The sequence below is a fragment of the Carex rostrata genome, chromosome 31, assembly GCF_964058835.1.
Source record: "Carex rostrata chromosome 31, lpCarRost1.2, whole genome shotgun sequence".
NCBI classification, from domain to species: domain Eukaryota; kingdom Viridiplantae; phylum Streptophyta; class Magnoliopsida; order Poales; family Cyperaceae; genus Carex; species Carex rostrata.
In genome coordinates this window covers 1625042-1729165 of record NC_135948.1, presented here as the reverse complement: position 1 = coordinate 1729165, position 104124 = coordinate 1625042, and the positions used below count along the sequence as shown (strand labels likewise).

The 104124-nt window shown below is 33.6% G+C and overlaps 11 protein-coding genes and 2 long non-coding RNA genes across 18 annotated transcripts; 6 read left to right on the top strand and 7 right to left on the bottom strand.

Annotated features, from left to right (window-relative positions):
* Positions 1-11753: 11753 nt before the first annotated feature.
* On the bottom strand, positions 11754-13729 carry LQY1 (DnaJ/Hsp40 cysteine-rich domain superfamily protein). Its single transcript, XM_078296210.1, has 5 exons — positions 13432-13729; positions 12786-12869; positions 12616-12667; positions 12208-12364; positions 11754-11943 (listed from the first exon to the last, which is right to left on the bottom strand). Exons 1-5 carry the CDS (start codon positions 13594-13596, stop codon positions 11922-11924), a joined length of 480 nt encoding a protein of 159 aa, XP_078152336.1. The 5' UTR covers positions 13597-13729; the 3' UTR covers positions 11754-11921.
* Positions 13730-15778: 2049 nt separating this feature from the next.
* LOC144547440 (nuclear transcription factor Y subunit C-2-like) lies at positions 15779-16817 on the bottom strand. Its single transcript, XM_078296095.1, has one exon. It carries the CDS (start codon positions 16642-16644, stop codon positions 15934-15936), a length of 711 nt encoding a protein of 236 aa, XP_078152221.1. The 5' UTR covers positions 16645-16817; the 3' UTR covers positions 15779-15933.
* Positions 16818-21342: 4525 nt separating this feature from the next.
* MRL1 (Pentatricopeptide repeat (PPR) superfamily protein) lies at positions 21343-29462 on the top strand. The gene is made up of 19 exons (XM_078296092.1): positions 21343-21915; positions 22525-22849; positions 23008-23236; positions 23335-23398; positions 23467-23611; positions 23692-23807; positions 24278-24406; positions 26093-26266; positions 26390-26554; positions 26644-26784; positions 27109-27208; positions 27352-27460; positions 27557-27648; positions 27752-27842; positions 28017-28248; positions 28364-28456; positions 28584-28632; positions 28736-28829; positions 29040-29462. Exons 1-19 carry the CDS (start codon positions 21598-21600, stop codon positions 29323-29325), a joined length of 2952 nt encoding a protein of 983 aa, XP_078152218.1. The 5' UTR covers positions 21343-21597; the 3' UTR covers positions 29326-29462.
* A 172-nt stretch (positions 29463-29634) lies between these two features.
* On the bottom strand, positions 29635-31840 carry LOC144547439 (uncharacterized). The gene is made up of 3 exons (XM_078296094.1): positions 31535-31840; positions 30789-31020; positions 29635-30107 (listed from the first exon to the last, which is right to left on the bottom strand). The coding sequence occupies exons 1-3, from the start codon at positions 31540-31542 to the stop codon at positions 29775-29777; spliced, it is 573 nt and encodes a 190-aa protein (XP_078152220.1). The 5' UTR covers positions 31543-31840; the 3' UTR covers positions 29635-29774.
* A 375-nt stretch (positions 31841-32215) lies between these two features.
* On the top strand, positions 32216-36479 carry LOC144547438 (uncharacterized). The gene is made up of 8 exons (XM_078296093.1): positions 32216-32513; positions 33650-33762; positions 33876-33925; positions 34438-34674; positions 34958-35107; positions 35646-35741; positions 35859-35879; positions 36081-36479. The coding sequence occupies exons 1-8, from the start codon at positions 32278-32280 to the stop codon at positions 36246-36248; spliced, it is 1071 nt and encodes a 356-aa protein (XP_078152219.1). The 5' UTR covers positions 32216-32277; the 3' UTR covers positions 36249-36479.
* A 3807-nt stretch (positions 36480-40286) lies between these two features.
* On the top strand, positions 40287-44432 carry LOC144547436 (putative aquaporin NIP5-1). The gene is made up of 4 exons (XM_078296091.1): positions 40287-40346; positions 43412-43827; positions 43925-43986; positions 44113-44432. The coding sequence occupies exons 1-4, from the start codon at positions 40340-40342 to the stop codon at positions 44261-44263; spliced, it is 636 nt and encodes a 211-aa protein (XP_078152217.1). The 5' UTR covers positions 40287-40339; the 3' UTR covers positions 44264-44432.
* A 921-nt stretch (positions 44433-45353) lies between these two features.
* Positions 45354-47372, top strand: LOC144547592 (uncharacterized protein At5g50100, chloroplastic-like). 5 transcript variants are annotated; one of them, XM_078296276.1, is made up of 5 exons: positions 45354-45544; positions 45670-45717; positions 46083-46190; positions 46300-46356; positions 46497-47372. In XM_078296276.1, the coding sequence occupies exons 2-5, from the start codon at positions 45706-45708 to the stop codon at positions 46545-46547; spliced, it is 228 nt and encodes a 75-aa protein (XP_078152402.1). In that variant the 5' UTR covers positions 45354-45544; positions 45670-45705; the 3' UTR covers positions 46548-47372. The 5 variants fall into 5 exon arrangements, 4 of the variants coding, with proteins under 4 accessions (XP_078152402.1, XP_078152401.1, XP_078152399.1 ...); XM_078296275.1 differs by having other exon boundaries at positions 45670-45761; XR_013509114.1 differs by lacking the exon at positions 45670-45717.
* A 6316-nt stretch (positions 47373-53688) lies between these two features.
* On the bottom strand, positions 53689-56068 carry LOC144547435 (protein HIGH ARSENIC CONTENT 1, mitochondrial-like). The gene is made up of 5 exons (XM_078296090.1): positions 55931-56068; positions 55417-55493; positions 55266-55336; positions 54567-54620; positions 53689-54066 (listed from the first exon to the last, which is right to left on the bottom strand). The coding sequence occupies exons 1-5, from the start codon at positions 56020-56022 to the stop codon at positions 53980-53982; spliced, it is 381 nt and encodes a 126-aa protein (XP_078152216.1). The 5' UTR covers positions 56023-56068; the 3' UTR covers positions 53689-53979.
* A 1244-nt stretch (positions 56069-57312) lies between these two features.
* Positions 57313-64770, bottom strand: LOC144547434 (protein MICRORCHIDIA 2-like). The gene is made up of 19 exons (XM_078296088.1): positions 64524-64770; positions 64349-64438; positions 64205-64239; positions 63565-63643; positions 62790-62879; positions 62614-62689; positions 62012-62090; positions 61763-61891; positions 61565-61663; positions 61174-61278; positions 60524-60673; positions 59972-60064; positions 59556-59607; positions 59336-59447; positions 58973-59133; positions 58826-58872; positions 58398-58483; positions 57875-57917; positions 57313-57672 (listed from the first exon to the last, which is right to left on the bottom strand). The coding sequence occupies exons 1-19, from the start codon at positions 64618-64620 to the stop codon at positions 57583-57585; spliced, it is 1713 nt and encodes a 570-aa protein (XP_078152214.1). The 5' UTR covers positions 64621-64770; the 3' UTR covers positions 57313-57582.
* Positions 64771-71130: 6360 nt separating this feature from the next.
* LOC144547532 (uncharacterized) lies at positions 71131-73599 on the top strand. The gene is made up of 3 exons (XR_013509095.1): positions 71131-71539; positions 72023-72699; positions 72848-73599. It is a non-coding gene; the product is annotated as an uncharacterized LOC144547532 (long non-coding RNA).
* A 1467-nt stretch (positions 73600-75066) lies between these two features.
* LOC144547433 (V-type proton ATPase subunit a3-like) lies at positions 75067-82068 on the top strand. Of its 2 annotated transcripts, none has more exons than XM_078296087.1 (18): positions 75067-75476; positions 75899-75943; positions 76049-76171; positions 76435-76542; positions 76637-76747; positions 77226-77399; positions 77561-77698; positions 77813-77920; positions 78198-78305; positions 78399-78547; positions 78634-78787; positions 78884-79044; positions 79423-79629; positions 80085-80268; positions 80519-80602; positions 80674-80879; positions 81334-81393; positions 81473-82068. In XM_078296087.1, exons 1-18 carry the CDS (start codon positions 75336-75338, stop codon positions 81675-81677), a joined length of 2466 nt encoding a protein of 821 aa, XP_078152213.1. In that variant the 5' UTR covers positions 75067-75335; the 3' UTR covers positions 81678-82068. The 2 variants fall into 2 exon arrangements, with proteins under 2 accessions (XP_078152213.1, XP_078152212.1); XM_078296086.1 differs by having other exon boundaries at positions 75102-75476; positions 78887-79044.
* A 457-nt stretch (positions 82069-82525) lies between these two features.
* Positions 82526-87515, bottom strand: LOC144547458 (calcium-dependent lipid-binding protein-like). Its single transcript, XM_078296110.1, has 11 exons — positions 87117-87515; positions 86562-86663; positions 86398-86448; positions 85808-85928; positions 85272-85390; positions 84656-84754; positions 84474-84554; positions 84289-84374; positions 83832-84057; positions 83280-83447; positions 82526-83029 (listed from the first exon to the last, which is right to left on the bottom strand). The coding sequence occupies exons 1-11, from the start codon at positions 87219-87221 to the stop codon at positions 82793-82795; spliced, it is 1395 nt and encodes a 464-aa protein (XP_078152236.1). The 5' UTR covers positions 87222-87515; the 3' UTR covers positions 82526-82792.
* Positions 87516-90507: 2992 nt separating this feature from the next.
* Positions 90508-92031, bottom strand: LOC144547547 (uncharacterized). The gene is made up of 3 exons (XR_013509097.1): positions 91769-92031; positions 91223-91377; positions 90508-90819 (listed from the first exon to the last, which is right to left on the bottom strand). It is a non-coding gene; the product is annotated as an uncharacterized LOC144547547 (long non-coding RNA).
* Positions 92032-104124: the final 12093 nt, after the last annotated feature.

Genomic DNA, 104124 nt, shown 5'->3' with positions numbered 1-104124 from the left:
GGAGAAATCGAAGTTGTATTTTTTTTAGAGAGATGAGACATATCATTACAAGTCCAACTTGTGGTTCTCTAATCCAAAAATTAAGGAATTTATTTTATTCAGTATTCAAATTTTGTTGTTCATATATTATTAATATAGTTACGCATTATAAAAATTAAAAGATTTCGCTTTCCTCTAAAGGAGAAAATAGAATGATATTAAATGAAATACAGTTTTTCTCTTTATCATTGTTTCTTAAACAATATACCATGCAACTTCTCTTGCGATCCAATTACAATGCAATCGAGAATTACGTAGGTTGTAAGTATTTGACACAGCCAACGAATATTTTTCTTTTTTGAGAGAATAGTCAATAGATATTTTGATATACAAACTTAGTGCTTAAGATAATCTTAACGATCTATACTTAATAAAGAGATTTAAGTTTGAAGGCATTTTACATATGTCACCGTTGTTCTAAAGACAACTTAAATGGAATGAATGGTTGCCTTGATCAAAATAATTTTTTTTATTTGCTTGATTTGTAACCCAAAATAGAGAGGGAAACAAAACAAACAAGGCATGATGCACAAACAAATTCACAGAACAAGAGTACATTATACTAAACATGATTATTAAAATTTTCAAATAATTGCTTGTGTTTATACAATAGATTATTTATATTATTAGAATGAAAACAAACGAATAAGGTACATTGCTTAAAAAAAATACAATAATCAGCTTCAATAAATTAAGATATGTTTATCCTTACACGGGCTAATAAGGGGTAAAGTTCCTCCAACAATTTAAAATTTTGTAATTTTATCAATTAAATTTTGTAAATTTTATATACATTAATATTGTATTATTTATCGTCTTATAAAATAAAATTACACTATATTAATTTTTTCAATCTTCATCTCAATTTTCTAATTCAGTCCTGCAAGAATATATTCAAAATTACTTAAATCCAATTTGAGTTTCTCAAAGGATACCAGTGAAAAGCTCCAATTACACTATTCACTATTGGCAGCTGCTGCCAGTATTTTAAAAAAAAAACCTCCAATTATTTTCTCACAAGGTATATGTGTGGGTTTTACGGGCGGTCGCACTCGTGACAACCGTTATGTCTCATCCAGTACTCGACACGTGTCCAGAAGAAACGGTAATCTACGCAAAGAAAAGCACGGATAAGTATGAGTATTCATAACTGACGGTCGTGATTTAATCAATTTCTACAGTGACCGTCAGATCATGGCTTGTTGTGTTATTGGTATGTGGGGTACATCTTGTGTACGGATAATAGATCTTGTCTGCGCACTCAAATGCTCTGTTTGCTTTATGCGGACGTGAGCAGGGACCCAAATTACCATTTTTAACTGCCCAAATTATTCCGAAAATAGAAACGAAACGAAAACAATCATTCATGAATTGATAGAATTTTTTTGTCTCTAGACTTGTGTTATCTGGTTATTTATTTTAGGGTCCCTCATCTACACTAATACACCGTAAAATAAAATTAAGAAGAAATTAGAAACATCTATCAAGCATCAAACTACTAAAAATTAAATTAGTTTTAATTGTAAATCTTTGCATTCGTATAATTAATTTTTAATTACTTTTAGCGTCCACATCAAGAATTATTACTAAAAAAATAGTTAAGATCTAGAAAAATGAGAGCCAATAAACATAGCTAGAAAGTGATTTCTTTAAAAAAATATATTCTAAATTAGAAATTATGCTACTTCCCTAAAAATATAATAGAATGTGTAAAAACTATGATTTTTTATGCCTCGCATCCTTATCTCTGTTTTTAAAGACCAAATAGTTTATCTGAACCGCTCAGTATGATCTCCATATTAAAATTTGTTTGGAGATCAAATTTTATATTTCTTTGGAAAAAAAAATTACTATTTTTTAGATAGATACAAAATCATTATTTTTGGACGGTCCAGAATCTTCTGAAAGATAGTGATTTTGTACCTATCTAAAAGATAATAACAATTTTCAAAAATATAAAATTTGGTGTTCAAGTATATTTAAATTTGAAATCATATTAAGCGGTTCAGATGAAATGCCTAGACTTTAAAAAAAAAAAATTATATTTGAGACATTTTAACCTGACTCTTTAATTAATACCCACAAAACAAATTATTGTTCTACTTTGTATTTGTTTTGAAATGTTCTTATGAAGCCATTTCCGGCGAGTTAAAAGAAGCCAATTGTTACACATTCTATTTATTTACTACTATATAAATTTAATGCTACGTATATGTGGTCAATTGTAACATTATATATTCATATTTGAAATTAAGAGACCAAGGTACCGCTGTAAAATTTCCACGCTGAAATTGCCACAAAAGATCAGAGTGGGTTACTAAACTTGTGCATTTAATATTTTTCGGTAGAACATCGATCATAAATTGACCAGCAGTTTATAATGGGCAGCCACCTCTGAATTTTGCAATAGGAGCTTTTGAATTCCTCATTTTACGCCAATAGCTGCGCTGCCATTTGTTCCCATTTGTGTCTAGCTAGAGATTCGTATTTAATGTGTGTTTTTCCTCTTGCAGCTAAAGAGTACAAGCAGGAGTCACCGTTTAGTAAAATTACTGTGATGGTAAATTCAATCAATTGTTATCCTTATGCAATTCAGAAAGTCCAATTTAATTATTTTAGTCCAGACTATCCAAATTTACAGCAATGGATAAACTTTTTATAATTTAGATATATCGTATGTATAATATTAATTTCATGCAATTTGAATATTTTTTATTCAACTATAAAAGTTAATGAACTGAAACAAAATTTTCAAATCGCATCTATTTTAGTTAACATTTATATTTATAATTTTACTTCTTAAATATTAATATTTATTTTGATATTGTCACAAATGTTAATTAAATTTATTATTAATATATAATCTATCAAGGTAAATGGATACGGATCGATAGTGGTAAAACCATATCCGTATCCACTTTTATTTTTCAGATACGGATAGGGATCAGATATTAAACAGATACTGATTAGATATCTATTTTTTTTTTATAACAGTGAATAACATATTTTTTTCATGATATATATGTATTATTTAAATACAAAAATTAAAATTTAAAACTATATCCATATTCGTATTCGTACAGATATTCGAGTATCAGATATCCGTATTTAATTTTTGAATACCAGTCGGAAACTCGGAATAATATCCGATCCACCCCTAAATTTCAGGACAATCTCTATTTAAATTACTAGCTACTGCCTAGTGCCAACTAATGCAAGAAGGCGTCTCGTGTAAAAGATTCGACCAGCTATGCTCTTCCGTGTAAAAGAACATAATTTGTACCATAGAAATTTCCAAAAAGGACACGACAAGTTCCGTGAAAAATCGTAAAGCTGAGAAGTGCAAACCGTACTGCTTGTCTTTAAAAAATGGGGAAATGGGGAAATTTCATGTATACCCCTCAAAAACATCAAAATTACGTATTTATCCCTCTAAACATCGAATTAAGTATTTCCTCGTTAAACTTTCAAAATTCACAAATTTACCCATTTTATTTAAACTCATTTTAAATTTATAAGTCATCCAATTTACCCTTTATTAAAAACATAATAATTGTAGCTTATTGAAGAAAAAATCTCGATCTTATATTCGATTGGTTTTTGAGGACAAAAAAAAACTAATAATGACGAGTAGAACTAGGGTGTTCTAAGTTTACCAAAGTTACTTGTAAACTTAATTTTAAAATATATCGGATTGGCTTCAAATAACGAATATAAAACCGTTGAAATCTATATACTTTATTGATGCATCTACATGTAAAAATTTTAAATTTTCAAATTAATTTTGTATAGAGTCATGTGGTAAAAAAATGATTAAAAAATGAATGTATTAGAATTATTTTACAAACCTTTTAATTTTTTAAAGGAAGATACGTAATTTTGAAGTTTAGAGGGAAAAAATACACAATTTAAGTTTTTTAGGGGTACATCTGAAATTCCCCCTAACAAAGTGGAACTGGGAAGCCATGTTTGGTTAACGAGTTAAAGGCAACCACGGAACCACCTCACTTTTCTCAACAATCATTACCACTTACTATCTAATTTAATTAGTAGATGATTTTGCATCATGCACTTATAATATATTTTCCTTGTGTTCTTCTATTCTAAGTTCTAACTAATGTTTGTATCATCATGCAGTGTGTCATAACCATAAATTAAACTGGCCACCTACAATAAGGGCCTGTTTGGCGCACCATCGGGAATGGACATGAACACATGAATTGAACTGATTTTTACTGTTTATGTGAGAAAAAAAAAATCAGTTGAACTGAATTTTTATTTTCTCACAGAAACAGTAAAAACGCCGAACAGGCCCTAAGTGAATTTTTTTGTTCTTTGCGAGTCTGAGTGAACCGTCAGACTGAGAGGCCCTTTGCATCTGCCGCAGAAGATCAAGATACAAAAATCCTTTTAAATGTAGGGTTAATCATGATTGATGGAATCTTGCTTCAGCTCTAATTAGTTCTATTTTGTATGTGTATAATTGACATTTGCACAAAAATGATACACAATCATTGTCACATCCTTGTACGGCTATATACTTTTGCTTTTGGGGCTCTTTTTTTTTTTTTGTTTAGAATCAACCTTCTCGCTTCTCTTATGGAAAATAAAATTAGAGGTTTGGTTTTTCGAAGAAGCATCTCTACTGTACGAATAAGAGACATTCAGAATTTAAAATGTAGAGGTTATATATAGAGAGAGATCAATTATATAAATTTTTTTACAGAAAATGAGAATCAATTTTATAATATCGTGATATTTTACTATAAATTATATAAAAAATTATATATAAACACACAAAAAATAAGAGCCAAAAGGCTCTATTGGCCCTTCTACAATCCGCCCCTGGTACTATTACTATTACTATTACTATTAGAGCATCTACAACGCAGATTGTTTTTGAAAGAAATAATAACTTCTCATCTCCCACTGTGTCAATAATAAGGTGGTAGAGATTTTTTTTTCCGAAAAATCAACAATCCACTTCTATTTTCAACGACCATGATTTGTTTTTGTTTTTGTTTTTTTTTCTAAATACAAAAATAGGAGGGTTCAAATGCCTTCATTTTTAAAAATTTAAATAACTCAAAGTTTAAAACTTAAACATTAAAATAAAACTGTTAGATGTGATCTATGTTATTTTCTCTATGTGCCCATAAAAAATTATCACATTTTGATTTTGCTTTTATATGAATTAATAAGTTGAAAAATCAACGTCTAGATATACATTTTTACAAGCTCAAGATGACAACCAAAATAAAGTTGAAATACTATAATTTTTTACACGTGCATTGATAAAATAATGTAGTTCATATCCAACAGTTTTATTTTGAATTTTAAGATTTAAATTTTGAGTTATTACAGTATTTAAAAATGGAGGCATGATGGAGGCACAAAAAATAGAGGCATTTGAACCCTCCTCGTAGAGAAATTATCTAATTTTCTGAATAAAAAATTAATTTTGGACTGCAAATTAGTTTTCATCGCAAATGGGTTTTAGTGGAAGCTTCATGCCAATCTGTTTTCCTTTTCTTTTTCTTTTTTTTTTAAATAATCATCCCTATCTGAGAAATATGTTGAAAGCAACATTAATTAAGAAAATATAGCCTGATATCCATCCAATAGTCACGGCAAGCGATTAAAAAACAATTCGGGTTGATTCTTTCATAAAATCGCGTTGATTTTCTTTTGCTTTGGTATTACATTTGAAATTTCCATAGCAGTCTTGAGATCATAGAGTTAAAATATTAATAATTGACAAATACTTCACAAAAAAGAGCCATGCTTGCTCATGGTTAAGGCTGTTAAAATTATAAAAAAGAAGTAAAAAATAATATTATCTAGTTGAGCGAGGTCATGGTAATATGCATATTACAGATTGATTCGTACTATAAACGTATATCTTTATATTTAAAGTTCAAACAGTTAATACAAACCGTTAAACATAATTCTTATATCAAAATGTATTTGTAGACTAAATTTCATATTTTTTTAGATAGATAGAAAATCACCGTGTTTGGATGGTTTCAGAATTTTCAAATCAAGTGATTTTTATCTATTAAAAGAAATATATAAAATCCGATATACAAGTATACTTTTATATGAAAATCACGTTAAACAGTTCAGATTAACTATTTGAAATTTAAAAACAAAAATATAAATCGTAATATGCATATTACCATGCATAGCCTCACTCCTTATCTAATTTGTTTTTTTTTTTTACATCAGAAGTTCCATGCAACTTCCGGGCTTCTCACCGGTAAAAACAATGATGAAATAAAAGAAATCGCATTCTTAGCTTCATTTATTTTTCAAACTTTAGCGAGAACTTTTTTAATTGGTCCAATTTTCAGTTGAAAGTCGCTGAAAATCTTCTCGGAAATTTATCACGGACATTTTTGGAGCTGAGCATTTATGCTTGAAAAAGGATTTTTGTTCAACAAAATTTTAGAAAAAAAAAAGCCAATAAAAAACAGAAGGACAGTGCATGACGCATGATGCATTGATGGCCCCCACAAAGAAGCAATTGAATATTAAAGGCGGACTAATAATCGTCGACGAATTAATAAAAAAAATCGTTAACGAAAAAAATACTATATTTCTGGCTAACCGACATTTATTTCGAAGTGCGTGTACCAATATTTATGCATTTCTCAAAATTTTATATGTTAAGTGTTTATCCTCTGCAATACTTGTGTGCGAATTTTGGTATGTAAAAAATGTGAAACCTGTAAAAATTAAATTTGTATTATATGATTAAAACTTAATTTGATTAGTCAATTTATATAAAATTATTTTTCATATAATATGTCAATTTGTAAAGGGTTCACACTAAATTTGCGTAAACTTTTTTTTTTCCCCATAATTCACATCTTTGAGCGAATTATCAAAATTCATGTGCACACAGGTTCAACTTCTATATCAAAATTATTATTTTAAATTATAATTTTATTAACATGATGGCCAAAAATATATCAAAATTATTATTTTAAATTCGAAATTTAATTATATATATATGAGTAAGACTACCATACATTGCAATGCATAAACATTTTTGTACATCGGACTATAAATCACCAGATTCAAAGTCTAAATAACTGACCCAAACCGTTCATCTTGTTTTCCATATTAATACGTGTTTGGAGACCAAATTTTATATTTTTTGGAAATTTTTAGATTTATTGAAAATCGTTGTTTTTCAGACAAATCTGGACCATAAAAAAACAACGATTTCAATAAATCTAAAAAAATAGTAAAAAATTTTCAAAAAAATATAAAATTTTGTCTCTAAACACATATTAATATGGAGAACAAGATCAACGGTTTGAATCGGTTATTTAGACTTTGAATCCGGTACTTATATATAGTTCAATGTACAAAAATACCTATGTATTAATTGCAATGTATGGTAGCCTTATTATATATATATAAATATATAGAGTTAGGCTGGGGTGCTATGGATAGCATAGTGGCCTCCCGTGCTACGGCTCAATATTCGAGTTTTCAAAATCCAAACGGTCGATCCGAACCGTTCATCTTATTCTCCATATTAATATCTGCTTGGAGACCAAATTTTATAATTTTCTGAATTTTTTTACTATTTATTAAGCCACTTTGAAAATCGCTAATCCAACGGTTTTACTGTTTTGTGCAGCCACCGTTGGATCAACAATTTTGTAAAATACTTAATAAATAGTAAAAAAATTCAGAAAAATGTAAAATTTGGTCTCCAAGCAGATATTAATATGGAGAATAAGATGAACGGTTCGGATCGACCGTTTGGATTTTGAAAACTCGAATATTGAGCCGTAGCATAGAGGCCACTATGCTATCCATAGCACCCCAGCCTAACTCTATATATATATATATATATATATATATATAGGTTTTGGCTAATATGCTATGGGTAGCTAAGAGGCCTCTGTGCTACGGCTCGGATTTCGAGTTTTCAAAATCCTAACGGTCGATCCGAACCGTTCATCTTGTTCTCCATATTAATATGTGCTTGGAGACCAAATTTTACATTTTTATGAATTTTTTTACTATTTATTAAGCCACTTTGAAAACCGCTGATCCAACGGTAGTTTCTGGTTTTACTGTTGGGTTAAGCCACCGTTGGATCAGGGGTTTTCAAAGTAGCTTAATAAATAGTAAAAAAATTCATAAAAATATAAAATTTGGTCTCCAAGCACATATTAATATGGAGAACAAGATGAACGGTTCGGATCGACCGTTAGGATTTTGAAAACTCGAAATCCGAGCCGTAGCACGGAGGCCTCTTAGCTACCCATAGCACCGTAGCAACGTCCTATATATATATATATATATAGAGTTAGGCTGGGGTGCTATGGATAGCATAGTGGCCTCCCGTGCTACGGCTCAATATTCAAGTTTTCAAAATCCAAACGGTCGATCCGAACCGTTCATCTTATTCTCCGTATTAATATCTGCTTGGAGACCAAATTTTATAATTTTCTGAAATTTTTTACTATTTATTAAGCCACTTTGAAAATCGCTAATCCAACGGTTTTACTGTTTTGTGCAGCCACCGTTGGATCAACAATTTTGTAAAATACTTAATAAATAGTAAAAAAATTCAGAAAAATGTAAAATTTGGTCTCCAAGCAGATATTAATATGGAGAATAAGATGAACGGTTCGGATCGACCGTTTGGATTTTGAAAACTAAAATATTGAGCCGTAGCATAGAGGCCTCTATGCTATCCATAGCACCCCAGCCTAACTCTATATATATATATATATATTCATTTGTTCAAGTCCATACACGATTCATATATTAATGAATCTATTGCTTGATTGAGATGTAAAGGAAAAAAAAAAATGAATCTAGGTCGTAGTCGGAGTTAGGTTGGTTAGTGGTTAAGAGGAGATGATGTTAAGTCACCGATTCATGTATAGTTAGTTCGGATCAATATCTTCTTCTCTCTCCACCTATTGATTTTCATTTTTAAATACTTCATTTTTTTTATATATATATTATTGGTTTTTCATATCTTGATTGATTGAGCACATCTGTATTAGAAGAGGTCAGTATCAGGTGACATTAGTTAGAACGGATGCTTTTCACAATGATGAAATATGGTTGACATGTAAAATCATATCTTGATGATTGAACATATCCATATGATTATGATTGTTAGCATGTAATGTGATGCATGATAGTCACTAAGTTTAAAAAAAGGGTACAAAAGAGAAATTTGACTGAATTAAAAAGATTTTCCATAATTTTAATTGTGCAAAGAGTTTTGCTTTCAACATCTATATGAAGGGAGAAATTTGCAGTCAACGTTCATCGGACTCAAATTTGAATTTGATGGGTTTTTCTACTGTTAGATCCGCTTTTAAAATCCGTGCGCTAGATCAATACGAATTTTCAAATAAACACGCACTGATATTAAAGTGACATGTATCTTCAATCTGAGTAGAAAATCCTATAGAACTCAAATTTGAGTTCGATGGACATCGGCCTCAAACCATTCCTCTTATTGCTTAGTTTGCTCTCATATATTTAATTTTTGGAAAATGTCAATAATGATAACTAACATGCATATACGAGCTTTTTATGTGTTCTCTTTATCTCTTTTACTGAAAGAACTTTTGAATAAGTTTTATTCCGAAAAGTTCTACACAAGTATTTCTAGATTAAATTTTGCAATATAGATAGCTAGAAGTTTAATGGAACTTAGATTAAATGGGAGATAAGAGTGGGTAGCTAATTGTTTAGAATAATTAAAAAAAATAGGTGAGAGATATTAAGGATGTAATTACTCAGATATGTTTAGAAATGTAACAAATGTTAGAAAAATGATTATATTTTCATCATTTCCTTATAATTAATATATGAAAGTAATTAATCAATTTGAGAGTTAATTTGTGGTCTAGAAAAAAAGAGAAAACAATGTAAAAAATTAATCTCCTCTACATTCTGATTTGAAATACAAAATTTGAATAACTTGCAGACATAATTTTTTTTCTCTTCTTTTCTTTTACCCTCAAAATTTATTGAGAAGCAAATAAACAAAATCCAATAAAATTCGGTCACTTCTTCTCTCCCCTCTCTTCTCCTCCTCTACCTTCTTTTTGAAGCACACCCTTGTTGTCTTTTCTTCCTCACGTGGTCGCCACTTGCATGTTTAAACCATTTCTTCTCAATTTATTCGATTACATCAATCTTCTTCCAATTCCAATTCCACTTTCCTTTTATCTTTGTCACATTCTTAAATGTTACAACACACAACCATAATTTTTTTAACCGCATGTCACTGCTTCCAGATGAATTGGCTTTAGGCGTTTATACCCAACTGTAGTTGGATATTTACTATTAGAATATCACATAGGTTTAGTGAAATTTGTTGGCTGAGATTTTATTTTAGTTTAATTAGATCATTGTTCAGATTTTTAGTTTTGAGAGATCTTGTCTACCAATGCCACCACATTAGTTCTCTTTTATATTTTCATGCATAAATCTAAATCTTTACAAAATTTATATTTGTTTAAAATGTATACAAAATTTACACTTAATTTTGTACATGATTTACATGCTTCCCACATAAATCCGTATGCAGAACTAGGAACAAAATTGCCCCGGACGACAAAAATCATTTTACCCTATTTCTGTTAATTAGTTTGACTAATTAAATTAAAATTTAAAAATGTCTAGGCTTCAATGTAGAATATATGAATTTTTTTATTATAAATTTGATAATGTTTGTTCTCCGCATGCATACTTCTGTTACTGTTTAATTTGATCCATGGCCGTCAATTCTGTTTAATTGAGACGCATTTCAAAGGCTCGAATTGAGCAATGACAATTCTGGCATAAATGAATTAAAAAAAGAAGAGATAATTCTGGCGTAAATGATGTTGGCAGTTCTTTGTATTAATTTTATTCTAAATTATCCGATTGGTTAAGAGGCCTTGTAGTTGTAAGGATGTTAGGAAGCTGCTCTACCTGTCAGCAGCTGAGGCATGTATGTGTTGAAGATATAACAGATTTCCAAAAAAAATAATTGATTATATAATAGAAAGAGAGATCTATTTCAATTGATTATATAAATTTTTTTTTTGATTATATACATTAATTTTAGCAAATAAAATTTCATACTTAATTTTTATTCTAAATCATTTATACACATAAAAAATAAAAGTTATTCAAAACTTAAATAAAATTACAATTGTATATTTTATATAAGCAAATAATAGATGAGAGTAAATAGAGAGAAAGAAAAGGAAAGGAAAGGAAAGAGAGAGAACAAGTGGGGTTCATAAGGGCATTTTGTTAAGAATTTTGAAAAAAGAGTATTTTGTTCTATGTTTTACAAAAGAAGAACACTTTGTAAAATTTCCCAAGAGATTGCAATGGGGCAATGGCACAATTAACAGGCTAGAAATTTCTAAAGAAAAGAGAGAGAGAGATGAGAGTCGCCTGTTAGAAATTTTTTAAACAGGCTAGAAAAGAGATGACAACCACAGAAATAACAGCAAGCCCATTAACATTACAAAGCAGATTTCAATGCTGGCCCGTTAATTTTTTTAACTGAGTTTCAACAAACAGTTTTGGGCTTCCACTGATTGCAGAGTTTTCTAACTGGGTCCGCCCCTGTCCGCCACTGATTGCAGCCCCTTTCAAGGTTTTCAAGATAGATAGATAGATAGAGAGAGAGAGAGAGAGAGAGATGCAAACAAAAGACAAAAGAAAGAGTTAAAAGATATCTAATACTGTAGTAACTATTACAAATGGTTTTTTCATGCATATAAAAAATCAAACTAAAATATATTACAAAGAATTGTACTGCGCTTTGCATTGTGCCTCTGACATATATTCTCTGCTATCTTCACCATAGCCAACAGAGCTTGAATGACTCAATCATCATCCTTGAACTCCCTATTTCAAGGAAAATAAAATACTTTAATAAAAAAAGTACAAATATTACAAAATAAATGAATTAGTAACATCAGAAAGCCTAAAGCAGTTCAGTACTAACACTATGTAGCAGTACCAGACCCAATAATACCAGTATCCAGTGCTACAAGCCTACAATCACAGTTCAACAGCTACACTGGTACATAATGAAAACCAGCTACATGCATACCAGTGCAAATATACTTTCCAGGGGGTTAGTTGTGTGCAAATGGTAAGTTATTTTACCTGCGATCAAGGTAGCGTGGTTGTATGCCGCTCCCTTGACAGGTGGTACAAGTCAGAGAACCGGCACCATCACAATTTACACATTGAGACACCTCAGTTTCACCTTCACCAAGAACTACAGTTACAGTTCCCTTTCCCGTGCAAAACCTACATGCCTCTGCAAAATATCAATAGAAACTTTAAACCACCTCTCCAATGTTTACATAATGAGTTTTGCCAAGTGACCTTCAAAATGTTTACACAAGTAATAAAATAATGAATAACATTTACTGGTGTAGTGCAAGATTGGAGATGTGCATGTATATCATAACTTAATGTTGTGGATTATTATGGTTTTACCCGTTCATCGGAACTTGATTGTTACAATAATAAATTTATATTATCTAAGAAGAGAATAATGAGACTAACGAGCTCCAGTGCCGCTGCATGGGAAGCAAGCCTGTGTATTATCCCTCTTAGCCTACACAAAATTGAGGGGGGGGGGGGGGGGGTTATTGTATAAATAGTGCCCAACAATGATTTCAAATTGTTTAGAACAAACTCAAATAAATGTTAAAATAAAAAAAATATTAACTTACTGCACTATCGATCTGAGTTTCATAAAAGATGGGGATTCCAATACCGACAGCAACACTGGCAATCCCAACTGCAATTGCCACAGCCTATGCCAAGACAATTGAAAACGATCGAATATAAACAAAAAGATTATAATTATGAGATTTTCTGATTTGTATTTCTCGTTCAAAGTTAGTACCCCCACACAACTGAGGTACTTGCTTACATAACTTTATTTAACAGAAACAACCATACCCATCGAAGTAACAGAAAAGCCTATTCAAACCCTTACTGAAATACCAATGCAGATTTTACAGGTGAAGATGTGCTTCTCAATTCGAGGACTTGGGAAAAAAAAAGCCAGAAAAATCATTGACACTACCCACCTTAGGCTAACTCAAAACCTTAAGCCCTGGTACCTGGTACCAGATTTCTCATATTGTTAAGTCCAACATTAATGCAGTATCAGATACCACGCTTCAGCTCATAATTTTTATCCAAACCCTTCATAAAAAACTGACAATCCCCACAGAAAAGCCTATAGTCACGTTTATTGAAATCTGACAGTGCATTTTGCAACAGGAACCCTGAATTACATGAAATTCCACACTTTTTTTGCAATTTGTAAAAGCCCACAAATATTCCCATTTCCCATTTGATTGATTGTACCGTGTTCTGGTCAAGCTCAGCGGCTACGCGAGTGCAATTCCCTTGCCTTGCTCTTCTCGTATTGAAATATTTAAAAGAAGGGGTCAAATTTGTCAGTTTTGGGTGTGCAGAAGAGGCGATAAATGAGGAGCGGAGAGCTGGAAGAGAGTGTGGCGCCATTGCCATGGCGATTCAGAGCTAAAGCTTTTTCTCTGTTCTTTTGTTTACTTGAAGAAAAATTATTGGCGGGGAGTTGCTTGATAGCAAAATTTGTGGCCACATGTTTTAAGGATGAGAACCTGCCACATCATATTATTTCTCTTCTATTTCATTTCCTTTGCTTTATATACGTTTATATAAAAAGAGAAATGGGACCTACTAGCCGTAGTTGTTGCTTTGTTTTCTTTTCGCTAGGGTCATTGTAAATTAACTTTGTTTCAATCAATTGAAACGGGCCTGGGCCTTTTTTTATCAAAAAAAATAAAAAGAGAAATGGGCCAGTTGTTGATGGGTTAATCGCCTAATCCGTTGCAACCAATTTCCGGACTAAAAACAATACACACAGAAAGGTTCCTCGTCTCAATTTTTAATGCATAATTATATCTTTATTTTGAAAACTTAATAAATTAAATTTTCAAATTTAAATATTCAAATAAAATTATTGGCTGTGATTTTTATTAGTTTTCTATAGTGTAAAATTACAACATTTTGACTTTATTTATATTAGTATTAAGAGCTTGTAAAAATACACTGACGTGTTCTAGACATTGATTTTTAAAATTATTGATTCACATAAGAATAATATTAAAAACGTGATACCTTTTATGTGCAAGTTGAAATAAAAAATATCGATCACATCTAACAGTTTTATTTTAATACATAAATTTAAAAAATATTTGATATGATATTAGATTGAAGTTGAAACATGGAGATATAAAAGAATATAAATATTAAGAGTAGAACTAGGGTGTTTTGAAGTTCACTAAGCTCCTTGAAATGACGAATCCGAACCGTTGAAACCTGCTTACCTTACAAGTGATGCGTCCACATATGAAATTTTTTGTATCTGATCCAGCAGCACGACGGATTGGCTTAGTGGTCTCATCCTTTTGTTCAGTATTGCCCATCAACGATTACCACTGACACAAACATTCCTCCCCCACCTCCACCTCTTCCTTCTAAACCTCTCAATCCCTTGGACACTGCTATTCCCACTGGTAATCGTTTTATCGCACTTGCCTGGATTAGCACTGGTGGGACTTCTCCACTTCTTCTTCAAATTTTTTTTTTAATGCATTCATTTTTTGAAATTTTTTTGACCACTTGACTTTATGCAAAATTATTGTTTTTTACATGTAGACGCATCACTCGTAAGATAGACAGGTTTTAATTAGACTTGAGTTCACCGAAAAACTTGATGAACTTAAGAACACCCTAGTTCTACTCTAAATATTTAAATTGTTTGGATGGGCTTGAGATAGTGCTAACCCGGATTTCTATTTTATGTTTGGACATGTACACAAAGGGCTTTTTTTTTTTTTTTTTTTTTTTTAATTAGCGGCTATTCTGCTATTGTAATATTTTGTTGAGTTAGTAATTTGAAATAGCTTGAGTTAGCAGCTATCCTCACTAACCTTTCTTTTCATCCAAATGGTGACACGACATATTTTATTTAGCAGCTATTCTGCTCTTTAATTTAAAATACTCAACATGGTTACATGGACATATTTTGTTCAAAGAAACTAGGTACATTCGGAGAAAATATATATAAATCCGGAACTAATTATATTATTAACTATAAAGTAATATCGCCAATCAAATACGAGTATTTTGGTACATGGAAACGAACGACTTCAATTTTAAATTTACTAGTAAAAGTCCAAAATAACAGAGGCACCTGACATTTGATTCTGTTCAACATGAAACATTTTCTAAAATGCATTTTGATCAGTTTCTTCCTTGTTGTTATCTTAACTAAAATACAAATACAACTGATGACACATGTTCATCCTATCTTTGCAGTTTGGATCTAGTCTCTTCGATTAACAGCATCAACATAAAATCACCCAAACTCTAGACAGTGTAATTAATTACTGGATTCCAGGTGTAACTCAATTAGCTTAGATCTCGGTCCAATTCATTCCAACTAAATGTGTCCTGGATTTTTTTCTTTATTACTCTCTTCGTTTCTCTCATTAATTTTTCAATAAATCGAAACTAGCCTTCTCTCTCACTGTTCCTCATGCTCCCTATCTATTTCTCTCTCTCCCTCTCTTACAAACATATCAACACTCGGTTAGTGTTGGAAGTTAAAATAAACAGTAGTAGTAAGTTTTTTCCAAAAAGAAAATAAAAACAAGACAAAAAAAAAAAAATCCAATTACATAAGCAATTTAAAGTTATATTATCCCTCGTACGTACACTCATTCTCATTCAAATATGACCTAATTTTACCTCATCACCTTCTTTGTTCTTACATCAACTTATGTCATTTCCATCATATACAATTACTACCTCCTCCATTTATGAGCCAGGTGCTGGTGGTGCAGAACCGTCATATCCCTCATTATAACCACCACCTTCATCTGACGCTGCCCCTTGTTGCCAAGCAGGCTGCCACCCTGGCACTGGCATCTGTTGTGGCATGTACATACCCGGTACAACTGCCGCACTAGCAGGTTGCCCGATCGTCATTCCCGACCCAGGTGCTGCAGCCCCCATTGCAGGGGGGTAATAATACGGAACTCCGGGGGCAGCAGTTACAGCTCCGGGTCCACCTGGCACAAACCCCAAGCCTCCTGCTTCCTCTTTGGCTTCCTCTCGGGGCACTATGTCGACCAAGAAATCAAACACGTCGGTACGTGCAATGGCAGCCGCCACATCGTTTCTTTGCAGTGTTCTGCGCTTGTTTTCTTCGGCATGTAGCCATGAGCGAATGGTGAGCTCCAAAATGAACAGCTCACATGCCTTGGCGAAGAGTACCGGTGCCTCGGCTGATATCATGCGCACGTCTTCGTCAGCTTTCATTATCTTTTTTATTCGTGCGAGTGGGAGCTGGTGGTGGGCCCTGAGCTCGGCAGGTCCTGCTAGTTCGGCTTCTCTACGCTGGTGGGCCCAGAACATCTGCAATTGTTGCTGCTGCTGTTGCAATAAGTGGTGTGGGTGCAACGAGTAGGGCTGTACCGGTGGTTGTTGTGATTGACTGATTGGTGGTTGTGGAGGTTGATTCTCCATTTGCTCGTGTTAGTTGTGCGTCTTTTTTTTTTTTTTCTGCAATGAATGAGGGAATTCATGTTAAAAATGTTGTAGAAACCAAGAACAAACTGAGATTTTAAACAAATGAAATGGAGTACGTAATAGCTTGATATGTTTAGCTTCTATGTGCCAGTACGTGCAATCAATTTTCAACTAAACGAAGGAAGATCGAGGAGAAAGGAAAAAAGAAAAGAAAAGAAAAGAAAAAAAAAATGATCAACTCCTTTACCTCGAATTATTTATTAAGATCTATATATAAACATATATATATTTTCCTAGTCGAAAGAAATTAATGTAAGTGTGTAAATATATTATGATCTCAATTAGAAAAAAAAAATGTATGATTGACTCTCTCTTTCTCTGTATAACTATCTTGAACGATCACACTAGAGAAGCAAGAAACTAAATAAGCAAAGAAGAAAGATGGATGCCAATAATATCTGAAGCCCTGTCGCTTTCAGAAATTATTTTCTGTACACACAAATTTTACTATATATACCAGTCCATTTTCTTAGGTATATATATTAATCAAGTTACCATGTTACTATCCTTGTGTCTGTACTGTCTCTCCTGTCTCTCTCATTTACACACTCTATGAGTCTATGTGTGTGTATGGATAAGGAACGGATGAAGTGATGATAAGTAAGACCAATTATTAGTGGACAGCTTTCTTTCTTTTTATTTCTATTTGGATATGGATAATAAATACTATCCATCTTCCAAATTTTCCTGGCCTCCCATGTTTATTCTTACCTCAGCTAACCAGATCTAGCCACCTACCAATTACTCTGACATATTTCACTTGCATATATACACATTTGTACACTAAAGTTAAACTTTATGTTAAGCTAATGTATTTTGTTCTTTATTCATACATGGATGGTGGCATGCATGTGTGCTAGCTAGCTAGAGGATATGTAAGTCAAACTTCTTGCATGGAATATATTCAGATGCCTCAATCAGTTACAAATCAATCATATATCCCAAAGAAAGGGGCACAAGAAAATTTGGTTGAGGGGAAATAAATCTCTACATTTTTTTTATTGCCAATAAAGTCATGGTACCATTGACAAACATGCATACTCGATTTAGAAATCCTGTGCCATGGCCTAAATATATTAGACTAGTATCATACCCTTGCGTTGCAACGGGGACATATTATAAGAAACAAATATATCAATGAAAATAATAATTATCTAAAAATTAAAACACATGTTAATAGAAAATTTATATGATTATGTATTTATAATTAACTTTAATCGTGATCTCTAATAACAATTTGATGATGTGATGATTATTTATTTTTAAGTACCAATGATATCAAATAATAGCTCGATTCGAATCTAATATCAAATATTATACAATAATTCAATATCAACATATAATATGATATCAAAAAATATAAATAAAAAGTGTTATCGTTTGTATGTATAGGATACACACACACACACATATTATAAGAAAAATATATATTCACACACACGTTCCAATTTATATTCTTCTTTGTTTCCAATTTAGAATACACACACACATACACACATTGATATATTATATATTGGAAATATATTCTAAATTGCCCACACCAATATGTATGAAAACAAAGAAAGAAAAATATGAAAATAAAAAAAAATGATTTCCATTGTGATTCGTATAGAAACGAAGAAGGAAACAATAAATAAGAAAATGGAAGGTGGAGTCTTCTCAATTGAAGAGGAAAAAAAAATGGAAATAAAGGAATAAGGAAACAAATAAATATATAACTAAATTTCATAATTTGTTCATTTTAAATTATAACGTATCGTGTGGCAGCACACGTGGTGTGTATGTTTTTAACTAAATTTAGACTTCTATACATAAAAGAGATGCATTTAATCAAAAGAAGACAAATTATGTAATTGGAGAGCTGAGATCAAATCCGAAGTTTCATCTCTCAATCGTAGCGGTTGGTGGATCGGACACCCAACGTGCTTAATAATAGAATGGAGAGATGCATTTTTATATAACTTTTTTGGGCCTGTATGGGCCTTTCACAGTATTCAGCCCGTATTAATTTGATTCATTTACTATCCGAAATCTAGATGAAAACCCACTTTTCATTTATATCTCTTTAATTTAACTGACTTCAATTTATAGGCAATATATGGAACTGTCGAATTCCAATCCTGACATGTTAGTCAGGCTTTGATTGAAAATAATGGTGAACAATACTATAATTCAAGATGTTTGCGAAATAAAAATTCGCTAACAAGCTTAACAATCAATAAGAACATTCTTCAACAAAAATCTTCTAGCTCCTTAAGAGCCTCTTAGGATCTCAAATTAAGTCTTTAGCTACCCTATGGTGTAAAGCCAGGGGTGATGCTGCTTATCTTTAACTATCCTTAATCTTGTCTAGTGATGTTAATGACCTTCCAGCTAGCACAGGTTATGGAAGTGCAAATTAATCCATGGCAGTGGAAGAGATGTTTTCTACAGGGTCTTTTGTTTGCTTGAAAAAACTGATTTTCAGTATGTTAAGTAAATTGTTTGCTTGCTTATATGTGGTATCGTTGGTATCCAAACTCAACTCTGTATGGTTTCTTTAATGAAATCGGTGGGGTTCCCCGTTCCCCACTTTCCTGGGAAAAAAATAAATAAGAACATTCAATGTTAAACCTTTCAGAACTATCTAAAATTTCTTTTAATTTACAATAAATGTCATTGAAATCTATTTTTATTGTGGTGGAGAGAGAACGAAGAAATGCGTTAACAAAAGAAGGAGAAGGCAAAAGAGAGATGGAGAAGTCAAAATTGATATGATCAGTACCTTTTCCTATTGTTGTACTCACCTAAACAAGTAGCAGTTCACATCATTTGATTGCCGAGCAATGTCGGACAATAAACTCCTCTCTCAGAAAGAATTTTTTTTTTAAGTCAAAATAAATATAAATATTTCCGTACTTCTCGAAACTTGCATAATTTATTTTGCATTATCAAAATCTACATGATGCATCTAGCAACAATAAAATTCCATGACGAACCAAGAAAATGTGTCCTTAAACTAGATTCAACTTTTTTAAGATACCAGCTTGGTACATGCATGCAGCAGAACTCTCATGCAAACTCGAAAAACTCTTATCTGTTTTGATCTATAAAACAAATAAATCCGACAAAAACAGCTGCGCATTGATGATAATTAGATTTCAGAGTTTTTATTTCTAACAACAATAAAATATAAACACTTTTACAGTCAAATTTAGCATTACATATAATTAAGAAGCATCTGAAAGTTCATTTTCTCAATTAAATTGATCACCCGGAGTCTTCCAAAACTCCTCTCAGGTTGTAATTTTCGAAATTGCAGTCATCATTTGTATTTGATCCTGTAACATTTCTTCCTCTCCAGATAGCCGACGACGATGGCTTAATCTCACGATGTTCATGTCGCCACATGGTGATATACAAGTATACAACATAAATTATCCCGTGTGCAGAAATTACAATTATATATAACTTTCTTAGATCCGTCTTTATCTCTACCTTGTTCTCCTTTCCAGAAGAAGTGATGACATCTTTCCCTTGATACCAGTCATTCAATTCAAGGATTCCTGAAAGAGGTGAGAAGACAGCTTAATCTTGAGAAAGTGAATTTAATTATTTGGATGAATACGGATTCAATGTGTAAAGAAGATAATCATATATATCTGAATTATTTTCAAATTAAGAATTTTTAATCTTTCTCAAAAATAATCCTAAGGTCATCCGTATTACTAAAGAGATCCTCTACGCCTCCGAAGAAAAGAAAATAGAAATAGACATCACAAATGCATTTTTCTCTGTAGCAACTCAAAAGACCACGCCTTGGTGACAGATAACAGGACCGTCTTAGTTAAATTTCATAGCTCTATTAGTTTTGTGATGACAAAGAATATTTAAAACCCTGAATTGGATGGGATTTACATCGTTTACGGTACCGGACCTTGTACAATACAAAATTCATATCTACGGTACCGGACCAGACCGTGTACAATACTTCCAACCAGACCAAAGTAATATCTCATATCAGTGCTTATTTAGAATATAGAGGGTCCGTTTTGAGATTCGTGCCGGTTTAAAACGAACAACTCAGATCTCATTCTACTCAGTGCGGTATTTCACTGGATTTGAATTCCAAACCCACAACGGTACCTATTTAATTAGAATATAGGGATCCACTTTGAGATTTGTTCTGAATTAAAACGAACAACTCAGATCTCATTCTACTCGATCGGTGTGGTATTGCACTGGATCTGAATTCGAATTGGGTGTGGGGTTGACATTACAATTCAAAGTCATTATAGTATGACAATTCAAAAAGAAAAGCATCAGCTACATGGAACAGCATGTAGGTTACAGACTTACAGAAGTTATAGCCATGGAAGAACCGGGCTGATAGAGTTATGGCCTTATGGGTCCTTTTGGTCTTTTCCATAACTAACTGAAACGTGCCGAAAGCAATCCTCACCATTTCCCCAATTATTTATACATCCATCCATTGTCCATTTTCTCTTTATAGAAGTGCCTAGTGCCTACTGCCCGATCTAAACAAGGGACTCTTATACCAACAAAACTGGAGAGGAGCTTTGCCCGGGAAAAATATCTTTTTTCTTTTTCTGATGATTTTCAGGAGCCCGGGAAAATAACACGTCGGAGAATAAGTGTCCACAACTGAAAGCTCAATCTCCTCTGTCTCTACTTCGAACTACCCATCCACGCAGCGGGTCATAACGGGTACATGTCTTCTTCAGAGAACCCGCAATCGAAGTAAGATATTTCGAGTGGCGCAGAAAATCCGGACGAAGAGAAAAGATAACGAAGCATTGGCTCCATCACCTCGTTATCCCCTTCTTTGAAATTCCCACCGCTTCTCTCTCTTCCTCTCTCTCTCTCTCTCTCTCTCACTCCAATAGTCCAATGGGACTGAGTTTCTGCCCCAAATCCAAAAGCCTTATATCCTCCTTCCCCACCCCTGCCTCCAGTTCATCTCCTGTCTCTTTTTCTCCATCCTTCACTCGAAGAGAGCTGCTGTGTGGCTCCAGACCTCCGCGCTTGCGATCTCGGTACAATTGTAAAAAATCGGGTTTCTGTACTCGAATTACCACGTGTTCGTTACAAGATTCAATAGTCGAGAGATACTTTGCTGCCATTGTTGCTGCGACAGCTGCTGTGGCTGCTATCCGTTTTGTCTATCTCTACTACGTTGATCAAAGGAGCCATATTTCCTCTGTTGAGGTGTGCATTCTATTTAATTTTATAATGCAATTATTCTAGATGTAAAGCAAAACAAGAATTCGTAATTTTTGTAAATTGATGTCAGCTGTCATGAATCACGAGTGACTATGTCTATGTGGACTTTGTGAAGGGGCAATATAGACATGGTAATGGATCAACCTTAGAAATGATAATGGATTAATGAACCAAGAAAATTGCCAGAAAAAAAGAGCATATTAATGGGTTCACCAAGAATTTTAGAATAATTGACCTCAGTGTTGTAAAGGATGAAACCTATATGTCATGTATAATTTCTGTGTATATTTTTTCAATCTGAAAAGAAATGAAATTTTGTGCCTGCTGAATCGGAATTTTTTTTATCATAAATCAATTTCTTTGTGGGGCATGTGTCACTTCGCTATTGGTTTGCAATTTACACGTGCCGCATTGCTATTTCTCTTAACCAATGCTAATAGGTAGAGCTGTAAAAAAATACGGTAGACTCAGGGCAGACCGTAGACTATTTTGCATTGCTTGCTGGTAGTCTAAATATGAAATGTAATTCTAACACCAAATAGAATAGAATGATATAAGAAGTGATGTTGTAACTCTCTGCTTTAATCAATTCAGGTCGAGGAACTTTCGAAAACTATTGAAAATGGTGAATCAATCAAGCAAGATCTAGAGCCAATTACAAATCATGAAATCCATATTGATGACATTAAGAAGATTCATACAGAAGCTGATACTTTTGAATTGCCTAAGACTGCACTAGACTCCAGCATTAGTGTTGCACTATCAGTGAAGGACATTCAAGGAGAAACCAGTGAAGAAATTTTAGTGTCTAGTGTCAAGGAAGAACTTGAAATGGGGGCCATATCCAAAAGTTTAATTTCAAGAAATGCAATTCAGTTTGCCGTTTCAATGGCTGAAGGATCATCTCATGATAGATCAGGTTAGATCTTTATTAGAGAAATTGTTTGTTACATTTGACATGATGCATGTGTTTATCTGAAATTATTTCTCAACTGACTCAAAAGGTTTTGTTAGTTTATGTTTTTATATTATATTTGTTGATGCATGTTTTATGGGTTAATGTGAAAAATAAAACAGAGTACAAGCAAGGGAGAACTACTGTTGTATGCATGAAGGAAGGGCCTCCAAGTAAAGAGAAAAAAATTGAGAGATCATACCAATTGAAAAGAGATGAAGGGAACCATAGTTCCCCAAAAACAAGCAATGGAAAATTTACCAAATTTCCTCGAACAAATAAAATCCAATCAGGAAACAGGGATCGACCAGCATATTTATATACCTACAGCCGTCTCTTGAAAGACGGAAGGTATGATCAATCCATTTGACTTTTGTGTAGTTTAGATAATATATGTCTAGGAATAAATAAACAAATGCAAATTTTCATTCATAAGAATTGTTTATCAGGTTGCGAGATTGTGTAGATTTGTTAAAGAGCGTAGATCGTGAAGGACTTCTCAACATGGACAAGGTAACTGTTGAATTTTATGGGTAGGGCCTAATCAGTCATATAAGCTGATCGACTGTAAAACATTTCAGGTTCATCATGCGAGTTTTTTCAATGCATGCAAGAGTAGAAAAGCTGTAGAGGTGGCAATTCAGTTTGCAAAATTAATAAGAAACCCCAGAATGAGCACTTTCAATATGCTTTTGTCTGTATGTGCTAGCTCAGAAGATTTTGATGGTTAGTCCTCTCTTGTTTCTTCAGCTAATCTATTTGCTTTTCTTCTGAAAAGTCATATTTTGAAATATTTCCCCTTGTAGGAGCTTATCAAGTTATGTTAATGCTAAAGGACGCCGGACTTCAACCAGATTGCAAGCTTTACACAACACTCATATCTGTCTTTGCTAAGAGCGGAAAAGTAGATGCTATGTTTGAGGTACAATTTCTTTCCTGATCAAAGCCACTACAAAACAAGGTTAGTTCAAATTGGCCCTCAGCTACTACACTTGGTTCAAATAAGCCCATGAACAGTTCTTTTTGTGTGTTTAATTAACACCTTGAAATTTTGGCATAATTTCAGTTTGGCCCTTATTATTAATTGAAAATCAAATTAACATTGTACTTGGTGTCTTTTTTAAGTTACAGAGGTTTCCAGAGTTTAGTCCTAATAAATGATTTTATAACAATTATTGATAGTTACTGACCAATTGAAGGATCTTAACGAATCATTACCAAAACTTTAGGCGCCTAATTAAACAGAGAAAATTTTCAGGGGCTTAATTGAATAATGTGTAACAGTTGAGGGCCCTGATTGAATCAAGTGCAATAGTTGAAGGGCCAAAATCAGACTTTCCTCTTATAATAGAGACCTGCAGTTCTTGATATATATTGAGAATTTCATTTTAGGTATTTCATGAGATGGTAAATGCCGGTGTAGAGCCCACTGTGAATACTTATGGTGCACTAATTGATGGGTGCGCCAAAGCTGGACAGGTGGCAAAAGCTTTTGGTGCATATGGAATTTTGAGATCTAAGGTATATAGCTTTACATTTTCTCATACACTTGCACAAATTTTGGACATAAATGTATAACCATAGTAGGAATAATCGGCCGATACCGATCCGGATTGGTATCGGCCGACCCCGATCCGATCCTGAGCCGATCCTCACGTAGCAAATCATAAAGAAAAAAAAAACCCGTTCCTGAGCCGATCCCGATCTGATACCCCGATCCCATATCGGTATCGGCCGGGACCGATCCCGATCCCGATACCGATACCTATAATTCCTACTATGTGTATAACTCGTGAAGTATATCATGATCAATGGTTTTGGTTCATTGTTTAATTTCTATCTGACAATTAGCTTGAGTCTAGTGGAGTTGGGATTCCCAATCTGATTTGGAGGTAGCTAGAACTTTTTCCTCTACCTTTATATATATATATAGAGAGAGTTGGGCTACGGTGAGTTGCGAAGTAAAGCGACTATTTTACTTTATGCTCATATTTTGCGATTTTGAAGTTCAAAACGTCGATCCGAACCGCTCAACATGATCTCCATATTGAAATGTGCTTGGAGACCAAATTTTACATTTTTGGAATTTTTTTACTATTTATTAAGCCACTTTGAAAATCACCGATCCAGCGGTCTAGAAATTTTTACTGTTCACCCGGATTTCAGATTTTCAAAGTGGCTTAATAAATAGTAAAAAAATTCCAAAAAATGTAAAATTTAGTTTCCAAGCATATTTTATTATAGATTAAACATCTAACGGTTTGGATCGGCTATTTGAACTTTGAAAATGAAGATATTGCGTGAAGTAAAAACGTGTTTTACTTCGCAACTCACCGTAGCCTTACTCTCTCTCTCTATATATATATATATATTCACAATTGGTAATATGAAAAGTCCAATTAAGGATAAAAAACAGTTATATAATTGATAAATAAGGTCACTACTACAGTTATTACAATTGTGATAAGCATCTCTAAAACCGCAGAACCCGTCGGACTCTATATCTATTTATCCCCGAATTTGGGGATGGTGTTTGGTAAGACGTTGGAGATAAGTGTTGCTATTGTGTATCAAGTTAAGTAATGCATAGCATAAAGTTCCAAGAGAGTGACCAAAATGCCCTCATTTTCAACAAATTGGTCATCGTAGTTGCTATAATGTTCTAGTAAGATTCACAAATTGCAAGATTTTGTTGTATTACTTGCCAGTAATACCAAACAGGATTGTAATCATTAAAATTTTCCAAACACATATCAAAATCCGTTCCTCTCCATTGTTTTTATATATGTATAACAAAATCTTAAATCAGGCGGATGAGGTATAAGAATTTCTAGGTTACTTTTGTGTTTTATTGAAAACTGAAAAAGAGAAAAAAAAAAAGGGCCTTAACTTGGGAAAATTCTTATTGCACCTCTTTGGTAGTATATTTTTATCTCCAAAATTTGGGTGTTATCCCCCTTTATTCCCTTGTTATTCTTATACATTTTGACAAGGATTGAGGGTTAACTCTCATATCCTCTCCTTATTGTGACTGATAGAGATTAAATTGGTCATTCATGTAGAAATAATTAGAGACAATACCATCAAGAGAAATAATACATTAGATATACCAATTCAAATATTTTTACCTTCAAAATTCCACCTTTGGCCATAGTTTTTTTTTTTTTTTTGTTTAATTATTCTTAATGAGGATGGTGTTTGCAGTAGAATGTGCAGCCAGATCGTGTGATCTACAATGCTCTAATAACAGCATGTGGCGAATCTGGGGCCATTGATCGTGCTTTTGATGTCTTGTCAGAAATGCTTAATGAGCCCAAACCCATCTTACCTGACCATGTTACGGTCGGTGCGCTCATTAAAACCTGCATCCAGGCCGGGCAGGTATTATTATAGTAGCATCCTCTTTATTTTTTCTTATTATTTGTTTTTATTTTGAAAGAAGGCTCCAATCCTTGAATCATCCATGCACATATTTTGATGTAAAATTGCTGTTATTGTTATAAGGTTGATCGGGCCCGTGAGGTGTATAAAATGCTTGATGAGTACAATATAAAGGGTACAGTGGAGGTCTATACTATTGCTATCAGGAGTTGTAGCTTGAATGGAGATCTCCAGTTTGCACTTGAAATATATAATGACATGAAAAGTAAGGGCATTCAACCAGATGAGGTAATTGTCTTTTTCTTCAAATTTCTATGCTTGCAAATATTTTTTCTAAATTGCATTCTTTTTCTTTAATATTCTTGCACCCATTTCAGATGTTTCTTAGCACCCTTATTGATGTTGCCGGGCATGCTGGAAAAATAGAAGAGGCATTTGAAATCATGCATCAAGCAAGAGTGCAAGGGATAAGAGTCGGGAATATCTCTTATAGTTCTCTAATGGGTGCTTGTTGCAATGTATGTTTACTCTTGTCGATATAGCCTAAACATGAACTTTTTTCTATTTATTGTTTAATTCTTTTGGTTGATATTAAGTATTTTTATTATTCGAGACTGATCCTCATATTTCTTTATATTTGGAAGCAAGTCTAACGGGAATACCCAATAGGGGCATCTTAATCCATGTGTACTAGTACTGTTTAGGTCCAGGAGTGGTATAAATCCCTTATTACCAGTACAATCTAAATCAGTTGAGAGGTCAAGATTGCAAGATTTCGGATTTTTTTTTTTTAAAATCAAGTTACAAAAAGGTCTAACACCATTGAAACTTTGTTATTTTAGGCAAAAGACTGGGGAAGAGCCTTGCAGCTATTTGAGGAGATTAAGTCTAGAAAAATAATACCAACTGTATCTATGATGAATGCTTTGATTACCTCCTTATGTACACTGCTATCCCTGTCTTTAACCTTACTATTTAATTTATCGCCTGGGCTCAAATACCCCGAATTTTTTTTGTATCTGCAGTTCAGCACAATGTCCTTTGGGAATTCTTTGGTTTGAATTAATCTTGCATAAAAATTTCAGGTGAAGATGGACAAATTCTTAAATCAATTGCAATAGTTGATGAAATGAAGAAAGTTGGAGTGCAACCCAATGACATCACATATAGTGTCCTTATCATTGCATGTGAAAAGTAGAATTTCTCAGTTAACCTTCTGTTTTCTAAAACTTGGAAAGTTCAACTTTTAGTCAAAATTGGTATTTAGTAATTACAATTCGCATTCTATAGGAAAGATGAAGCAGAAATGGCATTTGACCTTTTTGAAGAAGCCAAAGCAAGTAAAGTTGCTATTACTTCAACTCTATGTGGATGTCTGACTGGTAAAAAGCTCCAAGTAATTTTGAGACTTTTTATAAAATGAATTTCTTGGTCAATTTAAAACTGGAATTCTAAAACGAGTTTTTTCATTTTGTTAATTCCTAGGTTTGTGTCTACAAAGATATGATAAGGAATGCTCTCTTGGCAATATAACCATAAACTTTGACTCTGGAAAACCACAAATCAGTAACAAATGGTAGGTTTGTCAAATTAAACTAAGAGGAAATCCCATTTTATTTCTTCGAGTTTCATAATTTGTGATATTATAATAGCCACCACCTGAACTGATTGGTACATGGCGTCAAGGGGCCATGTCCTTGTCTAACTATGTTTTCTTTATTCTTTTTCAAATTGTTTTTTCAAATGGCAGGACATCGCTTGCATTAATGGTATACCATGAAACGATCTCAGCAAATGTAAAACCAAAAGTGGATGCATTGTCTCAAGTGTTAGGTTGCATGAAATTTCCCAGCGATAAGTTGTTGAGAAATAAGTTGATCGAAAGTTTAAGGCTTCAGTTCGATGTTTCAAATGGACCTAATGTTAGCTCCTTATTGGAGGGATTTGGGGAATATGACCCCCGCTCATTTCACCTACTCGAGGTGAGTGATTCTAATATTAACCTTTTTTTTTCATATCTTTTCGATTCAAGATTACCTAATTTGATTCCTTTTTCTGTACTGACATGAGTGTTGGATTTAATTTCATGTAATGTAGGAAGCAGCAGCAATAGGGTTGGTGCCAAGAGTGTCTTTCAAAGATAACCCTTTGATTGTTGATGTTTGTGATTTACAAACCCATGTTGCTCAGGTGTTTCCTCTTATTCAAAAATGCGAATATAGTTTAATTTGATCATCTCTTGAAGGAAGTTTAATGATTATACGAGTCGATTTCAAATTACAGTAATTCTTCCATGGCTAAATTTGAAATTTTGTAGGTGTACCTTCTTGCAATTTTGAAAGGCTTGAAGCACCGATTAGCAGCTGGTATATTACGCATCTCTGTTATTTTCATACTTTGTATGAATTTTGATTAGGTTCCATTACGGAGGATTTTTTTACGGGACAGCATTTGTTTTATACTGTGTAGGCGCAATGCTGCCAACCGTCACAATTATACTACCATTGGAAGAAACACAACTCCAATATCAACAGGAGGATAAAACAATCAACATAGTAGGGAGGTTGGTTAACTTCTCTTTTTTACTTGCACCCCATTTTTCCTCCATTGTTAGTAAATGACTAACACCACGTCTCCCTTTTGAACTTGATAACTTACTTTCCATCAATATATTACTATTGTCAACAACTTCTTTTTTGCTTAATGCATTTGTCATGCACTGCCTCAATAGGAAGGCTGTCACCTTCTTTTCTAATTTGAAAACTCTATGTAGGACTGGACGAGCAATTAGCTCCCTTCTAAGGAGACTTGGAATCCGTTACCAAGGCGAAGAATCATACGGAAAACTATTAATTACTGGTCTTTCCCTAAAAAAGTGGTTTGAACCAAAAATGGACGAGAATTCCATTCTAGGAATCCCTGGATACACGATCCAGGGAATGATTCCACTTCAAAATCGTCTTTCCAAGAGAATAGCTGACCAACAGAGGAATATTCGCAGTGGCATGAACCTCTCATATGATGATCAAAACATTTCAGAAAATATAGAAACCGAATAGAATTACACAAGTTTGTCAGATAATTGTGGAAATGGCTTGTCATCACTTTTGATGATTAAAGCATTTAAGAATTTTAGAAACCTTATAGATTTTTATTCCCAAGTTTATCAAATAAATGAGGAAAAGTTTTGTCAAATCAGGATAAGATAGAATTCCCGTTGAGAATCTGAGAAATCAAACTTGTGTCACTCTTATTTCTATTTCTCAGCCATCACGCCTAAAGTTTACAATTTTATGTGTCTCCCTCCGTGTGTGCCGATGTTTGTGCTTTTGACATAAATAATTGTATACGAAAAAAAATGAACAATGTTTTATATCAAACAAGCAAGTTACCTTTTTCAATGCACTAACAAACATAGGCTATTAATTGTCAAAGCAGCTTATAATCAAGGTTATTACTATATAGAGACAAACTGAGAGGATAGAGAAAAGAGAGCATAAATGGAGAACTAGTGTGTGAAGGCATAGAAGACAGTGCAAACATAAACTGCAAGAGCAGTGGTAACAAGACCAATGAGACCCGCCACAGCGCGGATTGTAGCGTGGCTGCCACAGGAGAGCATCCCCAGCCGAATCTGAATCACATCCACCATAGACAGTAAGAGAAAGATGCAACCCATGACCGACCCAGCCGCTGATGCTAGCATACCCAAACGTAACACTTTTGTGTTGATGCGGGCCCGCACGGCATCATGTAGGTCTTTGCTATTAATTAGGTTTATGGCTAACTTTAGGCCTTGCGCAACCAGGCTTGAGAAAAGGAAAAAACTGAAACTCACAACCTGATGAGAGAATTGAAACAAAAACAAGTGTGTGAATTTCATGCATAATCCAAGACCTCAAGTCCTTGTACCCTACAACAATGAGATATATCATGATGCTCTGCAAAACATAGAAAATATATATAAAAAAAAATGCCTTAGAAGCAATTAAAACTATCCAGCATATACTTCTTTACCAATTCTTCAAAATGTACCAATACTATCCTCTATCAATATTCCCACAATCTGAGAGTTGGGAGTAGCTTTAGTAATTTTTCTCAAGGAAAAATGAGAAAATAGCGGTACACGTGGCATTTCCAACTTTTCTATTGGGTATACAAGTATTAATCACAAGGGTATAAGTGGCGTCTTTGTGCTTTTCTAGACGCACATGCCCAAAAGCCAACATTCAAGAGAAGTTTGGTGCCAGTGGTACCACAACACTAAAATAGCAATACAGAAACTGTTTTTTGCATTATACACATAAGAACCAGTCAATTGCTTCCATATCATCTGACGATTTAATCTAAATAAAGTAGCGCGAGCCATAAGAAGCAAGAAGAAGTCCATGAATCCTAATTTCCTGCTTCCAGCCTAATACCCTTGTTGTTTTAAAAGAACATGAATCCTAATTTCAGCAATGCATTATCAGGCCAACACACCAAATCTGACAGACTATATCTATAAATAAGGAGCTATTACCTCAAAGACAAGGAGGTTCCGGATGACATCAGGCCCTGCATCACAGGAAGTGTGGTCGTCAGTGAGGCTGCGCTCACCTGGTGCTGTCAGGGAAAGCCCAACAAATACAGCGACCGTAAAAAGAGAGTTGACATTCACAACCCCATCGAGCGCTGTCACATGTATACTTGTCGTATCACCGTTGAGTGATGCACCAGTGTGGTTGGAGTAGTGTTTATGCTCTTCTTCAAATCTAGAGGAGATAGTGAGGTTTACTTAAATGTTAGCTACCAAATTGCAATTTGTCATATCACTGGGAGCATTCCTTAGAAAAGGGGGATAAGATACTTGCAAACTGCACAGAGACCCCTCTATTGTCTCTAAATAATAAAATGATCCTTAACGCTTGATTATAAATTGAGGAATTGTGCATTTGTTGCATTCGCTAAAGACATATTTGCACGACCACATTTATACAACTATCACTACAAGTGAGAAATCAATTGTTCAATTTTAGTATTGAGCAGAGATAACAAAAGAGCAATATAAAATAGCACTATATACGCAAAATATAAATAATTTGTAACAATGACCATTAACTACACCGATAAGCAAAAAATTGGGGGTTGTTTTGTTAATTCCAGAATTGAAGCCCCTCCTCTCTTATTGTTGCGATTTTGTCTGAAACAAATTCAATGAAGTACTCCAGATCTGGGAAAACACAATATCAGTGGATAGATCAAACGAGCGAGAAAGAGAGAGCTTACTCGTCCATAAATGCGAGAAAGTTCGGGAGCTTTCTTGAATCAGATGATTGTTTCTCTCTTCTTCGTTATCTTTCGAATCCTTTGAAATGGAGGATTGAAATGCACTGCGGCGAGATTTAACACACGGGAGTCTCTAGCACTGTAATTTCTTAAAGACGAGTGTGAACCCAAGTAAGACACGAAAGAGGAGAATGCCTAACCAATTTATTTTAGTAAAGTTACGAGCTGAAGTTAAGAATCTCAAACCAAGCAATCGGTTCTTCCCCAGTTGTATGGGAATCGCGAAGAATGTAGATCTTAGCCGTCAGGTTTAAATCAGAAGGTCGAAATTCGCCTCACAAAAGATTGGTCATAAATCTATTGTGTAATCTGAAGACCGTGAAGCGTTCGATCTAAAACGACGATTCAGATCTTCTAGTTCTTCGTTCTTAATACTAAATTTAGAGATAAGCCGAATCATGACAAGATGAGAAATAAAATGATCGCAATCAGAATGCGTTCAGCCAATTGTGATTTGTGAATTGTCCAGGAAGCTCTATAATGAAATCTTGGACCAGGTCTATAATGGTCCACCGACCAAGGACTAGTGATAGATTGCGAACCCAGATTGATGTACACGTGTCACTATGTAATAGGATGGATTCGCTCCTTAAAGGATAGCGTGGACTCTTTGGTCAAGTCATTTCACCAAAAGAAAGAAAAAGAGAGAGAGAGCGCGCACTCGTGGTGTGACTGTTAGTGTGATGGCTCTGTGTGCGCGTGCACCAGCCGCTGCTTTCCCGAAGCTCCGAGAGGCTTCTAGAAGCCGCCGAGTACGCTGCCGAGCGTCGGAGGCGGCGGTCCCGGTAGCGGAGGAGGGAAGGCTGCAACGGCCGAGGTGGTCTGGAGAGACACCTCTGTCGAAAATGGTTGGAGCTCTCATCTCCTTCAAACCATTGTACAATTTGATGAAGATTGCCTCCAGACAGGTTATCATTAGGTCTCTCTTCTCTCTCTCTCTCTCTCTCTCTCTCTTTCTTTCTCAAGATGTGTGAGCGTGCACGGGCGCATCAGCGCATGCACGCAGAGAGTACTGGTTCAACTATTTTATTTGAAGGATAGTATTTCTTTTTGCCATGTTTGGTTCCTACTTAAAATTAAGAAGGATTATTAAGCCTCTTATTTCAAACTAAGGTTGTTTAAGTTATACTTTTTTGGTTTGAGTTCGTTATTTAAGTATTTAGGTTATATTTTAAATTATCAACTAATGAGAAGAGAAAAATTAGGAAATGAATGCTGCCTCTGACAGTGGGCCCTTTTAGTGTGGAGTAAGTCTTTCTGGAGAGATGAATTAACCTACTTGGTCATAATTTCATCTTATTTTTTATGTTTTCCATCTAATTTGACAGCTTTGTGAAAAGGCCCCTTCACCTTCTTACACCACAACCAAACATCTTACTCCACAACCAAATATGACCCTTTGTAAATAACATCCACAAAAAGCATATAGCTTTTCTTATATGTGCACCCAATACCCAAGATCCTTTGTCGTATTAGCAAACATAGTGACAAGATTTGCGAATAATTTGGATTTGGTCCGGTGACGAAGCAATTCCCGTATTATTCGTGAATTTTACGAATTATTCACGTTTTTATTTATTTATTATTGGCTCTCTTGCTCTTGTGGGAATAAGATTTACGGTCCGGACTCAATGTATAATTCTGAATCATTCCCGAATATACTGAATCACAGATTTTCACCCCGCCAAACCTTTTCCGAATCATTAAGTTGTCACTATAGTAGCAAATAACTACTCAAAATTTTGTTTCCTTTACTGATGACAAATTGCACTATAATAAAGCCAAAGAGGATTCCAAATTGAACTGAAATGCAACCTTGGTTTTGACAGTGGAATGCTATTTCCAGATTACTCAAAGTCTCAAAATATGAAGAGTATAATTTTGTGTTGTTTGCAAAGCACGCAATATTAAATGATATACCAAGCTAATTAAAGCTTGATCAGAGTTACTACCAAATTTTGAGGACCCAATTGTGGAGCATAAAAGTTGGAGGACCTTTTGGCAAAGAAAAATAGATTATGGATTGACATATATTGTTGTTATTTTTTATAACAGCACAGCAGAGAAAGCAAACGTACCATGGAGGGAGATGTCGAAGGAGATTCTAGAGTCTGATGTCTACCAACTGTTTGATGAATTGCGCAACCCCAATTTAGTCTATCCTGATTGTTAGTTCTTCAATTTTTTCATGGTCCAAAAATAAACTTGAATTTGCTCCTGAATTGACATATTTAGCTATGACTTTGCATATAACTCTTTTTGTTTGTTACATCTTGGGCAGATTATTTGAACCCATTTCATGCATATGAAGAAGGGAACTTATCATGGCTGGTACATAAAGTTCTTCTCTTGTTTATATCTGGAAGCGTCAAACAGACAAATTAAAATAATCCATTTCCATGTAAAGGTCCTTTCTTGAATTATAGACACCCACTCTTGTTTGGGTTCATACCAGTATGAAAGATAGATACCAATCGTACCAGACCGTTACTGTCTTCCATTTCTTCTGAGATATTTTTTCTGTTTCATTTGTATTTAACAGATCTTCTATGGCCATGTTTGGTTGGGGGATGAAGTGGAGGGATAAGGGGATAACTCGTAGAGTGGCTATAAGAGTTAACCTCTTATCCCTTCATTTTATCCCACAACCAAACATGACCTATTGGTAGCAGGCACAATATGAAACTTATAGCGAAATGACAAAAAGAGTAAAAACTCATAAACCAGTAACCATAGTAGTATGTACAACTGGTACATTGACAATAAATTCCGATCATTTCCTTTTCCTTTGTTATTGTTTTGATGCGTATTGTATGAATTTATCTTCAAATCCCAATCATTAGGCAGCATCAGAGGCAGAGGCTGCAACACTGTCAATTGCAAAAAGAGCAATACCAGATGCATCTTCAATTGAAGAAGCAAACCAAAGAGTGCGCGGGCCTTGGTTGTCAGCCATAGAAAATCACCACTTAAAATATTCAGGGAATAAATGTGAGATCAGAGACATTCTTGACATAGGTTGTTCTGTCGGGGTTAGCTCCAGATTTCTTGCTGAAAAGTTTCCTTCTGCAAGTGTTGTTGTAAGTCTCTTTTGCATATTGACCCCTCGTGGTTTCATATCAAAACTACTACTGGAATTTATTCCAGTGTTCATATAGGGTGGCCCATTCCAAATGCCTATATGCATAAGTTATTTTTTAAGTGGTATTGATATATATATATATTTTTTAAAACCGGTATTGATGTTCTTTTCAAAGCAGTTTCTGCTAACCTTTTTCTGTACTTGAACAACAAATTTCCTCATCCAAGTATCAAAAGAAATAGTTTATAGGATGTATAGAATTGTGCCCTTTTTTGGTATAGGGACTAGATCTGTCGCCTTATTTCCTAGCAGTAGCAGAGTACAGACAAAGGAAAGAGGGAAGAAAGAAGCAAATAAGGTGGGTCCATGCAAATGGAGAAGCCACGGGATTGGCTGCAAAGTCTTTTGACCTCATCTCTCTAGCTTATGTGGTACAATAATCTTCTTCCTTCATGTCTCCATTTACAGGGTGCTTTGTCTGAAATTTAATTTTGGAATAAACTTAAATATATGCTTCTACAGAAAATCAACATCATGTATCCCCATGACAAAATGACAAATATCTTATAAACCCCTCAGTAACATGGAATATATTGCATGCCACCCACTTCTTAACTTCCCTAGTAAGATCAAGATTGGTTTTTTTCTTCCGCTTTGCATATAAGACATTTCTAGTGCTTATTGGGGGGTTATAAGGGATAATCCGAATTTAAGTGTATACATAATATTTTGGCATTTTTCAGGCTTACAGGTGAAATTGCCCTTCAGTAGTTTGTTATATCACCTTTGTATGCATCTCCTTGCATAAGAAATGTAAAAGTTTCACATGATAATATAAGCTAAAATCGGCCTTAATACGGATTAATTTGGTCTAATTTTTTTTAACCCAACAAATTGTATTGTCTGACCTTTTCCCATCTGGTTTTTCTTTTGTCATCAATTATTTAGTTGTATATATAAAAAATGCAGTGCCATGAATGTCCTGCAAGAGCTATAACTGGATTAGTGAAAGAAGCATTTCGAGTTCTTCGTCCCGGTGGCACCATTGCTATAACTGACAACTCGGTATGTTTCATTAGATCAATTAGATTTTAAATATTATATCAACTATTCAACAAATGTACCAAAATTTTCTAATATTTGTTTTTTCTTTCTTTCTTTCGTTTCCCACTCCAATTGCAGCCAAAATCCAAAGTACTTCAGGTAAATACAATTTATGTCTAATCTTTGTCATCATTTCTACATATACCCTTCCCGATTTAGTTTATGCAAATTTATACCCTTGAGCTTGTATATGGAGGATGTCATTAACATAAAAAAAAGAGAGAAAAAAACAATGCTTGGTTGTGAGAGCACATGCATAAAGTAACCTTGTCTGACATAATTAAATTTGTAATGATACAGGAGTTATCACCGGTTTTGTTCACTTTGCTAAAAAGCACTGAACCATTCTTGGATGAATACTACCTCCTAGACTTAGAAGAAACTTTGAGAAGGGCAGGTTTTGTAAATGTCACTACTATGCTCACCGACCCAAGACATAGAACTGTCACTGCAACAGTTCCTTTTTGACAAGTTTTAGGTAATTCTGTAAAGGCTAAAAGGTGGGATGCAAATTATTTCATGTACAATTTTTGTGACCGATCAACTCTTTCTAGTTATTACTAGATTTACACCCCAAATACTTGGGGGACATCACTTTTACAAAGTTTCTAAAAAATGTGGAATTGGAGTACGTACAAATGATTAGCAGTTCACTTTTATAGTATTATCTCTGTATGAAGCCGTGAGAAATCTTAGAATTCGTTCCAGCTCTATTGCTTGTAAACATATACTTCAAATTTTCTTTTGGCTAAAAGAAAACCAACAAGAAAACCAAATAGCATAGAATGATTCAATGAAACATAGGAGAAGTTCAATGGAAAAGAGGGGAGCTGAATTATCTGGCAAAAGCCCATTCCTACCAGGAGATGCCAGTAGAGAAACTAGTAGTGCTCGTATAAAGTCATCTTGCTTGCAATAAGGGTTTACATTGAAGTAGCTAACACAAATGTTACTTGACACCAGACTTTTTAGAAAACTAATTGCTTATAAAAATTGCAAGTCCTACTAATCAAATTTGTAACAACCTTAAAAACTTTCCATACCAATCAAATTTGTGCCCTTTTCTGGCACGTGAATTTACAGAAATAATGCTTGTTTTAAGCACAATACTTGGGACTTGGGTCTCATGCATCAATTAATAGATGTTTGTAACTGTCCCATTGAAATTCAATTTCAAAAAGGATATGAACTTGGATCAGAATATCATTGAACGACTACAAAAGGAACAACGCTGGTAGATCTGGATTATAACACACTAAGATCTCTACATTTGGTCATGATTCGTCCCTAGGCAATTAGAAATTAGAACTAACCAGCTTGCCTCAAGAGGGATACATTTGCTTCTTGTCTCGTGGGGTTCTTTTTCTCGCTTAGCAATCTGACAAGCAATAAATTGAATTTAAATAAATAAAATTCATTCCTGAAATAACATAGAGCGTCTTGGAACTAGGTTTGATACTAGTTATCTATTAATGGTTTCATGATACCACTTTTATCAGAAGAAAATTATTTAAATAGATCGGATTAGATTTAAGTCAACTTGAATCTAATTGAACATTTAACATAAAACTATTAGAACTTCATCTTTAATAAATTTTAATTATTTGATGGAAAATTATTGTTTTTCAAATCTACCCAAATTAAGTACATATCCTATCTAAATCATTGACAATACGTCTTTAATTTTAATTTTTAATTTTAACTAATTTATATTTTTTTTAAATATGTATAAGAGTTTGATATATCATAAAATTAAATTTATGTTAAAATTATCTTAAAATAAATATGATTTTTTACGGATTGATTTATCTACAATAGGTTTCCAACAAATTTCAATTGATACAGACAAACATTCCACAGGAACGCAATAAAGATGTTATTTTTGGAGTACAGATGGTATTGGTCCAAAAGTTGGAAGCAAAAAGTGCCAAGAAAAAAAAAATGAAATATATGGCGTTATGCTGCAACACCTTTTTTTATATTTTAATCGAAATTATTTAGTATGTTTTTTTACATAATACACGTCAAGTATTAATTTAACAAACAAATGCGAACTGTTCAATTTCAAGTATCTACTTTGATATATTTTCAGTATAGACTGTAAACAAATATTAACAATCAAGCACCAACACTCCTCAATTAATTGTTAAGTATCAACTCTTAATTTATTTCAGCGCAGACGAATAAAAGAACCTTGTCAAGTGCTAACGCATAGCTCTTGAAAACATCAACTGTATATAAATATTAAATAAACGTGTAATTAAATTATATATAAACTTCATAATTACGAAATCCTGTTTATGGTCTGCATCCTCTAGAGGATGCGGCCTCCTATTTATGGTCTGCATCCTCTAGATGCGGCCCCCAAAAAAGTGGTCGCATTTACAGGATGCGACTGTGTCAAAATTCGAAATTCTGAAAAATCGTGGTATTTTGATTTATCTTTTTTTTTTCGATTATGGTATATTTAAAAATTTCTGTCAAATAAAAGCATAACAATGTTTCCGGAAACCCTTGCATTTTGATTTCTGAGTCTATATGATAGCTTTCAATATTATTTTGTTTGGAGGGTAAAATAGTCTTGAATACTAAGCGCATGTAATATTTTTCAGTCGGTCATTACATACATGTAGTTTCTAGATTTTTTTTTTTTTTTTTTTTAGAATGTAGAGTGAAAATTAAAATTCTTACATCATCCACATTAAAATTTCATATGAAAAATAATGTCTTAGCGAACTATGTAATGTAGGCGAGCTCAAAATCAAACGATTAAATTTTTAAATCAATTGAAATATATATGACCTCCATTGCATACAAAATCCCAATAATCCTCTCCTCCCATTAGCTCCAAATACAATTGTTCAAACTACCCTCCAACCGCCAGCCTCGCCAAGTGGAATGAAAACGAGATACATAGTGCAGCTCCATACTTTTTTCATATTGTTTTTTATAATTGACGAATTTCTATTTGACCAGGTGAAAAGTATTGCGGCATTTCGCATATTTTTGCAAAAATTATTGCTTGCATTCCAAAAATATTAAATTGGATTTCGTGTTTTCATTTTTCAATATCGTTTCTAGCTGTTGGCAAGTGAATGTTGCATTCTGCGGTGCCACATTTGCGTGGTGAATTGTTACAATAAATAAACTAACCCGCCACATGTGATGCATTCATAGTTCATTACACTAGATCCAAGACAGATGATGTCATGCTTGAGAAATTCGTTTTGGTTTCCCTGGTTTCTCTTGCGGTAACCTGGATAATGTGTTTTTTCGTGTGTTGAAACCCTTATCATACTAATTACTAAAGTTTTCAATAAAATAATAATAATAATATATTATTATTATATTTTTTTTATGAATTTTTGGTATTATTTTTAATTTGATGAATTTAATGAAAAATACACTATTTATTTCATATTTTTGTGAAGTTTAAGGACTCTTGTTTATTTTTTGAAATATTAGTATTTCATATGCAATTTATTATTATAAAAGAACAAACTATTTTCAATTTATATCAATACAATGTCGGAATCACAAATTTTAGAGTTTACTAAATTAATTTTGAATTACATTCGTGGTTCATTACATTAGATCCCGGACAGATGATGTCATGTTGAGAAATTTTGTTTTATGTTTTCTTGCTGTAGCCCAAGTAATGTGTCTTTTCGTGTGTCTACAGTACTGAAATCTTTCCAAAATCATACAAATTAATAAGATTTTCCAACAATATTTCTATTATTATTATATTTTTTTAATTAGGCGAATTTTACGAAAAAAATACACTACTTATATCATACTATTTGTTTTAAATATTAGTATTTGTTATCTAATTATATCATAAAAGAACAAATTATTTTTGAATTATATCAATATTAACATCCGAATAAAAAAATTAACTCTTAAATTATTTTTGAATCACAAATTACTGATTTAATTTGCTGATATCATCACAAATTGACCCTTATTTGTCTTGGATTCAGTTCCTGTACTTTTTTTTTTTTTTTTAAAGTTGTCTAGTCTATTCATATATTGCTGATATCATCACAAATTAACTATTAATGGAAGGAAATAGTATAAAATGGATATGTCCATTTCAGGGACAAAAGGGGACTGGGCCAGTAATGGAGAAATTGAAATATGTAGGATATGAGATACTTTGAGTCTATGACCTTCATGGTACTTTGTGAACAAAAGTGGCCAATGTATGCACTTCTATCTATTTGCATTTTATTTAGGGATAACTTGTTATAGTAGAAACATATATGTAGTTGACCTCATAAGATCGAATGACAATTAATTAAGGAGGAACATTTCAAATTCAAAGCCTTCAAGCAACAAGAAGCTAGGAAATTATTAATAAAATTTTCTCCAGGAATGCTAGAGGCAATGCAAGTATATATAGAGAAGACTAATTAAATTTGGTTTCTCCCCAAATTGTCTCATAAATATAAAAGGGAAGAGCTGCAATGGAAATGTCTCAAAAAGATAAAATTAGCACGAGCACTTTCAATCGGTGCCTTAAGCTGCTGCCTGATCCTGGCGTTTCTGTGCTAAAAATGGTAGGTGTATTTAATTTTGGTGAAAATCATTTCTATTATTTGCTCAAATTGAAGTGTGTTTCTCGTACATTTTTGCTTGGTGTTTGTTAAAATTGGTTTAATTTTGGAATTTAGGTTGCTACATGTTGAGTACAACGTAAAATTAATTAATGAAATGTTGGTATACTCCTTTGACATATATGTTTTGCTTTGTTATGTTTTACTAACAAACAATTGACACGAAACGAACGAGTTCTTAGAGGCAAGACTGTAGGGGTGTCAATGACACCCGTTTACTCTACCCGTATCGTATTCGCTAAGACAGGTATGGGTAAGTTTTTTTTCGTTAGTTTATTGGGTATGGGTATGGGTAAAGATTTTTTTTCGTTAGATAAACGGGTATGGGTAAAGGTTATTTTGTACCCGTTGGATAATGGGTAATTATATGAAATATATTATATATAAATATATCAATATTATATCAAATTTATTTATTTTTCTTCTTTTCATATTGTTGTATGCCTGTATCAACGCTAGAGACATATATATCAAAGAATTCATTTCCTTGTTTTCTTTCTTATTCATCGTTATTGCCTTTTTCTCAATTCTACAAATGGAAAAATTCCATGTTTCAAAGAAAATATATCATCATCTTATTTTCTGGCAATAATGTATTGTTTGGTCTAAATAAGTAATCCATTAATGTCAGCTCAGGTGTTAGCGTCTGAATTTTGCATTACATGTTAGCTTTCTCAAGGTTATACTATGAATATATATATTTAATAATTGAATGAGATGAAATGAAATGTTAGAAGAAAGAATGTAACAAATGACAAAATTGACCATATGCTGTCCGAACCATTATATTGGCATTTTCATTATTCGTCCACTACCGTTTCGTTACCCCTTAATCATAACGGATATGGGTAGGGTAGGGTAAGACAAATTCTTAATGGGTATGAAAATGATTCCACCCTCCCCGTATCGTACCCATTGACACCCCTAGGCAAGAGTCTACCTCCGGAGCTGGTAGTGGGCCTGATTGTAAGTGAGGGTAATCTGTGGTTGAAGTTTTGCTGAGTCTCAATCTGTTTTTTCTGATTTTTGTGGTTTTTCAATTTTACTGGTACATCAAAATGTTTGCTTGATTTCTCGTTTGTTGAATCAGCCTCTGTATGTACTGGTATTTGATGTAAATTACTAAATCACACTTGGTTGGCGGTGCTGTAGTGCACTATGCTAATGCATAACTCCTGACAGCTTCTGTCATGGAATTTTTCAAAAAAAAAAAATAACAACAAAAGCTTGGCTTATTTTACATGTTTGTTTTATCATCTCTCATATCTATAACAAGAGAGGAAAAGGTGTACTTAAGTCTCGAATAAGGCCATAAGGGAGAAGAGAGAGAATGGTAATTGGTACCAACACCACTGCAATTAAACAAGGCTTTGATGTGCTTTGTAAAATTTTCCATCTTTTTTTAAACAAGATGATAATCAAAATTTCCAAAATATTTTGAAAGACATGCATGCACGAAAATTCAATTTTGTAACTTTTTACATAGAAAATATTTCTTATCCACAACTGCTGAACAAATTAGAAAACCAAGTCTAATAGTTATGATGTTTCTATTCATGTGAAAGATTTTGAGTTTGAAACTCAGTGATTCCGTTGTGAGTTTAAAATATAAAAAAAAAAATAAACATATTAAAAGAATAAAAAAATGTTAAAAGTTAAGTGGAATGGGTCAGGTATTGTAGGGTCTGGATCCCCGAAAGTAAATTGAATTTTGAGTTTAGATCCGGACTGTCCGATCAGAATCCGGTCCGAGGTGGAAGGCACAGATCCCTTTAATGTACGTGCCAAAATAGATTGAACTGTTCGGATCTGAACTCAGAATTTGAGTTACTTAATGGGATCCGAATTCAGGTATAGTTGGGTTATATTATATTATTTTTATTTTGCCAAACTAGTTGGGTTATTTTAATCTGCGGGCGCATGGGTTTTGAATCCAGCCTGTATGATGAAATTAACAAAATATTATTGAACCAGTTAAGAATTCCAAATCCGCCTAATTAGCACTTTAGTTCATTAAATTGTTCTTTTGAATCTAGCTAGATACAGTGGATACACCGGCCCTTCGGATTTTTCTTCTCTGTGTGTGTTTGCAAAACTAGTTAAACGGTTACATCTTTAGCCAACTATAAATAACAGAATTTATATCCTATTTGCTTGTCTTATTTAATTAAATGTTCCATAAAGTAATAAATTATAAATACTATGGATGAAGGAAAATTTAATATGCAACTTACAAATGTTAAAGTTTTAAGTTATGAATCATCATAATAATCATAAATATTTGAACTTTCTAATACTTTCGAAATTAAATAAACGAGATAAGATTACTATAAGGGATATTTGGATAGTTTTTTTTTTTTGAGGGTAAGGTGGCAAGATGCCATCCTACGGTTTTTCATTGATTAAGAAAAATATTTACATTGGTACTAAAAGACCGTAATAACGAAAACAAAAAATCAAAAGTAATTACAAAGGTTCTCTTCTCCCTAACAATATGTCAACCACTGTTGAATATCTCTTATTGTCTCGCCTAAAAAGATGCGAATCGTCTTTGTCTTTTGAGAGAAAAACCTGTTGTTCCTTTCCCACCAAAGAGCCCAAAGTCCCGCCGACCAGACGACGTCCCATTCTCTTTTTTGAATCTTGTCCAACGGCTGCGAATGTGCTATCCAGAAGTCGATGTGTGAAGCTATAACCCGCGACGGCGGGGACCTCTGCAGTGACCGCATTAGTGCCCACCAGAATGCAAGAGTTAGAATGTTTTCTCTACTGAAAGAGATTATTTCAAACTTAGAAAAGTTAGAATGTTTTCTCTACTGAAAAATAAATTACCATGACTTAAATTTTTTTTTTTCCAACATATATTTCATGATGCTTTTCCAATTTTCTTGATAAAGAGAAAAGAAAGTTTGTTCCAACAGTTGTTTCACAGATATCAATTTGTTGTTCTGAATAACAATCAAATTTATATGTCGACTAAAACTGGCTCCCCTGTATATATATTTTAGGTAGCTTCTGAATTCATCGGCACATTTATCATGATTTTTGGAGCAGCAGCTACTCCAATAGTGGATGCCAGGTACACAAATTCGGAAACCCTAATCGGAAAAGCAGCTTCTGCCGGCACAGCAGTTGCAGTAGTCATTCTCTCGACCGGTCACATTTCAGGCGCGCATCTAAATCCTGCAGTCACGATCGCTGTATCTCTCTTTCGCCATTTCCCTTTTGTTTATGTTCCGTTATACATAGTTGCTCAGTTTTTCGGTTCCATTTGTGCATCATTTGCACTCAAGTTCATCTTTGATCCTTTTCATAATGGTGGAGTTACCGTACCAACTATCAGTACCAGCCGCGCCTTCTTTCTTGAATTTGTTATAACATTCATTCTGCTGTTTGTTATCACTTCACTGGCATTTGACCTCAAAGCAGTAAGTACAGCTCATTATAAATCTCATATTTTTCATTCTTTCTTTTTCATGGGCTATAGATACATTTCCTATTCTCTAATTTTTCCATTTATAACAGAACAGGAAGTTTGCTGGTATAGCAATTGGTATGACGGTTTTTCTAAATATTTTGATTGCTGGGTAAGTGGAATAATATTTCTAGTTCATACAAGCTAGTTTAGAGCTGAATTGTATCCAAAATATTTTTGACAAAAATAAATGATATCACATAGCATTTTTTTTTTCCCTTTTCCTTTTCCTTTGTAGACCATCGACCGGTGGATCGATGAATCCGGCTCGGACATTGGGACCGGCAATTGCGAAGGGCAATTACGAAAGAATATGGATATATTTTGTGGCTCCTATTTCAGGGGCAATTGCAGGAACTGGTGCATATGATTTCATGAAATTACAATAAGCATGCAAAATCATCGAGCCAAAACACGTTAGCTGTTAATGTAAATTTGTGCCTTTGTTTCGTTGGAAATTTATTCTAAGTTTCGAGTTTCGTTTACTAGAATGCAATTTTGTAAAGAAATGGACATTTGTGCAAGAAAACATATGGCTAGCTAATTATTATTTAGACCGTTGAGATGAAAAGAGCATTTGACCTCTAATTTAGAGTGCCACAAAAACTAATACAGATATTATATAGAGTAATATGAAACGTATGTACCAACAATTAAGTAGATAGTATTCGTGAGGGAAAAGACACATTTATGACAGTACTTTCTCGCGAAAAGTATCACGAATAGAAAAAGCACAACAATAACGGTACTTCGTCGCGAAAAATCACTTTTTACCCTCGCGAATACTGTCTCATTTTTGTTGTAATACATTATAGAGGGATGTTTCAAGGACTTAGATGTCAAATTTATCTTCTTTTTTTGATAAAATGTCATAATCTATCTACTGCAGTTAAATCAAATATTTTCACGATGCACATTATTGACAAAATCAAAATAATTGTCCACTGATTAATTAACCAAGATTCAAATTTCAAATTTTCCATTCATATATACAAACTGAATCCAAACTCTTCTTAAGTGATCAGCAGTTATGTATGTCCCAACGAATCATTTATTGAAAGAAATATAAGTTTAATTAATTCAAAACTGTAATAATCAAGGCCTAAAATCCGTTAGAAATCCCAATAAAATGCATAGATTTTTTTTGTCATAATTTTCATATACATTACATCGAATTTGATATAATTTAAAAAACTATTTTATTCATGTTTAAATGATAATAAAATTGAATCAATAATATTTTAGATCGCTCAATAATACTATAGTAGAACGTATTTTTCTGCAACCGGTGCTGATAATCTATTTTTCAAATAAATAAAAAATTATATTTCGTCAGGTGACCACTACTATCAGCGAACCGGGTGATCCCGGTCGCTGAATTTTTTTTTTTACTTTTTTATTAATGTCGCTGAAAATTAAAAACGCGGCTAATAAAAAATAAAACGCGCGCCACCCCCTCCGCCAAAATCAAAACGCAGCTTTCCGCCCCGATGCTAGGGTTCTGGTGCCAAGTCCCGCGCGCCTCCATCTCCTCCTCTCTCCTCCGCGCGCCTCAATCTCCTCCGTCAGCTCCAACCTCAATTCTCGTTCTCCACTCGTGACGGCTCAAGACAAGATGGCGAGGTTTCTCAAGCACCGCAATCGTGTGATTTTCGCTCCTCTCTTCTTAGGTACTTTTCCTTTTCTTTTTGTTTCTTTCTCTTTTGTCACCTGATTTAGAGTTTTGTTGATTTGCTCAAAAAATGTGCGGAATCTAAAGCCAAATTTATCCTCTTTTGCTTCTTCTATGTGCAAGGTCATCCACCAGAAAATATCTGATTTTCAGTTGCATATGATGCAATCGGTATGTTAAACAACCATAATTCCTTCCTAACTATTCTCGCTTTGGTATAAATTAACTCTTACCTTTTTTATCAATTTTCTTTTACATTCATATCTGATTCATTCAATCGCAATCCTAACATGCAGTCTGATACCAGAATTACTTGAATTTGCACAATTTACCTCCCAATTTACCAGAATTTGCACAATCTCCTCTACTGGTAGGTATCAGCTGGTATAAAAATGATTGGAAGAAAAGAACAACACAAGGTTGCAATTCAAGTATTTCTCAACATAAAGAAACAAGAAAACAGTGACTGACAACCACTATTTAGCATAATTTGTTGTTTTTTGAATACCAATCTTGATTTTTTCTTAATTTGGTAGGTGAATATGCTAAAGGAGAAGGAAAAATCATTTGGGGAAATAAAATTTGTAGATATAAGCTCAAAGGATTATTCTCCTCAGGAAAATCAAGGCCTTGAATATGAAACTGTGAGTTATTTAATCTATTCCCCTTTTATCTATCAACTATTGCTCCTTCTGCATTGACAAATTTACTATGTCAATTCACATTTTCTTGTTGTTTTTTGTGATTGTTTAGGTTATGGGGAGGATTCATGCAATTATGTCGGATGGCACTATTGTTACTAATGTCGAAGTATGCATTTCAAACTCTTTCTTTCTATAGTCAAATTTATATAAATCATATAGGAATTAATTATTTTCATTCAAAGTGGACCTATTACTAAAAACTAAGGGATCTAAAAGCAAATTGCACACATTTTTACTACTCCACAGGCAGTTAATTGCTGCTCGAGATGTGATTTCAAGCACCTCTCTTTTTCTTGATTGATTGTTGCTGGAGATGTGATTTTTACTACATAAATCATTTGGAGCCTTTCTCGGGTAATTTCAAGCACCTCCCTTTTTCTTGATTGATTGTTGCTCTAGATGTGATAAATTGTGAGTTGTGATGAATTGGGGTATTGATCGATTGAGTGCGGGTTGTTGATTTTTCCGGTTTGATTATGGGACGAATTTGGGAATTTCGGGAATGTGCATTTGATTGTCATGGTGCAAGGTACCGTTGTTGTTTTTCCCTTCGGTCATTTATAAGAGTTTTATAGGTTTATGACATTAGGCTCAAACCCTTTACAAATTATGTCATGTAGAAAACTCAAGGCTTATTAATTTGACTTTTCTTGCATATTCCATCTATAAGAGGGTAATAGGTCATGACATTAGGCTCAAGCCCTTTAAATTTCATGTCGTGTAGAAAATTCATTGCCTTCTCAATTTCACTATTTTTGCACAGCCCATCTAAAAGAGTTTTATAGGTCACGACATGAGGCTCATGCCCTTTAGACATCATTTCACATAGAAAATCTGGTGCCTTCTCAATTTCACCAAAATGTCGTGACCCGAATGATTTTTTGACAAATTATGTCATGTAGAAAACTCAAGGCTTAATTATGTCATGTAGAAAACTCAAGGCTTAATTATGTCATGTAGAAAACTCAAGGCTTAATTAATTAATTAATTAATCAGTAGACGTTACATGTTGGCAGGTTAAGAAAGAAAAATCATTTTTTGACAACTCTAACTCAAATAAACCTAATACTTTAGCAAACCCGTCAATTGAAATTCAGGACACCCAAATGATCATGTCTTCCAAGAGTCGACCAAGTTCGGTTCCAAAGCCGATGTTAGGGCGAAGGGGTACCTGGATCATTTTTACCAGGCCCTTGTCCCCGAGGAGCATAGGGAAGAGTTTCCTCGGGATAAACTCTGTCTAGTTGTGCCTGGCCCGAATGACTGTGCTCACGACTCCGAGAAGGGGGTCGCTATCTATTGAAAGATGCCATACTGCGGCTTTAGGATGAAATTATCACCTTTCGTATGGAGGTTGCTGGCTGACCTTGATGTTGCCCCGGCACAAATCCCCGCAGCAGCGTGGTGTTACATCTCTAGCTTCGAAGAGATGTTTAAGCAATTCCTATCCGAACTGGAGAATCAAAGACCAATGGTCCCCGTGTTCTGGACCTTCTTCAACCAAATGTGGATGAACTGTTGTTGTGTCGGGATAAGGAAGCGTACCGTCAGCCCCTGCCTGTTTGATACGGGTTATGTAAGGTAACAGGCCGTATGCTCTTGATGGGCTGAACTGGGCTCGTCCTGCTTGAGATCGCAGGCCGAGAAGTGACTGACTTGAGGAAGTCGGGTAATGATCTCGGGGATCGAATCTCGGAAGTGGGTAGGCTACTTTGGGGATAAAGAGGAGAATCTCAAAAATATCGTACTCTTATCTATCTGATATCTCGGAGAATATGTGGGGGCATGTGAATGTGAGAGTGTAAGAATATCAGAGTATCTTGCTCTAATCCTTCGCCCTTCTCTTACGAAAGGAAGGGCTTTATATAGTAGATCCATGTACCGCCTTTCCTCTGCCAAGTATGTGATCGGTTATAAATGGTTATAAACGGTTAATATCTCGGAACCGACTTTGGGCCGTATAACCCCCTGCAAATGTTGTTTCATCACAATTGGGCCGGCATATCATGGGCTTCAATCGTGGACCCCCGCATTGTTTCCCGGGTTGGCCTCGCCAAACGAGGTTCTAATCCCGGCTTTGTTTGTGGTCCAGATTGAAGCTATATGGGCCGTGGAACATGGCCCTATCAGCCATAATACAACATTCCAATTGATGGTGTTTGGAGCACTCGAGTAGTGTCTCCAGATGGCAAGATAATAGGGCATTTACAACCCTAATACAACACTCCAATTGAAGATGATTCGAGAACTCGAGTAGTGTGTCCGGATGGCAAGATAACAAGGTATTTACAGCCCTAATAAAACACTCCTATTGAAGGTGCTTGGAGCACTCTAGGAGTGACACTATATAGCAAGATAATAAGGCATTTGCAACCGTAATACAACACTCTCATTGAAAGTGGTTGGAACACTATAGTAATGTCTCTATATGGCAAGATAATAGGGTTTTCACAACCCAAATACAACACTTCTATTGAAGGTGTTTGGAGCACTCGAGTAGTGTCTCAAGATGGCAAGATAATAGGGCATTTACTACCCTAATACAACACTCCAATTGAAGAGTTTGGAGCACTCTATGAGTGACTCTATATAGCAAGATAACAAGGCATTTACAACCGTAATACAACACTCCAATTAATAGTGTTTGGACCACTCTAGTAGTGCCTCCAGATGGTAAGATAATAGGGCATTTACAACCCTATTACAATCATCTAATTGATGGTGTTTTGAGCACTCTAGTAGTGTCTCTAGATGACAAAATAATGGGGTACTTACGACCAATGTTATCAGAACCGGACCGGATATCGACCCGGTAAAGCTTCGGTTCAACGGTTTATCGGTTAGACCGGTGGGTCAATCGGTTCAACCGTTGATTTTTTAAACAATTATATATTACATATTTTTGATGAAAATTCACACACATATATTGATTAATATACTGTATAACTGAATTATATTTAAAAGAAAACAAAAAAGGAAAAAATAAATAAGAAACATATAGAACCCAATTACAAAACAAGACTTGGTACCTCCATGTGTGTGTAAGCTCAAACTTGAATTAAAGCAAGACCCGTTGAATTTGGTTTACTGTTTGCTATGTTGCTTATTAGTTGACTTATTTGATTTGGACATTTCATCGAACACTTTAAGAGCATTTTCAATTCTTCAATACCCAAAGTTATACATTAATCCAATCAAGTTTCAAGTACTACGCACAAACACAATGCACCGATCAATGAGATTACCAACTTATCCCTATAATAACTTTGAAAAAAAATTACACCTTGACATCTACTGCTAAACTTTTTCAAAAAAAAAAAAAAAAAAGGTTTGAAATAAGTAAATAAATAGGAACGAAGGCTGAACAGTGAACAGCCCTCGAGGCGTATCTGAAACTACATGTAGTGAAAGAAATAATCAAGCTCAGTAAAGAAAATAGTAGAAGCAAGAATAAAAGGTAATTGGTACCAAAATTGTTTCTGAAGGAAAGCAATGCAAGACCAAAATTCAGCGAACACACCAATAGAGCAACAAAAATCAACCAACACCAAAACAAGAGAATAGAAAAAAGAACCGATGTGAATCACCGGCATCGAAGAAGAGAAGCAATACAAGTCAGTACGAACAACCCATGATGGAAGAGACGAGAAGAAAAGAAACAAAAAAAGAATGAAGCGGATTGGATTGGATTTGCATAAAACCGGGTTTTTTTTGCTGCACGGTCTACGGTTCACATGAAAAAATGGTCGGTCAAACCGGTTTTGACCGGTCCAATAACACAAACGGTCCTTTTAAAGAATCAGACCGGACAGGTATCCGGGTCTGGTTTTTTTCGATTAAACCACCGGTCCGGTCCGGTTCTGATAACACTGCTTACGACCCTAATACTACACTCGAATTGATGTCATTTGGAGCAGTCGAGTAGTGTGTTCAGATGGCCAGATAATATGCCATTTACAACCCTAATACAACACTCCAATTGATGGTGTTTGTAGCACTCTAGTAGTGTCTCTATATGGGAAGATAATATGGCATTGACAACCGTAATACAACACTCCAATTGAAGGTGTTTGGAGCACTCGGGTAATGTCTCTAGCAAGATAATAGGGCATTTACGACCCTAATAAAACACTCCAATTGAAGGTGTTTGGAGCACTCTAGTAGTGACTTTATAAAGCAAGATAATAAGACATTTGCAACAGTAATACAATACTCTAATTAATAGTGTTTGGAGCACTCTATTAGTGTCTCCAAGTAGCTAGATAATAGGGCATTTAAAACAATAATACAACACTTCAATTGAAGGTGTTCGGAGCACTCTAGTAGTGTCTCTATATGGCAAGATAATATGACATTTACAATCTTAATACAGCATTCAAATGGATGGGCATTTACAACCTTAATATAATAATCCAATTGATGGTGTTTGGAGCACTCGAGTAGTGTCTCTGGATGGAAAGATATCATGGCATTTACAACTCTAATAAAACACTCTTATTGAAGGTATTTGGAGTACTCTAGTGGTGACTCTATATAGCAAGATAATAAGGCATTTGCAACCGTAATACAACACTCTAATTGACGGTGCTTGGAACGCTCTAGTAATGTCTATATATAGTAAGATAATAGGGCATTTACAATCCTAATAACACACTCCAATTTAAGGTGTTTGGAGCAGTCCAGTAGTGACGCCATATAGCAAGATAGTAGGACATTTATAACTCTAATACAACACTCCAATTGAAGGTGTTTGGAGCACTCCAGTAGTGTCTCCAGATGGCAAGATAATAGGGCATTTACAATCTTAATACAACACTCCAACTGAAGGTGTTTGGAGCACTTTAGTAGTGACTCTATATATCAAGATAAAAAGACATTTACAACCCTAATACAACACTTCAATTGATAGTACTTGGAGCACTCTAATAGTGTCTCGAGATGGTAAGATAATAAGGCATTTACAATTCTAATACAACACTTCAATTGATGGTGTTTGAAGCATTCAAGTAATGACTCTTTATAGCAAGATAACAATGCATTTACGACCCTAATACAACACTCCAATTAATGGTGTTTGGAGCACACGAGTAGTGTCTCTAGATGACAAGATTATAGGGCATTTACAACCCTGATACAACACTCGAATTGAAGATGTTTGGAGTACTCTAGCAGTGCCTCTAAATGGAAAGATAATAGGTGATTTACAACCCTAATATAACACTCCAATTGTTGGTGTTTGGAGCACTCTAGTAATGTCTCTAGATGGCTAGATAATGGTGTGTTTACAACTCTAATACAACACTCCAATTGATGGTGTTTGGAGCAGTTTAGTATTGTTTCTATATAGCAAGATTATAAGGCATTTGCAACCATGATACAACACTCCAATTGAAGGTGTTTTGAGCACTCTAGTAATGTCAGTATATTGCAAGATAATATGGCATTTACAACCCTAATACAACACTCCAACTGAAGGTATTTGGGGCAATCTAGTAGTGTCTCTATATGGTAAGATAATAGGGCATTTACAACCATAATACAACACTCCAACTGAAGGTATTTGGGGCAATCTAGTAGTGTCTCTATATGGTAAGATAATAGGGCATTTACAACCCTAATACAACACTCGAACTGAAGGTGTTTGGAGCACTCTAGTAGTGTCTCTAGTTGGCAAGATAATGAGGTATTTACAATCCTAATACAACACTCAAATTTAAGGTTTTTGGAGCACTCGAGTAGTATCTCCAGATGGTAAGATAATTGGGCATTAGCAACCCTAATACAACACTCCAATTGAAGTTGTTTGGAGCACTCTAGTATTGACTACATATAGCAAGATAATAAGGCATTTACAACCGTAATACAACACTCCAATTGAAAGTGTTTGGAGCACTCTAGTAATGTCTCTATATTGTATGATAATAAGGCATCTACAACCCTAATACAACACTCCATTTGAATGTGTTTGGAGCATTCTAGTAGTGACTCTATATAGCAGGATAATAGGACATCTACAACCCTAATACAATACTCCAATTGAAAGTGTTTGGAGCACTCTAGTAGTGTCTCTATATAACAAGATAATAGTGCATTTACAACCCTAATACAACACTCCAATTGAAGGTTTTTAAAGCACTCTAGTAGTGTCTCCAGATGACAAGATGGTAGGGCATTTACAACCCTAATACAACACTCCAATTGAAGGTGTTTAAAGCACTCTAGTAGTGTCTCCAGATGACAAGATGGTAGGACATTTACAACCCTAATACAACACTCCAATTGAAGGTGTTTGGAGCACTCGAGTAGTGTCTCCAGATGACAAGATAATATGGCATTTACAACCTTAATACAACACTCCAATTGAAGGTGTTTGAAGCACTAAGTAGTTTCTCCAAATGGCAAGATAATATGGCATTTACATCCCTAATACAACACTTCAATTGAAGGTGTTTGGAGCACTCTAGTAGTGACTCTATATAGGAAGATAATAAGGCATTTGCAACCGTAATACAATACTCCAATTGAAGGTGTTTGGAGAACTCTAGTAATGTCTCTATATTGCAAGATAATAGGGCATTTGTTACCCTAATACAACACTCCAATTGATGGTTTTTGGAGCATTCTTTTTATATTTTTTAGAAATTTTTTATTATTATTTTTTAGATAGTTACAAAATCAAACGATTTTGGACCATTCAAAAAATAATGATTTTGTGCTTATATGATAAATTTGTAAAAGAAAATTATAAAATTTAGTCTTCTAACACCTTTTAAAATGAAGTTTATATTGAACAATTCAAATCTTCTATTTGAACCTTAAAAATAAAAGTAAAAATATGAAACATAATTAAAATATAAAAACAATATAACATTTTGGTTGGAAATGTACTATAGGTCAGAATATTTATGGGCCATATTAATAGTTAATATGGATCAACTCTTTATTGGGCTGGGCCTGAATTTCTGTCATTCTGATATGATCTGATATGGATAAGTCTTCTGAAAGGGTTCAACGAATTGGTGCCATTAATAGGCTTAAACGAACTGGTGCATATGCTTTATAAATATGCAGTGATTTGTTCGGAATTCAGTTAGCCATTACTATTCAGTTTTTCTGAAATACAGAAAGAAAGAGGGGTTGTTAATTCGGTACTAGCATACCGAATTACAGAAGTTTGTCATCCTGTTCGTGTGGATACTAATAGAGGCGTGACTGCTGGGCTGTTGCGTGAATCTGACATGAGAAGGAAAGGAGTAGAAGGGAAGGAGAAGAAGGTTACTGCTAAACTAGACTTAAAATTTCCACTACGCTGCGCGTCTAGTGGTAAACTCTATTTATTTCTGGAATTAATTTTATGCATAGATTCTGATTTTTGGGTAGTGAACAAATCTTGAACTGTTTCGAATTGTTGCACTAAAATCTACCCGAAATTCCAACAATTTTAACCCTACTCTTTATGATATACTAAGTCCCAACATACATTCAGCCGAAATGTCAACAGCCAACAGTCGATATCACCCACAATTCGCAAACTGAACCTGCGTAGAATTTCAGATATAAATACAAAACAGAGAAAACACAAACAACAAAAAGACATTTTCCATGATCAATCCGAACTGTTCATACATAAAGACTCACAGTTTAGCGTACATGAATGGATGATCATCAACTCTTAATTTCATACACACACACACACACACACACACACCAAAAAAAAAGAACTTCAGCATTAATTCGCAACCTCCAAAGCTTCTTCAGTTTCGGCTTTCTTCCATGCAAGGTAACCACCAGACATATTTTTTACGTTCTTAAACCCCTACAGTAGTGCAAATTATGAAGAAGACATAAAACAAGCAGCCATGTATATTTCACTTTAATATTTAAGCGTTAAAACTTAAAATCAAATTGAAAAGTTAAGTGATTCAAAACTGAACTCTTTTTTAGTGTTTTACAATTCTAGAATTCTCAATTTTGTGACCACATTACTTCCAAAACATAGGACAGTGAAGGAAATATAATATTTTGCAATTTTGAGTCTGGCAACTTTGGAAATAGTTTCAACTTTCAACTTCCGAAGTCACAAAAATCATGTTTTTAAAAGAAAAAATGTTTCATCTTTCTTCCTTTTTTTACGACAATTTTTTGTTGGGATGAGATGGAAGATCAATGTTCTCAAAATATTTTATGTAGAAACAATGACTTAACTATAAGTGTATTAGAAGTGATTCTCTTATTATTATTTTTGTGTTATTTTTTGTTGACTTAGAAAATGTCTAGTAGCTAGAGGTGAATATGAACTACTAGAATAGTACTTACTGCATTAAAAAGATCAATTGTTGCAAGCTTGGATCGTACTCCTGTATTGCAAGCCTGGTTGTACATGTAAAAATTGATCAACATATATAAATCCATCTCTCGAAAAAAATAAAGAAAATAAATACCATAAAGTGGCATTTTTTTAATTTTTTTAATTGGTTCGTCCAATTTTTTTTGTACTGGTCAGGTCCCTGCAAATTTTATCTTATTTGGAAGCCGCATGAGCCTATGCTTCAACTCCAAATTTTGATTTTTTTTTTTTTCGTAGAATTGAATGGTTAATCCGAGTCATTCAATATAACTTACATATTAAATTTTACAAGAAATCATTTTTTGTATTATTTTAGATTTGTACTTGTTTTATATAGGAAGAAATTATTACTATTGAATGATGTTTAAATAAGATTATCAATAATAAAAAAAATTCCAGCTGTTCCAAAAATATATATTAACAAATTTTAAGATATATATATATCTTTATTAGTTTCATAGCAGCATTTGCCACTTTATTTCTAATTAACAAAAAAAGGTCTGGGGAAGATGGTTAAATAATGTATTGTGTAACTAAAATAAAAGCATGCATATCCTTTGTACCAAGTTCCCGTTATATATATATCTTATCTAATGGAACTAATAAAAAAAAATGTGAAGTATCCACTTCAGAATTCATAAGACTTTAAAGAGAGTGAATATGCGTACTACAATAAATTCTTCCTCCTTTCCTACAAGAGCGGTAACTTGCTCAACGAATTGTGGATTTTTTACCTTCCCTGGAGAAGTAAAAAAATAAAAGTAATGATTCGTTTGAATATATCTAAGAAGAACAATAATGAATAGAAAAAAAAAAAACCTTCAGGAGTCACAGATGAGTAGAAAGGAATATTGGTTGCTCCTTCCACGTGTCCAGCCTCAAACACCTCTGGCAACCTTACATTTCATTTACCATCATCAATTACAATTTAATTGCATTGTAGTCTTGTTATGATTTTTTTTTATTATATTCTGCACTATTATTGTAGTTGATTTTTCATATTTAAATATTAATTCTTTGTTTGAGTAGGACAATAACATTTAATACAAAATCACTTTAAATTGTTATTAAAAAAATTTAAAAATAGTGTAATTTGACGGCTGAAATTTTTTATATCAATTGATTGGAGCTGTTCTTGGTTCCTATATCAGGAAATTCTGATCTGCTTTGCATAATCAGAGACTAAAAGAGAAAAAGAGAACAGACGGGTTACACGGGTACTCCATCTAAACCATCATCATAATTAATTTTTCTGTTCAATTCTTTTGAATCGATGCATGGGCAAATTGAAAACACAAGAGAAAAAAATTAAAAAATAATAATAAAAATAAACCTGACATCCAAGTAACGACGACCAGAGGCAACAACCTTTCGAGCCTCATGCGCATCCACGGTTAGCAAATCTATCATGCTTTGGCCTTCCATTTATCTCTCTCTCTTTCTCTTTTGAGGGATCAGTAATGGTTTGAGCAATTATTCAACGGTTATGGAACCTTAAATGAAGGAACTCAAGAGAATTTTAAATTTGTTTTTAATTTGTTCTAATTGTCAAGAGTGACGTCAGTGTGAAGTGAAAAATTATGAACAAAGTCAATGCAGCTATATATATATAGCCATCCATTATCATGTGCATTACGATTGTGTTTAATATGCATCCTGAAGAGCGCACCAGCTTGCGATTTAGAAGATCCCAGGAACATTCTCTTAGAAAAATATGTAAACACAGTTGTCATTCTTTATGAAATATTTTGTAATGTTATTTATAACATTAGTGCTTATTGTTTTCATATCAATAAAAAATTCAAAAAAATGTAAAATTTGGTCTCCAAACACATTTTATTATAGAGATCACATCTAACGGTTTGGATCAACGATTTGTACTTTGAAAATATAGAAAATGCTTGTTAGATGCTTCAGTTCTAAAATTTTTATCCGAAGATCCTTTATGTTTTTTTATCCTGATAAATCCTTTGTTTTTTTTTTTCCATAATATTTCAAACTTTCTTCAATGAATTACAATATTTATCCGAATTACATATTTATTTTATGGAAATAGTTTGAATTACCAATATTGTTTTTAATCATCCGAATTATATTTGTATCCGTCCGATATCCAATCGATATTCGTATTTGTATCCGAGACTATCTGTATTCTTATTCATATCCAAAAAATTATGACAAATAACGCTACAGTTTGATCACTATCCAATTCGTATCCAACCATTTACATCCTTAGCATAACTCCAAAATCTATCAGATTGATTTAAAATAACAAATCTAACCTTTTGAAACTGATCTACATTATAAGTGATGTGAATGCTAAATTTTTAAATTTGTTGAGTACAATGTCAATTGTCAAGTGGTAAAAATAATGATGAAAAATAAATATATTAAAATTTGTAAAACTTCATTTTTTTTAATGTTTGACTTTGTACTAAATAAATTTGAAAATTTCAAAGTTTAAATATACAGTTTAAATATACAAACATCACTCGTAAAGTAAATCGGTTTCAACCATTTAGATTCGTCATTTAACCAATTCAATAGATTTTGGAGTTATGATCACTATATTCTCTCGGTAAGTACAGTACACACTGGCCTTACTCGAAATCTATTCAAGACATATATCAACCTGAGACTCTCAGAAACACACAACATATCTAATCACCTACATAGGCCGAACTGTCCTTGTGAAACATACTTTTGAATTGTGTATCAATATCTCCACAACTAATAGAGTTTTGCTGAATTGACGCATTCCATGGACAATTTTACAATTTACTAAAACGGAATTTTGATTCTGGGTCAAATGTCGAATTAAGGACAACTTGGAAGGCTAGCATTAGAACAAGACTAAGAAATTTACATTCCATTAGCATTCTTCACTATGATATACATCAATTGGAAAATTAGAAACTAAGAATTAACCACCTTAAGCGAGTAGATATCTCTAATACAGATATTTCAGTTAATGAAATTAGTTAGTTATGGATCTATCTGTCGGTGTTGCAGCTCTGCAGCAGCATGAGCACATTTCCTTCTCGTCTCCTCAAGTTCTTTCTCCAGCTGAGCAATCTGACAACAAATTGAATTCAATAAAAGAAAATTAATTTATAAAAAAAAATTATGCATCTCTTAGGAACTGGTTCATGTCTGAAGTATCCAACCAAGCTGTATGAAGGAAAAATCTTATAGATCTGTCTAAAGGTATAATATTGACAAAATATTTCAAACAAATAAAGAATTCTGAACTACAAGTGAGAGATTGATAATTTACCGTCAGCCTTAACTGTGCATCACGGGCTTGAAGCTTGTCACGCCTGCTCACAGACAACACATCCACATTTAATTTATAATTAATTAATAAATGTTTCTTATTAATTTACAACCACAAACAGATATTGTACAAATATAAGTCCCAACAAGTTCAACATTTTCTTTGCCAAAATGCCCAGTGTACCACTTACTGCAAAAACAAACAAAACCTTCCAAATTTTCCAAACATATCATCAACCACTGCATGTCGGAAACATATAACAATCCCAAAATTGTGTGTATTAAATACCAAAAATCCTCTCCGAGCTTCAGAAAGAGTGCCCAGACTATTCATCCACCTCACTGCTTGGCAATGAGCAGAAAAAGAACAAATAGTTTGGCCATTTTCTAAAGAGTGAGGTATCGTAAGGGCAATAGGTTCTCATGCTGTGTGAAGTGCCTTGAATATTTAGCGTTGTCAGGATTAGATGGATATTTTGTAGTTTTGCAGTTGTTTGACAGAAAAAGGAACAGTGGATGAATACCTAGACAAGAGGTTGCTGTTTTCTTCAGTCAGAGTTTCAATCAAATTGGGGTCAAATGAAGCCATGGATCCCCCTTCTTCTGCATCCTGATGGTGATATTAAAAAGTTAAAGATGAATAAACTATACGAAGAAGTTGTAAAGGACAGAAAAGAAGTTGTAAAACTGATGTACTTCATTTGAACTATGTTCCAATCCTTACACGGGCATATCCTACTTTATTTGAACTATGTTCCCAGCTTTTGGCATACAGTTTTTGTTAAATTTGCAATCTAACATAACTAATACGGCATGTTTCCTCCTAGGTCATGTGTACTAAATGTAACTATTCTTTTGGTTTAAAATTTATTACTATTCATCCTTTTCTCATATCACAAAGGTACTAATTAGAAGAAAAACAGATTTAGCAACAACGCACAAATGGAATTACCTCCCCTTGTGAATTAGCTGGTGGCACGTTATCTTCTTTGTCATCATCTATTTTAAAAGGCGTATGTAATAAAAATCAAACGATTAATTTAAAAGACTAATTAATGCTAAATAATAAAGCATTATCAGGAGAAAACAGAATTCTAACCTAAATTAGCTCTGCGGGGTATATTCCTAGATGGGTCCCCTCCTACATGCACGGATGACATATTTGCTCTCTGGGCTTTCTGAGGTTGTGCCTTCTGTGGGGATGCTTTTGTACTTCTACCAGTTGAGCCTTGGTAACCTATCAAGTGGCAATTATCCTTCCTATATCACATTCAAACAGTTCCAGGTCAGATCTCATCATTGACTGTCTTGATATCAGCATCACAATTCCAAGATAATTACCACCAGCAATTAAACATTTTAATGTAATGCCACATTATATCATTAACTAAAAAGGGGACCTTTCTTTGCAACTCCAAAGCAACAAGAGCAAGAAAGAAACACGTAGTAAAAAAATCTTTACCAATAGTCCACAATAATTTGTCTCAGCTTAGACTCAAGACGGATGAAAAGTGGAGTTCGCTCAAAATCTTGCTTGTCATGAGCCGGTTCTATAAAATTAGCCTCAAGAACACCTTCATTTTTCCATAAATTTGATAAATAATTGCTCATTAACATAATAAAGATTGTTATAACCATTGAGGTGATTGACAGTTAACAAAAACAGCAATGTTAAATAATACCTAGAACACTCCTCCCTCTACTAGATGCTTCTTGAAGAACTTTCCAGAAAGGCTGCAATAAGAATATATTAAAATCTAGTTAACTTCCCTTTTAGTCTAGACTTATGTTGCACAGATAGGGATGTATATACAAATATCATATATGATATGATAGCATCACAGCGATACAGAATTTTCAACTTGGGACTGAGAAGCCACCCCTGTGATGTGGATTCCCATAGTCAGGTACATGAGTCATTCCAAATACTTAGCAGTCTTATACAATTTCACATAAAAAAGGCATATCTTACACAAATCATATTGGTGAAGTAAAATCCACATCAGACGCCTATCTGATATAGGTATGGTAGATTATATACTGTATCTAGGTAACAGAGAGATGCTTGGTATATATTTATGAGGGCTTGATATAATACCATGATTAGACGGTTCTTATGGTATACATTAACACCAAATATGCCCAAAACAGGAGCCTCCTTTGCAAAACCAATTGTTGTTCGAACTGCCACCTACATAACAAAAATGTTTAAATCAGTATCCCCTGGAACTTCAAAGTTAGAATAGACAGAATAAAACCTCCTCAAAAGAGAAACGTGATGAACAGTTTCCGGTGAATCTTCCTTTTTATTCTATGTCTAGTTTACTTCCTACATAACATGATATAGTATGACTTTTGCACTTGCAATATAGATTTAAGATCGTTTGAAAACTACTTTCTGTAGAAACCCTTATAGCGAAGGGGCAATTCCAACGAAACAATGCAAAAGCAAAAGAAGGCAATTTTGGCATTTCAACATAAATTGAGAGTAGGAACACGTGAAGTACACAAGTTTTACATACACTTTATATATTGCTCACTTTGTAGGGGGCATACACAAATTGCTGAAGAAAGTATTCACATGTGATGTAAATGCAAAAATCCTGTGAAGTTGAAAGGAAAAAAAAATGAAGGAGATGATGAAACTTACTACTTCAGAGTTGACACCAACTTGGGGTTTATAGGTGACAGATTTCTTGAACTTCATTTCTTCTGAAATAAAAACTTGTTCAACTGGCTTCCCTCTCAATAATATCTTGAAATTTGTGAACTTCCTCATATACAAAATAGAAGTGTATGCCTAGCAGAAATTTAGTTAATCATTAATAAACAATTACAGTAGTAGCTGTATAGAAAAGAAAAAGACCCAGTATACTCGGGATATGCAAAAGGACATGCATACAAGAACTAACTGTGTAATATACAATATTACCACTATGTGTTTTAGTTAAACAAACACAACATGACTTTACCCATTTTCAACCTTAAACAGGGGGCTATATAAATGGTTTCTGTTATATATTAAATCACTCTCCTTCAAAAATACCTTCTTTTGATTTTATTCTTTCGTCTCAATTCTGTCAAATTATCAAATTTAATTACATAGAAAAAAATAGAAATTATCTTCTGTAAAAAAGAAATGGTAATGGGTGTTTTCCAAATAAAAAATATCACAAATTATTCTGTCAAACAGAACAAAGGGTAGGTGTTCTTTGGAGGAAAAAAGAAAGGCTTAGTAATAGTGTACAAAATGTAAGTTCCAGTTGAATTCTTCCATAAAACAGTGGGAAAGGGATGTACACGCAAAGAGAATCGAAGCCTGTGGGAGATATGATGTTGCACTATATCTTTATGATGCCTTGACGATCCAGTAGTGTTATTCGCCTGATCTCTCAGCAATATATCCTGAATGATTGACCACCATAACAACAGTTCTATCAATATCACACACATAACAGGTAAGAGATGATAATACCACAAGATTACCACAAGCTCTATCAACTCAGTCATATGTGTTTCCCCAGCCAAAGTAAGAAGTCACACTTCTTATTATTATTTTTTTTTTAATATTTCTTGTGATGATGCTTTGCATTCTCATCGGATGAGCGAGGAAAAATAAGTATAGCAAAAGCTCTTTTGTTCTTCTATCTTGACATATGTTAAAATAAAAGAGAATAGGTATAATATGAACCTCCTCATCATCATCGAAGTCTAATTCAAGAAGGCCATCATCATTCATCCATAAATTGTATATCAGTACTTTTGTCCCATGAGAACCCACATCCTCAAACTGCAGAACAACTACTATCAAAATGTAATAGTTTAACAAAAAGAAACAGCCAACAGAATAAAGAACCGGCTGCACAAGAGAATAATATTCAAAACAAACCTGTTGTAAAAGCTCCTCCTTAGAAGAAAATGGGGACCAGTCAATGAGTAATTTAAGGCTACTGTCCCATTCTTCCGAGCATGAGTACACCAAAGGCACTAACCGACCTCCTTCCATTTTGAAATCTAGCTGTCAGAGAATGAACGAAATATGATAAACTAAAATTAAGGATAAAAAAATGTCCAGCATGATCGTATTCATAGCATATAACATGTAAAGGCTGTTTTAATTAAGCAAAATGTAAATTACCATCGGGACAATAATGTCATCTTTCATAGTACTTCTTAGAAATGTATAAGATAGTAGGCCAATGCTCACTGTTGCTTGGCTGGCAAAATTCATAAAAAATACACGGGATAAAATAACCAGGAAAAGAAGGTCCTTTTGACACATTGCATAATTTTCTGTTATTAAAAATTACACCAGATTGTTCTCAGGATTGCTAACTAAAACCAAAATTCTTAGATTTCTGCAGATATGACCTTCATTTTATATTAGTGATGGAAAAGGTGTGTACCATTCAATATTACACAATAGCGCATACATGAATTTCAGGGTGAACTTAATAATAAGATAATAAGAATTTATTCTTCTTGCCGTGTAGATTCTATGCATCCTGAATAAATTATTTCAACCCCTATTTCTAAGCTACATTTTTCTTAACTGAAAATTTAGCTTAAAATTGGTTGAGTAGATTTATAATATTACGGGCAACTTGGTCTGAAAGGTTGGTTATGATTGGAAAATACCAGTAAAATTGAAGGTACTTGCAAGTGTGAGAAATGTTGGTGCCGAAAGAACACAGAAAAGGCATTTAAGATTATTTTTTTTCACAAAGAAAACAACTATACCCTTCACAAAAAGCGCGTGTGAATACAACAGCATCAGCACCAAGCCTCATAGTGCTTGTCTTGAAGCCATTCCCATCTTTAAAATTATGAAAGAAATACAGATGATGTTGCATATACAAAATAAATGTACATGAAATAAAGCATAAAAAATATAGAAGTGAAATAGAGAAAATTACATTGACCAATAGTAGTTTTAGACCTCTTTGATGAAAATCCTAAGCTCATACATCGCCTTATCCCCTCAGGATCCATGCCACCTCCATCATCTGAAATTCAAATGTTATTCAAATGTTATCACCTCCAATTTGTTTCAGACTTGGTACAACCCACAGTCTTGATTGGTTTGAAGAACCAAAAAAATATTCTACGAGTATACAAGAAGATCAAAAAATACGAAAAAAATTTGAAGAATTATATACAAAAAAGATTTTCTAAAAATTGCTAAAAAGAAAAAGAACTACAAAAACATCTACAAGAATATTATTTACAACAATTAACACAAGAACTTCTACAAAACTAAATCATCTACTTCATCATATTTTAGAAAACTCTATTCATCATGCTTCAATCAATGCAAAACTCTATTCATCATGCTTCAACCAATCAAACTCAAGGTTAAATCAAACAAAAATTTGACCAGTCTCCACACACAAAGTTAATGCGTGTACTCTGGAAAGAAAATATTAATAGCATTTACTAATGCATACTCTCACTAGTTCAATTTGTATTGTCTAGTTCAATTTCAGCTTAGTAAACAGAAAATATTTAGTATGATTGGTGACTTGGTGATAAAAGGGTCTATATATAAGAGAATGAGCCTATACTATTTACCAAAGTAAACTTTTGGGTGCTACTTGCAATAATGTCAACATCACTCCTGTTAGTTTAAGTATTAGAGATGTCAGCTTTTAAAAAAAATTACACGAATCTAGTTTTTTATTTGCATACTACCTTGGAAAAGAAGCATAGGGCTACCATCTTTTGGATTTGTCGTCTTGTCAACTCTAACAAATGTGGCGCCATGACAAATCTGTGAGCACCAAAACAAATTAAATAATTTAGTCTCAGAATATAAATTCAGTTTTGGTAGATACAGGGCGATGTTGAATCGGATTTAAACCCATTAACTAATTAGGTACCCGATAAAAAACAATGCTTTAACTTGTACTTTCTAATACTCTGACTTGTAATTTCTAATTCTCTAACCTATAATTTTAACTACCAATCATAATTCAAGAAATTTGTTTTAATTTTAACTCTAAATTTAACTCGAATTACAAATCAAACATCCAGAGGGGGGCAAAAAATGTTTCGGGGGGGGGGGGCGCAAAGTTGAAATCTTCTCTAAAACTCAAAATCCAGGGGGCCCCCCAGGACATGGCTACATGGGTCCACCCCTGGGTAGATAGCTTATGCCTAAGAAAACAGCTCGTAGGCAATCTCTGGTTCTTATCAGTATAAATTCAGTGTTTCTTGGAATTTCTCATCTAGGGAGTTTGTTTCTAAAATAAATTCATCAGAAGTCATTCATGTCCAGCATTGTGCCAGTAGATAAAATAATCTCTAAACACTGAAATAGTAAAAGACAAACCTCATCAACAGCATTGTCAAGTAGCTCAGCAATTGCTGCATGCAAAAGAAATTAAAAGAAAAATACAGGAAAAATATTAGTACAGAAGTCAAATAAATCAAAACTAATCAAATATCTCAAGATTTTTTTTTTTTTTTAACTCACCTCCAAAAGCCCACTTGTGTGAAGTAGCATTGGTGTGGAGAAACTTTGGGTGCACTCGAGCCCGGTCAAAATCATACGACTCCAGTACATCTGTACCAAAGAAACCTGAAAACTAAACCCCTCTTTTGTGCGATTTTAGAATAAAAAGTGCGAAGTTGAATAAGAAGAGTATTACCCGGGATAATTTGGTTAGGAACAACAGAGGGAACTTCGTCAGAACCAGCCTTCCAGAAGTTTCGACATGCTAGGGTTTTATTTCCAGAATCCGCCATTAGAGAGGCAAAAACGGGGTATGTTTAGCAGAACGAACTGGTATATATCTCTGCAGTCTACAGTTAGGTTTTCGCTGAGAGAGGGGAAGCTTCCCGCTCCACTCTCGTTCCGTTTCTTGCTCTCTCCGTGCACGACTAGACTACTGCTGTCGATTCGTATCCTCTCAGGTATTGCAGATATTGCAGAGGATATTAAATGTTTTGGATTCGGGATTCGAGCTGTTATAGGGGACAGTATTATTGAGCTTTGAGATTCGTGCAAATTTTAAAAGAACGGTTCAGATCTAGTAAAGTGAGGGTAATCCTCTGCAATACCTGAGAGATACGAATCCGGTATTGGATAGGATGTGAATTCGTTCTGTTACCGGGTATAAGGGTAATAAGGTCTTTTTAACGAACATTTAATGGGCTACAATTGGGCCGTTGGTCTAAATAAATAGCTTTCGTTGGGCTTTGCTTTTCAAAGCTCGGAAACTTGGAATATTATGAGTTAGGCTAATATGACATTGGTGTTATTTCAAACTAAATAACACATCTTAAACCGTTAGATCTGCTTTAATATTCGTACAATCTGCTTTTACTGTTCAAGCACTTTATTTTGTACGAATATTAAAGCAGATCTAACGGTTTAAGATGTGGTGTTATTTAGTTTGAAATAACACCAATGTCATATTAGCCTAACTCATAATAGAGTTAGGCTAATATGACATTGGTGTTATTTGAAACTAAATAACACCACATCTTAAACCCTTAGATACCCTTTAAGATTCGTACAATCCGCTTTTACTGTTCAAGCACTTTATTTTGTACGGATCTTAAAGGGTATCTAAGGGTTTAAGATTTGGTGTTATTTAGTTTCAAATAACACCAATGTCATATTAGCCTAACTCCTCATAATAAACCCATGAGAAGTTTAGCCACAGTAATTACTACACGAAAGAAATTCTGATATAAGAATATTCAACCCAATGAGATGAGTTAAATTACATGATCAAAGGAATCGATAAAAGTATGAATTAACTGAAACCAAATTACACTTAAGCCCCTGTAAAGGGTGCACTTACATTATAAAGATATTGAATCTTGACAAGCATGGAATATATTTTGAAAACCTGACAAAAATGGCTTGTTTCCACTAACAAATATATTAACAGGAAAAAAAAGTATATTTACAAGAAATTTAAAAAATAAATCTTCGCATATTCTACCTAGCGAAGAGTGTAAATTTAAGCTTGTTAAGTTTTCTCATCACCAGACTGAGATTAAAGGCTGGAAACAAGATGAAATTTTAATAGCGGTCTCTTGCTACATTCTGTATGTATCAAACAGGTCTAATGATTTATCTAATCCATTTTTGTTTTATGATATTGTTAAACAAAGATGTTTCTGGACAGTCGGATTTTACTGTAAATTTTCTTTCTAGACGATCGGATGAAATCCAATTCATCTTTCTTAGAAGTAAATTACTAAATTTTGATCCAAATTCTTTTAATAATTAGGACATTTCCACTAATCATTTCCCAAAATCCAATATAATAGTGTTGTCTGAAATTATACTCCATTATAAGATTTAAAATTTTCCAAATGTAATATTTCCCTTTTACTTTTTTTCCTCTTATTCAGTTTAGACGGCCAAAATACCAATGCCTTCAGAAATTGCAATTGGGTCCCTGATAGATTGAAAATCACTAAATAGACCCTGATTTACAAGTTGATACGTCCTATCTTGGAGAGTAGGCCATATGTGTGAAATTCAGGGTTTGAGCTCGTCCTGTCTTCTCGAGACAGGCTGAGAATGAGGATGTAGGTTGTTGGTTCCCGAAGTAGAAAGGCAATGAGGTATTCGGACTATTCTATTTTGATAACTCTCTTAGTTCAGAGAATCCACCCCTCTTTAATTGAATTTGAGGCCTTATATAGGTTGTTTGGTGATTACGTGGCCTGACAATTATCCGCATAATCACCGAATTAGGATAAAAAAGGTCCGCATATTAGAGAGCCTTCCCGAGTTCGCATAGAATCGCTCTGGGAAGGTTTGTACAATGGGGCTTAACAGGCCAAGACGGGCCCTTCCTGGCCATTATGACTCCTTCACGGGCCTACTTGGAGGTTGCGGGCTCGAGGAGCTGTTGTCACCGGGTTTGATACCGGGCTTGACGAGAGGCCTGTAGAGAGTTCAAGAGCCCTGGAACATTGCTCTATCGCCGGTAAACACAGCAACCCATACAAGTACACAAGTGCTGACAAAATATACTTTTTTTTGCTTCAAGACCTGATTTTTCAGAAATTGCAATTCGGTCCTGTTAGACTGAAAATCACCAAGTAGCACCTGATTGACCAATAACAGTAACCCATATACCAGCACACAAATACAACCCTGGTATATTTTATAGAGGTAACAAAAAGGAAGAACCATTAGTTGAATTGAATAAGATGCAATAATGAAAATTTAGAAAAATTTGTTGCAAATAGCAATTATTAACGGAAATCAACTTGTAAGATGCCTTTTTATTTGGCCAAAAAAAAAAAAACAACAACAACTCGTAAGATGCCTCTGTTTGACTTTAATATTTTTTTATATAGGGAATATATAGGAGGTTCGAGATATAACAAAAAAAATACCTAGCATTTAATAAAGAAGATCAGAATCTTCTCTCCCTATTTTTCTTGAATTTATCATTTAATGACGCTTTAAGTATACAAACAAGTCCAATGAGAGCAAAATTGGAACAGAAAAATGAAGTTTTCTCAAATAGCAATCCTTTTTGCTTTATTTATACTAGTATTGTCCGTACGTTACAAAAAAATAAATAATAAATAATATTTCTTAAATAACATATCAAATGGCATTTACATGTAAATAATATTTCTTAAGTGACATATTAAATGATATATATTTTTAATATATATTCATAAAAAAATTCTCAAACAAAATAAATTTTCTTAAATGATATAAAAAATAGAAAGAAATAAAAACATGATCAATTAATTATCAATCAATTCAAAAATTCTTTAAATGACATTTAAAAACAAATCATGACCAATTATAAAAGATGATACAATCTGCATGTGGAAAGTATGTGTGGTGAGTGCGTATTTAAATAAATTTAGACTTCTACAAGTAATCAAACATAAAAAAAAGTGCATAGAATCCGAATATTTGATTGAAAGACTGATATTTAGTCTGAAATTCCATCTTTTACTCAAAGTCATTGACGGATCATAACATCTACCTATTTAATATAGGAATGGAGATACTACAGTTGGGCTACGGTGAGTTGCGAAGTAAAGCGACTATTTTACTTCACGCTCATATTTTGCGATTTTAAAGTTCAAAATGTTGATCCGAACCGCTCAACATGATCTCCATATTGAAATGTGCTTGGAGACCAAATTTTACATTTTTTGGAATTTGTTTACTATTTATTAAGCCACTTTGAAAATCACCGATCCAGCGGTCCAGAAATTTTTACTGTTTTTACTGTTCACCCGAATTTTCAAAGTGGCTTAATAAATAGTAAAAAAATTCCAAAAAATATAAAATTTAGTTTCCAAGCATATTTTAATATAGATTAAACATCTAACGGTTTGGATTGGTTATTTGAACTTTGAAAATAAAAATATTGCGTGAAGTAAAAACATGTTTTACTCCGCAACTCACCGTAGCCTTACTTGGAGATACTATATATTATTCGATTAAATTTTTATCAAGTACTTAGATATTTATTGATGACCATCTATTTATCATTTTAAATAATGATAATTATCAAACATAAATTTCAAATATTTAAAATATTTTTAAAAAAATTACATCAATTGAGGATCTATAGTTTTTTACTAGTACTATGCCCGTGCGTTGCAACGGATTACATTATAAGAAACACTAAAAGAAATCTCATACAAAATTACATATTTTCATAAATAAATAGAAAAAATACCAAATAACATTTTAAAATGACATATTAAATAGGAAGATGCTATTTTTATAGCAATAATTAGATTATTGAGAACAAAAAGTTTTTTTATAAATAAAAATTTATCCTTCTTAATATTTTTTTATTTTTGCTTTTAGTTTAATACTGCTATAAATTAAGATATTAAATAGATCAAGTGATTCTTCTTTAAGCAATGTAACATAAATATAATTTTTTAAATATATTTGATAGGATTGCCTCGTTTTTTGTATGATATGTATTTCACCACTAAGATTTATTATCCTTTTTTATTTATTTTATAGTCATGATTATGTATAGGAAGAATCACATATTAAATTTAACATATAGATATGTGAAGTTGTGAACTATGTTTTAGGATACTTATATAAAATATTAGAAAACATTTTATTTAAAAATATATAATACATTCTCAAAAAAAATAATGTGAAAAGATCAACATCAATGTAATGATATAATTTTACATATCAAGACTTAAATTTAAATAAAAAGATATATGGATTTGCATGAACACAACATATTATTTTTCAATATCATATTCATATATTTTCATCATTATACAAATTCCATAAACTCGTTTTTAGTAGATATTATATAGTAAAATGAAAAAATAAGCATGTACAAATTTAATTCATTAATTAATCATATTTATAAATTAATAGTTTGAACTTTTAGAGCATTCTTTTTATGAGTATTGTAAATTTAATTCAACTTTTGTTGGCCTTACCTTTGTACAAAGTTTGAGCCCCTGAACGTTTTTTTGAGAAGAATTTAAAAGGAAAAGGAAACATTACACTCTAAAATCAGAACAAAAAAGGTAACATAAGATATTAAAATAAGCAAAGAATCAAAATTTTGTTTTCATACGCTTCAAGTCAAAATGATTATTATTTCAAATATTTTTATATTTTACATAGCATTATAATCATTCACCTTATTTCAATATTTTACATATCATTATAATCATTCACCTTAAAATGATCCGTTTTATTTATTTAAAACAAAAAAAGACGATTGTTTCCATCAAACGATTAAAATATATGAACTATCAAATTAAAATGAATATATCAACCAAAAAAATTAAAATCTATTACAAACAAATTACTTGTTAATGTTCTTCCGCCCAGTATCTTCCTCTCCTTTCATTGATTCTTCATTAGGTGCATGCTTCTACGATTTTCAATCAATTGATTTCTATTGTAATCGCTATAGATTTATATAGAAACAAAATTGATAATATTTCTAGATTTCTCAAGGCAATAACTATAGAAACATAGAAGAGAAATTATGAATGAAATAAGGAAACATAATTATATCGCTATATTGGAAAGGGAGAAATAAGGAAACATATTATATCGTTAAATTTCAGATTTTATTTAATTTTAATTGTAATGCATTGTGTGGTGGTACATGTGACGAGCAAGTTTCTAGTTAAATTTAGATTTCTGCACATTATTCAGATGCATTTAATCAAAGAAGGCAGATTATGCAATTTGAGGGCTGAGATTAAATTTGAAATTTCAACTTTCAATCGTAGCTGATGGCGGATCGGACACCCAACGTGCTTAATAATGGAATGGAGATATGTTTTGTATGGAATGGAGATATGTTTTGTATGGAATATCAGCATGTTATAATATCCCGTAACTATAAATTTTATATTGGATGATTACTGTTGAATCTTTCAAATTAATAATAGATATAAGGTGTTTGACAAATCATGTATTTATCATTATTTCAATTATGAGCATTAGAATATTACAACCATTCAATACAACATATATAAAACTTTATCAAACGAAAAATTAGAAGTATGTTGTATGACTGAAAGAGAATATGTATTATGCAATATTTTATGTCTTGAAGTTTATATTTTTCATATTATTGTACTGTTTTTTATAAAATCAAAGGTTTAAATAGAGTTTATCAAACACATTTTAGCGGAACGATTAAAAAAAATGGCGTTATGTCCATATTGCACCGCTATAGCATGCAATAGCACTGTAATTTTTATGATCTCAAAACGCTATAATAACGTTATAATGTCATTATAGTGCGCTATTTATAACGCTCTATAAAATAATATAATATTTAATGTAGGGACATCGTCTGATGTTCCCAGAGCTTCGAGATTATAATATAAAATTAACAAAAAGAATTAAATTAAATAACTGACTTTTACTTTTACTCGTTTAAATGATCGGGTCCCAACACGCATGGGAGAGGGGAAAAAAAGGGTTGCGGACCAAATTATGATGTCTATCACAATTTGTTACAGTCTAGCTACCTAAATATCTCTCCTTCTTATTAAGGAGCTTAATGTCTAGATCCTTCAATGATTCTGATTTACTGTTTGTTTCGGATTTTGTTTAGGATTGAATCTGAGTCATTTAAATTGTATCCATTACACGTACCGCTACATGTATTAACACAGGTATTTTGATTCTGCACCGTCGGATTTTCATCAAAAATCGTGCAAATTAATCTACGATGTGTAAATTTTTTCGCTGGAGCACTGCGCCTCTCCCAGCAAATTATCTCTATGCTGTCCCTCGCCGATCCCTTCTTCCAAACAAAAAAAGAGAGAAAACCCTAATCGCCTCAGACACCGCCCTCCCCTCCCTCTCCTCTCTGCCTCTCCCTGCGCACTTGTCCCCCCTAGACAATCCCCCTGCACAAGCCCGTCTACCGATCCAAACCCTAGACCCCGCCGTCCCCTGCCTCTCCTATCTGCCTCTCCCTGCGCCAACAGCCCGCCCCCTCCTCTTCCTGCCACACCCGGTCGAGCGAGTTCACTTCTCCCATTTAATACCGCCCCTAGAGCCTTGGCCGCCATGGGAGATCCATGGCACCTTCTCACAATTTCTTTCCCAATCGGTACCAACTTCTCATGATCTTGATTGATGATACTTTGTGGGAGAGCAAGGGACTGGATTATCTTCCAGCAATCTTCTTCAAAAGAGCAAGTACCGTGGTCACAAATTATTGAACTATGATTAAATATTTGTTAAACTATTTTTAAATATTTGAAATTGAGTGACTGGATTAATTTTTTTGTCCAATAAATTCAATTCATATTGAAAAGGCGATCCACTTGCATCCTTTGCTTCGTCAAAGGTTTGTGTCAATTTTAATTGGCACAAACCCTTCTGATGAGGATTCAAAAATCTGGCCTCATAGGTTTTGACTTGATTCCAGTACCTGCGATTTCGTTTATATCTGTTTCTAATGAAATCTTATATCTACCTTGATATTTTGTATATATGACTTGGCTAAATTGTGAATTATCATCCGGCAAAGTTTGAGTTTGATCCTCACACGTGTATGAATACTGGTAATAGCATTTGTAAATTTGGGCAGTACTATAGTTAGGCATTTATGTTAACTGCACACACACATATTTCATAAACTTTTTCTCTTGTGATTTAATTTCAATATGTGCTTTGTAGTTTTGAGTACCGCCTGAGGGTTGAAGTGGGGCCCGGTGGGATTCTGATGGGAAGTCGTTTTCATTTACTTTTGCTTACCACACCTATTTTTCCATATCTGATATCTAAAGCTTTTGCAAAATGAAATTTTTTTGCTGGTTCTGGTAAATTTTTTCCCTGTGATTATCATTTTTTGTGACTGAAAGAAAATTTCAATAGAATCTGTTGATTATTCCATCTTTTAGACCTAATTCATGCTTAGATCATTAGAGATGCAAAATGTCAAAACATCGTATGTATCCACCAAAGCATAAATATAGAACTTACCCTACTAAGATAAATATAGAATCATGTAAACTCAGTGAAAACACGGATAATATTCTTTCTTAGAATTACCTATCATATCTCAATGTGTATCTCTACAATATGCTCTGAAGAAAAGAAGGGTAAAATTTTGGAGATTTTACAAGAAAATTGTAGAGAGAGACCTTTTCGTGTGGATGCTATCTTGATTTTCGTAAGGGCATAACTGAAATTATAACCTTCTAATTATTTGTTTTTACACTTGTTTTTTTTTTTTCTTTTGGTGAATTAGTGAGGTGAGAGTAGAAGGGCTAGAGACTCTAGATTACCATGACAATTTACAAGAAAGGATTCGTATCACTGAGCAAGATGATGCCATTACTTTTGAGGGAGAGGTAAATATTATTATTTTTATCTTACTGTTGTACCGGGAATTGTTGTACAATTACCAAAAATCCCAAAACAAAAACAAAAAAAAGTGGCTTTATTTTCTTTTCTTTTTTCGAATGACAACTCAAAATTTTAATTTGTGATTAATTGCAGCTAGATAGACTATATCTTGAGGCCCCGCGAAAGATAGCAATCTTAGATCATGAAAAGAACCGAACATTTGTTGTGATCAAAGATGGTCTCCCTGATGCCGGTCTTATTCTCATTCCTATTTATTTTCTTTTTACCTTAATTTCATATTTACTATAACAAAGCCAACTCAAAATTGACACAAACCCTTGAAAATGAAAAGGCACTGAAAAAACATCACTAATGAAAGTATTAATTATTCAAAAATTGAGAGACATGTTTTTCACTTCGTCAACTTCTCCATGAATAATTAATTTCTATTCAGATGGTAATCAGAAAAGTCATTGTTCAATCATTGATATGGTTTTAGTTTTGGTTGGTGAGTGCTGCTGCTGCAGTTGTACTATCCATTCAAATTTGTAATTTTTGTTTGAATTATTTTTATTCTTCTTAATTATGATTGTGCACTTTTAACTTGTATTGAAAAGAAAAAGAAAGCTGCAACTTGTATAACTGGTGAAAGGGTGCTTTATTGGAACTTCCATTTTGTGAAGTGTCTTTTATTTTCCTAAGTTTGTAAGTAAATATTCAATGATCATGTCAAGAAAAAATATTGAAATCGAACAATTGTCATGCTCTATACCAGTACATACTATTGAGGTAGTCATTGTAAATAACTAAAAAGGGGGAGGTCAATCTTTATGTTCAGGTATGATCCTGTTTGATTTGTTTATATTTTCAGTACTTTAATGACCTTTTGTCCCTCTTAATCGATGCAATTTTGTCTCTTTTAATTTGGTAATCTGGTTTATGTTTTTGTATGTTCTTTGAATTGACAAGTTTTAGTAAAAATCTTTGAACAGTATGCTTATTTTTAATAAATTTGATCAGTTGGATTTTTTTAGTGTGATACTGGAGTAGAATGAAAAATGTAAATTTGATATACATTACATACTTCATTTTTCACTGATTGGGCTTCAATTACATTTTATTAGAGCTGGAATTTGTGGTTTGTATTACGCTATAACAACAACATAACATGGCAAGTACTTTAAATTAATAGTTTTGTTCGTACCATTTTGCATCAGTTCGTACTGGTACACAAAATTATTATTTACTACATAAATTTAATGTATGCATTTGTATAATTGATCTTGTGTAATTTTTTCTTTTGTATGAGATTGTTTGTTCGCTTATATTATGTCCCGTCGCAACGCACGGGCACGATACTAGTCTGACTTTAAACGGCTTGTGTCACATAACACACCTAGGAGCGGATCCAGGATTTCTGTCAAGGTAAGGCACTAATCGGATTCAAATTATTTAATCGGGTTCAAACCCATCAACTAATCGGGTTCAAATCCATTAACTAATCGAGTATGCTAACTGATTTCTTCTCGCAAGAGATAGAAATGGAAGATCGCTGGATGAGCGCTTCTTTAGAACTGAGTAGATGCTTTAATCAATCCAATCCAATTTTAAATCACCTTAGGCTAAACAAAATAGGAGTTAATTTCTAAGCTGTTTTTATTTTGCCAGTTTAATCTCTTTTCTGTTGCAGTAAAATAGTGGCAAACAGAAAACTGGTATACTGTCGCCCAATTACCTTTTTTTTTTTTGTTTGCTCTCTGGCTCCAGAGACGCAAGGGTCTTTGTTTTTTTTTTTTTTTTTTGGTTTTGCTCACCTCTGCTAGCAGCCAATGAGAATTAAGTGACTTTTTTTTATTTTGTTGCAAGTGAGTCAATCAAAGCCTCAAAGCAGCGGAGCAGCATTTTATTTATTGGGCCAGCGAATCAATCAAAGATTCAAAGTAGTATTTTATTTAATCGGAATTAGGCAGCGGAGCAGTCACATCGAAGTCTGTTATTTATCTTTTAATTCAATCAAGCGGAGCGGGCCTTGTTATAATTTTGTCTGGGTCAGGGTTAGACACTGTATCTGAGCCAGGATTAGACACAAGAGTAAAAACGTACTGGACCTAAAATTTTTTTCAAATCCAAAGGCAGACAATTACCCTGGACCTATGTGAATCCGCTAGTGAACACACCGCGGCATGTCCATCTTTACTATCTATTGAATTTCTACGTCCAAAATTAACATTCTAAATATAATTTAAATTAAATGATAGCATCAACAAACATGTCAGCCTTTGTATTATAATATAATTTTACGTATAATATCCGTAAATATTATTGCTTTAGCTCAATTTTGGACCTCTTCCGATTGTAAATAATCAGAGAATCTTCACTGATTTCATCCACATAATAAGATACACGAGATTTCATCGATCGTGCAATTGTTTGACAATTTCAGAGGATCCCTCTCCATAACTCTTGGTCACCGCCTCATCATCATCTCTCCGCATCCCTCAACTTCTTCAGACCTCGAAGGAGAGAGAAGCCTTCACACGGGATCGATCGGTCGATTCGATCCATCTTGCAAATTAACCCTTCTTTAATCTTAGGGACCAACTGAAGGGAAAACCTAGAGGCGCATTAATTTGGGATCGAGATGAGGGGAGAAGGATGCTGTCCGACCATGGATCTGCTGCGATCGGAGGAGATGCAGCTGGTTCAGATCATTATTCCCATCGAGTCTTCTCATTTGACACTCTCCTATCTCGGCGACCTCGGTCTTCTCCAGTTCAAAGATGTAATGTTTAATTACCTTTCTAATACCTAGTTATTCAGTCCTTAAAACTGAATTTTCTTCTAAATGATGGAATGAATTAGAAACGTCGAGGAAGTTTATGTTGATCAGTTATTTAGGATTGTTGCAAATCGGTCCCGATCCATTCAAACCAGTTGACCTTCAATCTTTTGCTGTCTGCATTTGCTTACCCTATAAGTTGGAAAAAAAATTATTCAAATTGCAACATTCGGTGTGCAAATATGGACACTGGTACAAACGCGGGTGGCTTTATTTAGAGATTTCTTTGATTGTCTTTTTGATAAAGGAGACAGAAATTATGCTTATTGATCAGTTCTTGTGAGTGGAAGTTGGTTTGACTTGAATTTTACCTACAAGCGAACTCCAAAGCATTGCAAGGTCATCTAACTTATAGTTTCTTGCAGCTTAATGCCGATAAGAGCCCCTTCCAGCGTACATATGCGACACAGGTGACTACTCTTCTAAAAAAATTTGATTCATCTTACCTTTTTTTTATAACTGATTGTAGCATGGAGATATTTTAAATACATACTCATAATTTTCATTAATTATAGATCAAAAGGTGTGGTGAAATGGCTCGGAAGTTGAGGTACTTGAAAGAACAAATGGGGAAGGCTGGCATTGTGCCTTCTTCTTTGCCCCAAGCACCTCCTAAACTTGACCTTGATGACCTGGAGGTTTGTTGCTGTGCTAAATTTAAATCTATTGACGAACAATTCATTTTTTCATTTCAATGCATTTAAATCAATCCTCTTGGTTTTAGAACCCTCTCCAGCGGTAATTCTTTCTGTCAGAAACAATGAGTTTTTTCTCTTGTTGAAATCACTTTGCTCTTTGCTCTTTATGAATCTGTAAATACTCATCATTAAGTTTCAATTTACATGCACACCCCTGCACATTATGTATGGCAAATTTATATGAAGTAGTGTATGAATTATAGATAACACTAGGAGAAATGGAGGCAGAGCTGATTGAGGTGAATGCTAACAGTGAGAAGCTGCAACGCACTTACAATGAGCTTTTGGAATATGACCTTGTTCTCCAAAAGGTTTGTATATACATTTTTCATTATAAAAACACTACAGATTAATACCTGCATAATATATCTGTTTCGCTCTTTCTTTTCCTTCTTTTTTATTCAGGCTGGTGAATTTTTTCACACAGCACAAAGGAGTGCAGTGGTTCAGCATAGGGAAACAGAAGGTCAACAGTCTGCCGAGGCCTCTCTTGAAAGCCCTCTCTTACATGAGCAGGTTCTTGGCATTTTTATCTCCATGTACACTACACATACATGTACAATCAAGACTTGATGTAAACTTAAATTTAGGTTTATTTTGAAGCTAGACCAAACATTTACAGGCATCCAACTGTTGAAACAATTGAAATGTATAAATAACTAAATTAGCCCTGATATGTCATCTTTTGACTTGAATGAGTGTATACATACTCGGAACCTAACATAAATTATTTTCTGTCCTATTTGATTATGAATTTAGCGAAAAGGAAAAGGGCTTATGAGTATTAGAGATAGTCCACTTCTTTATCATATATTAATGTAAAGGTTTGTGATACTTGCAAACATCGAAAAATGGTTGGTAGCTGGTTGCACACATGAAAACATATATATATGGTCTTATCTGTGAGAATTATGAAAAGTCGAATGTATTGTAAAGAGCTCTGTATCTCTGATTTCTATTTTCTGATATCATTGTTTTCTGTTGGTTAATATAGGAAATGTCGACAGATCCATCCAAGCAAGTGAAGGTTGGTTTTGTTAGTGGGCTTGTGCCAAAGGAGAAAGCCATGGGATTTGAGAGGATATTGTTTCGTGCCACTCGGGGTAACATGTTTTTGAGGCAAGAGCCTGTTGATACTCCTGTCACTGATCCTGTTTCTGGAGAAAAGGTTATTTGCATTTATCACTGTATATACAATTTTACATTTCAATGATTTCATCACTGTATATTTTCTGAATGCAAAGTTATGGTTTTTTTGTTCTTGATTCTATTTCTGTGTCGAGAAGAGTAACTTGACACTATTTTTGCTGTTTTTATGTTGTGATGTAGGTTGCAAAAAATGTGTTTGTGGTATTTTTCTCTGGAGAAAGGGCAAAAGCCAAGATATTAAAGATATGTGAGGCCTTTGGTGCAAACCGGTATCATTTCCCTGAAGAATTTAGCAAACAGTTGCAGGCACTTGAGGAGGTAACCATAAAACTAATGAGTGACAACAAAAACAAATACAAGACTTTAGATTGATACCATTTGTCTATAACAAGTAACCTGGTTGGGGCTAAGGATCTATTAATATTAATTCAGGTATCAACAAAGACAAAAGAGCTGAAGACCACAATAGATCTTGGTCTTCTTCATCGTGACAACATTCTCAAAAATATCGCCTCTCAGTATGAGCAGTGGAGTTACCTGGTATGTCAGACACTTGATTCTTCTATACAACAGAATACATAACCCTTTATTGTGCTTATTGGATGGTTGACTTATTTGTACAATGCAGTACTTTGATAGCCTTTGGCATCATATGTTATTTTCTATATGCAGTATATAAATATCCATGCATGCTTTAGCAGTAGAAATTATACTAGGTGGTTCTCTAGGCCAATCCAGATCTAACTGTTAACTGATATCACAGGGGCGCACAAGTGTTTACTTAATAATAATAATTTACAACCTAAAAATTTTCTAGGTGAGGAAGGAAAAATCAGTTTACCACACATTAAACATGCTGAGCCTCGATGTGACAAAGAAATGTTTGGTTGCTGAGGGATGGAGCCCAGTTTTTGCAACTAAGAAGGTACTACAATTAGAAGATCTTTATGTTTTTCACTCAAAGTCAATTGATTTACAATTTTAATATAAAGTGGTTGACGTTAATTTGTGTATTTAGATCAAAGACGCTTTGCACCGGGCTACAGTTGACAGTAACTCACAAGTCTGCTCGATTTTCCAAGTTCTTCAAACAAAAGAGTTGCCACCTACCTACTACCAGACAAACAAGTTTACCAGTGCTTTTCAAGAAATCGTAGATGCATACGGGTTTGCAATTTCATCTATCTACATGTTAAATAATTATGAAGTTCTAGCTTGTCGGTAATCACACAGATATATTGTGGCAAATGCAGTGTTGCCAAGTACCAAGAGGCGAATCCTGGCCTTTTCACTATTGTGACATTTCCATTCCTATTTGCGGTCATGTTTGGGGATTGGGGCCATGGTATTTGCTTGCTTCTATGCACAAGCATCCTCATTATTCGTGAAAAGAAGTATTCTTCTCAGGTCATCTTAAAGTCTTTATATTTTTTACATTAATAAGCTTGGAAATGTTTAATTTATCATTGCACCCTCCAAACTTACAAAATATGGAATTAACAGAAGCTTGGAGATATCATGGAGATGATGTTTGGGGGACGTTATTTAATAATGATGATGGCTATATTTTCAATCTATACGGGTTTAATCTACAATGAGTTCTTCTCGGTTCCCTTTGAACTCTTTGGGAAGTCTGCCTATGCTTGTCGTGATCCATCCTGCAGGTATGCATGCACCTTTTCTTCCATTTCTGCATGTATGCCCTTGGAAAGTCCCTTCTCATTGAAGAGGCAATTTCATGTATGCCCATGAAAAATGCTGAAAAAAAATAATGTCTGCCCCTTTATAAATGATAATACCAAGACACCCCACTATTTAATCCTCACAGGTGATGAGCCGAAGAAGGCAAATTTTGGCATTTTAAATGAATTAAGATGGAAGCATTTGTAATATCATCCATTTTTCAGGGGCATATATGTTGTTTTGTAGTGCTCTGCATTGCCCTTTTGATGTTCTGTAGCTGCATACATGAAATTATTCTTGGACATCTCTTTAGAAATGCACTTATAAACTAAGAGGGTTGTATGAAACTGATATTGCAGTGATACAACAACAGCGGGTATGATAAAAGTGAGGCCGGCATATCCATTTGGTGTGGACCCGGTATGGTATGGAAGTCGGAGCGAATTGCCCTTTTTGAACTCTTTAAAAATGAAAATGTCTATCCTGATTGGTGTTTCTCAAATGAACCTTGGCATTTTTCTTAGTTACTTCAATGCTAAATTCTTCCGCAACAGCATCAATGTTTGGTAACTCATCCTCTCTCTGGCCCCCCCTCTTCTCTTTCACTAATACACACATACAAATAATCCAGGCTTAGAGATGTACCTGTGAGAACCCAATTTATGTTCTAATTGTGAATTGTCTTTATCTAAACTTTATAATGAGACTTTCTTATCTAGCTCTGTGTTCATTTATCTTTGAGAAATTGCAACATATTATCCATAATTTAGGGAGGAGAACTCTACATGTACTTAAATAAACGTGGTATTTTTTTTTTTTTTTCAATAATACTAGAATTGCAGTTTTCTTGATAAAGTTGGGTTTCTGTTGGAAATTTCTTTGCCTTCCTTTTTCTTATTCAGTTGGTGTACTGAGCACTTGTTCACACTGAAATAAACAATGTACATGAAGCAAATGTTTTCATTGGTATCTTCTTTGACAAATGATATCATAACATTCTTTTATGTTCCATGTTATTCAGGTTCCAGTTTGTTCCCCAGTTGATATTCTTGAACAGTCTATTTGGTTATTTATCGCTCTTAATCATAATTAAGTGGTGCACTGGGTCGAAGGCAGACCTATACCACGTCATGATCTACATGTTCCTCAGTCCCACTGACGAGCTTGGTGAGAACCAGCTTTTCCCTGCCCAAAAAATGGTTCAGGTTTGTCTTCACTAATCTTTTGCATATAACCTTTTGAACATAGCGTCTTTTATTATTTTGGTACTTTTGAAGACCACAAATTACCCACAATTAATGATTTGATTGATTAACCTCAAAACTAAAAATAACTCTAAAAAATAGAAGCATACAATCCTCCGTAAAATGAGAAAAAAAGCGTAGAGGGTGTATGGGTAAGCTATGAAATAGTGTACACGAGTAACATTCCTTTTGTGTCATTTGTCAATGATAGCTTGTTCTACTTCTATTGGCTTTTGTCTCGGTGCCATGGATGCTTCTTCCCAAACCATTTCTCCTAAAGAGACAACATGAGCAGGTATGACCTTAATCATGCGTGCTCTATATGATGTGTTTGATGGGTCTGTAGCTAACTAGTATTGATTACAGAGGCATCAAGGCCACCAGTATACCCCACTGGAGAACACTGATGAGTCTGTTGAGATAGAGCACGTCGGCCATGGAAATAACTCTCATGACCATGATGAAGAGTTCGAATTTGGTGAAGTATTTGTACACCAGCTCATCCATACCATTGAGTTTGTTCTTGGTGCGGTTTCAAATACTGCTTCTTACCTTCGTCTCTGGGCCCTAAGGTACTTATTATCTTTCTAGGGGTTTATCACTGAGGATTCAACACTCACAATGTTTTGCTCATCTGCAAAAGGGCACACCATAATTTTGCACAACTGGTAAATGGCAGTCACACAATTGCACACAATGTTTTTATCTTAGCAAGTACAGAATTGAAACCGATCATAACTCTTTGATTGATTCAAGAAGAAAGATGGCTTATTAGAAGAAAGGCCCAATTTTTCAAGTTTTGACTGGATATGCCTTTTTTTTGTTAGTTAAACCTAAAGATTTAAAGGCAGTGTTTACGAACATGCAGTTGAAGGCATTCTTTGCAAAGTAGAAAAGCTGGCTGTCAGTTAAAACTATGAAAATATTGCAAAATTTAAATTACAAATTGATAAATACTATCATATAGCATCACTTTCCTTTCTCTCATAATGAAAAAATTTCTTCTTGTGATTTTGCTTAATACAGTCTTGCTCATTCGGAGCTCTCGACTGTCTTCTATGAGAAAGTGCTTCTTCTTGCTTGGGGGTAAGTTTTCACTTTGTTTTATATAAATAGCCATGAGCATTGTTAATTAAGTTTTGATTGATTGTTTTATTTTGGTCAGATTCAACAATGTAATAATCCTACTAGTGGGCATAATAGTTTTCGTTTTCGCGACCATTGGTGTCTTGCTGGTGATGGAAACCTTAAGTGCTTTCTTGCATGCAATGAGGCTTCACTGGGTTGAATTCCAGAATAAATTTTATGAGGGTGATGGTTACAAATTTGCCCCCTTCTCTTTTGCAATAATCTCAGAGGAGGAAGAGTAGGCCAAGAGTGAAAATAATTTCAGATAAGAAGTCAATTGTATGAGCTTTTGGCATTCAGAGAGGCTTTTATGAACTCTTTGAATAATTTATTCGTTGATTTCCTTTGTTTGTACTATTTAGGGCACTTATTCCCTTTTATCCAGAGAGAAGGCAATTCACGCCTTTACTGTGTGTTTTTGTGCTACCCCATTGTATTTATTTTGTATATTTTGATAGCATTTTGGGGGATCATGGCATATCTGCCCCGGATGATCAGAACGGTCTCTGAGACTGGTAAAATAATTATTTGAGAAATAAATGTATTAAATGGATATTCTCTTATCTTCTAGGTCTCTTTTTGAAACATGGATTTTGTAAGTTGTACTGAATAAAGAGAATATTATGTTTTTTATATCTTTTGTACTTGTGTGAAAAAACAAATTGATTTGCTGTTTTGATTTTTAATGCTGGTTCTGAGCTCAAGTATACTGTAGAACAAATCGGTTTAAAACCATTATGCGTAGAATATGCCAACTTGAAGGTACTCCCTATCATCTAAGGCGGGATAGTGATTCAGCTCATCTAATTAAAACCAAACAAGTCGGATTATGCTTTGAGCTTTTGGAGCAGATTTTTTATTTGATTTTGATAAGACAAATCACGTGCAAACTATGGCACAGTGGTGCTATAAAAGGCAGCAGATGCGGAGTCTCTTCTTTGATACTCCCTGGGCCATTGCTTAATAAAAATTCAGCTATTCAATTGCAATTGAGGTGTGATGCTTGAGTGAAAATTAAAACGAATGAATAACCTCATCTATAAGGGAATAAGCTGGCTGAGAACGTGAATTTCCTGGAAATTAAATCATAGATTGCATCAACAGGAAAATCACATTATAATTTTCCTTGCATATATCTAGCTCTTACATAAACATTTTCCAGCATTACCAAAATTTCTACTCATCCGATTGTATGCTTACAACAAAAAAAGAGCTACTATAATGGTTGATGGATAGAGCATGTACTGTTCTCCTCAGAGGTATAAGAAGAGAAGCTGAAGTTAACACCTATTAGTGGAATCTTATTAGATATTCTGACCCGAGTTTCTATTGCTATGTTTCCTTATACTATAAAAAGTCAGCTATGCCTCCTCGAACTGCTAAACTGGTTTGTAACAGTTCGCCCCATAAATTTACTGGCCCTGCTTATACTGGAGCCAACAGCTCCTAATCCAGACCCTATCCCTGACCCCACAAGAGAGGCAGCGCCGCCTAGCGCACCCGAATCTTTCAGTTTCTGCCTCAGCTCTATTTCCCTCTTCTCTTGTTCCAATGCTGCTATTTGTTCTTCCCTTGTGAAGGTATGATACAGGGCCTGAAATTTTTTAACAAGTATTTAAAACCATTACAAGAAATAGATGATAAACTTGAAGAACAAGAGGGTTTATTTTAATACCACACAGTCCAACAGATTGTCTTTTACGTTAGTCAGGGATTCCATTTAGTACATTTTAGGGGAGCTATTTAACCAAATTTTACTATTTTGTGACCATTTAACTTATATGACATGGGGGGAAAATGAGATTTTCACTAAGAAAATAAAGAAAGAAAGGAAAAGATGAGACCTTGATTGTAAGTGTGCCTCTGTCCTTCTTATCTTTGACTTTCAAGGTATCAAGAGAAGATAAAAGATTGAGATTGAATTCAGTAAGTGCTTCAGGTTGCAAACTTTTTAAAGGTAAAGCCACTACCCCAAGCTTCTTGTCTTGTTTCAGTTTGTCTTCGTCATATACCTGTTAATTCCAAATTCCCAATTAAAAAGATTACTAGTACATAAATCGTATATATCGGATCCCTAAAAAGCTTGCTTTAATACTGACTGACCAGATCAGACCAAAGGCATTCTTTCTTTCTTTATTATTATTATTTTTCTTCTGTATAATTTGATGATATGTAACTAATCTGCCTTGAACCCAAATAAACTGTAACTCAAATCTGAACTGACAAAAACCATCACCCACTCAATAAGACAAGCAACTGGATCATCCATGAAGAAAATGCCCCATTACCTGAAGCTGTCAAATGCAATGACCAGAACCCGTAATAATTGAGAGACCAACTCGAGCTACTAAAAAAATTGCAAATATGGTTTAAAGAATGACAAGAAGTACTTGTACCTCTAAGTATAGGGATTGAGTCTCTCTATCTTCAGCAAGCAGGTTAAAGGTTTCATTCCATTCAGGGTTGAGATTATCATCAATAACCCTAGTTTTAACCTTCAAGATTGGTCTAATGTAGACTATAACATATGGATCGGATTTACCAATCACCTCCTTGTTTTTCAGTGCCTTTGCTCTGACCACTGTCACCATCAGCTTCCCTTCAGGTTTAAGCTCCAAGTCACTTAAAAAATAAAGAGGTTAGCAAAACAGAAATAAAAAATAAAAGAAAATTGTAAGCATCTAATATTATACTGTCATTACTGTATCCCCACCAGCTACTTTATACTGAACATGCCGGTTAATTGACAGTCAGTAAGATAATATCCTGTATAAGTGGCATCACATTAAACATTTACTAAGCATAGTAAACAAGAAAGAAAAATTAACCAAAAGAGAGAATGTGATAACATGCCTTATGTCAACATTAACGCCGCCAAGTGGAACAACTATTCTGTGGGGCCACAATAGCATATCCGAGATAATTGAATTTACAGTGTCCTAACATAAATTACAAATGGAAATCACAATTTGTTTGAAAATGATACTTGAAAAATAAAAAGTAAGGTAAGCAAATAAAAGAACTAAAAGTGAGCCTACATCAATCATATCAGATAAACCTGGAACAGCTGTAAGGCTTCCTCCAACAGCCTTTAGTGTGTAATCAATTCTCGGCTTTGGCTATAAAACCATAAAAGGAAGAAAATTATTGTCCATACAAAATTATGTGCCTACTTTTTTTTATTACTTACTACTGAAGGACAAAAGAGGGATGTACATACATCAGCCAGAAGAGCTACAACAACAGCTGAGATGCAAGGCATCTCCTCACACAATTGGAATATGACTCGAACTACTGTAAACACCTGGAGATCCTTCAGCTAATTTAATTAAAAAGTAATATCTATCAATCATATCACACAATCAAAAGAACCCTGTGATTTTGAAAATAGTTTATTGCAGGTAAAAATGAGATAATTGCCACAAGAAAATAAATAATTGAAGAAAGCTCCAAATTTATTCAATTAGTGCAAAGAGCCCAGTGTTGGTCAAATTACAAAAAAGAGCCCAACAGCTAAATAGTGTATGACACTCATATCCTGTGTGAATAAAATAGTTAAAAATGATGCAATGACAAAGTGATCACAAGCTGTACTGTTCGAATAAAGATGATGAAATGTAAGATATAGTTATCACGCATAAAATCTGAGTTATAATGTACTACAAAAGGTTGTAACTTGTAACGACTAACTGACAATAATGACCTTTTCTGATTTTCTTCAACAACATAGGTTTTGTTTTGTAGAAGCTGTAAGACCATGCACATTATTTGAAACTTATCCAAAAAAAATGTATAAATAACAACTAACGCCAATACAAAAGGCAACAACAAAAAACCTGAATAGGAAGAGAAGCAACACGTGCATCCACTCCAAGTATAATGCTGGGGTCACCACCCCATCTGAAGTCTAGGTCCATTGTTACCTGACCTTCCTTTTGCTTCTGTATTCGTATCCCTTTCACCACATAGTTTATAACAAACAAATAACAATTAAAAAATTGGAGAAAATATAAGAAAGTGTAACAAAACATTTTGAAGTGCCACAGCCATCCCCCATCCCATTCACCCCAACTGCATTATTTCTAAACAGATCATTGCTGTTAGTTCATACTAAACTACTCATTTATTGTTCATTGCTTTATTATGACTAATTCTTTTAATGTTGCCTCTAACAACAAGATATAAGGCATCCGTTGATATGACTTGTTTCCTTTTTCCAAAAGTGAAATTCACAAAAGCAAGAGAATAAGCAATAAAATGGCAACTAACAATTTCTCCTCCCACAACATGAGCAAGCATGTGGTGGGGTGGGTACCCAAAGGAAATATAAAAGAAAGAAATAGAAAAATAACTATTTAAAAAATAAATGAACCTTCAATCTTTGGTGACACCTGTCCTAGAGAGAGTTTGCTAAACTTGAGGGAGGCAATGCCTGGAGGCTTGTAATCATCAAGTAGAGGTTCAACTGATTCTCTTATAACCATTGTTGCGGCCTGCATAAGTTTTTGAAAGACCCAATTAAAAAAACTCCTGTTCTTTTTTATTTTTGCTTTGGTTTTTGTTTCTGTTTTGTCTATTTATTTATTTATTTAAAAACAACACCCAGCAGTCATATTAGTATGGCAAAATGGAACTTCGGCTCTAGCTCCAGTATTAATTCCAGATTTCAAAATGACCCTTTTCTTTAAAAGAGTTATATGAATTTATATGGAAATAAATTATTATTTATAAATATTTATATATCTTGTTATGAAGAGATTTTATGAATCATTTTTAGGAATCTGACGACAATATGTTCATCTTTAGCTTGAATTAACCTTGATTCTATTTGATTCTTTTCTACAAATAAATACAGTGGATATAACTTGTAGAGGTTGGATGCACATCTGAAAGCCTGCATCATAACACATGTATTGCCTATCATACTTATTTATGCAAGGACGTAAAATCGAGATGACTAACCTCAGCAACAAAAGGCCAGAGCTTGCTTAGCTGCTTATTAAGCCATTTCACCTACATAAAGATCAGGGTTGGCACAGGCTTAATAAAAATAACGGTCATAATAGATATAGTGTTGTTCATTTTCATTAGAATAATAAAATAAATATATCACTATAGGTACATACACTTTCAAATTCAGGGAAAGATATCCATTGAGGGAAATTATCTCCACACAGTTTCTTCAAATCATCTCTACTGAGAGATGCCAAAAGCTTTATATCTGCGGCCTATTAAACCAGGAAAACGAAATAGATTTCATTGATGTGTTATAGATACTACCTATAGATTATCTCATACCCTCAAGAGAGATCCTGTAGTATTATCTATTTGGTATTGTGTGTTACAATTCTCTCGAAATGATTCCTCCATGTTATATGATGTTATGGAAAGTGTAAATAGAAGTTGGAAAAAAAAAATCCTCGGGGTTAAGGTATAAAATTGGACAAGTGGAACCCCGCGTTTTACACCCACACGCCAAATGGATTATGTAAAATTTTAATTAACTATAACATTTTCATATCAACTCCTCATACGTTCAATGCATAGATCCAATTTGCAACACAGGAAATACACGCAATTGAACTATTACTGATGAATGACTATCTCCTTCTGTCAATCAAACAAATAATCAACAAAACGAAATTTGAAAGACATAAACCAAATTGCTCGAGAATACAAACCTTAGCCACCCGTTTTCTGCTCCTAAGCGCCATCATTCGGCTCCATCCATAAACAAATGCAATTCCCAAAGAAATTCCTATAACTAGTCCCGAAACGAACCCCATTTCACTTTACGAAATGATCAATTTCTCTAATCAAATTACGCGATGAGCCCGTAGTTGCATTTAACCCTAGAGTCGGTTAGGTTTGGGGGAGAAATTGTAAACGAGAGAGAGAAAGAGGGAGAGAGAGGCGAGGGACGGTTTTCAGGAGTCAGGACAGAAGAGCAACTGGCGGGATCGAAGGGGAAGAATTAAAACACATAATAACTGTATTCATAAGTTTACTTCTCTTTACGGGTTTCGACGTGGATAACTTTGGTTGGTTACAAGGCAGACTAAGACTTTCCGTGGTTAAGAGAATATTAGTAGAAACTTGTAGGTGCTGATAGTGTTTGAGGACAAGAAACGGCAGACCGTTTGGATTCTGAAGATATGTTATCTGTCTTTCTATGTACGTCCTGCGTGGCCAATGAATGACGTGTAAATGTTTAAGAATTTCCATCAGTGTATTAGATAGACTGTATTCAATGTCGAATTACACGTGTGTTTTTTCTGAATTAATAAATAAATGATATAAAAGTTACTTTAGGATATAAAGGTTACTTTAGTGTATAAACGGATACAGATAATTCACCCCGTATTTACTTCGTATCCGGAGATTATTCGAATTTGGATTAAACAAATACAAATAATTGTGGATACGGATACATATATTTTTTGTATATGGTGAAATAATGACGGATACAGAATACAAATAATTTTATTAAGGTGAATATCCATATCTGTATCCGCAATTATATATCCGGATTTGAAATTGCTCTCAACTGGCTCCAACTTTACTACTCCAGATAGAAGTTGTTATATAATTATCCCATATTCATTTCAGTCTTGGTTGTGAGATAAAAATGATAGAGCATCTCCAATCCAGCAATTGAAATTAATTGCTAAAAAACGATTATGAAAATTTTAGAAATTAATATGCCGCATTGGTGCAATTAAATTAAATTTCTTTCTATGTCCATATCAGCGCATCTTTCTTTTTTATTGGAGAGAGAGCATCAAGAAATATTTTGAGCCAATCAATTAGACAGCATGTCATTAAACAAACGTCTTCTTATAAAGCAAATTTGTTAATTTAGCAATTGTAATACATCCCAGCAATTATATTACCAATTAACACATCAGATTAGCAATCTTAAGAGAATTACTGTTGTAAATGCTCTAATACATTCTGGTTTCCAATTTAATCCCTTTTTCATTGGTAATGGTGCTACAATAGCACTATTTTATTTCCTTTTCACCCTCATTTCTTCACTCTACATTATTTTTCATTCAAGATTTTAGCCAGTGAATACAGTATGCTTTTAGTATCATTAAATTGGTTTTAGCCATTGTTTCAAGGCAACGACAAGACACTATTTTGTATCTTAAAGTGTATAACTCAATTATCCGACAATTATTCATTCCGTATCTATATTCGAATCCGTATTTGTAGATTATTCACTCTGTATCTATATCCGTTTAAGGCGGATTTGGTTTTAAATTTTGATATTCATTTACTATCCATATCCGTTCATTGAAAGATGGATACGGATATGGTATTAGCATTATCCGCTCCATTTACACCCCTATGTGCAGTTGTGCACTATAATTTGTAAATAAATATATAGCATATTATTTAATATTTTATAGAAAGCAGTTTTTTTATTCAAATAATGTTGGATTTGCTAAGATTATAAAAAACACAATATGTTTTAACTTATATATAATCAGATGAATAATTGCATGCCCGACACAATTTAAAAGCAGCCATGAAAGATTTTTAGTGGATGCCAATATATTAAATATAAAATTAATACATCAAAAAGTGAACTATAAAAAATTTCATCACAATTAAAAAGTTTTGTTGAATGTTTATATAACAAATTTGTGTGTACAAGATTAGATTGATTGTGTGGCTTTTACAAATTGATCAGTTTGAACAAAAAAAAAAAGCCAATTCAGTATATTTAAGGTGGATTTTTTACCATTACATATTTTCTTAGCTACAAATAAATCAACAATTAATGTAACGTAGAAGAATAATAATATAAATTTTCTTGTATGCAATGAAATTTTCTCAATGATAAAATATACAATTAATGAAGTGATATTTTTATCTCTTAATTAGATTTCAGCAATTGTGTAAGTTTGCAAATACAATAATATAGTAAATTAGAAAGTAACACGTAAAGGTCATTAAATACAAATCATCAAGGCAGAGTGATTAAAGCACATGCCATTCCAAAGAATTATAGAAAATCCAATTGTATAGTCCATGCAAATTTGTGAGCGGTTGCTTTTCTAAAATGAACCGACTGGATTAATCTGATTTAGAAATAGCCAAATAGGGGGTCCTCCTTTTATTAATCTGGCCCATTTATTTTAATAAACGATCTGATATGAAACAGTAGGATTCTATTTTTATTTTTTTTCTTCAAAAAGTTGGTGATATCAATCCGCGTATGTACTATGCACCGGAGTCCGGAGATGATTCAATTAGTCAATTAGTTGTATGTTATTCTGAACAATTTGATTTTTCTGTAACCAGTAGTGCCCAGTGAAAAAACATAATAAATTTAACGTGGTCACTTCAACAACAATATTTTTACCCTTCTTACGTAAATTCACGTGGCATGCAAGGTGAGGCTAGCTGGCTAGGTATTGCCTAATAGCTTGGTTTCGGGCTTACGGCTAGAATTGTTGAGCCACGTGAAGAATGAAGATCGGAGAGAAACCTTAACAAATAATTAGTTATTATATGAATAGTTCGGATTTGGTTGGATGTAAGGGCGGATCTAAAGCTTAATTAAAAGTAGCTAAGTCACCTCTATAATTTCAAAATTTTAATTCTATGTTCTGGAACTTGACGACGAATGTGTCTATATCTTCTCTCTTTACTAAGTTTTAAACTTAGGATTTTGGCTAAATGTGAGAGAAGGTGGCTAATATATATTATACTATACAATGATGCTAGTCTTGTATGTTTAGTGAATTCAATATATTAGTGGTATTTTACAACTAAGCTTATATTATGCTTACTTCTCATTTATCTTGTAAATGTCAGATGTCGGTTGATACAACTAATGACTACTCACATACCATAACAGTTTTGTAGAAATTCATGAAAAAATCTATGAATTATACATTTTTTTTCTTGAAATGGACTAATTTTCCATTTATACCAGTAACATGTATGTACTGGTACAGAGGTTCTGTGATGACCTATAGATGCATGAAATTCATAAAACATGAGAAAATGAAAAGTAATTGCGTCATTGCTTGTTGTTAACTATAGATAAAATTTAACACAATTAAAAAAAAAACTTTATTACTAAACTTATTAAAAATATTTACACATATTTTGAATCCTTCATCACAATAACATAGAACTAGACAACCCTCAAAATATTCAAATATGCACAAGCTCACACTTAATTAGAATTAACTTTCTTTATATCATCTATCTGAATATAATAATAAGACATAAACTCTATTTTTCCAGTGAGGATCTATATTTACAAAACACTCATCAAAATCTCATGCAAAATTCCTGCATTAAATCTTCTTCATGATCCAGCTAACAAAAGTATCGTCTTCTCAATGACCTTGCGTAAAATTCCTACATAAAATAAGAATTGAGAGAGTCATCACAATTTGAACACCTCTCTCTTCTCAAAGGCTAAAGTTGAAAGAAAATAATATAAAGAGCTAGAACTCCCAATAATAGTTAACAACCATATCATAGCATAGCCAACACTCAACAGCACCTCCATAATATTTTCTTGACATTTTGTTTCTTGATTTTAAGGTCCTGTGTGTGCATTTATGCTCAATAATCAAAAGTGGGGCTCATAACTGCAATGGAATGTTTCGAGTAATCGAACAATCCAGTAAAAGATACAAAAATATTTGTGTGCACATTCACAAGGACAAATGGTCCACAGTTCAGTTAGTTGATTACTCAATTGCACAAAATCCTGATTGTAGTTCTCAATTTCTATACACAAGAAATAGTCACATACCAAATAAGTCTTCTTTCTGAGGCTAACCTCAAGAAGAGATCATCGGCAGGGGATGTAACCTCGAGCAATTAGTGTAGTGGTTGTTGATCCGTATCAATACCTGGTGTTGGTGTTTGTGTTCCATATACCGTGAGAGGAAGAAGTTGAGGATGTACCTGGTATATTTTCATACTACCAGTAGCACTTGCTGCTGATCGAAATGCGATTGAATCCAAATTCAAATTCTATCAAGTTTATATCTTAAACATCGTACTTTCTCATGGGATCTTGTTGTAGGTTGAATTATCTTAAACACTCAAGATTGCTGATTGTCAAGCAACGTGTGAAAATTGAGTACTTTAAGTCCTCTCAAGGTATGTTATAGGCCTATAAATTACAATATAGTTTTCATATTTTAGCTCAAAATGCAGATTCGAACTATTAATAATCTATAGTGTTAGTATCACATAGCAATGTAAGCAACTGGTTCTTAAACAAATATATATGAAGGGGTTGATGTAAAAAATTGGTTCTTAAATAAAAAAAAAAAAAAAAATGAAGACTAACCTTGAGAAGAGATCGCCTGCGGGTCGATTTGTAGATGGTGAAGTGGTTGCAAAGCCAGATCTATGATGCTGGTATTTGCGTTCGATACACCGTGACAGGAGGAAGTGGAAGATGTAATGAGAACGAACAGACGGCTCAATCTGAAGGGAGAGAGCGCGACAGAGAGCATGCCAAGAAGTGCGCAAGAGAGAGAGTAGGCGAAATTGAGAGAGAGAAGACGAAGCAGTGCGCAAGGGAAAGGAATGAAGAGTCGGAGGGGAGGAGATGAGATGAGTTTCAGTGGGTTTAATTACTCAATCGGGTTTACAATTGATAAATCAAATCCGTTAGAGAAGTGCTCCGTTAATGAAAATTGGTCCGATGGCCATCAGAACTACTTCCCTCCCTGTTCTGACAATACATACTAATTATCGAGTTGAAATACTTTACTCAAAGTCGAGCTGATAAACTAATTGAAATGACAAATAATTATCTATATTAGATTCATTTGTTAATTTTATAATTTTTAAACTAAATGTAAGAAAATATCGAAATAAAAAATTGCCAAATGATCTATCTCTACTACAAAATGGAAAATTGTTGCAAATGACCTAATATTTCAAGAGAGGTATTAATGTATTATAATAATAAAGTTAAATAATTTATAATAGTTTCGTCATCATATTGTTTTGAATCCAATTTGATTATGTGAGACTTAACGGTTGCCTCCACTGTGAAAATTTAAGGAAACTGATAACAGTATCCGCACTGTATTCGCAGGGGACCATCAAAAATTAAATATGAAAAAATAACTTTTTGTGGGGATTACAAAAACTCCACAATTCGAATTTTTTTCTAAAGTATTAATATCTATGAACAAAAGTATTTATACCTATGTACGGAAATATTTATAGCTATGAGGTGAACAATTATTTATTGTGTGGGTACTGTAGTGCGAAGATAATAGTACCTGCATCACTGTACCCGCACAATACCCGCAGGGGGACCACTGAAAATTAAATGTAGAAAGATAACTTCCTGCAGGGACTGCAAAATCTCCACAATTTTAATTTCTTTTTCCATATTATTAATATTTATGTAATATTTTCTTTCAAATGAGATCCATAATGACGTACATTCAGACTCGTTGTCACGCAAGTATTTATACCTATATTTGCAAGTATTTTTTACATATGACCCTGAAAGTATTAATATCTAAGTATTGAAAGTATTTATACTTATGCATTGAAGTATTTATACTTATGCATTGAAATATTTATACATATGATGTCAACTATTTTTGTTAGAGGAAGGCTGACACGGGGATGATTGGAGAACTCGAAAAAGGAGAATCATAGCAAGTCACGCATCAAAGTATTAATAGTTTTTAAAGTGTTAATATTTTATCTTCTAAGTATTTGTAACTACAAAGGTAGTATTTTTTACATAAGGAGGGTTCAAATGCCTCCATGTTTTTGTGCCTCCATCATGCCTCCATCTTTCTCCATCATTTTCAAAGTTCAAACAGTCGATCCGAACCGCTCAACCTAACATCCATACTAAAATATGTTTGGAGACCAAATTTTATATTTTTAGGAATTTTTTTACTATTTTTTTAGATAGGTACAAAAATACTGTTTTTAGACGGTTCAGATTTACTGATTTTGTACCTATCTAAAAAAATAGTAAAAAAATTCCTAAAAATATAAAATTTGGTCTCCAAACATATTTTAGTATGAAGGTTAGGTTGAGCGGTTCGAATCGACTGTTTGAACTTTGAAATTGATGGAGAGAGATGGAGACATGATGGAGGCACAAAAACATGGAGGCATTTGAACCCTCCTCTTTTGAGAAATGCATAAATATTGGTACACGCACTTCGAAATAAATGTCGGTTAGCCAGAAATATAGTATTTTTTTCGTTAACGATTTTTTTTATTAATTAGTTGAGACTATATAATTAGTGGAGATCATAATATATTATTTCTAGAAGCGCGTGTACTTTAGCATAATTACTGTAGCGCTGATATTGTACGAGTACTGAGTACTGTAGCGCAGGTACTAAAATAATTATTCAAAATTTAATACTCATATAAACATACAATCGGCATTCGGCAATACTGTTCCACCTTTTCAAATTTTCAAGTTGTGTCAATCACCAACTTTAATTTTGATTACATTACACTTTCAAACTTTCTCAGTTTGCACTTTGCAACAACCAGCCCTCAAACCTACAAATTCAATTAATTCAGTTAATGTCGCTAACTTATGTTAATAACAAAAGTGCTCGTGCAATTTTGCATTTATAAAAGTCATGTCAGGTGCAGGGAGGGTTGACGAAAACATTGCTCTTGTATTGAAATCATACTAAGACACTAATACAGCCACAATTTTTTTAGCTATTTCTCAGGTCGTTGCATTGATTTGGCCGCCGACCGCTGCTGACAGCCGACCATTCGACAAACCAAATTCGTGTTTTTCTCGGCCCCTCGCGGCGTTTCCAAAAGCATGGCGGGTTATCCAAAAAATAATCCACCCGCTACATGAACCACAACACCGCAATTATGTTACCATATATCGATCCCCGTTATTCAAAATATACACGTAATTAGACATGTCAGTTACCAGTAAACGTTTCTTTTCTTCCTTTCCTCTCCCTCTCTTTTTTCATAAAGTCAGATCTAGAGAAAAACTTTTGTGTGCTAATTCCTAATCGAAATATTTTGGAAAGTTAGAATAGAGAACGAGATGACAAACTTTTCAATGAAGTTATAGTTCTATTTACCTAGATCCTAGTCCGCGGCAGAGAACAAGACAGCAAGCGAGATAGCTTGAGATACCTTTGGTTCCAGTGATAGTCAGAACAATGCATCGGTAAAAATTTAGAAGAAAGAACCAGAGAAGTACCTTTGAGAAAGCTTTTTATAACTATTATATTGTCCTCAAGTTTACTTCTCAGGACCTCTTTAAGTTTGCTGTTTCAACCTCAGGAGTTAGCATATTGTTTTTGTACGAAATGTGAAACTCTATGCTGGTCGAAGAAAGCTCTTAAGATGCTTAGCTGTAATGAAATAGAAAATGAGGAGTTAATTAATTTATTACTTCTCAAGCTGATTAATTTCAGTAGAAAGGGAAAGGAGGAAGGGGAAAAAACGAAAGAGAAGGAAGAAGGAGAAGAAAATGTTAATTATAATTTTGCATGGTAAATACATAGTTATATAATTTAGAGGGAAAAATACATAATTTCAGAGTTTTAGAGTGGTATATATGAAATTCTCCTATTTTGTATTTATAGAATAGAAAAATAGATTTAATATGTTTCCTTTAATTTTCTTAGCCGCTTAATTCTGCTGGACACCAATTCTTTAGCACAAATTAAGAACACTTCTTTTGGTTTCCTTTTGTTCGAATCTTAAGACAACTCTATCATTTTCTTTAGTTTTTTTTAACTTTCACCCACAGATTAAGACAACCGTACATCGGTTCTTTAGTGTTCTTTAAGTTCTTAATTTTTCATTCTTAATCTTGTTGAAACAAATATATTTTTTTTAATTTATTACTTGTGATTTCTTAAGAAGATATTATGATAACAATGTAAAATAAAATGTAAAACTATAGCGGGCCCCTCTAGTTTCCGAGTCTGTAATTGGCCATAAGAGGAGTGGGGTCCACTAAATCCCTTGGCCACCGACATCTCACGAGGTGGGTTGGCGCGAGTGCGTACCTCTGAGATATCTCAACTTTTGCGTGACTGACGTGTCCGGTGTCTATTCGGGGGTGATGTAGGGGTCACCGGGTCAGTATTATGTGTGCTATGAGATTCGTGCAGAGCGTATTTAAACGGTTGGAATTTTCCTTAAAGTCATGTAAAGTTTGAGATATCTTAGAGGATACCAATTCGGTTGGCGCTGCCTCACGTGAAAAATATAAAAGTCAATTAAGTCATAAGCCAATCTTCTTGTAGAAATCTGCATAGACATGTTTCATGGTAAGCCGCCGAGACATGAGGTGAGGTCTATAAAGGTCCGGGAGGACATGAGGCAGCGGTTTGGCCCCACGGACATGTTATCTGTACCGTCCGATTAGAAGGATTCGCAAATCCAACCGTTCTTGCTGCAAACAAGCAAATTTTCCGCTTGCTTCAAGCAAGCAACAAAGAAACCCCACCCCGTTTGTTTCGGTCGAGAAGGCGACATTATTCACATGATCATTCCCAGAAAATTTTGTGAAGGATCTAACTTTCAGGAGAAAATCTTGATCCCTTGTGTCGAATGCCATGTTAGTGCAGTGTGTTGATGCTATTTGTTTATGAGGAGGTTTCAAATGCACCCCAATTTTTGTGCACCCAAATGCATTTTATCTTTTAAATTCTTTTTCTCCGTTTTCAAAGTCCGAATAGTCAATCCGAACCATTAGATGCGATCTACATATTAAGATGTGCTTGGAGACCAAATTTTATATTTTTTGGAATTTTTTTACTATTTATTAAGCCACTTTGAAAATCGCTGATTTTACATTTTCTGGACCATTGGATCAGCGATTTTCAAAGTGGCTTAATAAATAGTAAAAAAATTCCAAAAAATGTAAAATTTGATCTCCAAGCATATCTTAATATATAGATCGCATCTAACGGTTCAGATTGACCATTCGGACTTTAAAAACGGAGAAAAAGGATAGGGTGCATTTGGGTGCATTTGAACCCTCCTCTTTGTTTATTTATGTATGTATCATTTAGCACCTACGGGTTTGTCTCAAAAAAAAAAAAAAGTATGTATCATTTAGTATTTTAATTATTTATAGTATTAAGTATTAACATGTTAGTTTAGAGATGCATCGGCTGATTACAACTCTATTGTAAATAAATATAAATTATTCAAAAAATTCAATAACTCAATATAAAAATTCGACAACGACAAAAAAAAGTTGGCTCCAAAATACTATAACAATATTCCGTTCCATTTTCCATTGTTTTTTTCAATTTTGTTAGAATTTACACAATTTTAATTGTTTCACTTGGAAGACAAAAATTGAGTGAATACATATGTAATAGATTTTGTGTGTAGCATAAGAATGACATCATAATAGAAATAATTTGAGATGATTGATTAATAGATGACACATTATTACACTAGCACTGTTTGTCAAATAACTTTATATCTTTATAATATGAGTCTATCTAATTATGTAATCCGGTAGAGTTCCAATAAAATCATTATGGTAGTTTAAAGTTTGATTTTGCCAAATCTTTTATTATACACTTAAGTTCTCATATAATATTCGGTAAATATCGCTGGAGGTCATTAAATTTTGTCATTTGTTATGAATTACTCACTCAAGTTTAATTTGTCTCTTTGTAGTCACTGAACTTTTTATTTGCCTCAATCAAGTCAATTATAACTTTTACGTTCAAAATATTAACGGAATATGCTTATTTCGTTCAAAATTTTAACATAAAATGTTCATTCCATCCAAAATACTAACAGAAAAAATATATTTTTATTATTTTTTGAATGAAAAAGTTATAGAATGACTTGATTGGAACAAATTAAAAATTCAGTAGCTATAGAATGACAAATTAAACTTCAGTAACCCTTTTGATTACACAGGACAAAATTTAGTGACATCCGGCAAAATTTATTCTATATTATTTCATCATATCTATAAAATTTTATAGTTACGTTGAATTTAAACAAACGAGAGTTAAAATTAACCTAAAAAGCCTATTACAAATAATACTAATAGCAGAAGATTAACTTAGCTCACTTTGGGATGGTAATTTCTCTTTTTCTATAAATATTATACTATAAAAATGAGTAACAACAAAACTCCTTTGAAAAAATGACTATTTTCTACTAATTAAATGATGTTTTCATATATATATATATAGAGTAAGGCTACGGTGAGTTGCGAAGTAAAACACGTTTTTACTTCACGCAATATCTTCATTTTCAAAGTTCAAATAGCCAATCCAAACCGATAGATGTTTAATCTATATTAAAATATGCTTGGAAACTAAATTTTATATTTTTTGGAATTTTTTTACTATTTATTAAGGCACTTTGAAAATCTGAAAATCCGGGTGAACAGTAAAAACAGTAAAAATTTCTGGACCACTAGATCGGTGATTTTCAAAGTGGCTTAATAAATAGTAAAAAAATTTCAAAAAATGTAAAATTTGGTCTCCAAGCACATTTCAATATGCAGATCATGTTGAGCGGTTCGGATCGACATTTTGAACTTTAAAATCGCAAAATATGAGCGTCAAGTAAAATAGTTGCTTTACTTCGCAACTCACCGTAGCCCAACTCTCTCTCTCTCTCTCTCTTTATATATATATATATATATATATGAGAAATATGCATTCGGTAGCATATGGACCGATATGCATACGGTCCAAATTTGAAATTTCAAAATCCAAAAAGTCGGTCTGAACCGTTCATCTTGTTCTCCATATTAATATGTGCTTGGAGACCAAATTTTACATTTTTTCTGAATTTTTTTACTATTTATTAAGCCACTTTGAAAATTGTTGATCCAACGGTGGCTTAACAAAACTGTAAAATCAGCAGCCACCATTGGATCAACAATTTTCAAAGTGGCTTAATAAATAGTAAAAAAATTCAGAAAAAATGTAAAATTTGGTCTCCAAGCACATATTAATATGGAGAACAAGATGAACGGTTCAGACCGACTTTTTGGATTTTGAAATTTCAAATTTGGACCGTATGCATATCGGTCCATATGCTACCGAATGCATATTAGTCACTCTCTCTCTCTCTCTCTATATATATATATAGAGAGAGAGAGAGATTGGCTAAGCTCAAAATATTTTTTCCTATCCCCCGGGACAAACGATTTGGAATTTCGATTTTCAAAGTCCAAACAGTCAATCAAAACCGTTAGATGTTCAATCAATATTAAAATGTGCTTGGAGACCAAATTTTATATTTTTTGAAATTGTTTGACTATTTATTAAGATTGTTTGAAAAATCGTTGTTTTTAAATGGTGTAGAAATTTAATAATTTTTTTTTTCAAACCATATTAATAAATAGTAAAAAAGTTCCAAAAAATGTCAAATTTGGCCTCCAATCACATTATAATATAGATTGAACATCTAACGGCTTGGATCGACTATTTGGACTTTGAAAATTAGAAAACCGAGTTGTTTGTTCCGGGGGCTAGGAAAAAACATTTTGAGCTTAGCCAATCTATATATATATTTGAGAAGGGATCCATGTACAACATTTATAAGTTACAACATCTTACAACAATTTGATTTTGTGATTTTTAAAGTCTAAATAGTTAATCTATACCGTTCAACACGATCTCTATTAAAATGTGTTTGGAGATCAAATTTAACAATTTTTTTAATTTTTCACTATTTATTAAGTATTTTAAAAAATTGTTGTTTTTAGACAATTTTGAACCACTAAAAAACAATAGTATTGCAACATCCTTAATAAATAGTAAAATATATATATATATATATATAAACTTGATCTCAAGCACATATTAATATTGATATTATGTCGAACAGAATGGATTGACTGTTTGGATTTTGAAAATTGCAAAATCAAAATGTTGTAAGTGGATCCCCCCCCCCCTCTCTCTCTCTCTATATATATATAGAGATAGAGATTGACTAAATCAAAATGTTTGTTCCAAAACTGTGGTGTAGCCAATTGATTTTTCAATTTTCATAGATCAAACGGTCGATCCAACTGTTAGATATGATTTATATATTAAAATGTGCTTGGAGACCAAATTTTAAATTTTTGGAAACTTTTTTTACTATTTATTAAGCCAGTTTTAATATTGTTGATTTTAGTAAACATAAATTTTTCATTATTTGTTGAAACCAGCAATTTTAAATTGTCTTAATAAATATTAAAAAAAGTTCCAAAAAATATAAAATTTGGTCTCGAAGCACATTTTAATATAGATATCATATCTAACAGTTTGGATCGACCGTTTGAACTATGAAAATTGAAAAATCAATTGGTTACACCACAGTTTCGGAACAAACATTTTAATATTAATCAACTTCTCTCTTTATATATATAGGAACCTGCTACGGTGCTACGCGTAGCATAGAGGCCCTCCGTGCAACGGCTCAATATTCGACTTTTCAAAATCTTAAAAGTCGATCCGAACCGTTTATCTTGTTCTCCATATTAATATGTGTTTGGAGACCAAATTTTAAATTTTTTGGAATTTTTTTACTATTTTTTTAGATTTATTGAAAATCGCTGTTTTTTATGGTCAAGATTTGCTGAAAACAGCGATTTTCAATAAATTTAAAAAAACAGAAAAAAAAATTCCAAAAAATGTAAAATTTGGTCTCCAAACACATATTAATATGGAGAACAAGATGAAAGGTTCGGATCGACCGTTAAGATTTTGAAAAGTCGAATATTGAGCCGTTGCACGGAGGGCCTCTATGCTACGCATAGTATGCTAGCAGGTTCCTATATATATATATATATATATATATATATATAGAGAGAGAGAGAGAGAGAGAGAGATAGGCTAATGTGCTTTCGGTAGCATATGGGTCGAAATACACACGGTTCAAATTTGAAATTTTAAAATTCAAAAAGTCGATCTGAACCGTTCATCTTGTTCTCCATATTAATATGTGCTTGGAGACCAAATTTTACATTTTTCTGAATTTTTTTACTATTTATTAAGCCACTTGGAAAAATGTTGATCCAACGGTGGCTTAACAAAACAGTAAAACCGTTGGATTAGCGATTTTCAAAGTGGCTTAATAAATAGTAAAAAAATTCAGAAAAATGTAAAATTTGGTCTCCAAGCACATATTAATATGGAGAACAAGATGAACGGTTCAGATCGACTTTTTGAATTTTGAAATTTCAAATTTGGACCGTGTATATTTCGGCCCATATGCTACCGAAAGCACATTAGCCTATCTATATATATATATATATATATATATATAGAAAGAGAAAGAGGGATTAGCTACTCTACTTCCATAAGCATATGAGAGCATATACTTATAATTTTTTTTGTGTTTTCAATGTCCAAATGATTGATCTGAAGCGCTCAACATGTTCTCCATATTAATATGTATTTGGAGACCAAATTTTATATTTTTTGGAATTTTTTTATTATTTTTCAGAATTTTTCAAAACAGAGTTTTTCATATTTTTTTATTATTTTTTAATATTTTTTATGACGAAAAATTCTGAAAAAATAGTAAAAAATTCCAAAATATATAAAATTTGATCTCCAAGCACATTATAGTATGGAGAACATGACGAGTGCTTCAAAAGAAGCTAAGAAGGTTGAAAGAGATGTTCGAAGATTTTGCCATGGTATGTCTAATTTTGTCCAATTTATAACATTTTGTTTAATTTATAACATTTTGTTTAATTTATAACATTTTGTTTGATTACTTTGTTCTATTGCAGCAAATTCTTAAGTGTAATAATTTTTTGAAGAGAGTGGATAAAGTTCGTCCTAATGATCGCATGCAGTCATCCAATTATGCCAAGATTTTTCATACATGTGATGGAGGATGTTGATTTGGTATAATGACAACAAACGGTTCCGAATCGCTGAACAATATCTTTAAGGTGAGTTGGAGAATGCCTGTGGCTGCACTTGTGTAGGATACATTCTATAAGTGGAACCTTTGGTTTGTTGAGTGCCGTCAGCGAGCAATGCACCTAAGCTGTGAAGGTCGAATATTTTCTGAATGGGTGTCGGAGAAGATAGATAATAGTGGGAAAAAGATAAACAAATGACTGTGACTGCGTATACGCACAGTGAAGGTTAGTACCAAGTTACATCCCCAAATGAGTATGTTCCAGTAGTCCAATCCTCTGATGGAACTATGGACAATATTCATAGGAATTTCCAGTACATTGTGACACGCGAGCCTAATAACACAATGGAATGTACATGCAGAGGTATCCAATTAATTGGAATTTTGTGCACTCATGTGTTAGCGGTTTGTCGTAAAAATAACTAGCACGAGAACCAAGTTGTTGCTGACTGGTATAAGGTAGACTACCTTCGAAGTACTTGGAATGTCATGTTTCTTCCTTATGGTAATATGAGTGAATGATCTGCGATCGATAATCCTAGAATTATTTCTGGCAAAGCTTGGGTTAGATTTGGGAGGAGAAAACACATCCGTTATGTAATGACCATGGATGAACTGCAAGGTAGGCGAGTGTGGCATCGTCCCCACCATTCCACTTCTGACAGGCAACGAAGAGGTATGTAACATTCATCAAAAAATATATTTCATTCTAATTTTGACTAGCTTACTAACTAACAAATACACTGCAGAGGCTCATAACACAGCAAATGCAGCTAGAAAATGAGTGAGTTATGGCAGAAGCAAGTGGGTCGCGAGGGTCACGGCGAAGCACATCTACAAGGTGTATATGCTATGAAAATGCAACTCTAATGTTTGCAGAGGCAATGGGAGATCTAGCTGACATAGGAGGAGGAGAGGCGGTTGGGATGCAAGTGGAGCCATCTGGTACCTAGCCAAGAAGGTCAACTAGAGGCCGTGGAGGGAGGAGAGGCAATACAGAGCCATCAGGTACAACAAGTAGACCATTAATGGGAACTGGTCGGTTCTTCGTAATTCATTTTAGACGTAGTCGAAATTAACGTACATGCTCATTGTGAACTCATTTAATTAGATGCAGGTTTGCGAACTATTTTTATTTGAAGTCTGTACGAACTTGATTTGTAAGTGTTGAGAACTATTTTTATTAGATGCATGTTTGAGAGCTTAGTAATTCCATCGAAATCGTCTCCTATAAGTTACAAACATGAAATAGTACAATCCATATTCAACATAAAATACTACAACACAGATAAAGCATAAAATAATACAGTATAATAGAGTTCATAAAATAATACAATATAAAATCTAGATACTAAAAACTCTTAGAGTTCAAATAAAAAATTATACAAGACAATAGATTTCATAAAATACAACAATACAATAAAATTCAGCCTATGGTTTACGAGCTGAGGAACTTGATTTCTTCTTGTCCGAAGCTTGGTGTATGAGCGTCATTCACCGATCTGCATTCTTGTCCATGCAATTGGGGTGAACAACTCTGCCATAATTACAACAAAAGAACATATCCAACATACACCCCCCCTTCACTTGACATACGAAGCAATGTCCCATCAAGTTGGAGGGTTCCTGTCTTTCCAGCCCTCGTCAAGCATTTCTCTAATTGACTGATCAACAGTGCTCAAGAATTCTTAGGCATTTCCGAGTGAAAACATACGTTGCAATCGCATCCTTGCGAGGGCATTGCCCGTTCAAAAATTGTTAATAATTTCTCTTTTGTCTTCACACGACATGATAAGAACTAGGGTTTCAAATAACAGTGATGGATTAGATATTGGTATTAATTCTAAACAGTTTATAAAAATTAATAACAATTTGTCTGGAGCAGTTTGTAATACTTCCTAACAGTTCCTAACAATTAAAAAGTTAAAAAAAAATATGAATTACAAAATTAAGTAAATTTTTTTACAACAATATCACCTCAGAAATCGCATTTTGTTTCTCTCTTTCAATTCTAGTGGGTTTGAGAGGGAGGAGAGAGAAATGTGATATTTATAGTGAAAAAAAAATTCCAAACCGCATAATTAGAATGCAGTTTGGGTATTTTAAAAAAAAAATATTGAAAGTTGGATATAATTAAAAATTTATATTTTAAGTTGGATATTAATAAAAATGTCGTGGCAAAACTATACTTCCTAAAAGAATGATTAATTTATATTCAGGAAAAGAAGACGCTTGACAATGTCAAATACACCTACTAATAGGGGTGTTCAAATGGTCAATTTGGTTGAAATCAAACTAAAATAACTAAATCAAACTTTTTTCGATTTTCAAATATCGAATCGATTAAATTTATAAACCGATTAAGAATCGAACCAAACAAATCGAAGTAAATTTTAGTTTGTTCGGTTCAAACCAAAATAAACCCATTGGTGCCATTGTTAACGAAAATTACACATGTTCATACATAAGTTGATCAATTCCATACAAAATTTGTAGATGTTTGAAAATATTTAAGCTAAAATTAAAAAAAAAAGAAACAATGACTAAACCAAACAAAATATAAACCATACTTGAACCAATACAATTCCAATTCGGTTTAGTTGATTTGAAAGTCTAAATCGAACCGATCCATTTAAACCAAAATAATTCAAAAATTCAACCGAATCGATCCATTTAAATCGAAAACCAAACTATTTAAACCGAAATTTTTCAATCAGTTGAAAACCGAATAAGCTGAACCATTTGCATAGTGACATAGTACGCGAGATATTCACGTATTAAATATTTTTTTGACGTTTTCGAACC

Coding starts and splice junctions, on each gene's coding strand:
- LQY1 (XM_078296210.1), bottom strand. CDS start 13,596: ATGGCAATGGCGCCACACTCTCTTCCAGCTCTCCGCTCCTCATTTATC. Junction 12,870..13,431: donor CTGAGCTTGACCAGAACACG/GTACAATCAATC, acceptor GTCTTGGCATAG/GCTGTGGCAATTGCAGTTGG. Junction 12,668..12,785: donor AAACTCAGATCGATAGTGCA/GTAAGTTAATAT, acceptor AATTTTGTGTAG/GCTAAGAGGGATAATACACA.
- LOC144547440 (XM_078296095.1), bottom strand. CDS start 16,644: ATGGAGAATCAACCTCCACAACCACCAATCAGTCAATCACAACAACCA.
- MRL1 (XM_078296092.1), top strand. CDS start 21,598: ATGGGACTGAGTTTCTGCCCCAAATCCAAAAGCCTTATATCCTCCTTC. Junction 22,850..23,007: donor ATCATCTCATGATAGATCAG/GTTAGATCTTTA, acceptor AAAATAAAACAG/AGTACAAGCAAGGGAGAACT. Junction 23,237..23,334: donor CGTCTCTTGAAAGACGGAAG/GTATGATCAATC, acceptor ATTGTTTATCAG/GTTGCGAGATTGTGTAGATT.
- LOC144547439 (XM_078296094.1), bottom strand. Junction 30,108..30,788: donor GGAACCTCCTTGTCTTTGAG/GTAATAGCTCCT, acceptor TTCTCTCATCAG/GTTGTGAGTTTCAGTTTTTT.
- LOC144547438 (XM_078296093.1), top strand. CDS start 32,278: ATGGCTCTGTGTGCGCGTGCACCAGCCGCTGCTTTCCCGAAGCTCCGA. Junction 33,926..34,437: donor AAGGGAACTTATCATGGCTG/GTACATAAAGTT, acceptor CCCAATCATTAG/GCAGCATCAGAGGCAGAGGC. Junction 35,108..35,645: donor TCATCTCTCTAGCTTATGTG/GTACAATAATCT, acceptor TAAAAAATGCAG/TGCCATGAATGTCCTGCAAG.
- LOC144547436 (XM_078296091.1), top strand. Junction 43,828..43,924: donor TGGCATTTGACCTCAAAGCA/GTAAGTACAGCT, acceptor CATTTATAACAG/AACAGGAAGTTTGCTGGTAT. Junction 43,987..44,112: donor CTAAATATTTTGATTGCTGG/GTAAGTGGAATA, acceptor TTTCCTTTGTAG/ACCATCGACCGGTGGATCGA.
- LOC144547592 (XM_078296273.1), top strand. CDS start 45,661: ATGTGCAAGGTCATCCACCAGAAAATATCTGATTTTCAGTTGCATATG. Junction 45,718..46,082: donor AGTTGCATATGATGCAATCG/GTATGTTAAACA, acceptor TTAATTTGGTAG/GTGAATATGCTAAAGGAGAA. Junction 46,357..46,496: donor CTATTGTTACTAATGTCGAA/GTATGCATTTCA, acceptor ACTACTCCACAG/GCAGTTAATTGCTGCTCGAG.
- LOC144547435 (XM_078296090.1), bottom strand. CDS start 56,022: ATGGAAGGCCAAAGCATGATAGATTTGCTAACCGTGGATGCGCATGAG. Junction 55,494..55,930: donor CGTCGTTACTTGGATGTCAG/GTTTATTTTTAT, acceptor ATGAAATGTAAG/GTTGCCAGAGGTGTTTGAGG. Junction 54,067..54,566: donor CAATTGATCTTTTTAATGCA/GTAAGTACTATT, acceptor GCACTACTGTAG/GGGTTTAAGAACGTAAAAAA.
- LOC144547434 (XM_078296088.1), bottom strand. CDS start 64,620: ATGGCGGATTCTGGAAATAAAACCCTAGCATGTCGAAACTTCTGGAAG. Junction 61,279..61,564: donor ACTTCGATGATGATGAGGAG/GTTCATATTATA, acceptor TCAATCATTCAG/GATATATTGCTGAGAGATCA. Junction 58,484..58,825: donor CAGCTAATTCACAAGGGGAG/GTAATTCCATTT, acceptor TATCACCATCAG/GATGCAGAAGAAGGGGGATC.
- LOC144547433 (XM_078296087.1), top strand. CDS start 75,336: ATGAGGGGAGAAGGATGCTGTCCGACCATGGATCTGCTGCGATCGGAG. Junction 79,630..80,084: donor CGCAACAGCATCAATGTTTG/GTAACTCATCCT, acceptor CATGTTATTCAG/GTTCCAGTTTGTTCCCCAGT. Junction 80,269..80,518: donor CTGCCCAAAAAATGGTTCAG/GTTTGTCTTCAC, acceptor TGTCAATGATAG/CTTGTTCTACTTCTATTGGC.
- LOC144547458 (XM_078296110.1), bottom strand. CDS start 87,221: ATGGGGTTCGTTTCGGGACTAGTTATAGGAATTTCTTTGGGAATTGCA. Junction 84,058..84,288: donor GGCGTTAATGTTGACATAAG/GCATGTTATCAC, acceptor TTATTTTTTAAG/TGACTTGGAGCTTAAACCTG. Junction 83,030..83,279: donor GAGGCACACTTACAATCAAG/GTCTCATCTTTT, acceptor AAAAAATTTCAG/GCCCTGTATCATACCTTCAC.